We start from the raw sequence: 129,031 nt of genomic DNA, 5'->3' as shown, positions 1-129,031 counted from the left end.
GGGCAGTGGCCGGTGGGGGGTCACTGCTCCAGACAACTGCTTTGAATCTCCGTATTCAGACACGTCTTACAGGATATGTGAGAGTGCGACTGGTCAGGTTCCGGGGGAAGCGGAACCTGCAATGCGGGGCGAAGTACAGGGACTTTCCTGAAGAGCGGCCTCAGGGTCGCCGGCTTTGGCGGCAGGGAAGCCCATAGGATCGGGGAGAGGGAGAAGTCCGGCTGCCGCGCGGTCTCAGTCACGGCCTCAACTGACCCTTATGGGGAGTTCTGAAACTGGGACGACCCTTCACGTTGCCCCAAGTTGGGGTGAGGAAGCCGGCTCTCGTATTCTTGCATTAGGTAGTCATTGGATGCAGGCGGTCTCCAGGAAGGGAGCGTGACCTTAACGGGACCTTGAGCTAGGTGGCTTTTTTCAGCCAAGGGCAGGTAGGACGGGGGGGGGGGGGGGGGGTTCTTCACGTTTTGTACAACCAGGCAGGGCCTTTTTAGAGCGGGCTGCTCTGCCTCGGAGTGGGGGGGGGGGGGGAGGGGGGCAGAAGGCTTAAAGGCCCTGCCTTTTGGCTCTCTGATAGTCCCCGAGGTCCCTCCGGGAGGAGGGTGTCCCCAGCCTCTCCCCAGCTAGAAACAATCTAGTGCTTTCTCCCAAGTCATCTTGATCTTCACCACTAGGTGGCGCTACTGCCCTACAGGGACAGGTTTGAGCCACTTGCTTGGCTTCTCCTCCACACACACCCCCCCCCCCCCCCCTCCACTGCTCCTCCCTCTATCTCCTGCTCTGGCCTTTATCTCTGTGAAGGTGGCTGAGATCCAGCAAGGCTCTGGCTCCCTGCTGCTGGAGGCACCTGGTGCTGTTTACATCTCCTCATGCCAGGAACTAAGCAGGACGGACCAGGGACCTGCTGTCTGGCTTCCCAGACTGCCTCTGGAGTCACAGCCAGGGGAGAATCTGACACACCTTAGCCAAGAGCCCCCCCAAGGTTGAGCTCTTATGTCCTCTGGACACGCTCAATGCTGGCTCCAGGTTCCCTCTGAGATCCAGCCTGGTTGTGCAGTCCCCTTTAGTGCTTTCAAGCACAAGCACTGAGCTCAATGCTGGGGATACAGAGACGAATGACAGTCATTGCCCCCACGAGAGGTACAGTCCAATCAGAGAAGACAGACCTACAAACAGACCGTCCCCCAGCGGCACAAGCAGAAGCCACCAAGAAGATGTTAAGCAGAACATTCGATGTCATGAACTTCTGGGTCCCTGTCCCGGCTCTGCCACCTGCTACCTGTGGGAACTTGGGCAAGTTCCTTAATGGTTTTGAGCTTCAGAATCTTCCTCTATAGAAGGGCAACAAAACGGTGTCTACTTCTAGGTTTGTTGTTGCGGTATGATCTGGGTAAAAAGCTTATCACGCTACCTGGATGCAGCCGTGACTCAGAAATGCCGGGCAGCATCATTACTACTTTGCAGAGCGGAGGGATGGTCAGATAAGTTTTCATTAGGAGCTGACATTGCTCCCACCCTCTGGCCACTCATCCAGAGGGACTCTCTGACCCCTCCTCCATATCTCCGCCTCTGGACTTGTGGACACCTGCTCCTCAAATAGCTGTTAGAGCCAGGGGAAGGCATCACCGCCATCTGGCCACCAGAGGGCGGGTGTGCAACTTAATAAGCCAAAGCTAGCCCCTACCTACCTACACAGTCGTGTTGGAGAGAAAAGTGTGGGGAAGAGACGGGAAGATAGGCACGTAAATCTGAAACTCATGGAACTCTAGTTATACTGTCCCCAACTTCTTTCCGTTATGGTCTTTCTTTACCAGTATCCGCTAGACACTTGCTCCTTTGGCAAGGTCCAAAGCCCACGGTGATCCAGCCTGTCTGCCTCCCATGTGTCACCGGCCAGATGTTGAAACTCAAGCTCCTACTGGGTCCGACCACTTGCAGCTCTCTGACCATGTGCCTCGGTGGTCTGCCTCCCTGCCAGTGGCTCTCAACGTCTTGGTCTTAGGACCCCCTTACCCTATTAAAAATAAGGACCCTGGGGCACCTGGGTGGCTCAATCGGTTGAGTGTCTGACTTCGGCTCAGGACACGATCTCGTGGTTCATGAGTTTGAGCCCCACATAAGGTTCGCTGCTGTCAGCCTCTCAGCACAGCACAGAACCTGCTTCGAATCCTATGTCCCCCTCTCTCTGCCCCTTCCCGGCTTGTGCTCTCCCAAAATTAGTAAATATTAAAAAAAAAGAGGACCCCCAGGGAACTTCTGTTTATGTGGGTTATACCTATCAATATTTGCCATGTTGGAAATTTAAACTGAGAACATTTTAAACTATGTATTAAATTTTTAAAAATGTTAAATAACAATAATGAATGTAAGTTAACATAAACAATACATTTTTTTATTAAAAATAAACATTTTCCATGGATGCCTGGGTGGCTCGGCTGGTTAAGTGTCCGACTCTTCATCTCAGCTCAGGTCTTGATCTCAGGGTCGTGAGTTCAAGCTCCGTGTCGGGCTCCGCGCTGGGCGTGAAGTCTACTTAAAAAATGAAATGAAATGAAATGAAATGAAATGATAAACTTTTTCCAAAGGAAAACAAATTTAGTGGCGAGAAGGTATTGTTTTACAGGTTTGCAAATCTCTTTAATGTCTGGCTCAATAGGAGGCAGCTAGATTCTCATACCTGGTTCTGCATTCCATCTGTTAGGATATCACACATCATGGAACCTCTAGAAAATTCCTGTGTACCCAGTGAAAGAATGAGAGTAACAAGGCAGACAATGCCTTAGTATTATTATGAAAGCAGTTTTGACCTTGCAAAGCTCCTAAATGGGGCCCAGCGGCACACAGGGATCCCCAGACTATACTTTGAGACCCTCACTGTACATTCTTCTATGCCCTCCACGCCCTCCTCTCATTGTTTATCCCCCCAGTTTTCTCATCTGAGCAAATTCCTACCACTTCTTCCATTGCCAGCTCAGGCTTCACGTCTTTCACACGTTCTTCCTGGAACTTCACCATGCTGTTTTACCCTCTTTTCCCAGAGGGTAGAAGGGTGCACCTCCTCCCACCCCCGCTTTGTAGAATGAAGTGTTTCTTGTAGTGGGTTTTAAATTTCTGTTTTGCCTTTGGGGCTCCCTACCAGGCTAGAATAAGGGAGGGATTCCAAAAATGCAGCCAAATAAATGGACACATGAATGAATGCATCCGAGGCAAGGTGCTGCCCACCTTCTGTTAGCATCTAAAAGATCTGATCTTCACAACAGACGTCAAGTGAAAAAAATTCTGCTCGGGTCCCTGCTGGAAAATGAAATGCAAACGGACTTATGCAAATTTAAACACCTTCCCTTGAACTTTGGAAACTGAGAAGTTAAGTCCCTGTGGCTTCAGAACCCATACGCTCACTAACCACCTCTCCCTAAAGCCTCTGCCACGTCCCCCTCATTCTGTGTGTGGACAGTTTGTTTTTGAACCAAAATGCAGAACTTCGTACTTGCCTCTATCCATAGGTATGTGACTTGATTTATCCCACATCTTAGCCTGCTCAAGTCCTTTGAATCCTCATTTTGTCATTCAATATTCCGACCATCTCCTCTGGCCTTATAGCTTCCAAAACTTAGGTCGGCGGACCTAAGTGTGCCGAATTGACCAAGGCAGGGCCAAAGACTCCGCCCTGCTGCGGTGGACGTTAGCTCGCTGACCAGGAACGCTTCGGTTCAGTTGCTCACCGGGAGCGAGGGGAGGGGGCAGACAAGGAGAGATTGTGTCTCGGAAGACGGGAGTGGTTGGAAAGGCTCAGGCGCCCGCAGGAATTGGGGGAACTCATCAGTGCTTCCACAGTCCACCCCTCTTTGGGACCCAACGTCATCACCCAAGCCTGAACATACCTGATCTGAGCCCTGGATCGGAGATCCCGGGGTATCTGATATCGAGAATGCAGAGGTGGATCACATATCAAATTCCCAGCTGGTTTGTTCTGCAAATTCCGTCTGAGCTGGCCTCAAGGCAGAAAGGCCTCGTCTCCCAGGTGCTGCTTCTGAGGAGAGGGAGGCTGGAGGCAGTGGGCAGAATTCTCCTTCGGCACCCACACCTCAGTGGAGAGTGGAGAAGTCACGAGTAGCCCCGTCCCACATTCCTCATTTGGCTTCATGAGGCCACCCCACTGCCCTTTTCACCTGCACACAGAATCCTACAGGACACCTAGAAAGGCCCGGGCCACTCTGCTCCAACCCCACCTAATTGAAAATCCTGCCCATGCCTGTGGACACCTGCGGCAGCAGGAGGGTCAGGAGAGGGCTGCCCTTCTGTGTCTGTGCCCGGCTCCCTTCGCCCATTCGACGGGCAGGATGGGCCGGGCAGCTCAAGTAGCCCATCAGGAAAGGTTTGGCAGCCCAGGTCAGCCCGGCCTGGGTGCAGAGGACCGTGAGCACCAGGTTCAGAGTGCCAGGGAAACCCCTTCCGAGAGTGTCGCCTCAGTTTCCTCCAGCTACCCCCAGCCCCACCCCCAGTCCCTCGGATTTAAATTTCTTCCCCTCTCCCACCCTGGAGCCCTGGGGCGAGGGCTGCAGGGAGGGGAATGTGGAACAGCCAGCCGTGGGTAGAGTGGGGATGGGGAGAAGTGATAAAGGGGATAGGAGAGAAGCCAGCCCCACTTCCTCTCTGATAGGACCCACCCCAGGGGCTCCCTGCCTTCTGCCCTGTGTACAGGCAGGCCTCCAGGTGGCAGGGGAGTGGACGGGAGGAAAGGCAGGATACCTGTGGCCTTTGGAGGGGACCCGTGCTGGCCTGTTGGTTCATTCTTTGAGCAAATGCATACCCGGGTCCTCCTACCCCAAACCAGCACAGTATTAGGCTAAGGGGGCAGCATAGATACAGGGAGCTCAGGGGGCTTTCCCGGCCCCTCTCCTGCCTTCCTGGCTGCAGGGAAGCAGCCAAGCTAGTGAAGCAGAGCACCCTCTTCTGTAAGCAAAGATAATAGTGATACTAACCGCGTAGGTGCTATGAAGCCCGAGTGAATGAATACATAGCATTTAGAATAGTGCCTGGCGCTATCCTCTTCCTTGGAAGGAGCACCCTCCCCTCACCGCGCATCCGTGGCCAAGTCATGGCTGGAGGAGGCCGAAGTTGGAACTCACAGGTGGGCCTGCCAAGGACCAGGCTGACACTCCAGAGGTGCTCCCGGCCCTGCTCTCCCCCCCTGGCTGTAGCACCTGCTGGCAGGGCAGCTTTTGCTTGAGCGGAGCGCCCCCCCTCCCCCAAGGCAGGAGGAGCTGATGCAGGAGAGCCGGTTGACCATGCCTGGCTCGAGGGCACCCTGTTCCAGACCAGGGCTCTGCTCCACCCCATTATCTCCTCCTGCAAAGCGTCCTCCACCCATCAACCCCCAACCGAGATTATAGACCCTCAACTGTCTCCAACTGCTCTGATTCCGGGATAAGGGCTGGACACTTGTCCCCACTCCACACACTCCCTGGCAACCCCCACCTCTATCACGGGGTGTTGACAGGAGGCTGCATGTTCTCTGGGAGCTAGGGAGCGGGGGGGGGGCAGATGTCCCAGGGACTGCCCCTGCCCCCCCCACATGGGGAAAGATCTAAAGTCTCCCTCGGGTCCTCCTCTTGATTCAGGGCTGCTCTGTCTTTCTTGTCCCTGCCTCTCTGTGTCTCCAGGCTGCGTTGGCAGTTTCTGCCTCTCTCGGCTGCTCTTCCCCCACCCCAGAGCACACCTGGCTCCTCACATCAGATAACCCAACCACAGCAGCTCCCCTCACCCCTACTCGGCTTCCAGTAGCCCCCTCTTTGCCCCTTGCTCTCTTCCTCCACCTCTTCCTCCCCTGCCTCCCCCACATCGTAGCTCCTGACTCACCTAGATTCTGGGGTGGGGGCAACAAAGCTTTATGGCCCTACTGGGTAATGAGTGTGTGAGAAGACAACTCTTTCTATCCCCTAATACACTCTCCACATTCTCTCTCTCCCTCTGTCTCCCTCCTTCTCTCTCTCTCTCTCTCTCTCTCTCTCAATCACACACACACACACACACACACACACACACACACACACACGGTGGAAACTCTATACCCCTGTGCCCTGAAGGAAACAGAGTGGGGGGCAGGGACTCAGCCTTGAGGTATGAGGAAAATCCAGCCTGAGGAAGTGATGGGGTGGAGTGGGGGGGTCGCAGAAAGGGGCTGCCTCTGGGGCTGGGGGTTCTACAGCTTTTAAGCCAGAGAAACTTCTTCCCTTTTCCAGGCCTTCCTGTTTGTGAGAGGTCACCTCTCGTCCGTCCTAACACCACGGGGCCTTCCCAGCAGGGCTTCCCTGGGGCCAGGTTCTGGGCTGGGGACGTGGGGCAGGTTCCATCTGGGCCATTCTCAGCCCCAGCCCCTGCCTCCCACATACCCCCCCCAACAAAGGCCAAGTAGGGAGCAGCTGGGGTGGGGGCTTGGGGAGAGCAGGTAAGTCATAGTGGGAGGGAGCAGTGGGGCACAGGGGCAGTGGGGCAGGGACTGGTAGGTGCCTGGGAGCTGGGGACGGAGGTTTTAATGCCTCTCGACAACAAGTGAATCATAGGCAAATTATGTGGAAATGAGGGCATAAATAAAGATGTGTTATTTCAAGGCCCCAGTGTGCCGATGTATTAAGAGAGCCGAGGGGGAGGAACAGCGGGCTGCCCGGGCCGGATGGTGCCTGTAGGTGGGGCCCAGGTAGAGTTCCTGTGGGGGCTGTGAAGGTGGTGGCCCACTCCCATCTCCTGTCACCTTCGAGGAGACATGAAGCGGGTAGGTGGCAACCACAGCCCACCAACTCCTCCCCCAGAGCAGAGCGGTCCTCCCATCCCCTAAGCAACTTGGTGATCCCCCAACCCTCCCCTAACCTCCCCGGGGCCACCGCTACCCCCACACTCTGCTCCCTTTCCCCAGGGCCCTCGCTGGACTTCTCTGGGTCCTGTCCTCCGGGGTCTGCCCCTCCACGCCCAGGACGAGGCCCCTTCAGCAGCCCAGGGGCCGGTGAAGCTCCGGGAGCTTGGAACCCAGACAGGGGATCCGAGCTTCGCCCATGGGAAGAGTGCTGTGCGAACGTAGCGGACAGCACCTGGCACGTGCACAGAGCGCCATAAATAACCCCGCTGCCTGAACAGATCCGTGACCTCCTTGCCACAGCCCTCCTGGTCGCCCAGTCCAGGCTTAGGATCAACCTTCATCCCCACTCTCCGTCCCCACCGTGTTGACGATCAGTAAATGACCGGAAAAACATGTGTACTCACTCCCCTACATAATCAGCGCCTACTGGGTATTTCCTCTTGATCTTTGTCTTTATGTCCCTGGTGGGTTGTTTTGTTTTTTAATACAGTTGCCAGCACAGTGCATAAACAAATCGCTATTCTCCTGTGCTGCTCTATTGCGTTCATAAACATCTTTTTAACAGCTTCATAATTTTCTATTAAGTGGAAATATAATTTGCCTCACAACTTTCCAGTTGTAGGTGTTCAAGTTGTTTTGAACTTTCCATCTTCTACAGAGTGCGGTGGTGAGCATCATTATTCCACACCCCCTCCTGAATTCTGGCTGTGGAAATCTAGTTTAGGGTACATTGGGTGGCATAATTGAGCAAAGGTATATAGCTCTTACTATATATTGCCAAATTGATTTCAAAAGGGTGAAAGTCATGATTTCAAAACATGTCAATGTCACCACACTCTCACTAATGTTTGAAAACAGTGTCTACCTTCATCTTATTTTATTTTTTGTTTGTTTTAAGGAGAGAGCGAGAGGGGCGCCTGGGTGGCTCAGTCGGTTAAGCGTCTGACTTCAGCTCAGGTCGTGATCTTGCGGTCCATGAGTTCGAGCCCCGCGTCGGGCTCTTTGCTGACAGCTCAGAGCCTGGAGCCTGCTTTGGATTCTGTGTCTTCCTCTCTCTCTGCCCCTCCCCTGCTTACACTAATTCTCTGTCTCTCTCTCTCAAAAATAAATAAACATTAAAAGTTAAAAAAAAATAAAGAGAGAGAGAGAGAGTGGGGGGGAGGAGGGCAGAGAGAGAGGATCTTAAGCAGGCTTCACGCTCAGCACAGAGCCCGATGCGGGGGCTCAATCCCATGACCATGGGATCAAAACCTGAGCTGAAACCAAGAGTCAGATGCTCAACCGACTGAGCCACCCAGGCGCCCCAGCCTTCATCTTATTTTAATTGGCATTACTGTGATGACAATTAAGCTGAACATTCCCCTACCTCGCCTACTAGCTGTATTTCCTCTTTCCCTGAAGAGCCTTTGCTTTGCTTTGAACTTGAGTCTACCACTGTTTTCGTGTTCATTAGCAATTTGTGTGAGCTCTTTGTGTAAGCACAGCTTTAAAGCATCATCAGTTGCAATTGAGTGCTGATCTCTCCTCAACCTTCTCTTCCACTCTGGATTCTGACATGGCACTTCCTCTTGCTTCATTTAAATCTCTGACTGCTCCCTCTCAGCCTCCTCCCCTGGCTGCCACCCCCCTGCCCACCCAAAACCTTTGTTCTCTCAAGTTTCTGTATTTAGCCATCTTTCCGGTTCCCGTCCCCTTTCCCCCTCTTTGCTCTTATGATCTCATCCACTCCTACCTACAACTCCAGCTCTCACTGGTGATCCCAGATCTTTATTTTGCCCTCCCCTCTCAGACAACAACTGTCCATCCAACATCCCCTGAGTGTCCCACCGGCCTCTACACACCACACATCCACAGCTTGACTCTGTATTTCCTCCAGATTCACGTCCCTTTCCATGTTCCCTAACTTTGCCGACTGAATTGCTTTGGGTTTGGGGTTGTGTTTGGAAGGGGAAAGAGGAGGGTAGGAGGCTAGCACACCTGAAGAGGAAATAGGTTTCTACCAACCTGCGGCTTAGAGCAAGAGGTCTAGGAAGAGGAGAAGATTGGCTGTCTAGAAAGAGGCTCCTCTGTGACTCAGTTTCCCTGTTTGCCTAAATGTTAGGACTTGGTTCCAGGTCTAGCGGTGGATGCTTGAAAATCAAAGTGGGGGGCCTCCCTCATAGGACAAATTAATCCTTTACATGGACCTCACTGGCCCCCTCCTCCACTTCTGGGTTCCCTTCCCCAGCAAGGGACTAGAAGGGCTGAAGAAGAAACTCAGCTACCAGCCATCTAGACCTCTTCTGTGCACTATAGCAGCCGCTGCCAGCCACATGGGCCATGGAGCACTTGAAACGTGGCCCGTCAGAACTGAAATGTACTACTTGCACGTGTAAAATACACATTGGATTCCAAAGACTTAGTATGCAGAAAGGATGCAAAATAGCTCATTAACAATTTCTTGTTTCAATTACATGCTGAAATGATATATATACATTTCACATATATAAGGTTAAATAAATATAGTATTAAAATTGACTTCATCTATTTATTTTTACTTGGTGGTGGTGGTGGTTAGAAAATTTAAAGTTATACACGTGGCTCACATTCTGTGTCTATTGGATGATGCTGGTCTAGACTGTTCCAGCAGGAAAAGCAAGGGGCTCCAGGCTGAGAGGCAATGGTAGGTCATGACAGATTCTGACACGGACCCCACTGGAGATGTGGGCCAGCCAAAGTTCCAAACAGATGTCATCAACCGGTCAAGCGCCCAAGGACAGACTCTCAGTGGCCAGTCTCCCTCAGGCAAGGCAAAGCAAAGCAACATTTCTGGGATAACTTCTTTAATCCTGGACTTCATGAGGCCCTCTGACCTAGGCCTTGGCTCTCTAGAGTACACCCTTTTGGATGCCCCGTTACTCCAGGAAAACAGTCACCCAGAGCCACCCCTGCACTTTGGATCACCTCACCCCAACAGTTCATGGAGAAGTTCTCCATCATTCCACTGGGGCCAGGCCCCGGACCCCTCTAGCAGCCCAGAGGCATCCTTCCTCCAGTTTAGAGTCTTCTTTCCCACCCACTTGGGCTTAGGCTCAGCCCAAATGTGGTCTGGGAGGGGATGAGAGAGGAAGGTGGGCTTGACATAACACTGAGCCTCTAGATACACTGCCTGCCCCGCATACATATTTTAAGCTCAGTTCCTAATGCCTGTCCTTCCTGTTGTCCCACTGATAGGGGAACAGAAAGGGAACGGGAGGGGGCCGGGGTGGTGGACATTGCCCCCTGGGCTGCTCTTGTCTGTCTCAGTCTCCCTTGCCTGTGCCCCAGCTGAGCCATAGGAGGGCACTGGGAGCGGGGCCTCAGTCTGCGTGGGTATGCCCTTCCCTCCCCCCTCCTGGATGGCTCCACCTCTCCCAGGTCCTGGCTGGGATCCGAAGGCCCCAGGCAAGTGGGGGAAGGGAAGCCACTCCTACTTTCCCAGCAGCTGCTGCTGCCTCTTCCTGTTTTGCTAAAAGCCTGGCTCTGGACCCAAAGGGGTGGGGGAAGTCGCCAGCCGCTCCCGCACCCCCCCCCCCCAAGGTCAACCTCATCCCCCTGGTCTTCTTAGCTAGTTATTTATAGCCCCCTAGGCCCTGGCTGAGGAGCTGCATCTCTCCTCCCTCAAATGTCAGCAGCTGTGAACATTGCCCCAGGGATGCAGCCAGATGTGCAGATTGCTCCAGATGCACAGTGCCAGGAATCGAGAGAGGCGGCAAGGCCCTTTCTGCAGTGCGTTCGGGCATTCTCCGCAGCACAGTCCAGACTTCCCCCAAGTGAGCCGCCGCGGAGCCAACACCTGTATCTCGGGAGGGTCAGGAAAGGTTCCACATATTCTCCCCATTCCCACAGCCCTGCCAAGCTACTCCGTACATTCCAGAAGGGTCAGCTTGGGCTAGACTATCTGGATTTCTTTGCATAAATTAGGGCAGTATTTATTTTAAGACTGAGTTTGTAGGGGAAAACTGTGACTGAGAGGGCCGGAGGGACAGGACCCTGTCCTTTATTACTAAGGTCCGCGTTGAGCTCTACCCGGAACAGAGCCCCATGTGGGCAGACTCTTAATGAAGCGCTTCACCGGCCATCCAGTCGGTCCTCATGGCAACCCTAATGGGGCAGGCACTTTGGACCCCCGTCTGAGGATGAGGACATAAGCATCCCAGGGGTCAAATAACATCTCTAAGGTCGTGCAGTGGGCCAGCAACGAACTCCCGCCCAAGCAGCCTGACCCCAAACTCTTGCTTTTTGAACCACAACACAACATGCCCTCTCTTTAGCTGTTCCTTTACAGGTTTTTAAATGTTTCCTTGAAAGTTCAGTGTAGAGGAGCGTGGAGCCCAGCCTCAGGATCTGCCCAAGTGGAGAGGGGTGTCTTCTCTGCCTCCTGTGCCCTCCCACCCCTAGCCACTCTGGAAGAGCTAGAGTAAGGGATGTGAGGGAGACAGAGACTTCTAGAATCACTGCTTTAGGCACAGAGGGCAGCAGGTCAGAGCAAGGCCACTGCCCTAGCCCACCGGGACCCCGTGATCCATCAGCACCCTCCTAACATGGAACTTCTGGGACTCAGACCCCAGCACGTCCTTGACCACATGGGTGTCAGAGACCCTTGACGGTCAGCCAGTTTTCTCCACTCCGGGCTCTTTTCGCCAGCCATATTCTGCTCTCCAGGAGATGCAGAATTCCTCAGTGATGGCGATTGTGGCTCCTTTGGCCTCTGTGCCCAATAACCTGGCACAGAGAAGATGCTCAATATATATGAAATTATGCTGGGTGAAAAAGAGGGTAGTGGTGGTCATATGTCAGTGGGGTACTTCAAGGTCCTAGCAAGGACACTCCATTCACATCCTGACTAGCTAGCCTCACCCCAGCTCCTCGCTCCTTTCCTGCCTCTACACCCCTGGCCCACAGGGACGCAGTCTAAATCCTGAAAGACACCTCTAGGGAAGATTGGTATATGTCCCTAGGCCAGGACGTCCTTAAGGTCTTCCTAGAGATTCCAGTGCCAGCGATAAGTGCTTCCAAAAAAGAACCATTAAGACTTGTAAAAGTCGACCCTGCCCTCCAGCCAGCGCAGCCACTGGGGCTACAGAAGGTCCAGCTGGGGGCATGTGGCAAGGCCAAAGCCCCAAGCTCACCAGTGGGTGGACCACAGCATCCCTGCGGGGGCCCACTGGAGCGAGTAATTGTGAGCTGGCTGCAGAAAGGCATTATGCAACTCAGACGAATTTCTTCTTGCTCATGATTAGAGTATGGCCCAGTGGCTGCCTCCCTGACCATAATCTCTGTTGGCACAGGCATCTCCGGGCCTGGGCAATGTGGGCTGTTAGAAGAAGCACTGATCTAGAAGCTGGGACACCTGAATTCTCTGCCTGTTCCCGTCACTGATTAACCGTGTCATCTCTGGCAAATTATTTCCAGGACTTGGGTCCTCAGTTCCCTTATCTGTAAAAGGAGTGGTGTGGATTCGATAGAGCATCCTAAACCTGACCATATCTTAGAACTACTTGGGGAGCCATAGATTACTGAGCACCCCCGCCCCAAAGAGTCTGATTGAGTCCGTGAGGGGGCCCAGAGATCTGCTTTTCACAGATTCTTCTAAGTGATTTTGTTATAATGTCAGCTTTGGGGGGCATCCTATAGACCAGATAATCTTATAAATCTTATAAGGAGCAAAGATCCTAGTCAACGGAAGAGTCATACCAAGAGGTTTGAGGGGTTTGTCAGAGGGAAGGTGGTGGGGAGTGGGTCTCATCAGGATCCTCATTGCTATAATTGCTATTTTGTTGCTGGTATTATTGCCATGCGGGGACGAGGCAGTGCCCCCATCTGCTTGTTCCCATCACTAATGGAGGTTCTGGCTTCAGGGGGCCCTGGTTTACCTCAAGGCTGGGAGTGGGGCTGGGAGAGGAGGGAAGGGTGGGTGGGGCCTCTTGGCAAGGGAACCTTTCTTTCCTTCTCTCCTGGGTGGAGTTTGGCTGGATGGGCTTTGGCACCCACCTCTGGGGCTGAGAGAGTGTCTTCCCACCCATATTCCTCCCCCACTTTCTCATCTCAGCTGCCTCAGCCCGGTGACTGCCCCTTCTCCTCCTCAGGTCCTGACTTCCTCTCCAGATTCCTTCAGTCCTTACCAACCTCATTCCTGAGCCTCGCTAATCTGTTTGCCACCCCCCTGCTTCCTCGCCTCGCCCTGCGCCCTGCGCACGCCATTCACCCTACCTGGAATGTCACCCCCCTAACCCCACACTGATTCACATCTCTGGGCTCCTCCAAAACTCAGCTCAAAATTCCCTACTTCATTCGGGCCGTGATCTGCTCGGGTCTTTCCTCTTTGCTGCGTACTCACTGACGCTTGGAGTAACAGGATTAGAAAACTGCTTTCGACTCAGAAAAATAAATAGATGTGACCTAAACCGGCTCCCCTCATTGGATAGATGAGAAAACTGAAGCCCAGAGAGGTTGTGACTTGGCCAAGATCACACAGACAGTGAGATTTTAAAAATAGTTGGCTTCACAAGAAGCTTTCAAGGATTTTAGGTTTGTTTTGTTTCCTCGACACATTGTGATCAATATGAGGGCAGAGGCTGAGTTTTTGCTTTTGCCTTTAACGTTCTTTATCTCCACTGTGGTGTGTGTGTGTGTGTGTGTGTGTGTGTGTGTGTGTTGTGTACCCAGGGGCAACTGTAATATTTCTTATGCTATCAGGACAATAATTCTAAAACTCACAGTGGTACAAATGTTTGAATAAGTACTTCACTTGCTCTCAGAATCAGCCCTGCGGAGATACTGCTATTTTACACAGCAGAAATCTGGCACTTAGAAAGGTGTGACCCAGGAAGTGAATGGCAGAACGGGGTCTAGAACTCAAGTCCCCTGACTTCCAGCCCAGAGCCCTGATTCTCCTGATATTCCCGGTTGGGGACCCAGAGTAGTCAAGGGGGGACCTCTGCCATCTTCTGCCTTCATTCCGCTTTCTTTATCTTGGTGTTAAGGAGACCCAGTCTTTGGCTTCCTGCCCCTCCCCATCCTGTCCCACCGCTTTCTCCTTATGTCCCCCCATGTCGCTGTTGGCACATAGACACATATACGTATACTAAGAACTGCAGGTGTCTAGGGCAACAGACCACAGGGGAAACCACATCACCTTTGTTGACACTGGAGGGAGGCAGGGGCCAGGGTAAGGGACTTGCTTAGTTCTCTCCACCTGCCTTAGTCCCCAGCATCATCTGAGCCATCTGGGCTTGTAACCATGCCCCAGCCTCTTCTTGACTTATCTATCCACCTCATTCTGGCCCAGCAGGATGTATCACCTCTTCTCTCGCATCCGGAAATCCCACGTGGGGGTCTGGCTGGCTGCACCCTAAAGCCCCACATACCCCCAATCCTACCTCGAATACTTACGTAGCCCCTCTAATCCTGCCTGTGCGATGCCAACAGAGACAGTGGGAACCAGGCATGGGACCGCTTGGCTGGGGCCAGGAGGAGGTACGTTTAGCATCTAGAATGTCCCCCGTAGGTCAGCTGAGTCCTCAGGTAACCAGGTTTACACTGGGGCAGGAGATCTGGCAGTAGCTCCTCCATTGTTCTGACCTGCCACAGAGACTGCATAGGCTCTGAATCAGACATTCAGGATTAAGTCACTTACTGGCTTTGTGGACTTAGGCAAATCATTTTGTCTTTCTGAGCTTAAGTTTGCTCAGTCCAACAATGTGGGCAATAATGAGATATGAGTGAAAGGGCCTTGAATAGCACACTCTGCTAAAGGAGACGCTCAAATCCTAATTATCTTCCCTCCGTCCTTCCTGCCTTCTTGCCTTCCACTTGTTATATCTGGTCCCCTGAAACCCTTTCTTTGGAGTTGGAGACCTACCTCCCCCATCAATCTGCAAATCCCAAACCCCGTGAATTGACATTTGATCCCAGGTTCGGAAACTGGAATGCAAGGCCCAACCCAGTCCAATGAAATGGCTGTCCTCTGAGATTTCACCAAGGCCTTGGGGAATGAGCACTTTCTGATTGGCTTTGTGGGGAGTGTGTGGGAAGTCTGGGTTAGGGAGGGATCGTGGCTTTGGCTACCGCATCTAGAAGGCTGGGACAGGAGTGGTCTCAGAGCCCTGAGGTTTAGACCAGATGACTGTTTGGAGCTTTGAATCCTGGCACAACAGGGGCACCCAATGATATTTGTTGAATGAATGAATGGCCCCATCACTTACCAGTTGGGTAACTTTGGTCAGATTTCTTAACCTTTGTGGGCCATACTTTAATCATGAGCATAACAAGGATTATTAAGGATAAATGATCTAATGTTTGCCAAAGAGGGAAGCATAGGGCTGCTACATGGAATATAGTCAGTCAAAGGTAGCCAAGTAAGGGAAGGAGAGGAGAAAGAGAAGGTCAAGTAGGCCCAGAAGCCCGAAGAGAAGCAGAAGGGGTGTGTCCTCAGGCTTTGTACTGGCCAGAGACTCTGGGAAGACTCAGGGGAACTAAGGCAGGTCCTATGGGGCTAATCTCTTCTGCTAGGTGTTTGGCTGAGCAGCCTGGGAGAGGCCTGACTCAAGAGCGTAGCAGAGAAACTTCCCATGGCAACCACGGTAGAGAGAGAGTGGTAACTTACGCTTTTCTGCCTCGTGCCTCTCAGGACCCCTGGAGGCTCCCTAACATATCCTAGCAAGGGGCATGTGACTTAGAAACTGGCTTAAGATCCTGCCTTGGGTGGGAGGGTGGCGATGGAGTGAGAAGTAAGCTGGCCGGTGAAGGAGGGACACAGTCCAGCTTCCCTGAGGCAGGTCTCACATGCTGTCTTCCTGGCCCTACTTTGGGGACAGAGAGTCCTGGTGTGTGTAGGAAGGTGCTGGACACTTGGGGGACAGACAGAGGCAGGGGGAGATACCCTTTTTGCTCAACTCTCTGAGAACTCAGTGATTAGGTCAAAAAGAAAAAGGAGGCTCACGAACAAATACATGAATGATGCACATGGTAGAAATGAGCAAACAAGGGCCCGATTTCAGTCCAGAAATAACTACAGGAGTCCTGGCAGGGGCATTAAGGTGGGGGGCATTGTGGGGCTAAAAGAGAGAGTTGGTGAGGTGGGGGGGAGAGGCTGGGAGTCTGAAGTAACCGAGCAATTTTTCTGGAAGCCGTGGGCACAGAGGAGAGATCTGGAAGGAGAGTCATCTGGTTTAGAGGTGAAAGCTGGGAAGAATGCACCTGAGGTAGAACATGTGTCTTGCAGAGTCAGCATGGCAGTCATGGGAAAAAAAGGTGTCCGGCTAGGGGGATGGTCCTTGAAGGTCATGAACATCTGTCTCAATTCAACAAATAACTCATAGGGAGCTTGAATTCCGAGCAAGGCGCTTAGCAAGACACTAAAAGAAATGCACCCATGACTAAAGGCAGTAGCTGGGCTCAGGGAATGTCCACTTTGAACATTCTTGGGAAGGAAGAGAATTGAGACACGTGGATGAAGGTCAGTGTACAGAGCAAGACTGTTGGTGGTGTGGGGGTGGGGTCCTTTAAAGGAGGAGAAGAATTCCTCTGGCTACGTGAATCCGGGAAAGCCTTCTAGAGATGGTGGTATAGACCTTGAGGATGGGAAAGATTTCAACAGGAGCAGCAAGGGACTGGGAGAGCATCACTTTTAGAGGAAACATGATGGGCCAAAGTAAGGGAGTAGGAAGGCACGAGGGCATGATGGGGAGCAGGCAGCAGCCCAGTTTAGCTGAAATAATAAGAGAAATAACAACTAACATTACTGACTACTAAGTACCAGGAGGCACTGGGCAAAATAGTGAGAAAAAAAATGAAGAAAGGGATGGGGCACCTGGGTGGCTCAGTCGCTTAAGCACCTGACCCTTGCTCGATTCCGGCTCAGGTCATTATCTCCCGGTCCGTGAGTTCAAGTTGGGCTCTGCGCTGACAGCTAGGGTCCTACTTGGAATTCTCTTTCTCCCTCTTCCTCTGTCCCCTCCACCCCACCTCGCATGCACACACAGGCACGTGTTCTCTCTCAAATGAACTTTAAAAAAGTTCATTTTACTTCTTTACAGAAGTGAAGAGAGGGAGGCAGGGTGAGAGAGACAGAGAGAGACAGAATGTGCACAGCGTGTTGCCATGCTGTAGGAGGGCTTGGATGCCAGGCAAGGAGTATGTGAGGGTAAGTTAACATGAGCCGAGAGGTTGGATCTGCTGCCGAGTGAGCCGTGAGACAAGGAAAGCAACCGAAGCAGGAAGGCAGCTGCTAAAAACTCCAGGTAGCAACAAGTGCTGAGGCTGGAGCTGGGCTCACGCAAACAGGGGTCTGTGGTCAGAAGTTGGACCGGGCCATGGCCAGGCCCTCCTAGGCCACTGTGGAGTCTTGCTTCCTATGTGGCATGGTGCCGCCTCTTCTACAGACGTTTCTCCTTCTGTAGAGTCATGAGACTCTTGGGGTTCCTCGGATAGAGGGAGGTAGGATGGGTAGGAAGTCAGAGGGAAGCTGCATCCTGCCTTCCAGAGGTGAAGCCTCACACTACAGGAGAGTCTAGTGTTGTGGGTGGTGGACCTCTCCCTGTCCCAGAGCCATTGGCTCGGTCTCCCACCCAGCAGATTGCCAGAGGCCACAGGGTGGATAGGCTAGGCCAGGAAGCACAATGGAGAGGTCCTCAGCCCCTGACCCCCGAGTCTGACCTTCTGGTCCTGTTAAGAGTTGAGGGTGGGGGGAGGGGGGGGGGCGCAGAGACTTGCTGCGCAAAGCTGGCCCCGAGCTGAGTTTATTAGCTGAGGGAGGGCTGGAGGCGGCTGCATTCCGACTCACAGACTGGAACATTTCTGTGATCCGCTGTAATGCACTGGGAGACACTGGGCACATTGCTGAAGTTTGACTCATAGGGACCGGGAGGGGGAAAGAAGGGGGGAGGGTTGTGGGGGGAGAGGAATGGGAGGAAGAGAGGAAGAGGAGAGGAGGGAAGGAAATCCCTTGAGAAATTTCTTTAAAAAAAGAAAACTTTCAAAATCAGCACCACCCCCAACCCCTTTTTCTTTTAATAGGAACAGGCTGGACCCTTCTGTTCCCCTCAGCAGGCGTGGGGGGCGGGGGGGCGCGAGGGGGAGGGCTGGGCAGTGATTCAAATCAGATCCTGGAACTTTCCTCAGGCAAGTCGTGTTGGGGAGGGGTATGGGGGACGGGGGGGGGGGGGTGTCCGTCTGGGATTCCTTGCCCGGGACTTGGGAGTCCACGAGCGTCCCACTGTCTCTGTGTGCGGCTGTTTGCTGGTGGGCTGTACGTGCACGCACTTGCGAGCGCGGGGGTCCCTCCCAGAAGTGTGTCTGTGCGAATGATTCTGCCCTGTGTAAACAGGGCTGTGCGCTCGTGTACGCTGTGTATGCAAGGCTGCGTGCGCTCAGGTATCTGGGTTTCCGGGAATTGTGCGCGGGTCGGCGCGCCGCGCCTGGGGCTGGGCTGCAGCGCGGCGGCCGCGCGCGGGTCGGGGCCGCGTCCCGCGTTCCGGGTTCGGCGCTGCCTCCCGGGCCGCGCGGTGTGTCCGCCCGCCGCCCGTGCGCCGCGCCGGGCAGTGTCTGCCGGGGTGGTGTGTCCCCGGGCCGCGAGCGCCTGCCCCCTCCCTCCCCTCCCCCTTGGCCCGCTCTCAGACTCAGATAAAGCATTTCCTTCCATTGTCATCCTACCCGGCCGGCCGGGCTGCCAGGGCCCTCCCCCTCCCGGCCCCCTCCCTTCCTCTCGCCGTCTCTCAGTCGCTCTGCAGCCGCCGGCGACTGGGGGGATGTGAGGCCGGCGCCCCAGCCCCCCGCCCCGCCATGAGCCCCCGGCTCTGAGGGCCCCGGCCCCTGGATGCACAGCCCCGGCGCTGGTGAGTACTGGGCTGCCGCCCCCCGCCCCGCCCGCCCCGCCCTGCGCGCGGCACCCAGCGCCGCCCGCCCGGGCTCGGGCTCGGCTCCGGCTCCGCGCGGCCCGCGGGCCCGGCCTGGAGTGCGCCCCCCGACCGCGCCCGCCCCGCCCGGCTCCGCGGGGCTCTGGCAGGCCCCCGGCCGGGGCCGGTTCCGGGCCCGGAGGGCTCGGGCCTCCCGCGGGGCGCCCACATCCGCCCGCCCCGGGGCAGCGACAGGCCCGAGGGAGGGAGTTGGAGGCCCCGGGCCGCTGGCGCGCAGGCCCGGCGTCCCATCACCCCCAAGCCCGGGGAGGACCGACCGGTGGACCGGGAGGGAGGGACGGCCGCCGCGGCCCCGGGAGGGGGCGGTGCTCCGGGGCGGAAGGTTTGGAAGCGGGAGGGCAAAGGGCAGGACCCGCTGAGTTGGGGCCGGACTAGGGGCGCTGGACATCAGCGCCCCCATTCCGCGGGTCCGGGGAGGGCCGTACTCCGACCCTCCGCGGCGGATTGGGGGGGGGGGAGTGATCCTCGGGAGGGAGGGTCCGAGACTGTGAGGTTTCGCTGAGCACCGCCCCCCACCCTTGCTCACCCATCAGGGCGAAGAGACACCTGTGCCCAAGTGAGCTGCTGAGGTGCGGGCAGCGGTGCGGGAAGGTGGGGACCGCAGACTGTGTACTGAGGGGTGGGGGACAGGATGTGCGCGCCCCCCCCCCCCCAGGCCTGGGGTCTGTTGGTGCTAGGGAGTGTGAGCAGGGGGCAAATCTGGCAGCTGGGCTGGGCTCTGACTCCCAGAATTTCTAGGCCCGTGGCTAGGAGAGAGCCCTCTGGAGCCTACAGGCCACCCAGTTCCCCCAGCCCCATTTCCTTCTCTCTGGCTGCCCGTTTGGATCTGACCTCCCCAGCCACTGCTGCCCCTCCCACCAACTCCCCGGCCATTCCCTCGTCTCTGCTGGCTGTCCTGCGTACACGGAGGCCTCCCGCTGCATCTGGACACTGGCTGTCTTGCTGCTGCCCATCCCATCCCACACCCACATTCAACATCTGCTTGAGGCCCAGCTCCGCCTGCCAGTTTTTAGGTTGAGAATGAGGCATTGGCCCTCAGTGGCCCTGCTGGGGACTCGACATCTGGACTCATCAGCCTGTTCCCAGAACTTGCACCAGGACCCACGGGGACCTTCCTCAAGACCATTGCCCAGCCACTGGGCTGAAAGAAAGGGGACTGTGACTCAGTTCCCTCCCCACTAATGGGGTACTTGGGCAGGCCATATCTCCCCACTAAGGACCCCATAGGCCAGGTCCCTAAAGTGCTTTGGCCACACACACTCTTCTCTCCTTGCACCGACCCCCTTGTACTTGCTGAGCCCCTTCTCTGGCTTCTGCAAGCCACTCCTAGCTCCTCATTGCTTATCATCTCATCCTCCTTACTGTCTGCTCTGTTCTCTCCACCCACCTCAGTAAATAAGTAATTTTCTTCTTCTCTGGAGTCACTTCTGAGGGAAACTGAGGCACGAAGCAGTCCTGCTGTGTTGTACCCAGTGAACCTGGACTGAAACCAGTTCTGGACCCGCTGCGGCTCCTCCCTTGCCTTTAGTCCTCTGATGTTCCTCACGGCCCCGGGAGAGACAGGCTCAGTGTGGCCTCTTGGTGTTACATCTAGAATGGCCTTGGGGCAGTGTTCTTCTGAGGCCTCTGTGTTCTTAGCTTCAGTCTCTGGGCCGTGTCTCTCTGGCCACTTGGTCTTCGGCTGGGATCCTGAGTCTGGCAAGATTGCATTCAGGTCTTGCATTGACCCTCCCAAGACTCTAAACTGCTCGCTCTGCTTTGACACTGAAGCTTAGTTTCCCCGTTAGTAAAATGAAGACAAAATTTCAGGTGTGCTTCCCAGAGCACAGAGCAGGAGAGGCTGACCCTAAGGAAGTGGATTGGCATCCAGTGCGGGGGCCATTATGCCACCCCCAACTTTCTTCAGGCAGCCGGGTGGACCCCAGCGTTCATCCCTGGTGGCTTCTGGGAGTGAGAGTTGGGACTTGGCCTTTCTCCATCCTCTTCCCCCATCCTCACTGAAAACCCTTGGGAATGGGAAACTCCTATGTGATGGGGGTGGGGAGTGGGGACCCTCGTATAGCTGTAGGCACGCTTGTCAGGGACCAGGAAGGCAGAAGCTGGTGTAACCCCCAACCTCCTCTTTGTCTTCTTCCTCCTGGCCTCTCATTAAGAGCTGGGTAATTCTGAAGTTGGCAGGGGCCCGGGAGAAGATCAGCAAAGGCGAGGCTCAGGGTCACCCAGCCAGGGAATGGTAGGCTGAGTGGGGCTGGAACTAGACCTTACCTAACTTTGCTGGTGCCCATTCTCCTGGCCTTCCCCACCCCTGGCCTGGCTTAGGTCCTGCCCATGCCCACCTCTCACACGTTGGCCCTGGCGTGTTCTTAGTCCTACCTGAGACTGGGGCCTATATTGACATATGAGCTATTGCTAGAAGCATGGCCAGAGTAAGGCCTGAGAGCTGGGAGGAGGGCATCTGTCCAGGACTGTGCATTTGTGTATGTTGGATTTGTTCACTAGATGGGGCACTTCCTCTGGGGCAGGAAGCTTTGATTTCCTGTGGTGGGGGCGTTGGTAGGATTAGGAGTAGGGGGCTCAGCTCTGGGCCATCCCTGGTGTTGTTTAGAACCACAGAGGGGCAGACTTTCTGTATAAGGCTTCTTCCCCTAACCCAGGGGAGGCAGGAAGGAGAGCATTGGTGAGGAGGCCCAAGCTGAGGCCAGAGAAGGAGGCCATGAGGGCAATGAGATGGTGTGTGTGTGTGGGGGGGGGGGTGATAGTGGTGGGCAACACAGCAGGAAGCCTGGTCAGCAGGTGACCCTGCCGGGTATTGTGTTTCCCTGTGATATTTCCCCCCTGTTTCTGTGGTAACCTTCCCCGGGGACCCAGGCCTTCAGACTGCAGGAAGGTGCCCCCAGACAGCCCTTTCCTTAGAAGCCTAAGTGTTAGGAGGAGTCCCCAGATCGGGCCACCTCCCTAGCCCTTTTGGCTTCCAAGAACCAGGACCTGGGAATCTAGGTGAGTAGGCTGAGTGAGCACCGATAGGGGTGGTAGCTGGGTGTAGGTCCTTTTGCATCTCTTGCGGGGGAGGGCAGGGACGAGGAGGGGCTGCTGGACTTGGGGGAGGGCTCAGAACCTCCCCTCATTCCATCTCTCCACTGTCCTCTTCCAGCAGCCCTCCCTCCACAAGGGGAAGGTGAACAGCCTGCTGCCTGGAGCAAGGGGTGAGGGCGGGGGCGGTAGAGGCGGGAGGGATGTTTTCATCGGCAGAGCATAGCTCCTTTGGTCCTGGACCGGTTCCCAGAGGGGAAAATAAGTTCAGGATAGTGTCTGTGTAGCGTGGGTCAACATGTGACGGGTGTGTGTGCACGCCGGGTGTGTCGTGGGGGTCTGTTCGTGTGCCCCTGGGCTGGGTATATACATATGGTGGTTCCGTGGCAGTTTGGGATCCATGTGGTGGCTCTCTGTTGGGTGTTTTGGGAGTACGCACACGTGTGGTACAGACGTATGTTATCTGTACAGTTGTGCACCTTTGCAATTTGTGGCTCTGTGTGGGAATATGGACGTGTTTTGGGGGAACGTATACCTGTGTAAGCACGGCTTTTTAGTAGAAGTCCAGATGTTTGCTGAAAACACGATCTCATCTGTGGTCCTCAAATGCAAGTTCCTGAACCATTTGCTTCAGTCACCAGGGAGGATGTTAAAAAAAGTTCCTTAGGCCCCGTTCTAGACCAGCCCAGAATCTGCAGGGTTGGGGCCTAGGAATCTGGATTTTAGCATGTGCTTCAGGTGATTCTACTGCAAAGCTGTGTTTGAGGACCACTGATCAGGGCTAACCTTCCCATTTTTTCTTTTGAGGAAGCTGGGACCCGGAAAGGTATGTGGTTTGTCCAAGGACACGGGGCTATGAAGAGGAAGATCTAGGACAAAACTCAAGCCTTTCGAGACCAGTCCAGGACTTATCCCTGCATCCTCTCTGTGCATGTGTGCGCACATCCACGCTTGGCATGATGCAGTGGGCCAGATGGGGCTGATGTGGATGCTAACTGGGCTTTGACCACCCCCCACCCCCACCCCCCGCCTGGGTCCTAGGCTTCCTGACCTTTCTCTTTCTGTTACATCCTGCTTTCTCCTCCCTGACAAAATCCTGGAACTGTTGAGCATCTACCATAAAGGTGATGTTGGCAGCCAGGAGGCCCCATTTACTGAGCCAGTCATTCAGCTATTCATCCATTCATTGGGAGGCTTACTCGCCTTGCTGGGTGCCAGGTACTGGGCACTGAGATGCAGTAAACACATAGGCCTGAGCGTCTGACCTCAGGGAACTTGCACTTTAGTGGAGGAGACAGACAGTAACAAGTAAGCAAGTAAAGAAATGAGTGTATATATCTAGTTATACACTGTGATAAGCCCTAAGAAGGAAATGAACTGGGTGCAGCAATAGACAATAACAAGGTGGGACGTCCTTAGACAGGGTGGCCCGGAGAGGCCTGAGAAGGTGACATATCAATGTCTTCTCTCACCTCCCCAGACTAGAAGAGGGCCCTCAGAGCTTCTGAGCAATGCTGGGGAACTGCCTGGATCCAGGTGGGGGACCTAGACTGAGCATTGGCTCAGGGCTGAAGCCTGTTTCCCCAGCATAGAGGGCAGCAGGGCCTCTGCTCCCCAAGCGGCCCCCAGAGGTTGGCCGAGGGGGAGAGGAGGAGGGGAAGCTGGACAGGGCCGAGATCGAGGCTGCTCCGCTGCTCCGAGGAACAGCCTTTTCCCTCCGTGGGGCAGAGGCCAGGGCCCTCTGTAAGTGTTGGGTGTTGGGAAGGCGGCACCATCTCTCCAGGAGCTCTCAAGCACCACCCCATTCCTGACACCAGCCTGCCTTCCTCCGGCCTCGTCCCCTTCCTCCCCATCTCCCCACCTGGAAACTCCCGTGCCAAGTCCCTCCTCTCTGGGTCTAGCCTGGCTGCCTCGGTAGCCGCTGGGATTTACTTGCCTGGCTTAGGAGTCACTGTGGAGGGAGAAGGTCAAGACTTAGAGAGGACCAGGCCCCGGAAGGGAGGATAGACCAGAGAGAAGCTCTGGGGTGCAGGCATCAGAGAGGACAGGGCAAGAGAGAGGGCTGAGGCTGGACAATCAGGGGTGCAGACAGGAGAGAAGGCGTGAACGAGTCCTTTGGCCGGGTGCCCCAGAGCCTCTCCTGGGCCCTTGGCATCTGCTCCCTAAGCTGGATGAGACTCTCAGCCCAGGGGGCAGACACCAGCTAGTCCCCCTGCAGGTCCTACCCCACCCCCCTCTCAGGAGGCTAACTTTCACATCCAGGAGCCTCAGACCCTCTCACCTCCACGCTGTTCTGTGGGGGAAGGGAGAAAGTGGGGGTGTTCCCTGGTGGACCTAGGAGCTGAGGCTGCAGGGAGGTACAGCCCTTTCCTTAGAGACCTAGTGTTAGAGGAGCCCCCAAGTAAGAGCAGAGCCCCTTCCCGCCCCTTCCCCCTGCCGCCTCCGTTGGCATTCTACTCTGGGCCTCCTTCAGGCTGCTCAGTGCACACACCCGGTGGACTCCTTGAGCCTCCCAGGCCTTCCCTCTCAGGCTTAACCCAGGCCCCTCCATAACCCCCACAGCAGGATGGGGAGGGGACTTTTAGTAAGGAGGGCCCAGGGCGAGGCACGCCATTCCCACCCTGCCACCTCCCCACTTCCTTCTCCTCCCCCCCTCTCCGCCCCCAGCCTGCAGGGATTAGAAACCCTGGTGGTCAGAGATGTTGGGCCTTCAGGAAGAACCTCTGCCCGGGGAAGAACCAGGGCTACCCTCTCCCCCCTCAGGAGTACAGCTCAGCTCACTTCAGAGCCCATTCCCAGGAGCCCAGCTCTGGCTCCTGCTGTCACTCCCAGCCCAGGAAGTCCCATTCCTGCCGCCCCCAGCTCCCAGGAAGGCCGGGAGAGGCGGGGCAGGCTGGGAGCCACAGGTTCGGAAAGAGTCTGGGGTGGGGGAATTCGGCAACTGGGCTGTAACCGTCTTGTTTTGCTTGCCCCACAAACCTGCTGGGCATCCGCTGCACCCGTCGGGGCGTTCAGGTTATAGAACTGCTCTCAGAATGACAGGCTGGTGGCACCCGGTTGGGGCAGGGGGTGGGGGTGGGGTGAAGGGGGGAGCCCCAGGCAGGGGGGGAGCTGGAGGGTTAAAAATAGCAGCAGCCGGGTTTCGGTTAGCAAATGTGGAGGCGGGGAGCTGGAGGCGGGGCAGGAGGCAGGCAGTGTTTGCCCGCCGCACAGGGCTGTGTTTCCCCTGGGTCCCAGGAGTGAGTCACAGTGGAGACGCTGATGAGGTGCTGGCACAGCACCCCCCTCCCCCACCCCCACCGGGCGAGGGGCTGAGTGCAGGCTGCATCTCCATGGTGCGAGGGACGTGCTTCTCTCTTCCAGACTGGCCGGGCCGTCTGGAGAGCGGGATTGTCTGATCTAGGGGCAAGAAGTGTACCATTCTGAGGCCAAAGACCTGGGTTTGATTCCAGACGCTGTGGAACCTTGTGCAAGGCTGTGAAGGCCCCTAAGCCTTCACTTCCTAGTCTTTCAAGTGGGAATTTTCTCAGACGCACATGTAAACACTTGGTGGATTCTAAAGCCCCCTACAGATGTGAATTCTCACCTGGGACCCTCCTGTGCCCATTGCAAAGCCAGGCAGAAGAGCCTTCCAGTAAGGGCACAGAGGGAGCAATGGGATGACCTTGGCAGAGTCCCTATTTTTCCTGCAAACAGCTAAGTGTAACCTTGGGCAGGCACTTGGCTCTCTGTGCCTCAGTTTCTCCATCTCTGTAATGTGAAGGTTAGTAATGGTTTCGACCTCATGGAGTTGTTATGAAGATTAAGATAAATAATGTTAGTGCCATGCCTGGTATGAAGCCAGTGCACACAGAATATTCGTCATTATTATTAATGTTATTGTTCATATTTTTGAAGGTCAGGGATAGGGAATGTTAAAGACATGAAGAACAGAAACTGGGCCCAGCCCCAGTTCACAGAAAAAACCAGGCCAAATTCACTCTTCCAGATTCCTCCACCCATAAGGGCCTGGGGTAGCTGGAGTCTGTAGCCAGAAGTCACAGGGTGGACCCTTTCTTCTCTCTTTCACTTCACTGCCCCGAGGCTCCCCCAGTGAGGCAGGATGCCAGAGGACCCAAGGGTCTCGTCGCCAGCTGGCACTGGGAAGGGTCTGGGATGGGACCGCCCTGATGGCCCTGATGTGGAATACCTTGGCCGCGTCTGCTGGAGTGACCTTTATTTTAGCCCCTCCCTGGCAGCTCTTAAGACGAACATGAGGCAGGGGAGGGATGGGAAGGTCAGTGATGTCAGCAGTGAGTATTCCCAGCACTGTGGCCCTGGAAGAGGCAGGAGGCATTTCTTTCAGGAAATGATCATTATTCAGCCTACAGGCATTCATTAAGTAAGTCCTGACTTGGTGCCCAGCCCTGTGTTGGGCCTTCTGTGTGATTCAGGAGAGGCAGGGGATGCTAAGCTGTAAATAATGCAGAACCTCAGCGATCATAGGGTCCGAGAATACACTGCGTCGAGTCCATGAAAGCCTGCTGTCCTGGTTCTCATGGGAAGCAGAAGTTGAACCTTGACTTTGCTCCCCATTGGCTGTGACATCTTTATACTTGGGTGTGTACCTGTACATATACATTCGGTCTTATTATTATAGAGGCAGTTCTTGTGCATCGCAGGTGGTCAAACAACACAGACAAGCAAAAATTTTTAAATTGAAAAACATCCCAGTCCCAGCAGTCAGAGACCACTGCCACAATACCTCTTCACACCTCCCTGTTTCCTGATGTGCCTTTATATGTCATATTTTCTATGAAAATGAGATTATGCTGCATACGCCGGTTTTTCAGTCTGTGATCTCCACCTCCCACTGCAGTGAATTTTCATTGCACCAAATTCCCAGTTGGCCAGAAATTGTCCTTCACAGCTGGTCTGTCCAAATCAGTACTCAGGACCATGCATCTGGCTATGGAGTTCCCTGAAGGCTGTGTAAAGCACCCTGGCTGGATTTGTGATCTGGAAAAAACCCGGCCGACCAAATCCCAAGGGCAGCCCTGGCCGCAGAAGGGAATCATGTCATTGGGAGAATCATGGCCCGATAGACCTGTGCCATCTTCCCAAAATAACAGGCAAAACCAGGGGGATTCCCGGGCACCACTGGGATGGAGATCTCTGGGTACTCAACTGTCATTATTATTAACCTGGGATCCCTATGAGTGCCAGCATTCATAGCTTATCGCTATTCATGGACTCCTATCCGTGATGCCCCCAGGCCATGGAGCAGGCCAGGGGCTCCACAGTGGCCCCTGCTTTCCCCTGCCCCAGGTCCAATGGTACCGATGGCCTTCTGCCCTGTTCCTAGTCCCCAGGAGTCTGCCCTGAAGGTGGGTGCTCTGTTCCAGCACTGGTGGGTTCCTCCATGTCTGCTACCTGCCCACCGCCCTGCCTGTGTATGAGGCCTGAGGGAGAGAGACAGGGAGAGAGAGAAAAAAGAGAGAGCTTTTCCTCCCAAGGGAATTCACTCCCACGTAGCCACTCCACGGGTGACTTGCTCTGGCTATGCAACCTGCCTTTTATACAGCCCTCGACGGCTTCCAGAGCGCCTTCACACAGCGTTTGACCCTGCATGGCAGCCCTGGGAGGTTTGCTTGTTTGGTTGTATCCTGCTGGAGTCTGCTTACAGGAAACAATAAAATAGTAACGTGTACATTTAAAAAAAAAAAAAACCAGGGAAAACACAAGATGAAAAAGGAACTGAAGATACGGTTGGGAGTGCCTCCTGGAAACAAAAGGCATGTGAAGGGCACAGGCAGAGATGATTATCTCTGTTTTTATTTTTGTTGCCGTTGATGTTTTCTGGGTGGAATACTAGAACGCTGTGGGAACACGCCGCCCCTGGGAGTCACGCCCAGGCCTTCAGATGCTGCGACCCACTGTGTCCTGTGGCCCCTCGGTGGCCGCCCCTCACCACCTGGGGACGTGGTGGACCTGTGTGTCGGTGTAATGGTTACAAGCTTAGGCCCTAGAGCCCCAGAAACCCACTTACACGAGCTGTGTGGCCTCTGCAAGTTTCTTAAAAACGCCACGCCTCAGTTTCTTCCTTTGTGAAAGGAGGTTGCTAAGGGTACCTACCATACAGGGTTTTTGTGAGGACCAAATGAGATAGTACGAGTAAGGTGCTTAGCATGGTGACAAGCACACAGCAGGCATTTGGTACACGGTTGTGGGTCATCACTGGCCTTACTCGTTAATAATTATAATTAGAAAATAAGTAGTGATCGTAATCTTATTAATCTTATAACTTCAACTTCCCCCTGGCAGTCTCTGGAGTGGGCTGAGTGGCCTCCTGGGTGGCATAGGTGGGCGGAGCCAAGGAAGACGCATCTCCTGGCTCATGTGCAGTTGGGCAGAGGCACAAGCGGGGGGCAAGCAGGAGTGGGGGACACACGAGGCCTGATCTGGCCAAGGAGGGCCCAAAAACAGCGGGAACAACAAGGAGGGCAAGGGAACGCATATGAGACCACGGAGGGAGAAGGAGCGGCTCCGAGAGGCAGCCCCAGGGCGGTGACCGTGCTTCCTGTTGGGGCAAGCGCTGGCCCTTGAGAAAGACTGTCTGGGGCTGGCTGCTAAGAGGGAGCAGCTGGTCTAAGTGGGGCGGCAGGGGCTGGGGGAGGGGACAGACAAAGGCAGAAACTGACAGAACCTCCACTCCTCTCCCCACATTACAGATGGGGCCCCCATCTTGACTGCTCAGGATGTTTTGCTTACGATAGGAAAGATGGTGGTTAGATACCATGGTGAACCTCGTATCTCAGGGATTGGAGCTGCTGGAGCAGGGGAGTGAGGGTAAGTGGGAACTTGGTCTTTGAGGGCTTTCAGGACCCGAGAAACCCTAAGGCAGTCTGACCAGGGGGCTGAGACTCCTGGAGCCTGTCAGCTCAGGAATTCCCTAGGTGCTGGGGGCAGGCCTGGCTGTAAGGAGAAGCGTATGGGTGACCGGAAGTGAATGCAGGCCCTCAGAGTCCAGCCACTCTGAGCGAATAGCTCTGCCCCCACCTTTGCACCTTTACCCAGGACAGGCAGGGGAGACTGAGTGGTGGTCTGGGAGGCTCCCGGAGGTGGGCAGGGCTCGGAGGGGCCCCTGGTTCTCTTTGCCAGAGGACGGCGAGGCTCCCCAGAGAGTGCCCGTCTCGGGACAGCTGCACACAACTTGGATGGCTCAGCTCCCCCTGCCTCAGCGTCCAGTGGGTCTCCAGCTAGGAGGAGAGGCCACAGGGTGGAATAGAGGACCCGGGCCGGGAGGGGGGGGGGGCAAGGAGCCAGGAAGGACGCTTTCCCACCCCCAGGGAGCTCGAGCTGCCGCTGCCATGGTTACGTCTGCTTCCTGTTTGATTCATCTCAAACAGCAGAAGGGTGGGGGGGGGGTACCGGCTCCCAGCTCGGGCCACCGCTGCGTGGGGCTGTTTACAACAGCCGCATGTGGGATTCCCAGAAAGAGACTCCAAACCGGACATCCTGCGGCTGCAAAATACCCAGGTGTCAAGAGCTAAAAATAGCTGCCCCAGGGCCCCAGGCGAGGGGAAAGGGGCACGCTCACCGCGGGGGTGGAGGGCCGGCCTGTGGCCTCACATCCAGCCTCCTGCGTGGCCCACAGCTGCCGAGCCACAGGGCCTCGATCCCCTCGCAGGGGGTGCTGACAGGGGGCCTCTGTCTGGGCAGGCCGGGGCCCAGGCCACTCACCTGTGAGCCCGCCCCCGCGCCCCCCAGCCCCTCTGCCTGCCCAGCAGAGCTTGCTCTGGGACGCCCATGAGAGCCTCAGAGGGAGTTGGGAGCTCCTAGAGAAGGGGTGTAGCCGGCAGTGGAGAGCAGGGAAGATGAAGCCGATGCTCTTCTAAGACCCCAGTCTGTCACCCCTCCTCGTTCCCACATGCAGTCCGAAATCAGTGCTTGGAATCTTTGAAGTCAGCGGTTGCCGTCTATAAGTGGTTCTTCAGGATTGTCTTCACGGGGGCCCCAGAGAGGAAATAGGCTGCTTTTGCTCCCTAACCGCCCACAGGGCTGGGGTGTGCTGCGGGTACTGGTCTCTGTGGGGCTGTGTGATTCTTCCATCTTTCCCCGGGCCCAGTAAGTCCTGCATTTGCTCCCTACCTGCCGGCCCGCGGGAGCGGAAGTGTTGGGGAGAGCCCTGGAGGGTATTGGTTGACAACACGGATTCTGGAGCCCAATTGCCTGGCTCAAGTCCCAGTGGCGCCACTTCCATGTGATGTGACTAGACGAGTTCTTTAATACTGCTGGGCCTCAGTCTACTGCCCTGTGTAATGGGGATAAAAACAGTAACCACCTCATACCTTTTGTTTTGTCTTGTCGTGAGCATTAGATGAATTAGCAAATGTAAGGCTTAGAACAACTGTCACACGGTGAAGCGTGTGTTTACAAAAGTTCAGATGGAAGAGAAAAGGAGGGGAGTGTGGTGGGGGGAGGCAGGGTGTAGGAGATGGGGCAAGGAATGCAACGGGGAGAAAATGGACTGTGGTAGAACTAAGAGCAGAGGGTACCACTGGGACCAGATGCTGAAATGCTTATGCTGGGAGGGAGGCAGCAGGCAAGTTCAGGGACAAATGGTATTAATCATGACCCCTAACCACATGCTAGGTGCTTCACACACAGTGTTGCCAATCTCAGATGGCCACTTCCAAGTAGATGCGGTATTCTTTTTTTTTTTTTTTTTAATGTTTATTTATTTTTGAGAGAGAGAGAGCAAACAGGGGAGGGGCAGAAAGAGAGGGACAGAGGATCTGAAGCAGGCTCCATGCAGACAGCAGAGCCTGATATGGGACTCAGGACTCTGAGCTCTCGAACTGCAAGATCATGACCTGCCCTGAAGGATGCTTAATGGACTGAGCCACCCAGGTGTCCCCCCCCCCCCCCAAGTAGATATTCTTATTACTGTTACCGATGGGGCGGCCAAGGCTTGACAGCTTACCTTGTGTCCCTGGCTCTCCCTGCACGTCACTGAGGGACCAGACTTTGAACCCACGTCCATCTGACCTCAAAGCCAATGTCCTCTGTGCTGTGGACCCTCACGTTCCTCACTTTATGTGGCAGGAGTTTCTAGCCAGCGTGCAGCCCCCTGGGTTCTGGATAAATCTGAGCAGTAAGCAGCTTCATGCCAAGATAATGAGCAATAGAATTAATAATGAACAAGAGAATTTCTGGAAGGTGGGGGAGAGAGAAACTCTTCAAAAGGGTTGACTTTAAGGGAGTTCTGGGGAGTTGGATGACTGAGAATGTTCTTGTCTTTTACCTTTGGAGACTCTGAACATTTTTAGTATCGGCAAGTAGTCTGCTTTTTAATTTTTAAAAAACTGTGGGCTGCATTTTAAACTCCTTGAAAGTGAGAACCAGGTTTCATTCATGTTTCCATCTCTTCAACCCCTGGAGCAGTGACTCACATGAAAGTACTTCATGCCTGCATTTGGGATTGACTTCTTGAGTTTCCCCTGCCCTGGTCTGGCCTGGCTGTACCGCTCACCTTCTGGGTGACCGTGACCTAGCCCCTTCCCCTCTCTCTTTCCAACTCTGTGAAGTGAGAGGGTTGGCCTGAATAATCTCCGAAGCCCCATCGGCTCCTAATGTTCTCAGATTCTGTGACCTGAATGCCTTCGAGAGGCGCTTCTCCTTCGTGCTCAGCCCTCACTCTGTGTCAGAAGGGCCTGGCAACCATGATGTTCTTTCTCATGTTTATTTATTCTTGGATCTTCCTGAAGCCGTTTCACCCCCAGCTTTCATCTTCTCTGCCAGCCCCCATGCAGAGTCTAGCTTTGTCCAGCTTGTGTCAGGGAAACAGAACCAGAACAGTAATGTGGGGTGTGGAGGGAGCCAGCCCTGAACCCAGGACCTGGCCTCCTGCCGCTTCCTGCTTTCCTCTTGCCTCCTGGGGCCCAGGCCTTCCTGCGACTCCTATTTAGCTAGTCGGGAGATCTGGAAGGTGGGGACAGCCTCACAAAAGCCATTAGAGACGTTGGCAGGGGGCTTCTGGGTGGCAGTGCTCGGGAAGCCCTCTTCCTGACAAAGGGCCTAAAACACCCTTTGTTTTAGGTAAGAGAGCAGGTAAGCAGGTAAGCAGGCAGGGCTCAGGTTTCCAGCCACCTTGTGCATGCCCTGGGGCACGGTCACATATGTGGGGCAGGTGAGGCCCAGGCCAACCAGATAGGAGTGGGAGACCAGCTTGCCCAGGTGCTCAGGGGACAGAAGAGTGGCCCTGTGTCTGCTCTGGGGACTGCAGAGCACCGGGATAGACCAGGATTTGGGGGCCTCTTTGGTCAGGCGATCTGGTTTGGGAAGGTAGGCTCGGGTGCTCATTGCCAAGTAACCTGCCTCTTCAGTCTGATGGCAGTTGCTTCCAAAGAAGGGAGAAATGGGGTGGGGAGGGCAGCTAGGATTCCAAAAATCAGAGCTTTCCACCCTGACTGGGAGCTGTGTGGAAAAGGGTCCAGGCCTAGGCAGTGTTCTCAGTCCCTCGGGTCCATTCAGTCCTGATTTTATTTGTCTGGCCCCAGATTGGTGGTAACAGCACCCTGAGAGGGGACAAGGAGAAGTGTCCCCCAAATCATTGCCAAGCCTGGGCCGTAGGATGTACACCTTCTGGTTTTTAATTCAGCCATTTGCTGGGGGGTGCTCTTAGATGCCATTCCTCTCTCTGGGACACGGGAGAGCTGCTCCACAGGTCTTATCTCTGTTGCTTTGGGCTCTTCTGCACTCATTGGCCATCAGCATAGAACCAGGGAGTTGGGGGAGAAGCGGAACTTTTTCCAGGAATTGCTTTTGGAAGCAGCCGCTGTTGGCAACACAAGCACACACATGCGTGCATGCTCCCAGCTTTTCTGAACAGAGTTTATATCATAGATCATCATCACAAAACATCCCTTTTGGGCCCGGTAACAAACACTACAGAGTTCAGGGCCATTAGTTTTTCTCCTATCCAGAGAGTGCATGGTGTCCCGAATCCACGGTTACCAGGGGAGCAAGGCTTGGCCCTGCTCTCAAGCGTGATTGCCACTGACCAGCCCTCAGGCAGGGACTGAGAGGAGGTAGGAGAGAATTCCCACTGGGAAGGGCTGGAGGCACAGGACTCTAAGCCAGGCACAGCCTGTGGGAACACACCCAGGAGCCCAGTTTAGAAACCTCTCTTGGGGAATCAGGTCCTGCAGAAGAAAAGAAGAGGTCCTAAGAGAGCCTAGGGTGGGGGTTACCATGTTCTGGGGATGGGCTGCTTCCTCCCACACTAGTGTTCCTTGGGGCTCACAAACCTTGAGAAATACCCATGCCACGTCCTAGGCAGGGGGCCGGGGAAGCCATTGCTGTTGAGTCACTCATTCCTACCAGAGCCTGTCATGCGCCCAGCAAGGTGTTAGGTGCAGACTGGCGTGGCTTCCAAATGGCAGCGTGGAGACTGTGATTCGTAGACTCAGTTGAGGTAGTGGACACAGAGTGGGTGCTCTGGGAAGGGAGCAGGAGGGAGGTCAGGGTGAATTTTGTGAGGAGGCCCATCGACTTGTGCTATGCAGACTTTGGGCAGGTGGACTGGCCATTCCCTACCATCTGGAGCATGGGACACTAGGGTTTGAGGGCAGTGATGGGAGGCTCCCTGTGCCTAGAGTTCTCCCTTCCCCCAGCAGTGCCTGCCTACAGGGAGTTCTCCTTTTTTCAGCCTCTGGAAGAGGAACTTTGACTGCCCCTTAAACACAGACCCAAAAGAGCAGCACCCACCAGTTGCTATTCAGAAAATATCCCTTCTGCCCTGCATCTGGCCTGAGGAGGTCTTCTGTGTGTCTCCTAGACTCCTGTCCCCTCGGCCCTGAGCTGGGATAGCAGAAGGGAAAGGTGTCCGTCTTGGACAGGGGACCTCGGATCTGAACTCTGTCTTTGCCTACCCCAGTGGGCCTCTGGGCTCCTTAGGGCCTCCTGCCACGGAGCTTCATGGGTTCTGAATGGGACAGGGGGGCTCTGGGCTGGGCTTATGAGCCTGGGAGAGGTGACTATTCCCAAAAGAAAAGACTTCTGTTTCAGAAGTCCAAAAAGAAAAAAACTGAGAGCTTCTTTTCTCTGGGGGAACAGAGGCTGCAAGACACAGGACAGGGCCTATGCGTTCCAGATGCACCAGTTCACAGCTCCCATCATTTTTTTTTTTTAATTTTTTTTTAATGTTTATTTTATTTTTGAGACAGGGAGAGACAGCATGAACAGGGGAGGGTCAGAGAGAGAGGGAGACACAGAATCTGAAACAGGCTCCAGGCTCTGAGCTGTCAGCACAGAGCCTGACGCGGGGCTCGAACTCGCGGACCACAAGATCATGACCTGAGCTGAAGTCGGATGCTTAACCGACTGAGCCACCCAGGCGCCCCGCTCCCACCATTTCTGACTTGATCTTCAGGCCATGACCCCATCCCTCCCCGACTGTGGAAGCCTCCCCATTTCCACCTGCTCCCATCTGCTCCCACCTGGGAGGCCTCTGAGCAGCCCCCAGCTACCCTTCTCTGGGCCAGCTTCTCCCCATCTCCCACCTGCCAGCCTCAGCAGCCGTGCCCTCCCACCTCTGGCCACCTCCCCTTCCAGTCCTCTTTCCCTCAGGGTTGTGGGAGCCTGGCCCCTAGGAGGATGGTGTCTGAGCACATCCAGGAGGGCTGAGGGCACTGTTGGGGGAACTCTGGCCTCCTTGGGCCTGCTGTGGACCGGGCTCCAGCAGGCTGAGATGTTTGAGTCACTGGGTGAGTTGAATGAGGAAGGGAGGGCTGGTGAGTGCTCTCATTCTGCACAGGGAAGTCGAGGAAAGGAATGGGATGGAGTCCTTGCTTTTTGGTTAGTTCCTGGTGCAGGTGCCAGTTTGGGAGCGCCCAAGCTGGAGTGGGACCTCCTGTAGTGGCAGGGAGCCTGCATGGCCTGGCCCGCTCATCCCTTCCCCACCCCTCCCCTGCAGCCCCTTCATGCCCTCTCTCTTCTCTCTACAGATGGGACCCAGGTGAGCCCGGGTGCCCACTGCCCCAGTCCCCCTGGCACAGGTAAGAGTCAGGCCCGAGGGAGCCCGTGGTGGGGAGTGAGGATGGAAGGGACACAAGAAGGGCGAGGAGCTGAAGGGGAGAGAAGCAGGGTAGCTGGCCGATGGGCCAGCGGGTTGGGAGGTTGGGGTTCTGAGGGTGGGGGTGAAGTTGGCGTAGGGGTGGAGTGAGGAGTGGGATAAGAGAGGCAGCCTCGGACCTAGGCTGGTCCCACTGCTAGGAAGCAAAACAGGAAAAGGAAAGGCACGATGCTCTTCTTGTCCTTGCTGGCTGCAGTGAAACAGGAAGGCAAGTAGGAAGCTACTGTTTATACTCAGACCCCTGCCTCACATGAGGCTCCGGGCGAGGCGCCGCGTTCTTGTTTGTTGGCTTCGGTCCTCACACGGGCCCTGCAAAATGGAAAGGTGCCTCCTGCTGCTCAGGCAGGAGGGGAGGGTCCCCTCTCCTTGGTTCTCTCACCTCTCCTTGCCTCTGCCGCTCCCTGTCCGCTGTGCCGGGACTTCTGCTGCGCTCCCGTCTAGGACACGCCCGTGGGGCTGGGGCTGGAGGGGCTGAGGGCTGTCTTCCCCTTAGTCTCAGCCAGCATCTGCAGAGGGCCTACTGGGTGCCTGACGCCTAATGGTTACAGATGGTGGGGACAAATGGAGTCCGGGGATCCTCTGCGCCTCGGTCCTGGTTGTCCGAAAGATTACAGGCAGGTTGGGGAGAGTGGACACACCAATAAAAAGGGAAGTGATAGGAGAATGTAGTTTGTGACCGGTGCCACACAAGGGACAAGTGATTGAGTTCATCCCTTCATTCAAGAAACAGATTCACCACCTGTTGTCACTTAGTCCTCCTAGATATGGAGATACGGAATTTTTTTTAATGTGTATTTAGTTTTGAGAGAGGGAGAGAGAGAGAGAGGCAGAGTGCAAGTAGGGGAGGAGCAGAGAGAGGGAGGGAGACACGGAATCCGAAGCAGGCTCCAGGCTCTGAGCTGTCAGCACAGAGCCCTACATAGGGCTCAAACTCACAAACGGCAAGATCGTGACCTGAGCCAAAGTTAGACAGTCAACCGGCAGCCACCCCGGCACCCCTAGACAGGTAATTTCTTTAAAAAAACACAGAAATCGGAAAAAGAAACAGAAACATTGATGAGCCCCATCTCTGTGCCAGGGTAACTTCCTAGGTGTTTTAGGGGGACGGACACAGAGATTTATTCATTAATTCAGCCAGAATTTATTGGGTTCCTGTCCTGTGCTGAGTACCGTTCTAGGTGCTGGGATAGTGAGAAGGAAACAAAACCAAGCTCCTGCCCTTGGAGCTTACCTCAGACGGTACCTGCCCACACTGTGCTTATAGGGCACAGAACTTCCAACATGATTGGAGTCCAGAGGAGGGAGGGACACGGGGCACTGGACTGAGTCCCGGGAAGAGGGAGGATTCCAGCCGGACTTGGAAGAAAGGGTAGGATTTGGAAAAGTAGAATGTGAGGGGTGAGGACGGTACCACCAGGGGGTCGCTGGGAGCAAAAGCTCAGAGGACAAAAGGTACGTGGGCTTGTGGCAGGACAGGAGCTGATGGCTGAGACGAAGGCTTGTGTTGGGACGTAGGAGACCACGAGAAGCCAGCTTAGCACCAGACTGTGGAGACCCCCACGTGCTAAGCGACCTTCACAGGTGTTCTCAGGGTTGCCGGCAGAGCCCCTCCCACATTCTCAGCTCAGAGTCCATCTGCTCAGCGTAAGGGATGGGCCCTCGCGGTCTGTGTGAGGCTGAAGCGGCCAGCACCGCGTCCTGTGGCCTGCCTCAGGTTCCCTGAGGACCCTCTTGCATCATCAGGGGAGTCAGCCCAGGAAGCCAGGACACCAGATGTGGGAGGACTGAGACCCTTCCCGGCAGGAGGGTGTTAGCATCAGAGGCCTAGACTCCACCAGACTGAGAATCTGGGTTCCCTGGGTGGATGCATGAACAAGGGGTGGGGACGCGGAAGCCATGCATTGCCTGCTGCAGGGCACATCTGGGTGCACAGCTGTCCCCTCCGGTCTCTTAATATCCGGAGAGTTGCGGTGGGCACCTCCCTGCTTGTCTCCATCTCCCCCGGTCAGGGCATGTTAGAGCAGGTGCCCCTTAGCAACCTACCGCAGCCCTTCTTCCTTCGTCCACTGAGAAACTTCCATGAGGGCTGGTGACTTCCTGAAAGTCCATGGGAAAAAAGAGCTAGAGCAGTGGCCTGGGTGGGACCAGAAGCCATGCTTGCTGTCTCTGTTTCCCGGGTGGCTTTGGAGAGGTCCTTTCACCCGAGCCTCAGTTTCCACATTTGGGATAATGAAATAGTAATAACTACCTCCCAGGGCCTATAGGGGATTTCAGGGTGAAAGTGTTTTGCAGACATGCGTACACATGCGCCATAGGTTTAAGGTAATGAGTAGTAATGGCTGAGTTGGGCCTGGAGACTGTGTTCCCTGACTCCCCAGCTGGTGCTTTGTCCCAGTGCCTTCCAGTCCCCCTCAGCCTTGGGCCCTGAGGGAAAGTCATCCCCTGATGAGGGATGCCTAGCATTGGATGAGCAGAAGGAGGCTTCTCCAGAAAGGTTCCCCCCCTTGTGCGCTCTGTCCTAGGGCACCTGCTCTCACCCCTACCTGCTTCCCTTTCTCCAGGATAATCACCCTGCAGACACTCCACCTCTGAGCGTCCGCAGCTGCCCCGTCCAGCCTGGTCCGGCTGGCTGTGTGGGCACACAACCTGGTCTGGTGGCTAGTTATAAATAGGTCCTGCACCCACGGCCTTGGGAAGGTACTCCTGGCCTCGGTGCAGAGGGCACTTGAGAAGAGGCGGCTGAGCCTGCGGTTCTTACAGTGCCAGGCCCAGAGCTGGCCTGAGGGTGCCTGGAGGCAGGCCCCTGCAGATGGGCCCCGGGAGCTGAGGAAGCTGCCCTGCGAATAGGGCCGTGCAGGCTCAGGATGGAGGGGCAAGGCTAGCCGCAGGTTCAGGGCACTGCCTCTTTATCCTGTGGCCCGGGATAGAGTACCGGAGGGTGACTGCTGAAAGAGCCCATGAGGCCCTCTAGGGCTGGTGGCTGAACAAAGGGGACCGTTTGCCCGCGGGCTAGCTGTTTTGAGTGCAGTTCATTAGGGGGCAGTCCGGCCAAATCTTCATTCCATCCGGGAAGAAGAGAAGGAGATGGCAGGGCCCAGAATGTTCCCCCATAGGGCTTGCAGCCCGTCACTGAATCCTCCCAGCACCCAGCCCCTGCTCTGGAGAGGCAACATATTTAGTGGAAAAGCGCCGTGCTTGGAGTCAGAAGGCTCGTTTGGAACGCTACCTCGATAGCCTAACCTTTTATGGTTACATGACCTCCTTTCTCATGGGACTGGGGTGAGGACTGAAGTGAGGAAAAGGCACCTGAGGGTGTCTTGCCCTTGTCAAGTGAGCCTGGAGGAGGCTGCTTAGGTCCTAACCTTCTCCCTCAAACTTCCCTGCCGACCCTGCCCTCTCTGTGTGCCCCCAGGCCGCCTCAGGCCCCCAGCGGACACGCCAGGCCCTCAGCCCCAGCCCATGGACCTGCGGGTGGGCCAGCGGCCCCCGGTGGAGCCCCCGCCAGAGCCGGCGCTGCTGGCCCTGCAGCACCCCCAGCACCTGCACCACCACCTGCTGTTCGCAGCAGGCCTGCCTCAGCGCTCAGCGGAACCCATGAGGGTAAAGTCAGAGCTCCCCGCACACGCGGTGGCCTCGAGCTCCGCCCCCAGCCCCCCTCCCTCCCTCCCGCCTCCCCCAGACCCTCGGCTCAGTCTTCAACTCCTTGCCCCTTCCTGGGCGGCCGGCCCTGCCCACAGCTCCCAATGGACACGCCGGTGCCCCAGTTGCAGGTGGGGCAGCAGGAGCAAGAGCTGCGGCAGCTTCTCAATAAGGACAAGAGCAAGCGAAGTAAGGACCGCACGCCGGCTGGGGTGGTTTTGCAGAGTGTGGGCGGGGCCTCGCAGAAGGGGTGGGGCCACGGGCTTGGCTCTCGCCTGAGCAGGCCAGGGCCCCTGGCCGCTTCTTATTACGCGAGGGGACGGGGCAATGGGCGGAGGATGCGGCAGGGAGGCCACCGTCCATCCACCCCCAACCCATTCGTGACTTCCCACCCCCATAGGTGCCGTAGCTAGCAGTGTGGTCAAGCAGAAGCTGGCAGAGGTGATTCTAAAGAAGCAGCAGGCAGCCCTAGAGAGAACAGTACATCCCAATAGCCCCAGCATTCCCTACAGGTAACTCGCTCCCTCGTGTCCTCACCTTCTCTTCCCTACGGGTCAGCCTGTGCACGCTCGCTCCTACTCGCCCCCTCTGCCTCCCAGCTGCCCATCACCTGACCCTTACCCCTCGCCTCTAATTATAATGCTGTCCCCAAACCCCTCCCCCACCCGACACCTGCCCCCTTTTCTCCTTGAATTATCTCTCCCCACCCCACCCAAAGCCCTTCGTACTCCCTCACCGAGACCCCGACATACCACGCTGGCTTTCTTCTTCTGTACACGAGTCCCTTTTCTTTCTTCTTCCGTACACGAGTCCCTTTTCTCTTTATGACTTTCCCTAAGCACCAAAAAAAATCCTGATTCCTGGAGCAGGTTCCTCCTGCTGGGACAAAGAGTTCCCAGTGTGACTGGGACCCAAGCAAGCCCTGGGACCCTGGCTCCTAGGCCTAGATCTGAGGCCTGCGTTGGAGGCTGCCTATAGGAAGGGTGGCCCAATGCTGCCACCTGGAGATGGCCCCTGTTCTTGTCCCGCCACACAGTGCCTGGCCCTGTCAGCTGCTGCTGCCTCCCCTAGCAGGTCCCGGGGGCCCCTGCTCAGGAAGAGCCCTTGCAGAGCCTTTGGCTGCCAGGTCTCTGGGCCTCTCCACCCCTCTGAAGCAACCTGTGCCTTCACTCCACAGAACTCTCGAGCCCTTGGAGACGGAAGGAGCTGCTCGCTCTATGCTTAGCAGCTTTCTGCCTCCTGTTCCCAGCCTGCCCAGTGACCCCCCAGAACACTTCCCTCTCCGAAAGACAGGCGAGTGGGACAGGCAGGGGGAGACCCTCTAGGGGAGTTAAGGGGCCAGGGCTTTGGACATGGGTTGGGAGTGTGGAGGGGTGGGAGGGTCTGGCTGGGGAGCAGAAGGTCAGCCCCCAGTGGCTTGCTTTCTCCCTGGCACTGCCTTCTCTCACCTTAACTCAGAGGTGACTGGGAGGAGGGAGGTGTGGGGCCAAGTAACGCTGTGCTCCCACAGTCTCTGAGCCCAACCTGAAGCTGCGCTACAAGCCCAAGAAGTCCCTGGAGAGGAGGAAGAATCCACTGCTCAGAAAGGAGAGCGCCCCGCCCAGTCTCCGGCGGCGGCCTGCAGAGACCCTCGGTGGTAAGAGCCAGCAGGGTGAGCAGAGGTGGCTGGTGTTATCCCTTTGGGTCAGGTCCCACCCAGACAGGGCTAGTGTGCATGGTCATACAGGATGTGTCCCACACACTTGCTAGGGGGGTGAGTTGCCAGCCCCCGTACTGTTGGCTAAACTGACGTCTGCCCAGAAGAAGGGTCACCTTCAAAAAAGTGTCCAGAGGCACTGGAGACCAGTGGCTGGCCCTCCTCCTGCCCTCTGGGAAGAAAGCAGGAAGCAGAGGCCGCCCATTGGGGAAGGGGGACTGGCCCTGCTCTGGCCACGCTTGGCCTCTGACTGTGCTTCCCTCCCCGCCCCAGACTCCTCCCCCAGTAGCAGCAGTACACCAGCATCAGGGTGCAGCTCCCCCAATGACAGCGAGCAAGGCCCCAACCCCGTCCTGGGCTCGGAGGTAAGGCCTTGCCAGGCTGGGCTCTCCGGGGGGCAGGGGGGCCGTTCTGAGGCTCAGCCTTCTTCTCAGCGAGCAGCCCTGACCAAGCTGGGGCCACAGGGTCTGGGCAGCCGGGACCCGAGCCTCCTGGGGGTTCTGGGGAAGGCGTGCCCAGAGGTAGAGGTCTGGGACCGGTGACCCCTGCCCTGCTCCCCATGGCAGGCGCTCTTGGGCCAGCGGCTGCGGCTGCAGGAGACCTCTCTGGCCCCGTTCGCCTTGCCGACAGTGTCCTTGCTGCCCGCAATCACGCTGGGGCTCCCCGCCCCTGCCAGGGTGAGTGGCTGAGGCGCCCTCCCCCACTGCAAGCCCCCAGCTTCTGTTTGCTCCCTTCTCCTACCACCTCACCCTGGCACTTTCACTGCTCTCTCTGGGAGGGATCTTTCCCCCCTGTGACTTCTCCCTTCTTCTCTCCAGGCTGATGCTGACCGCAGGACCCATCCGACACTGGGCCCTCGGGGGCCGGTCCTGGGGAGCCCCCATGCTCCCCTCTTCCTGCCCCACAGCCTGGAGTCTGAGTCTGGGGGCCCCTTGTCCTCTCGACTACAGCCCATTCTCCTCCTCGATCCCTCAGTCTCTCACGCGCCCCTGCTGACTGGTGAGTTCCCAGGCTTCTCCAGGGGAGGGGCTGGTCCCTGCATCTTGCTAAGGGCCAAGCCCAGGAAGGGTCCCTTCCTTCCTGCCCCTCTGCAGTCCCCCATCCTGCGTGTCTCCCTGCTGAGTCCCTGCCGCCTACCACCCCAAGCCTTTGCTTCCTTCCCTTCCTCCCTTTGGTTCCCTCCTTATGCCCCACCCCCACCCCATTCTTTCCAGTGCCCGGGCTTGGGCCCCTGCCCTTCCACTTTGCCCAGTCCTTACTGACCACCGAGCGGCTCTCTGGGTCAGGCCTCCACCGGCCACTAAGCCGGACCCGCTCAGAGCCCCTGCCCCCAAGCGCCACCGCCCCCCCACCGCTGGGCCCCCTGCAGCCCCGCCTGGACCGGCTCAAACCTCACGTCCAGCTGATCAAGGTGAGGGCAACTGGGTAGGGGAGGTGATGAAGGGTTGCATAACTGGGCCCCTGGGGGCTGAAAGAAGGGAGGCTTAGGAAGGGTGAGGATCTGGTGGGCCAGAGAGAGGCTATGGCTCCTGAGGGCCAAGAGCTGCCTGGCTGCTAAAGCCCCCAGCAAGATGAGCAGCCACCCAGCCCGGTCTACCGTGGCCCACTGCACACCTTGAATCCCAGCATGGCGTCTCAGCGGGCATCTCCCCTCCCCAGAGGCCAGCCAAGCCAAGTGAGAAACCCCGACTGCGGCAGATCCCCTCAGCTGAGGACCTGGAGACAGATGGTGGGGGAGTGGGGCCGGTGGGGGATGACAGCCTGGAGCACAGGGAGTCAAGCCATGGGCAGCACGAAGCCAGAGGCCCTATTCCTCTCCAACAGCACCAGCAGGTATGGCAGCGCCGGCTTCCCTGGGAAGGTGCAGTCGGGAGACTCTGGGGTCTGGCACAGACGGAGGGGAGGGAGCCAGGTTACCAGTGTGGGAGACAACTCCGGGACCCACGGTTACCGTATCGGATCCGCACCAAGGTGCAGGCACGCACATCCCTACACACATCCAGGCACAAGCGTGCGCGCGCATGCGTCCTCATATGCCCACGCCCCGGCAGCCCGGCAGCCTCAGGGTGCAGCCGTGTCCTTGTGCAGCAGTGAGGCTGGGCTCTCGTGGGGCCACGCGCATTCCTGCCCTAGTACGTCTCCCCTGTGACCCGTTGTACCATGTGCAGGAAGGCGGCTGGGGCAGGAAATGGGGCGGAGCCAGGGCGTGCTCACAGCATATGCGTTTGCTAGTGCTGCTGTGACAAGTAGCACAAACTGGGTGCTTTAAACGGTAGTCATTTATTGTCTCACAGATCTGGGGGCCGGAAGTCCAAGATCGAGGTGCCCTCAGGGTTGGTTCCTTCAAGGGCCGTGAGGAAAGGGGCTGCTCCAGGCCTCTCTCCCCGCCTGCAGATGGCCACCTTCTCTCTGAGTCTTCATATGGTCTTCCCTCTATGCCTGTGTACACATTTCCCCTTTTTATAAGGACGGAAGTCATATTGGATTAAGGCTCACCCTGATGAGCTCATTTTAACTTGATTATCTCTGTAAAGACCCCATCCCCAAATCAGGTCATATTCTGAGGTACTGGGCCAGGGGTTAGGACTTTGTAAACAGGAAGTAGGGGGACACAAGTCGGCCCATGGCACATGGTAGTAGTCCACACACGTGCAATGGCTCACATAGGTCCCTGTGTCCTTGGGAAGTTGGCCCAAGGCCCCTTACCTGGGTTCTGGCTTTGGAGTTCCAAGGCTCCAAGGCATTCTGGTGGAATAGCGTGGTCGTTCTGGGCTGCGGACCTTTGGGGGCATCAGCGGGGGCAGGGGGTTCAGCAGTCAAAGGCCAGAGCCCAGCCAGGAGGCAAGGCTGGAGGCATCCTGGAATCTCTCCCGAAGGGGTCCTGCCTGGAGGTTTCTGAGACCTTGGGCAGAAGCATATGGAGCAGAATCCTGAGACCTGGAATCTGAGGCCCCCTGTGTCCCTCAGGTTTTCCTCTGGGAGCAGCAGCGACTGGCTGGGCGGCTCCCACGGGGAGGAACTGGGGACTCTGTGCTGCTTTCCCTGGCCCAGGGCAGTCACCGGCCCCTGTCCAGGGCTCAGTCATCCCCAGCTGCGCCTGCCTCACTGCCAACCCCAGAGCCTGCCAGCCAGGCCCGTGTCCTGCCCAGCTCAGAGACCTCTGCCAGGACCCTGCCGTTCACCACAGGTGAGGCCTGGATTAGAGTGGGGGCGGGAAAAGGGGCTGGGGGCACACGGGCTCAGGCACGAGTCCGTGTCTGTGTCGTGACGTTGCTCAGGACATTTTTTGAGGCCACAGAGCGCTTTCTGGGTCTTGTTAGGTCCACGTGGTGTCCCATGAAGCAGGTAGAGAGGGTGGTTGTTCTCATCTTACAGATGAGGAGACCTGGGCGCCGGAGACCTAAGGTGACAAGGTTGCCAAATAGCAAGCTGACGGTCAAGCCAGGCCAAGAATCCGGGTCTCCTGGCACCCAGCTCAGATCTTTCAAAAGCGATATTTGTTACGGTTGCTCTGCTTGTAAAAAGAGCTTAAAAGCATTTTAGAAATTTTGTAAACCATGTAAAAACCTAAGAATGAAATAAAAATCACCAGCCAGTATCCCACCACCCCAAAGCAGCCTCTCCTGAAGGCCTCTGTCGTTCAGCCCCATCTTAATCCAGCTGTGTACAAACCCCGTCTACACACGGACTGCGTGCTGTGCCCCGCCTTGTTCTGTGAACATGTTACGAACACGCTGTGATGCAACTCGCCCGTAAAAATGAGATTTTTGGACTGTTTTGTCACAGTATTCTATCTTTATTTTTTTCAAGATTTCTTCCGGGTTGGGCTACTCATTTTCCCTCACGGGAACGTCCTTGTGCATAAACCTTCGTTCACCCCTGGTGTTGTTTCCCACTCTTAAGGAGTGGCATCCCTGGGCCAAGTGGTGTGAAAGTTTCGCAGATCCTGCTGTCCTGAGGCGTGCTGGACACCCACAGTGTGCAGGACCCTCTAGGCATCCCCGCTGTTCAGGCCGAAGCAGTCACTTCCCCAAAACTGCATCTGTCTTGTCACGTGGCTCAGTGTCACTGTAGGCTTCCCCCCTCTCAGTCTGGGGGTTTCTGAGGAATGTTTTTCTCCTCTCGTTCCCCCGTGGCCGCCTATTTGGGTCATGGCATCCAGCCTGAGACCCTGACGTTAGGCCTCCTTTTGTTAGGCTCTGAGCTCCTGAGGTCATGGTGGATGCACTGGGCCAGGGGAGCAGGGACAGTGTGGCAGGAAGGCATCGGCTGTGTGGCAGCAGCATTAGCTGGGGCTGTGTCGTGTGTGCGCGGGGTGCCTGAGGCTGCCTGGGTTAGCGACCGGGGTGGGGGTGTGTCTGGGTGTGAGGGGCCGAGGGGCAGGATGGGGTATGCGTGACGGGGGAGGGCATGTCAGGTTGGCTCCGTGTGTGTGCGCGCGTGTGTGCAGCCAGGGGCGGGGGTGGGGACTCCCTTGGGTCTGGGCCCTGAGCCCTGTTCTTGGCAGGGCTGGTGTATGACTCGGTGATGCTGAAACACCAGTGCTCCTGCGGGGACAACAGCAGGCACCCGGAGCACGCGGGCCGTATCCAGAGCATCTGGTCCCGGCTGCAGGAGCGGGGGCTCCGGAGCCAGTGTGAGGTGAGCGGGCAGGGAGGGGGCTGCGGAACCGGAGGAGGTGGGAGTGCTGGAAGGGAAGGGAAGGGAAGGGGGGCCCTGGAGCCAGTGGGAGGTGAGGGGCCAAGTGGGTGGCGGTGATGGCAGGGAGGGGGTGAGCAGGGCCTTAGGAGCTCTGCGGGCCCTTCCCCAGTGTCTCCGGGGCCGGAAGGCCTCCCTGGAGGAGCTGCAGTCAGTGCACTCCGAGCGGCACGTGCTCCTCTATGGCACCAACCCGCTCAGCCGCCTCAAACTGGACAACGGGAAGCTGGCAGGTAGGGGCCTCATGGTGCCTGGGGTCTCTGGGGCCTCCGCTGGCTCACCCGGCCCACTCATCCCCTGTGCTCTCTTGCCCCACCCCTGCCCGGCCTGTGCCCCCAGCATCCTGGGCATCCCCAGGCTGCCCTAGTCCCTCCGCTGCCCACTGCCCTCTTGCCCTGCGTACCTGGCCCCAGCCCTCTGCGGGCTCTCTGTGCTCCCAGCCGGGCCAGAGCCGAGAGGATTCAGCTCACACACACTGGGCCTCTCCCCACAGGGCTCCTGGCACAGCGGATGTTTGTGATGCTGCCCTGTGGTGGGGTAGGGGTAAGTGTGCCCGGGGGGTCTTGAGCGGCCGTTGCCACGGGCTCTCGGAGCTCCTCCCTTCTGTTCTCCCAGGCCCAGCCCCTACCTGCTTGTTCTTGTGGTTCTACCAGACCCGTTGGGCCAGGGGCTCTCCCATAATGCTCCTCTGCCGGCTAGAAGCTCCTTGTGGACAGGTGTGTCCTCCACCTATCAGTGTCTCCTGAGTGGGGAGCCCTGTGCCTTGCACTGAGACGGTGTGTGGTAAATGTTGAGTGAGGTTCAAAGAGCAGGGGATCGCCTCCCTTCGTAAGACCCTGGTGGTGGTCGGGATTGTCCCTTCCACGCTGGCCTCCAGGAGGTCAGGCTCCACGGCCTGGGGCTGCGGGGGTGCCTCCGGTGTCCTTGGCGACCCAGGCAATTCTCTCCCGCTGCCCACCTTCCCCTCCTCCCAGCTCGCCCAGCTTCAGGGGCTCTCTGCCTCCTCTGGTGGTGTCCCAGCCAGGAGTGTGCAGGCACGGGATGGAGGCCTAGTTCTGGAGGGAAGTGGGAGCCGTAGCTGGGGGGCTGTTTGGGAGCCAGTCAGCGCCCTGTTCACAACTTCCCATTTCTTGCCACTTTCTGATTTTTCCAACTGTTGTTGCTTCTGTTTTCTCCTCCCTCCTCTCCCTCTCTGTCTGTCTCTCTCTCTCTCTTTCTCCAGCCTCTTGCGACTCTCTCTGCCTTCCTCGCCTCTCTTGGTCCGCCTCGCCCTCCCCATCTCCCCATCATGCCCCCCGGCCCCTCCCTAGCCTTGAGGCCCAGGGACTGGGTTTGGGGGGCCTCCCAGCCTGGGCTAGGGGCCCTGAGTGGAAGACAGTGGTGCAGACGGCCCCTCGAGCTCCGACCGTCCCGCAGGGCCTGAGCAGAGTCAGCTGGGGCTTAAAACCCCCTCCCGGTCCAAACCCCAAGTCCCGCCCAGGTAACGCCATGCCCCCTCCTCTGACTGGGGAGGCAGGCGCGATGCTGCTGGCAGAGTGCTGGCCAGATACGGGCTGGTGATATGGACTGAAGCTGGGAAGGAGAAGTCATGCTGGGATTGGGGGACACAGGAGGCCTTGCCTTTGGGTGGTGGGGCACTGGGGAGGCAGCGCTGTCTGCCCAGCTCCCTGCCCCTGGGGTCCTGGCCGTGGGGTGGGCACCGCCCAAGTGGGCCCCGGCTCCTGTGGGGGGCCTCTGGTGACGCAGGCCCTGGCTCTGGCCCCCACAGGTGGATACCGATACCATCTGGAATGAGCTGCACTCTTCCAACGCGGCCCGCTGGGCAGCCGGCAGCGTCACTGACCTTGCCTTCAAAGTCGCTTCCCGTGAGCTAAAGGTAGGAGGTTTGAGCTGAAGGTGGGTGAGCCACAGGGGACGCTGCAGGGACAGCCAGACCCGGAGGCCCAGACCTCTTGTTCCTCTGGGACGTCCCCACAGGGTTTTGGAAGAGAAATTGAGTGCTTGGGGGACTAAGCTGAGATTTGAACCTTAGGGTCATGTTGTTTGGTGGGGAGTCAAGCCACTGTGACCCTAGACCTCTGTCTCGAAGAGACACGGGATTATAATCGTTCAGGATCATTCAACACACAGACCCACGGGGTGACCCCTGGCGAGTTGCAGAGCACGTCTGGACCTTTGTCCATTGGCAAATTGGTTCTTGGCAATACCGAGGGTTTTTTTATAGGCCGGTTGGTGCCTGTGCTTGTTTGCTCTGGGCTGGGCACCTCACGGGGGCCTGTGCTGAGGCCCACACACCCCCCTGTCTATGAGCTCGGAGCCCAACGTGGCCTCGTGTTCATTTCTTCTCCTTGGAGGAGCGTTGGCAGTTAAGGGCTCAGCCCTGGGTTGTAAATTTTGGCCTTGCCCTCTGCAAGCAGGCAGCTACACACAAGTTATTTAACCTGCCTGAGCTTCAGATTTGTCCTCCTCTGTGAACTGGAGATAATCATGTTTATCTCGTGGAGATGTTGTAAGGATTAGATAACATTTACACTCATAGAGATGTTGGGATGAAACCTGGTGTTTGTAGAGTGCTTGGCACGGTGCCAGGCAGTAGATTTTGCCCAACAAATAGTAACTGTTGTTATAAAGTGATAACAGCCCGAATACACCAAGGTTGGGGGGGGGGGGCGGTTTGTTTTCACGTCCAGCCTAAAAGCAGAGGATGCCTGGCTCGGAGGCCCAGCACCGGGGCATCTCAGATCCAGCCTGGCTGTGGTCAGATTTGCGGACAGCTGTTGTCCTGTGACCCCTACTCAAGGGATGAGCCTCGGGTTGGGGGCAGCTTCATGGAGATGCGGCTCCGGGTGCTGACCCTTTGGTTGATGAGCGTTCTTTCTGTTTCCAGAATGGTTTTGCTGTGGTTCGGCCCCCAGGACACCATGCGGACCATTCCACAGCCATGTAAGGCCGGGGGGAGGCCTTGCTGGGGGCGATGAGGTGGGGGGGGGGGCATTCCCCCTCCGTCCCCTGAGCCTTCTAGGGCTAGGCCAGGCCAGGGGCAGGCAGAGGAAGGAGGCTGGAGAGGTGGAGATACAAGGGGGAAATAGGCTGGCAACGCCTCTCTCTCCTCCTCCCAGGGGCTTCTGCTTCTTCAACTCCGTGGCCATTGCCTGCCGGCAGCTTCAACAACAGGGCAAGGCCGGCAAGATCCTCATCATGGACTGGGTAGGTCCCTGTTCCTAGCCCCTTCAGATCCGTGAGCCCTGTGGAAAGAGCCCTGAGCCTGGCAGCAGAGGATATGCCTTCCTGTCCTTGTTCTGCATCAGCCTCCTGAGCCTTACTTTCCTTCTGTGTAAAATGTGGGTGAAGATGACACCACATCAGGGGGTGGGAGGCCCAGGGGCGATGGTGTGGGGGGAAGGCCCTCAGCCGTGACAACCTCCCACCGTGGCAAGAGACATTTGAGTGCTCTTTGGCCTCTACTGGCTTCTTTCTGCAGATCTGATAATTTCTGCACTTCCGGTACAGTGGTAATAATGGCAGTAACAATGACCGGTAACATCAACATGCTCCTAATCACATCTAGACGCTGCAGTTTTACCTGTGACGTGTTCGTTTGATCCCGGCTATAGCCCAGTTTCAGATGAGGAGCGTGAGCCCAGAGAGGCTAAGTAACTTGCACATAGCCACACATGTAGTAAGTTCTGAGACTGGGATTTGAACTCCGGCTGTTGAGCCCTGGAGTACATGCATCCGTGCTAAACCACTCTGCCCGAACACCCGTGCATGGGACATTCCTCTGCAGAAGGTGACAGTGGAGGAACTTTCCACACTTGTGCCCGCGCACGGTCCTGTGAGTTACCAAGCGTCAGGCCACGGCTCTCCCTGGGAGGGGCGGCGCTGGGGTCCATGTACCTGCTCCTCTGTAACTCAGTTTGGGTTCTCATCACTCCCATCTCCTTGGATCAGACACGGTAGTGGAGGTTGCAGACACACGTAATCCTGGATTCCTCCCACTTCTGCCACACATTTGTTGCTCTTCCTGCCTGGCTGGTCCTTGGCACGTCTCCTCCCCTTCATGGTCTCATGGTATATCCACCTCCGTCCAGGGCTGTGTACACACCTGTGCACACATGGAGAGAGGCTGAGGCACAGAGAGAGCCAGTGGACTGCTTAGGACCACTTAACAGTGTAGCTCCAGGAACCCCAGGCTCCTCCCTGCCAGTCTAGGGTCCTGACCCTCAGAAGACGGACTCTGAGATCCCTTCTAACCTCCCCCGGTCTTCCACCTGTGTGCTTTCAGGCCTTCCCTAATCCATTGTCCATCTCCCTGCACAGGATGTTCACCATGGCAATGGCACCCAGCAAACCTTCTACCAGGACCCCAGTGTGCTCTACATCTCCCTGCATCGCCATGATGATGGCAACTTCTTCCCCGGCAGTGGGGCCGTGGATGAGGTAACCACATGCCCCCTTCTGGCCCCGTTGACGCTTCTTCATGGCCCTGACTGTTCCTCTGTCACAACTAGCTGTGTGATCCTGGGCAGGTTGCTTAGCCTCTCTGATCCTCCGTTTCTCCACCTGGAAGTGAAGAGGCCAGATGAACTGGTCTTGTAGCACTGGCACCCTGGGATTTCTCTCCGGGGACTCTGCTCCCCTCCTGTCTCTCTTGCTTCCTGTTTTCCAGGTGGGAGCTGGCAGTGGTGAGGGCTTCAATGTCAACGTGGCCTGGGCAGGAGGTCTAGACCCCCCTATGGGGGATCCTGAGTACCTGGCTGCCTTCAAGTGAGTTCTCTGGGGGTACAGGGGAGTTATGCCCAGCAAGGCCACCCTTTCCTGCCCCTTTCCCAGCAGTACCAGGCTGGAGGTGATCTGTTGGTTTGGCAGCCCATCCTCATCCAATTACTGGACATTTTAAACCAGTCCCAGGGTGGGCCTTCCAGACTGAGACAAATGAAAGGAAAGGCAGTGTTTATGCCGGTCTCTAGGAGCCTCCAGCCCCCATGGGAAGACAGGAAACTCAGAATGAAAAAGCCAAGGGTGCTTTATAAAGTCACATGTTACCAAGAGCCAAGGTTGAACTGAATGCTGAGAAACAGGCAGGGTGGAGGGAGCACAGCTGCCACATTCAGTCAAAGAAAGCTGCCTGGAGGAGGTGGGCTTTGCACAGGAGAGAAGTAATTTATACTGTGGAGAAAGAGACAAAGCAGATGATGTCCATATTGGGGAAGTTGCTTTAGAAAAGGCAGTCTAGAAAAGAGGCTTTGGGCTCTGTTTAGGAACCCTTATGTGGTTCACTCCGGGGTCCCCATTCTGCATTTGAGAAAAGGGAACCCTGGAAATAGGTTTCAAATACTTTTCTGGAAATACTCTCATTGAGAGCTGGACTGGGGTTCCTGGTATCTGTGTGCCCTGAGCCCAGGGCCTTGAAAGACATCCAAATGGACCTCAGAGTTGGGTAAGGGTGGAACGAGGCAGCTGTGGGGGGCCGGCAGGGGCAGAGGATGAGAGAGTGGATCTGGGTGGCCCAGGACGTCAAGAGAGTCAGCTCTCAAGTGACAAGTGGTCAAGTGTGGTCAACTCAGGCCAAAGTGGGTGGTAGCCAAGTTCTAGGTTTCTAGTCCCAGAGGCTTAGGGACCTGCCCCCACCATGGCCCCGCCCACCACACCCCGCAGACATACACAGGCTCACTCCTCTTTCCTTCCCTTTCTGTCCCATCCTTGACTCCTTCTGCCTCTTGCCAGTCAAGAGCTCTAGGTGGCTGAGTCCTTAGGCTGTGTAGGGGACATGGGTGGCCAGCCAGGTCAAGGTGGTCACAGGGATCCATTTATCCTGCCGTTATTGGGCCTCTAGGAGTCCTAAGAACAGGATGCACACAGTAAAACTGGTGGGAGAGGGCCTATGCCCCCGGCAGCCCTGCACAGAGTGATGAGCCCCCCACATCTGGCACCCTTCACAGGATGGTTGTGATGCCCATTGCCCGAGAGTTCTCTCCGGACCTGGTTCTGGTGTCAGCTGGGTTTGATGCTGCCGAGGGTCACCCAGCCCCGCTGGGTGGCTACCATGTTTCAGCTAAATGTAAGGAGGGCCCCCAGCCCAGGGGGAGGGGCAGGGAATGGGGCCAGGCTGGGAGCGGAGGCACTGCCCAGGCTGGGTTGGCAGTTTTTTTTGGGGGGCGGGGGGGAGATGGGAAGGAGCAGTACTCTCAGAACAGCCCGCTCAGCCTGCTGGGCCCCAGGGCCTGGGGGACAGAGAAGATGGTGAAGCTTAGTGGATAAGATAGGCCGGAGTCGATGCCCCGGGTTCCAGTCCTGGCCTTGCCACTTACTAGCTGTGGGCCTTATGCAAGTCCAGTCCCTTAGGCTCTGCAAGCCGTGACTGAAGCTTACGGGTAGGTTTTGCATGGGAGTCCATGGGAAGGCCCTTGAAGTAGAGGTGTATGCATCTGGTGATCATTTATAAAAAAGGAAGCAAGCAGGGCAATCACAGAGGTAGAGAGAGTCTGTCTCCCCTCCAGCCGCACCTCTCCTCTTCCTCCCCACCCAATCTTTTAGGTTTTGGGTACATGACCCAGCAGCTGATGAGCTTGGCGGGAGGTGCAGTGGTGCTGGCCTTGGAAGGTGGCCATGACCTCACAGCCATCTGTGATGCTTCTGAGGCCTGTGTGGCTGCTCTTCTGGGAAACAAGGTGAGTTGTCTGCTCCCGTCTGTGCATTTATAGGGCAGGGAGCCCGGCTCCCCCAGGACTGCCCCAAAGGGCAGGCAGATGGAGTGCTTCCTGGAGGGCTTGCAGATAGGGTGGGGGCAGCAGGCCTGGAATGAGGGGGACAGAGTGGGTGCCCCTTCCCCAGGTCAAGTCTAGGACCAGTGTTTCCAACGGTAGGCAGAGTCAGGAGCACATGAATATTTGTGCCTGGAAAGCCAGGGCCCTTGGGGTAGGAGAGCTGGGCCTGTGGGTCCCTGAGAGACTGGTGGCTGATCTACTGTTTTCTTCTGTAGGTGGATCCTCTCTCAGAAGAAGGCTGGAAGCAGAAGCCCAACCTCAACGCCATCCGCTCTTTGGAAGCCGTGATCCAGGTGCACAGTGAGTATAGAGAGAGGATGCTCCTGCCCTCAGATTTGGGAGAAGCTCAGGGGCCAGTTGCCCTCGGTAACCTGGGCCCCCTGGCTTCCAGTACCAGCCAGGTGAGGGTCTCTGCTGCAGTGTTGGAATGAGCTTCCTACAAATCACCCCAACAGTAATGGTGGGACTGCCTCCCTCCCCATGAATGGATACTCTTGGAGCCCTCCAGATGGATCCAATGAGGACTACCATGAGTCAGGGAACCCCTGCCTCCTCCAGGCAGGACTGTCCTCCAATCTCCAGCTACAGCCCTAGGCCAAGGCCGGGCCAGTAGCAACGGTTAGGCCTTTTGACAAAAGCGCTGCTTCCTGCCTTGACCCTCAATCCTGGCCACAGGGTCTTGGGAGCGCTGCCTGCTCTGGGGGCTGGTTTTGGAATAACCTCACATTTGAAAAGCACTTAAAATTTTCACCTTCAACTTAGCATCTATGGAGCACTTTATATAAAGACCCATGTTCAATGCTAGGGATACAAAAGTGAATGAAATAGATTTCCCCACATCCAGGGCCAGTAGGGTGAGTATACATAACAGTGAAGATCCCACTGGTACTTTGCATGGGTACTTCACACACTGGGCCAAGCTCTGGGCTGGGCGTGTCCCATAGACATTATTTCTTACAACAGTCGGCAGGATGGTCATGTCCGTGGCCTAGCGGGGGCAGTGGAAGCCCGGGGTGGGTAAGTGACTTGCCGACAGCCACACAGAGCAGCCGTGGTGGTGGTCAGCTCTCTGTGCTCTGTCCTTCCCACCTACCACGCTGTCCTGTCCTATGTGCTGGGCTGAGCATTGCTAGGGGCAGCACATGAGTGAGATCCCGTGTTCCAGGAGGCTGGAGCTCGAGATCTGTGAGATGACTCTGATGCAGACCCCATCTAGGAGAAACTGAGCCCTCCTGGTGCTCTTAGGAACCCTATACCTTTGGGAATGGGTCACAGGTGGCCTTTCACCCAAAGAGGTGGGAGAATGGCTTGGGCACCTGCTGGAGCCCCCTCATAGCCACGATGAATCTGCTCTGCTCACCCTGTCAGGGCTGCGGGGGGCCGAGTAGGGGAACATGTTCTGTTGAAGGCAGAGGCCAGGTGAGAGCGCTGACCCGAAACAGGACACGCCCACTGCTGTCGGGCCCTTGGCCTGAGGGGTCCAGCCTCGATATCAGTCTAGGATGCATGGTGTGGCAGGGTGGAGGGGCTCGCTTCCCCAGCCCTTTCCGACTCCGCTTCTTGTCCCAGGTAAATACTGGGGCTGCATGCAGCGCCTGGCCTCCTGTCCAGACTCCTGGGTGCCCAGGGTGCCAGGGGCCGACACAGAAGAAGTGGAGGCAGTGACCGCACTGGCATCCCTCTCCGTGGGCATCCTGGCTGAAGAGCGGTAATGCCCGACCCCTGGCCGACAGGCTCTCCACCCCTCGGACTCTTCCAACTTGAGGATCCCCGATCCTGGCACAGCCGCCCCAGCCTTCTCAGGCTTCCTGGGAGGCTAGGCTGAGGCCCTTCCTGCAGCCCTTGGCCCTCCGGCATCTCAATCCTTGTCTCTCCCCCAGGCCCTCACAACAGCTGGTGGAGGAGGAAGAACCTATGAATCTCTAAGGCTTAGAACGGATCTGCCTGCCCACCCTGCCCTTCGGACCTGGTTCTCTTCTAACCTCTGGCCATAGTACCCATTCCTGGAGTCTTCAGAGAGCCTTTGGGCAGGTAGTTGGGGCCAGAGAACGGCCCCTTGACAGTCACCCCAAGGAGCCTGAGAAGGGCCCTGGGTCTAGGATAGGGACCAGAGAGGACCCCGAGAAGACGCAGGCTGGGCAGTCGGCCAGCCCTTGGTAGGGCTCTCTCAAGAACAGAGTCTACCCCTTTGGGGTGCAGGCCCCTGGCTGGGCCCCCCTTCCTCAGGACTGCACAGAGGAGGACTGGCTCAGTCAGGCTCACTGATAACCACTATTCTTGGCTCTGTAGACCCTGGGCTTTGCACACAGCCCCAGGCTCCACACAGAAATGTGAACTTGGCCTCAACCAGGGTGGCCCTTCCGAGGCTCTGAGGGCTAGGCCAGAGCGGGGGAGAAGGGGATGGGTAGGAGGAGGCAGGGGGTCCCCTATACCTGAGTGCAGGGGGAATCCCTCTCGCCTGCTTCCTCAGATGACTCTGGAAGCTTCCTCCCCCCTTCCCCCGCCACTGGGCAGGGAGACAAAGCTCCTTCCAAGAGAGCAGTCCTTGGCAGGCCTCCCATCTGGTCCCTGCCCCTGCCAGAGGTCACCCTACGTCCGCCATCTCAGTGCCCTGGTGGAGCAGACAGGTGCTCTTGGGAGTTCTGTGCTTCCTGAGCCAAAGGTGCCAAACTCTTCATCTCCCCTCAGTAGCACAGCATGACCACCAGGGACCCCTTGGTCACTGCCCTCCTCCATGAGACTTCTCTCTTTCTGGGGTCTCCCTCACCCAGCTCTGACTCCTGCCCTCCATAGGACCAGCTCGGCTGAGGGGAAAGGGGGTGGGAGAGTGGATGCAAGACATGGGGGAGGGGAGGCTGCCCTGGCCAAGTCTTCAAGGCTTCTGGGGTCCAGGCCTGGGGCCAAGAAGGAAAGTATTTGTGTGCTAGAGAGAGTGAGTGTGTGTGTGTGTGTGTGTGTGTGCGCGTGCGTGTGTGTGTGCATGTGTGTGCACACGCGTATGTGTGTGTCTTCCCGAGGACCACCACCCCGTGTATGTATGCATGTTTTTGTAAAAAAGAAAAAAAAAGAAAAGAAAAAAATGGAAAAAAAACTGAACAATAAATGTTTTATTTGCTTTAAAGGTGCCTGTGGAAGGGCCTCCTGGGGGTGAGGGGGGCACAGCGAGCATATTATGGCTGCACGGCACAGTGTGCGTCTCATTTGGTGTGGCAGAGGGACCAGGGTCGGGCTGCGGGCCGGCACGCCCTCCAGCTCCTTGCCCTTCTGTGACAGCTCCCTTGCAGGAAAAATCCATGCTGAACGCACCCTAGCGGCCCCCACCTGCCCATGGTGGGGTAATAAAGAGGCAGCGGCTTTGGTCTGGGTCCGTACACACAAGGCCCACCGGGAGTGTGGGGTACAGATACACAGACCCAGCTCACTAACACATCCGCAGAGAGTGGCGAATCAGACCTACCTGGGTTCAAGTCCCAGCTGGGGGCTCAGGTAAGTCATGTCACCTCCTGGGGCCTCTGGTTATCAGTTAAAGGCTCCAGAAATAGACGCTGTTTATGGTCCCTTCCTGCTCAAATGTACCATCCCTTCTTAACATATACCGAGCTTGGAAGAGACCATGCATGAGGCAACAGGCTGGGACAAGCTCATCCAGTCACCAGAGGGAAAGGTGCCAGGCTGCCGACGCCCATCGTTATATAGTTCTGAGCCAGCCAGGTTCCTCCAGGCGGCAGGAGTAGCAGCCGCATCACCTCAGACCTGGCCCCAAGCCCTCAGCCTGGGAGAATATGAAGGGAAGCAGGTTCACCCCCTTCCTGTCTGTCCTGGCCTCTGGGGGGACAAGGCACTACCTCCCACTGGTGGCGCTGAAGCCATGCCTCTGGGCATCCTCGCCCCTGCTGGGATGGGCTGAGAGCCAAGCCGCTGGGCTCCCCCATGCCAAGAGGGGCCAGAAGGAGAGGGCCTCCAGCCCCTGAGACACAGATCTCCCCTCTACCCTCCAGGGCACAACTTGAGCTAAGGAGACCGTTTAACTAGAGACCCTCCACCACCGCCCTTCCTGCCTACCGCTCCCACAGCACCTCCCCCACTCCCCGCAAGATTCCCACCCCACAAGGAACCACCAGAGGCTATCTGATACAAATGGCTGCTGTATTTCTGCTAAAGTGACGGTGACACAGATAAGGCAAAGAGCTGAAGGGCAGGACACATCAGGTGGGGAAAGGGTAGACCGTGCAACATGGCAGCCTAACATAAAAAAGATCTATGTAACAATAGCTCCTTCCCTCCCGAGTTAGGTGAGCCCTTGTGCCAGTGTATAGGCAGAAAAGCAGATGTTGTCCTTCAGAAAGGAGATTAAAAAAGACAAAAGCTCTAGGTGAAGGGCAGTGGGCAGGGGCAGGGTCGGTGGGGTGTCTCGTGGCTAGGGATAATGCATGTGAGAAGGGATGGAAATGTAGGGCTGGAGGTGCCCGGGCACGGAGCTGAGGGGTTCCTTCCAGCCCGCACCATGCTGCCCCCTTCCCCAAAGCCCTTCTGGGGGCAGGGCACCTTTCCCAGACACTTAGTCTGGCCTCATTAAGGGAATCCTGCTTGGGGAGGGCGGTATGTGTAAAAGAGAGGGCTTGGGTATGGTGAAGATGACTGGTTCTAGCACACTCATGGGAGACCGGCTCTGGGGCGATGAGGGACACTAAACTCTCAGGTCCCCAGGCCTTGGGAAAAGAGAGTCAAGTATTGTCATCCCTGGGATTGAGGAGTTAAGCTACCTGACTCTCAAGGACAACAGGATGGGGTGTTGGGGCTGGGGCCTGAGAGGCCTCTACTAGAGATCCCTTACTTGGCCTGACCTCCCAGGTTCCCAGCCTGGCCTGAGGGAGAGTGCCCCCAGGCATAGGTCGTGGCTCACTGCCCTACCCCTTGACTCATTGCCCTGGCCCTCCTTGCGAAGATTCCTCACTGAGCGCTAAGAAAATAGATCCATTTGAAAAGGTCTAAAGCTGCCCTCCAGCCAGGCTGAGGAGGAGCAACTTGGCAGGAAGGACCCCTTTCCGCTGCACCCGGATCTCCCCCACAACGGGAGCAGGACAGCTTCCGGGGAGACCGCAGTCCTCTTGCTGTGTATCTTCTGCCACAGATCTAGGGTTTCCAGGGGGGTGTGGCAGGCCTGTCTGGTGTCTCAGAGGCTGAGTCCAGGTCCTGAGGACCTCCGGGGTCCAGAAACCTCACCCCTCGGGTCAGAAGTCGCTGAGGATGCTGATGTCGGCAAAGTCAGCCCGGTAGCGGTGGGCATAAAGGCTGAGCAGGAAGGCCCACTTGAAGGAGATGAAGCTCCAGATGCAGGAGAGGTAGTAGCTGTTGGGGTCTGTGAGGCCTGCAGGGGACAGGAACCCAACCGCGACTTGAGAGGGTCTTGCCCTGGACCCCAGCCACCATGCCGCCAGCCCGGGGCCACCCCTCCCCACAAACTCCAGTAGAGATGGAGTGTGATACCTGTTTTAAAGTATTCAGGGTTTGCAGGCAGGAGGCAGTGGGGATGAGGGAAGGTTAGGACTGGCCAAACAGGTCTGTGTCCTGTACTGGGCCTTCCTGCATTTACCCTGCACCGCTTCCAACCTGCTTGAGCATTAGACTCCTTAGGGACAGGAAGGGCCTTTGCCTGCTTGCTGGTCGCAGCCACCAGGGGGCGCTCCCATCCCAGAGCTGGGCGGAAGGACTGACCCGTTCTGCTAATAACACCCGTCACTGCGGACTTCCAGCGCGCACACCCCCGCTCAATGCTTCGCACGCAGTTCACTGAACCCTGCCACCCCTAGGGGTGGGTACTCATTCCCCTCCTTAATTAACACTGCGAAAACCCAGGCACCGGGAGGTTAAGTGATCTGCCCGAGTCCCTTGGACCCAAACTTTGGAACCAGGACCAGAATCCCGGGTCTGCTCCTAAGCCCCCACCCTCCCTCCCAGTGGCCCTCCCATGACCCGCCCTCACTCTGGTGTTGGGTGACAGCCAGCACCAGGAAGGTGCAGAGGGTGGCGATGGAGACTGCCGAGAAGAGGACGCCCACGAAGAAGAAGCCACGCAGCCCTTTGAGCCAGGTCCTCCAGTAATCCTGCATGTACATCACGTGCGTCACCAGCACCCACAGCGCCAGCACACCTGCGGGGGACAGACTCGTCAGCCCAGGGAGGGATACACCGTTCCTCGCCCCGCGCCCCCCGCCCCCCCAGGCCTTCAGCCCGGGGACCCCGGGGACCCCAGGGCCCTTTCTGTCCCAGAGGCCAGAGCTGTTTACATAATACTACTAAGATAATGTTGGCCTTTCACTGCCTCATGACTGCGGAGTGGAGTGTTCTGGAGGCTCCAAGGCCCCTGGCCAGGACTTGAATGCAAAAGCAGATTAAGAGAATCTAGGTGCCTTCTGTTAAGCCAGATGTTGAAGTGATGTGCAAAAATAGGGAACCATGCCATTCTTCTCCCTAATTTTTTTGTTTTGAAAAACATGAATATTTCTTACACAAAAATGTTATTTGTGGTGACGCAAGGTTATTTTTAATATTGCTTCAAAGTGCTTGAAAATGTTCTGGGTCTTAATTTCTAGTATGGTGCGTATGGATAGACAGAACCCACGTACACAAAATGTCCTCGGGGCTTCCCTACTTTTCAAGGGTGTGAAGAGGTCCTGACATCAGCAGGTTTGGGAATCAATGCAGTCCAGCCTGTTTTCTGAGGACCTGTGACTCCCTACCCTGAGGGCCACTGAGGGGTAAGTGGCCCTCTCACCCTGATGCTCCTGCTCTACCTGGCCCTCAGAGGCCAAAACCCAGATACCTCGAGCCCTGTGGCTGACCTCTTGGCCCTTTCGCAACTCCCTGGACTGGTCTTGCAGAGTGAGGAAGCCTGGCAGGGAGACCCCCCAATGCCACCCAGCACCCAAATGGCCTTCTTGCTCTTGGCTAGACCCGACCTCACTCCCTCTAGTTTGCTGAGAGGACAGGCCAGACACCCCAGCCTTTCCTGGGCCTGCCCTCAGGGCAAACTAAGATGCCAGCTGCCACTCAGCCACTACAATGAGTGCCCTCTGTGCCGGGCCGTGCCTGCCGGTGCAGCCCCATGAGTGGAACAAATACCAATGCCATTGGCAAGGGTCTGGAGCAGGGCCACGGGGTCCCAGCAAGGAAGGAATGAGGAACGCGGCAGAGCCAGCTGTAAGCTCTCTACCTGGGTGTGGGCTACACGGGCTGCTGGATCCTAGGAGTCAGGAGACCTTTCAAAAAGACAGTCACACACACTACATGCAGAGTAGCATATGTGCATAGGAAGGGGGGGCATCTGGTTGGGGAAAGTGGTTATCTTGGGCAAGGGAGAGAAGGAAGGGAAGTTGACAGGAGATTGGGGGTGGGAGAGTGCTTCAACTGAATCAGTGGTATTTTCTTAGGCCGGGTGCTAAGTAGAAGGGAGTTCATTAAATCATCTATCCTTTTTTACATGCCCAAGATTTTTCATGTATATATATTTTTAAGTTAGGAGGGAAAAAGAGGCTGGCAGGGGGGAGCATCATCACAGAACTATGCTCTGGTTATCAGCTCAGAAGCTGTCACAATTCAGGCAGCCTGGCAAGGGACAGCAAACCACGAGACTGGAAGCCAGGAAGCCTGGGGCCTGGCACCGCTGTGCTGCTCATGACCTCTCAGAGCCTTGTGTTTCCACATCTAGAAATGGGTGAACCCAGAGGTCCTGCCAGCGCGGAAACTCAGCGACCCCAGGCTTCCAGCCTAGAGAGGGCTCTGCCCTGCCAGCCCCGCCCCCAGCCTCCCCTCCCACCCTGTCTGACCCGCACTCTCCCAGCTCCGCTCCTCCCCACCCCAACCTTCTGCAGGGGTCTGGGGCCTGGACCGTGGGCGCCTCCAGCCCTGAGATCAGGGCGAGCGGGAACAAGCGTCTATCCATCCCCGCCTAGACAGCAAGCTGGAGCAGGCCAGAGGTGGCTCATGGCTTCGGCTTACATCTTATGCGATCTGGAGCAGGGCATCTGGCCACCCTTCCCAGAAGCATCTCCCAGACCTCTCACAGGCATCCTAAGTTCATCTGGGGATGCCACTGGGTTCTAAAGGGCCCTAGGAAGAAGGCATATTGTCACTGAGCGCATCCAAGGAACAGTCTAATGGGCTTCTGCATGGGGCCGCTCTGCTTACCCTCTTCCTCAGTCCTCCATGGAGGGGCCTGAATAGAGAAGCTCTAAGATCTGTTAGCACTCAAGGATTCTGGAGCCGGCTCAGGAGAAAAATAAGGAGGTCAGAGTTATTCCTCTGTGACTCAGCAATTTCTGGGTTAGGAAATGCTGAAATAGGGGACTGTGGAAATGCCATCTCTTAGTCCACTGGCCATGCTGCAGCAGGGCCCCCAGAACTCCCCCTCCCCCATGTACCAAAAAGTGCTAGGAAAAGGAAGATGGTCATTTTGGGTGTTCCACGTACTCGTTCTTTGTTAATAAGCAGGCACAATACCCACTTCTCACTTCCCCTGCACACAGGCCTTGACTCCAGATAAACACAAGCCACTTCTGGAAGCAGGCCCCCACCACTGCCCTTGGAACAGGGGCCTCTCCCAAGGTGGTCAGGAGCCTCCACTGGTCCCCTCCCACACCTCAGGCAGGAAGCAATTGTCCCCCAGGTCTGCTCTCTTCCCCAGGATGCTCTGGATTCCAGGAAGCCTGGTCTGTCCAATTCAGGGCAGAATGGACAGTTGCCCCTGCCTGCATGCCCACCCCAGACCTCACCCCTCACTCCTCACCCCACCTGCTTCAATGAGTGGAGCCCCTGCTCCACTTGGGGCTCACGGCTAACAGGATAAGGGCAAGGAAGGAGCAGAGGTGGTCAGTGAGAGTATCACCAGTGGCTGGGTTGGTGAGGAGCCAGGAGGAGGCCAGGGGAGCCCACAGAGAAATTCAGGCAACTGGGAGCGCAGGCCAAGGCTCCGCTCTGTTCTTGCACCCCTGCCTTCCACCCCTGCCCTAGGGGAAAGCGAGGCCCCGGGCCCCAGTGCTCCTCTCCCTCTCAGCTCATGTGGGCCATTTAGATTCCTTGAGCAACTTTTCTGTTCTTTTTATCTTTCCTCGGTCTACCAGACCTGGGACAAGAGTCTGTGTTTCCCCAGGATTCCCACAGCAAAACCATTTCCTCCGCAAATGCCTTTCCTCCAAGCCGCTTCTTCCCAGACACCCATCAAGGTGGACGAGGGTGGGTCTCCACCCATGCAGGGGAGAAGGAGCGTGCTGGGGCTGCCCTCTGGTGACTCAGCAGTTTCTGCGCTGGAAAATGCCAAGTCAGAAGTGGGGTGCTCACAAGTCAGTAAATCTGCTGATGCTTCACCCCCAAAAGAGGAAGGAGGCTGGCTGCAGTCTGTCAGAACCCACTCAGGGTGGAGAGGGCAGGGGAGGGGGGCCATGACCTGGCGACCCCTCCCCCCACCCGCTGCACCACCACCCGGCAGCCTGGCTCTTCTGTTGCCACCTCCTGCTCGTCTGGAAGGCCAGACTGTCGGGGAGGCGCAGGCACCCTGCTCCAGCTGCTAGCTGGCCTAGCACCTCTCCCGGCAGGCCACACCACAGCCGGCCTGCCTCAGAGGCCAAGGGAAGCCTTCCCAGAGGGAGAGAGGGCAGAATTTGGGTCAGAGGGAAACCCCACACTCCCTGGAGCCCAAGCCACAGGACCTTTTCCACAGCCTTCCAAGAGGCAGCTGCGAAATGAACACTGCAGAGACAGAGAGAAAGAGAGTGCTACACTAGCATTTCCAACTTGGAGGGGGGCCTCCAAGATCACCTCTTTCAGTGATACCTCCTCCCACAGGGAGAAGCTGAGGCCCAGGAGGCATCAATGCGCCCAAGGTCGCATGGCTAGGCGGGGCTCGGCCCCCCTGGGCCAGACTCTAACACACTAGCTCTGACCCCCTTCCTCCTCAGCCCCAAGCAGCCCCTTCATCTCAGGTCTCAGTGCAGCCACAGGGCCTGGCCTGAAGACACCCCTTCCCAACGGGAAAGAAAGCAGCAGGGCCAACAGGAACAACACAAAATTTCACGAAGAGAACCTTCGGGAACAAAGTAGCAGGGGGACAGGGGGCGCAGAGGGGGAGCCAGGGGTCTGTAGATAACTGAGCAATGATGGGCTGGCTGCCTCCAGGGAGGACAGAAACCCACAGGTGGGGGGGGGGCGCATCTAGGTAGGCATGAGAGCATCCCAGCCAGGGTACCCTGTGCCCTGCCTTGGTGCCCCCCAAAGGGCTCTGTTTGGCATTGCTTAGGCTGTGGTTATGTATGCTCCTCTTTTAAGGCAGAAATCCCACCTCCCCTTCCTTCTCTACCAGGGATGGCACTCAGTAAGCTTGGTGGCAATGAGTAAATACAGTTACTTTCAGTATATTTAGGACTCTTTGGGGCAGAGGATTTTAAGAACGGAATCAGGTCACCACATGTAAAAGTAATATCCTTATGTGCATTCTTTCCCAAAGTTCTTTCTCCACACATATTATTTCATGTAGCTGTGTAACCCTGGGCCAGCTATTTATTTAAGCTTCAGTTTAAGCCTTATCTGTAAAATGGGCACAATAATAATGCCTACATAGGGTTAATGTAAAGATTAAATAAGATGATAGAAACAGGTTGCTCTACACAGTGCCTGACACACAGAAAGTATTAGAAAGCAATGCTGGCAAGTAGAAATAACATGTTTTGTCTTCACGCCAGTTGTACGACACAGAGAGGTTAGTTGCGTGCCCAAAGGTGCACAGCGAAGACAGCGCATTGGTGAGGACCCTGCCTCCACCAGCACCCTGACGTTCTCACTCTAGCGCTCGCCTCCCCTCTCCTCTTTAAAGCACAGAAAAGGCAGCCAGCGCGGGGTTCAGCAGACCTTGCCAGAGGAGCCACAGCCAAGGGGCGGCAAAGACACGCCGACGTGCTGGGAAGAAAATGTCCAGTTTCCATCAGATCCCTAGCGCGGTCCCCCACCCCCACCCCCCGGGTCTCCGCTGAGGGCTCTATTTGGGGGTGGGGTCCGCACTGGCTGGAGGAGAGGGGCTTCCCCAGGAACCCCCAGACCTCCTTTCCACTTACTCCTCCTCTGCCTCACCCGGCCGCCTGGCAAGGGGCGCTTGAGGAGCGGAGATCCCCCGGCACAGGCGTGTGTGTGTGGCTGGGGGGCCGCCTGGAGGGTGGCGGGGGAAGCCGGCGCTCGGGGAGGACGCTGTCACCCGGCAGCCCCGCCGGCGGCGCGGCAGGTTCGTGCAAACGGCGGAGGCGGGCCGAGGTGGGCCGGGGCGGGCTCGGGCGGGCATCGGCTCCCGCCGGCGCCCGGGCCCGCGCGGGGCCTGCGCTGCCCACGGACGGTTTTGGGTAAACAGCTCCCCGCCCCGGTCCCCGGGGCAGCGCGGCCCGCCGGGAGCCTCCGGGAGCAGCTGACAGCGCCTCCCGCAGCCGCGCGCCCGCAGCCGGGACCCGGAGCCCCCCTTCCCCCCCGCCGCCGCCGCCGCCGCCGCGCGCCCCGGGGTACCTGCGAGCCCCCCCATGGCCGCGGTCCCCGGCTGTCTGTACACCACGGTCCAGACGAGGAAGATGGAGAAGCCGGCCACGGAGCTGAGGCCGGAGTAGGCGGCGCGGAGGCCGAGCTGCAGGCGGGACGGGGCCATGGGGGCCGCGGTCGCCGGGCGGGGAGGGCGAGCGCCGCGACAGTCACAGGTGCAGGGCCGGGGCCGGGGCGGCGAGCCGCGCGAGCCGGGAGCCGGGAGCCGCCGGCCGCCCCGCGCTCCGCCCCCGGCCCGCCCCCCTCGCCGCCGGCACAGCGCCCTCCCCGGCCGGAGGCCGCCCGCGCCCGGAACCTCACCGCGCGGGGCCGGAGCTCCGCCAAGCGAGGCCGTTGGGCCTCCGGGCTGGTTTGGGGGGCGCCTGGTAACAAGGCGGGTGCCGGGGCCAGTCCGCGGACTCGATTTTTGGGCCTGGGCGGGGCCCGGAAACACGTGTACACAAGCCGGCGGCGGTGACTGCTTTAACATGTTTATCTCAGTATAAAAGTCTCGTTTAAAATTCCCTGTCAATTTCTCTTTAAAAATTAAGATATAAAAATTGGGAAATAGGAACGTGCACAGTGGATAGGATTCCTTCCACCCTGCCCCGAGCTACCAGATTCCCTCCCCCGGACTTTTTTACGCGCACCTCAGAGGATACTTCACCGTGAAGTATGAGAACGCCAGCGCTGTGACCGTCACCTTGTAACCTCAAACACCTCGCTCACCCTGACAGCTTCCCCTTCCTTTCATCTCCACGAGCCTCATCCCCGCCCCCACCCCAAATCCCTACCAAACGTCATCTCCACTCTCAGAATCTATAGCAGGAGTATATTGAACTACCACCGTGACCCCAACTTCCTACTGGGAGCTGGGAGGGAACATCAAACAGAACCCAGAGCCCTCAAACACATACGATCTAGGTGGGGAGGGCCATCACATACCTGCGCAAAAGAAGTCGCCTGTATATCTCTATTAGTTTCCTTTTGCTGCTCTAACAAATCACCACGAATGTAATGGCCTCAAGCAACAAACATTTATTATTGCATGGTTCTGTAGGTCAGGAGTCTAAAAATGGATCTCACTGGGCTAACATCAAGGAGATGGCAGGGGAGAATCTGTTTCCTTGCCTTTTCCAGCTTCTAGAACCACCCACATTCCTTGACTCAGGGTTCTCTTCCTTTATCTTCAAAGCTAACAGTCACGTTACCCTGACCTCTGCCTGTGTTGTCACGTCTTCTCTCTTGCTGACTCTGCTGCCTCCCTCTTCCCTTGTAAGGACACTTGTGATTAAGAACCTGGGTAATCCAAGCTGGTTTTTCCATCTTAGGATCCTTTAATTTAATCACACCAGCAAAATCTCTTTTGCCATGTGAAGTAACATATTCACAAATTCTGGAGACTGGGGCATGAACATGTCAGGGAGGCAATTATTCTGCCCACCACACCCTTCCAGAAGGTAAACTCCGTGAGCCAGGGACCTTCTCACTTCCCCTCCCATGAACACCTCCAAGAGTGCCTGGCACATAGTAGCCCCTTAGTGAACATTGTTGAATATAGATGAATGCGGTGGATGAGGGAAGCATTAAGTAACGGTAAATGTGAGGGGCGCCTGGGTGGCTCAGCCGGTTAAGCATCGGACTCTAGATTTTGGCTCAGGTCATGATCAGGTCGTCACATAGAACCCCACATGGGGCTCCTCGCTGAGCATGGAGCCTGCGTGGGATTCTCCTTCTCTCTCTCCCTCTGCCCCTCCCTCCCCACGCAAACGTTCAACCTCTCTCTCTCTCCAAAACAAACAACAGCAACAACTTAAAAAATAAATAATGATAAAGGTGATCATCACAAGGAGTCCAGGAAGGGCATGATTAATTGCCCAAGAAGTGATATAAACCATGGAAACCACGTTTGCCTTACTTCAGAATAGTCTGGGGAGCTTCTTAAAAAAAAAAAAAAAAAAAGACCCTCCATCCATGGCTTGGAAGGCATATCTTTATTTTATTTTTTTAACGTTTATTTATTTTTGAGACAGAGAGAGACAGAGCATGAACAGGGGAGGGGCAGAGAGAGAGGGAGACACAGAATCGGAAGCAGGATCCAGGCTCTGAGCCATCAGCTCAGAGCCCGACGCAGGGCTCGAACCTGCGGACCGCGAGATCGTGACCTGACCCGAAGTTGGACGCTCCACCGACTGAGCCACCCAGGCACCCCATTGGAAGGCATACTTTTTAATGAGAAGTAATTTTCATGTGGTAAGCTCAGCACCCAACCCTTCTTGGGGAGCCAGTGATGGAGTCAGAGGAGGGAGCAAGCCCCGTGGTCCAGGGTGCGCTGCCATAGGTGGCTTCAGAGCTGGCTTACCGGGATAACACTCCAGGCAGAGGGAACAGCATGTCTGCAGCCCAGAGGGGAGAAATAACATGGCAGATTCAGATTCAGGAAACTAGAAATAGTTTGCGGTCAGTGGATGGAGTGGTGGGTTTTGAAGTCAGAAAGGTTCTGAACATAAAGGACCTTTGCACTCTGCTCGGGAGGCTGTCCTCCTCCTCGGGGGAGGGAGGTAAGAATTCTGTGTTCTAGAAATGTGCCCAGAAACTAGCATGAGGATGAACTGCCTGTGAAAAGACTAGGAGGAGAGAGCTCATCTGGACAAGTCCTTCACCTGTCCTGTGTCTTAATGACCTCATCTGTAAAGTGGGGACAGCCGTGATATCTACTTTGAGTTTTGTGATGAGGGGCCGGTGCTTAGAAGAGTGCCTGTCACTGGGGCGCCTGGGTGGCGCAGTCGGTTAAGCGTCCGACTTCAGCCAGGTCACGATCTCACGGTCCGTGAGTTCGAGCCCCGCGTCAGGCTCTGGGCTGATGGCTCGGAGCCTGGAGCCTGTTTCCGATTCTGTGTCTCCCTCTCTCTCTGCCCCTCCCCCGTTCATGCTCTGTCTCTCTCTGTCCCAAAAATAAATAAAAAACGTTGAAAAAAAATTTAAAAAAAAAAAAAAAAAAAAAAAGAAGAGTGCCTGTCACTTAGTAAATGCTCAATTAAATGTCAGCAAGTATGATTAACAGTAGCGGTATGGCTGCCAGGGCAAGAGATGAGGGGAGTCTGAAAGGTGAGAGGCAGTGAGAATGAAAAAGAAGTAACTGACTTGGGGCGCCTGGGTGGCTCAGTCGTTTAAGCATCCGACTCCTGATTTCGGCTGAGCTCATGATTTCGCGGTTCATGGGTTGGAGCCCCGTGTAGGGCCCCACACTGCTTGGGATTCTCCCTCTCTCTGCCCTTCTCCTGCGCATGCTCTCTCTCTCAAAATAAATAAATTAAATTAAATTAAAAAGAAGGAACTGATGTCACGGCTATTGAAGCTATTTGAACTTTAAAGGTCGTATAGGAATTAATTAGCGGGGCAGACAGAAAGGAGGAGACCACAAATGTTATGAGTAGACACGGTGGGAGTATTGCAGAGCAGTGAGCAAACGTGTCATGCTGCAGTATGAGACTGTACAAGAAATGAAGGAGAAATAATGATCTAACCATAGCTGGCCCAGGTCGTACAAAATGGTTAAGAGCAGGCTGAAACTTCTTGATTGTAGAGGCAATGTGGTACCGTCGGAAGATCTTACACTCAGATGGGGTCACCACTCACTGCGTGACCCTAAGCAGGTTCCCATAACTCAACTGAACTTTTTGCCAAGAACAGGCCCTATGTCTACACTGTCCAAAATATTTGCTACTACATATACGCAGCTACTGAGTATTTGATACGCGGCTAGCGTGACCGAGGAGCTGGATTTTTCATTGTTTTCCATTTTAATTTAAATAGCCATGCATGGGGACGCCTGGGTGGCGCAGTCGGTTAAGCGTCTGACTTCAGCTCAGGTCACAATCTCACGGTCTGTGAGTTCGAGCCCCGCGTCGGGCTCTGGGCTGATGGCTCAGAGCCTGGAGCCTGCTTCTGATTCTGTGTCTCCCTCTCTCTCTGCCCCTCCCCCATTCATGCTCTGTCTCTCTCTGTCTCAAAAATAAATAAACGTTAAAAAAAAAAAATTTAAATAGCCACGCATGGCTAGTGCCTACCGTGTTAGACGGCACAGGGACTTCTCAGGACCTCTGTCTGTATAATGGGAATGATGATGATACTTCATAGGCTTGTTATAACAACTGAGATATGTCGAGACACCGCAGTTAAAGTACTTGACACGGTAGCTCAACGAGTTATTGTCACTGCTCTTAAAATTGTTGTTATTGGGGCGCCTGGGTGGCTCCGTCGGTTAAGCGGCCGACTTCGGCTCGGGTCGTGATCTCTCGGTCCGTGAGTTCGAGCCCCGCATCAGGCTCTGTGCTGACAGCTCAGAGCCTGGAGCCTGTTTCGGATTCTGTGTCTCCCTCTCTCTGACCCTCCCCTGTTCATGCTCTGTCTCTCCGTGTCTCAAAAATAAATAAAACATTTAAAAAAAAATTTAAAAAAATTGTTGTTATTGTCATCATTGAACAGACGTAGCATGACACAAGCCAGGCCTTAGGAAGGTTATTTAGACTGTGATATCCAGGTTAGATTTGACGGGAGAAGAAAATCGTAGCAGAGAAAGCATTCATGAGGCTATTTCGGTGGTCAGGTGTGGCATCATTAAGATCTTACCTGGAGAAAGGCCATGAGAATGGGAACGAATGGAAGGATTCTGTTCTGTTCTGTTCTGCAAAGTACATGAGTGTGCCCCACACCTACACGTCTTCCTACGTCAGCTTCTTTTCCAAGGTACTTTCAGAGAGCACATGCCCATCCCAACCCGAGACAGACGGCACTGCCCGCTCCCCCAACAAGACAGATAGCCACTCTCCCTGCTCACTAATGCTCACCATTAAGGGCTCTTCTTCTGGCACATTACCCATCAAATTTGAACTTGGAACACTTCCCAGTGTCCTTGCCGTTAAATTGATGCCATGGGATTGAGTTCTGAACAACGGAATCAAAGTGGAAGCAACGTGTGCCGTTTCCAGGCTGGACCCATGAATATCTTCCATGGGCCCTCAGTTCCCTATTTCCGTTCTTTGATGGTTTGAGGGACCGCATGTTGAAGATGGCAGCACCACATGATGGCAAGAGCCTGGGATCCCTGAATGAATGAATGAATGAATGAATGAATGAAACAAAACCACTCATTCTGTCCTCATGCAACTGTAATGGGAGTGAAAACTACACCTTTGTTGTGCTAAACCACGGAGATTTGCAGGTTGTTTGTTACAGCTCCCTTGCTAAGCTAGTACACTCATCTCATTTCAGGTCATGTAAACATATCCCATTTGCATAACCTGTCTGGACTATCAGTCTCTCAGGAGTCACTTTAAATTGGGTCCCACCAATACTAAGACAGACTCTAAATCCCACCTGCAGGCATCTTGCCTCCTAAGACATTTCTTCCTCACTCCCCCAAAGCAGACACATTCCAGACATATATCTCCCCCCCACTGTCCCACGTCAAGGATAACACCACCAAGCTGTATTCCAGTTGACCGAGTTTATTGGACTTGTCAGGGCTCCCTCCTCCCTCTCCCAGACAGAGGGACCTCTCCTGCCCTCTGGGGCATGTCCCTGTTTACTATGGCTCCAGCCCCAAACCCCAGCATCATTTCTGAGTCCTCTCTTTCCTTCACCCCCACATCCAATTCATTAGCAAGGACAGTCGGGTCTGCCCTGTCCTTCTTCTCCTTCTCCCGGTCACCACCCTAGTCCAGCTGCCATCATCACCACCTGCCCACTTGTAACGGCCTCCTAACCGGTCTTCCTGTGCCCATCCTTTCCCTCCAGTCCATTCTCCAGCCAGCAGCTGGTATGATCTTTTAAAACTAAGAACTGGAACGTGGTACTCCCCTGCTTAATCCTTCTGTCGGCTTCCCATCTCTCTTGGGGTAAACAGGTCAGGACCTTGTCAGCCCCCACTAATACGACTGCTCATTCCAATCCCGGCACACAGGCCTTCTTTCAGTTTCTCGCATGTGCCAAGCTTGTTCCTGCCGTGGGGTTTTTGGATATCTCTTCTCTGAGTGCCCATAAGATTGATGTCTCATCATCATTCATCAGCTCAGACTCTACTTCCGCAGAGAGACAATGCAGTCCCCCCGTCTCAAGTACAATCCGCCACCTGATTTTATGTCTTTCATGGCATCTATCACTATGTGAAATTATGTGTGTTTTCCCTTTGACCCCTACTTCTGGAACCACCGGAATATAACCTCCAGGAGGACGGGGGCTTTATCTGTTAGGGACCACCTCCTCTTGGTTTGGGCCAATCCTCTGGCCCAGGACTGTCCTGGTTTTACCACTAAAAGTTCCACATCCCAGGAAATCCCTTAGTGTAGGGTAAACAGTGATCGGCACGCTATTGCCTGCCTTCATTACTTCCGTATTCCCAGTGCCTAACGCCGGGTGCATGGGGAGGAACTCGACAAAGATTTGTGCAATGAATATAAGAACGGCCGGCTGTCCATTAAGAATTCTTCCATCCTAATGGCTACTGGGCTGGCTCAGTTGGTAGAGCATCTGACTCTTGATCCCAAGAATTCTTCGATCCTAGCTCTAGGGGGCAGTCTCCTCCAACCTTGTGTCCTGAGACCCAGAGTTACAAGGTTGAGCTAAAAATCTCCTGTGCTTGAATTTAGGTAGTGAGTTCCACAAGATTCTCCCCAGACATCGCATGGCCCCCTTGCCCACCCCCAGCTTTTGTGGAGTTCAAGGCTGAGAACCCTGAGTAAGATCCCCACCACACTCCATTCCCACCTCCTGTAGCTTTGTCTTTCTCCTGAGGCCAGGCTCATCGACCAGAGTGGAAAAGACTGTTCTAGAGAGGAGGAGCAGGTGACCTACCGAATGGGGCTCACTGTCTGGCCCCATCATGAGCATCCCAGCCGTCCAGACTGCAGGAAGACATTCTGAGTTGTGGGCTCACCAGGGGTCACCTTGCAAATCTCACTGCTTGTACTCCTCCCTGGGGCTGGGGCTGACTTCTGCCCCTGGAAGTGGATGTCTTTGCTTCTTAGAGTGAGAGTGAAACTAATCAGAGTCTGACTTTTTGCGGAGACCCCACTTCCTCTGCCTGCCCACGGACAGCCTAGAAGTCCACACAGTGGGCAGGATGCTGAGTGAGAAGATGCTCAGCCCAAGCAGCAGGTGTCTGAGCTCAAGTGCTAAATTAGCATCAGAGGCTAAGCCAGAGGCAGAGGGGTGGGGAGAGGAGGAGTGTGTTTGCACCCGCAGTACTGCTTGGGAGGGCATCCTGGGGCCCAGGCCTGCTAGTTTCTCCTAGCGTGCTCTGATGACCTCCGTCTTTGGATCTGAGTCCCCAGTCACAGGTACCTGCTCCAACTCTCTTTCCCTTTCCCTGTGGGGTTGCTATTGTGTGAGTAGGGAGGGAGGGGTGAGGGAGGGAGGGCGTGCCTGAACTTCACCTCCATATAGACTTACTCCCAGAGCTGTGGGGAGTGAGGGAACAGTAGGGCTGAGGGCAGGAGAGGAGCGTGCTGACCTTTCCCCACAGGACAAAGCCTGGCACAGAGTTGTATACAGCTTGTCCTTTTGATTGGAGTTTGGTGATTGGGTTGATTGACTGAGAAAGTCACCACAGAAGCCTAATCAATACATGTGGGTCCCACTCCAGTCCAGCTGCAAGGGCACTGGGTGAAGTAAAGGGACTAGAAATAAGGCTGTCACCTGCACTTGGTCCAGGGCACGGAGCCCAAGAATAGTGGCCTCAAGAGTGGCCACATTTGAGGGTGCTTCCTGGAAGAGGGAGGGGATGGACTAGAGATGGCCTGTGGCAGGGCAGGGCCAGGAATGGAGATTGGTCAAGAGCTGGATGGAAAGGTACCAGGAAGAAGACAGATGTGGGGGGAGCCACAAGGGAGGTAAAAAGGACCCACGCAGGAGACGGGGGTTGGGGGAGGTGGGGGATTCATTTACCTGCTGAACTCAAGAAACCTCTTCTGAGGAACTTCTGTGTTCAAGGTCCTGACTACAAAGGGTATGCTGGCCTGAACAAAGTAGAGCCAGTTCCTGCCCTTTGGGAGCTCACATTCTCTTGAAGGAGGGGTCACTAATAATAACTGGGAAGTGATTGAATTTGGGCTGTGGGGAGCATCCAGTGTGTGGCCCTGCCGGCCGTGGGGGCAGCTGGTTCCCAGGGCCCCGGAAGGCACCTGCCTTCAGCTAAGGCCTGAGGAGCAGGGGCCGGGGGAGAACCGAAGGCATCAGGGAGGATTAAATCAGGATTCAGGCCTCAAGAGGTCTCTGTGGAATGAGAAGAGAAATGCCAAGGGGGGCTCTGTGCCTGCCCCTGCATCGTGTTTAAGTCGAGTACGCTGACTCTCCATTTCTCTGGAGGTAAAGCCTCTCGAGGAGGGGGTGGCGCCAAGGCCAAGGGCAGGAAGGACTTCCTGAGGCCCAGGCCTGGGGTGGGAGGTCTGAGCAGCCGGTGCTGCCTCTCTGTCCTGCAGGCCATGACGGACACCAGGGGTAGAGGGAGCAACCTGTCTCTCTCTCTCAGTCACACCTGCAGATCTCCTCTCTCCTGTTTCCCTCTCTGGACCCCATCTTTGTAGCCTCCTCTGGGCTGTTACGTGTCCTCTCTGGAGGAAAGAAATGGGCAGTGCTTCTGACGTCAGATAGTTTTTGGACTTTTCAGCTTCTTCTCAGGCACCAGCCACTCCTGACTGGGATTTGGGGACAGGATTGGGGTCTGCTCTGACGCCAGGAAGGGGCTTCTCTCCATGGCCTGCGTGCCTGATTACCCACATCCCTGCCCATCCTTGGCCAGTGCTCTAGATCCAGAGAGAACTGGGCATTTCACAAGCAGCGACCAGGGCCCTCCTAGGAGCCCTCCTTTGGGCTCCTGCACCTGCTCCTGCTAGAACATTAAAAACACGAGGGCCAAGTGGGTACAGCCTCTGAGTCCTGAACGAAGGCCACGGGCATAGGATGGGGTGGAAGACTGGAGCTGTGCAGGGCTCCAGTGTTGGGAAGAGGCAAGGGGGAGGGGGCAGTGCAGGTGGTCAGCCTCAGGGAAAGGCAGGGGCAAAGGCAGGTGTGGGCTGGAAGTTGGGACAGAGCTGCAGGAGTGAAGGAGAAGGAGAGGTACTCTGAGCCTGAGGGACAGTGGCTACAGCTGGAATGGAGCTGCCGCTTCTGAACACTGATCACTCAAGGTCAGATGCAGTGTCTTCTGGGTATTCGGAACACAGGCGCGCGCGTGCGCGTGCGCACACACACACACACACACAACCCTTGAGAAGCAGAAGCTGGCAGGGAGAAAGTGGCTACTAATTTATGCACATTCACAGAACAGCACATTTGCCTGCTGGGCAGGCCTGTTCCCTCCCACACAGCTCTAGACCTGTCCCTGCCTTCCCTCCTGTTCTCCCAGCCTCTCCTTACCCTCCGGCCACCACAGTCACCATCACGGGCCTGTTTTCTGTGATTGTTCCCTTGCCCCTGTCACACTTGACTGGTTTGAGCACCAGCCAGGAAAGTGTGGGGGTCCCTGTTCTTGTCTCCGTCAGCTCCCCACGGATCCCCAGCCCTATCCAGTCTTCCCTCCAGTTTGCCTACCTCCCCCACCTGGAGAAGGCAGGAGCCCAATGCTCTTTTCCTCCCACTCCACCCCTGTCAAAGTGGCCCATGATCGGCTGGCTGTGACCTGCTAGTCCTGGGAAGGTTTGGCTCTGTGCCCATTAGCATTCCGCCTCCCTGCCTCTGTCCCCCACCCCCAGGAATGGGCAGGAAAGGATGGGGGAGCTGAACTGGAACCGCCCTCAGGGGAAGGTGCCTGGGCAAGTATTGAAGGACTTTAATCTTCCAGATTCCAGGAGGTAGAGCCCCCGTGAGGGTACTGGGCTCTCATTCCTCCCGCTTGTGGATCAACCACAGCCAAGGTAGAATCCCAGGGATGCTGAGGGAAGTGGAAGCAGGTCCGGGTACCCCAGCCCAGCTCTTCCATCGTCTGGTCTCCCCTTGTCTGCAGTCCCACCCGAGGCCTGTTAGTTAAATCTTCCTCTATCTTCCCACTGTCCATCCCACCAACTGACCTCAAATGACACAGGTGAGCCTGCCAGCAAAGTTTGCAGTCCAGGACAGCAGAAAAGGGTCAGTGACAGCGAAGCAGGAGGGAGATGGAACAAATTGCCCTGGAAGCTGGACCACCTGGAGCTGGAAAAGTAGCTCCTCTCCCTCCCCTGGCCTGGGGTGCAGGCCCTTGGTGGGCACCTGCTGGTCTCCCACAGTTCCTATTCATTTCATTGCCACCCCTAATCTTTCTTTTTTAAAGTTTATTTGTTTATTTTGAGAGAGAGAGAGAGAGAGAGGCCGTGAGCAGGGAAGGGGCAGAGAGAAAGAATCGCAAGCAGGCTCCGCACTGTCAGCACAGAGCCCGAGCCGATGCGGGACTCGATCCTGTGAACCGTGAGATCACGACCTGAGCCAAAATCAAGAAGCAGATGTTTCACCTACTGAGCCACCCGGGTGCCCCCCCCACCACTGATCCTTACGTCAGGCATGGTGCTGGGCAGGGAGGACTGACCAGATCCGTGTGTGAAGGAGATAAAGAAAATTCCGCTTGGCCCTGTGGTCCTGCAGCCCCCGGTCCGCCCAGTTGCAGATTTCCAGTTTTGAGCTGTATCTCTGGCACTCACGGTAAATGTCGCCGTGGAGTGAACCGAGGATTCCTGCGGCATCGCACGGGAAAGAGTGAGGAAGGCGAGGCTGAGAGTAGCGATGGGAGGCGGTACAAGACTGTGTGGAGCTTGAGCCCTGCAATCCCGCTGCCCAAGTCTGGCTCTACCAGACTCCATTGTGGGGCTGTGGGCAGGTTACTTCTCCTCTCTGTGCCTCGCAGTGTCTTCCCTTGCGAGCAGAGAGTGTTCTGAGGCTTAAAAGGTAAAGTCTGCAAAGTGATGTAGCACCGGCACACGGTAAGTGCCAGGAGAGGCCACCACCGTCCCACTGCAGTGGCGGCAGGGCTGGGGCATAAGGGATGAATGTAACAGATTATGCGTTGGTCGAATCAACCAGACCTGCTGGCTGATTTGATGTGGGAGAAGGAGAGACAGAGGAATCCAGTTCCTGGCTCAGGCAGTCGTGGGGCTCCTGGAGCAGGCAGCTGGGAGACGCAGGGCAGGAGGGGGGAGTTCAGACATGCCTACCTAGAGGCACGAGGGAAGATCCGGGAAGCTGTGGGTTCACAGCTCAGCAAAGAGGCCTGGGTGGGAGGAATGCAGCCAAGTCAAAGCCAGGGGCCCGGAAGCTCTCCTTACCCATTTACTCTCCCTGATTATTGTCTGGGAGCCTCTGCACTCCTCTGAAGGGAACAGGGCAGGGTTAGGAGAGGTTCTGTCCTGGCAGAGAGCTCATTGTCTGGATAGACCAGCTTCCTCATCTGTCAAATGGGATAGCAATCATACCTATCTCACAGGATTGTTGTCATGCTTAAGAAAGTAAATGTATATAAACTATTAGGAAGAGGGACGGATGCATGTTAGCAATTGTTATTATTTGTCTGTCCTAACACTCTTCCAGGCATGGAGGAGGTGTCTCATGATGTCAGGGGAGGGTGAACGTTGTACCAGGGCCTGGCATGACTGTGCCCAAGATGTTCACTATCTGTCTTGGGATGTCTTACTCAGACACATTCCCCTAGTCCCCTGTCCCCTGCAGGCCTCAGCCTTATTTAAATATCTGCTGAGTGGTCATTTTACTAGCCAGCCCTCACCTGGGAATCCTGAGAAGGAAAAACCCGGCCCCATCACCTGCCTTGGTGGAAGGCAGGAGGCTTTGCCTGCCAGCAATAAGAATGAGACAAATGGAAGGTCTGGTTCCTGTGCCCGCCCTGGCCACCAGTGAACAGGCAATCACCCCAGCCATGTTCTCAGTCTCCCAGGAGAGGGGGAAATGGGGAAGAGATGTAAAAAAGAGAAAGGTAAGGAGAGAGTAGTGTTGAGAGAGAACATGGATCGGGGGAGGGGGTAGGTTTGAGACACTTCATTTTCACTCATTTGAATGACTTTTTTTGGAGACTTGCAACCCCCACCCCCCACTTCTACACACATGCTCCATTTCCCTGTCCATAGCTCCCTCTTTTAGGAGAATGAATACAATGTATGCACAGTGCAATACAGCACGAGGGGGGCGGGTTAGTGGAGCCTGGCAACCTGGGTTCAAGCCCCAGTTCATCATTTGCTAGCTGTGTGACCTTGGCAAGTCACTTAATACCTGAGCCTCAGCTGCCCCGCGCATATAAAGTGGGAATAACGCTAGCGCTACTTTCTAGGGTACTGGCAGAGATTAAATACATGAAGCCCCTGGAACAGTGCCAGGCACTTACAGTCTATTGCGGCCTGCAGGTACGCAGATGTCCCGCTCCATTTCCCAGTTCCTTTTCCACCTGCCCAAGCAAGGGCAAGTATAAAGAAGAAATGGGGGATCCCTTTCTGACCCCACTGCCGGTCCCTTGAAACTCCTCTGTCAGACCTTCTAGATCAAGTCACTAGCCCCAGCACCCTAACTTTAACTGCCCCCCAAGCCCCCCTCAGTTCTCTTCTGCATTCACCCCTGTGCCCCAGCCTGTTAGCCTTTACTCGCAACAACTAAGCTGTTCTCCCCTCTTCCAAATTCCCAGAACCAGGGTGGGTGGGTGGGTTTGGGCCTGGGGCTTCCCTCCTTCCTGAAAGGGGCATTTGAAACTCCACCACCATTTCTCAAAAGGTGAACCCAGCAGGGGTACCTGGGTGGCTCAGTTAAGCATCACATTCTTTTTTTTTTTTTTTTTAATGCTTATTTATGTAGAGTTGGGGGGAGGGGCAGAGGGTGAGAGAGAATCCCAATCCTGAGCATGCTCCATACTGTCAGTGCGGAGCCCTGCTGGGGGGCTCCATTTTACCAACCATTGAGACAAGACCTGAGTCCAAATCAAGAGTCAGACACTTAACCAACTGAACCATCCAGGCGCCCCAAGGAACTGACTCTTGATTTCAGCTCAAGTCATGCTCTCAGGGTTGGTGAGGTTGCGCCCTTGCATGGGGCTCTGCACTGACCGCGAAGAACCTGCTTGAGATTCTCTCTCTTTCTCTGCCCGACACCCCGCCCCCCGAATAAATAAATAGACTTAAAAAGATGTGAACCTAGCAGATAACCTTGGGGCATTTGCTCAAAGTACAGATTTTCCATTTCGTGCCAACAGAACTGAATCTGAATTTAGGGGTAGGGAGGATTTTTAAATACACATTAAAACTGAGATTTTAATCACAATTAAAATCCGTCTCCAAGAAAATAATCATCGGTGGGAGGTAGGGGCTCAGCGTCCCAAAGCAGGCAGGATGGTTTGTTAGACAAGTGTCTTCCCCAATTCAGGCAGGCTCAGCAGCAAAGAGAAAGGGACAAGGACTGGGACCAAAAAAAAGTGAGTCCTAGAAAGCTGGGACAAAAAAGTGAGTCCTAGAAAGCTGGGAGCGGGGTGTGTAACTCCTTTCAAACCCCTCATCAACGTCCTCACCAATTACTGGGTGCTGAGGGAGTCGCAGTCCAGGAGCCACGGTCTCTCCGCCTCTCAGAAGCTGGAGTGGGGAGAAGAGGGCGGCTCTGGGCCATCTACGCGGGGGTGGAAACTGAAGCCCAGAAGGCGACGGGCCTTGGTACAGAGCTGCTGCGGACCTTGGAATCCCGAGGCTCTGCTTCCTGACCCCCTCCCCCCAACCCCTCAATCCCCCCCCCCCCCCTCGCCCCACGCAGGCAGCAGCCCGGGAGCACGAGGTGGGGGCGTGGTTCTCTAAAACCCTCTCTCTTCCGAAGCTCAGCCACAACTCCGGCCCCACCCATCCTGGAGAGCAGTCCTTTCCTCCGGCCTCAGTTTCCCCACCCGCGCCCGTGGTGTGTGTGTGTGTGTGTGTGTGTGTGTGTGTGTGTGTGTGTGTGTCGGGCGGGGGGGTACGGTGGGGAGGGGGATTCCCCACGGGAAAGCAGCCCAATCCCTCCCCCGGACTGTTCGAGACCCTGAACCGAAACAGGAGGCAGGACGCCCCCGGCCGGGAAGCGGCCCCAGCCCGGATTTCCCTCCCGGGTGGGGCCGCAATGACTCACCCCCCTCCCCCTTCCCCTGGTTTCCGTGTTTGCATTTCTCCTCCCGGCCACGTGGCGGCCTGCACGGCCACTCGGCACCCCTACCCCGACACTCCGGCCGCGGCCGCCGCGACACACAACCCTGGGCCGCTCCTGCCCCCCTGGGGTTTCTCAGGCCTCCGACTAGTGCCCGCCCTATAACCCCGGAGTCCAGACTCCACCCCCGGCCCAGCCCGCCCCCTTCCCTGTGCCCTCCCCCACAGTAAGGCCGGGCGCCTCCTCCCTGCCCTCCCAGCCTGTCCCGGGGAGGGGAAGGGGGCGGGCAGCGTAGGGGGTGTGACAGCTCCCGCCCGGATCAGTGCCAGCTGCAGCCTCGCTTCGGCGCCCGGTGCCAGCTGGCTCATTCGTCTGGGACGGAGGCGGAGGCTTGGGGCTCCTTGCCGCTGGGGGGGGACTCCCCCCTACGCCCCCTGCCCTCAACCCACCCAAAAGGAGCCTCTACACCCAGCCGGTCGCCCTGGCAGCCAGTCCAGCTAGGAATTAGCCCTGTTCCGCTTCGCCTGGGGCTTACAGCCCACACCCCTCCAGGAGGAGTAGGGGTCTCCATGAGGGTCTCCCCCTCCCCAACCTTTTGCTAGAGCCTGCAGGGCTGTGCAAGCTTGAGAAGGACCATGAAGGTGGGTAAAGTGGGGTCAGGGTGGGGAGGAGCAGGAGAGGAAGCTGACATGGTGGGTGGGGTGTTTGGGTGGGAAAGAGAGGGCTGGTCAGGGGTGAAGGAGAAGGGGCGAAGAAGGGTTGAGCTGCAGCTGCATTTCTGGGGGATCCAGTGAGTCGGTAGCCTCATACTGGGAGGTGGTGGAGATCCCTCCAGGGACATGGGCAGTGGGGTGGGGCAGAAGTCCAAAGAAGACTGGGAAGAAAGGCCCGATCTCCGGTCCGCCAGCTGGAGACCCCTAAGTGCGCCAGACCGGCAGGCCCCAGTGAAGGTCTTCCTGTCCCTCCCCCGGCTCCTGGCAGGGTTGCAGCACCTCCGCCTGACCAGTCCAGAGGACTCAGAGGAAGTGGTTCTGCCTGGGGCAGTTGTGCCCTGGTCCAGCTGCCCCAGTCCCAGTCCCAGCCCCAGCCCCATGGCTCTCTGCCTTCCTCCCTGCGTCACAGGTGGGCTGGCCAGGTGAGAGCCGCTGGCAGGTGGGCCTGGCTGTGGAGGACAGCCCAGCTCTCGGAGCATCGCAGGTGGGAGGCCTCCCGGACGTGGTGCCGGAGGGGACCCTCCTCAACATGGTGCTGAAGAGGATGCACCGGCCCCGGAGCTGTTCTTACCAGCTGCTGCTTGAACACCAGCGCCCCAGCTGCATCCAGGGGCTCCGCTGGGTAAGTGCCCATTGTCTGTCGGGCCAGGGCCAGGCACCAAGGACTGCAGGAGGGCCTGGACTGGGAGAAAGAGCATGCTTCTGGGGGTGTGGGGGCTCCTGCTGGGCTGGACAGTGGGTCAAGCAGCTTGGCCGCTGTGCGCGTGGGTGGCTCACACAGCTGCACCGTGTAGGTCCATGTGCATGTGGTACTCGCGTCTTCCCGTTGTGGCATGGGGCAGGGGGAGAGGGATTTGTCATTTGTGTCACCTCTGTGTGCCCTGAGGTGGGTGGTTGTGTGTTCTCCAGGTGGTGAGGGGAGGCATGTGTGAGACGCCGGGGGCCAGGTCAAGGTGGGAGGTGGGGTAAACTTGTTTACTGCTCTTGGTACATCACCGTGGCAACATTCTCCCTCAGTGACCAGCAGAACTGTGTCAATTCTGCTTGATCTTGGGGTGAGGTGGTCACGTGAACAGTGCTTGGCATCTGGCTTTGGGGGGCTCAGCGGGGGGGGGGGCTCTGAGAAGTTTGGAGACTGGAGCTGGAGTCTCCCTTTGCCAGTGAAGAATATCCTGGAGCTGCGAGAATGAAGGAGAGGGCGGGAGGGGAAGAGCAGTGGGGGCGGGGTGGGGGACAGCATAATGGTCGCAGGATCCAAATCAGCGGAGAAGCTCTCTCCGACCACCCAGACTTCACCGAGTTCCTTCACCTGAGATTCAGTGAGATTCAGTTGTGCGTCTGTTCTGTTGCCCACGGGGACAGCATTGGCAGGCGGCTGGGGGAGGGGGCGCTGGTACCAGGAGGGAACTTGGGCAAAGGGGTCGAGGGAAAACCAGAGCAGACGACAGAATTGGGAGAGCTTGTCACTTATGTCTCTTGTCGTCAAGTCCCTTTGAGTGGAGCGACTACCACCTTCAGCGTCTTTCCTCCCACCTCTTGCCCAATGGCCTTTATATTTATCAAAATAGGAGACTGAGTGAGAAAAAACAAGGTCTGCGGAGGTGATGGGCTCTTCCTCAGCGTCGGAACTGGGAGGATAATCTAGGTGTCCCTAGCTCTCCCCCCAACCCCTCCCGCACTCCCTCCCTGGGTCTTCCTGGTCAGGGCCCTCTTGGGCCTGGGTCCTGCTCGAGATGGGGCTCTGGAGGGAGCAGGGGAGCTGGCCCCTTCTGGGCTAAGCTGTCCCCCCCACCCCGCCAGGTCACTGGTAGTAGCTATTGCTTGGAGCCCGTGGGCTGGAACCCTCCCTCCCTCCTTCCCTCTCAGTCTATAATTACTTGTGCATTTCCTGTCCCCTTCCCAGCTTGTAGAGGCAAGGTGGTGAGTGGGGGAAAGGTCAGGTGCCAGGACAATGAGGTCACTGGAGGATCCCTTGGGACCCAGAGTCTGGGAAGGGGTGGAAGAGGCCGCCAGGCTGTCTCCTGACTCCCTCAACCCCCAGAATTGAAGAGCTGGGGTGCACGGGGAAGCCAGAAGGGCGATGTGAGGGTTGCTGGAGTGTAAATAGGGTGAAAGTCACAGAAACACAGCCCCTCTCTAGCCAGGTGTGTGTGTGTGGGGGGGGGGGGGGTAGGTGGGAATTGGTGATTAAAGGGTACTTAGATTTTTAGGGCTAGGGGCCTGGGCCACACCCCGCCCTGCTGACCGTCTCTGGGGAATGGGTGAGTGGGGTGGCTTCAGCCCGATGCGGCTGCATTTAAGAGGTTCTGGGGACCAGTCAAGTCGCTCCTGTCACCTGTGAGATGATTCGTCTGGCCTAAGAGGGGCTCACATAAGGGAAGGAGTGCTTGTCGGGGAGTGTGCACATGTAGGGTAAGGGGTGGATGTTGTAAAGGGGTGGAGCCTAGGCGAACAGTGCTGGGAGTTATTCAGGCCATGCCTGCCTCTTAGAAAACCAGGGGGAAACCCATCAACCTCCTGAGGTCTGAAGAGAGTACTTTCTGTTGCTACTAGATCAGGACAAGAGAAATGAAAGCAGGTTACAGGAGGGTGAGGTTAGACAGAGGATGGACTTACCATCGATGGCAAAAGTGACACTGGGATGGGATGGAAGAACATCTCCTTTGGGAAGCATGAGAAGGAGAGGAGATCTTGTCCAATGCCCAGGAGACAGAGAGGGATCAATTTATCTAGAGGCAGGGGCAAGATCAGGATGACCTCTGGGGGGGGTCCCGTAATCTCAGAGAAGCCTGGGATGCTTCCCTTTGAGTGATTGTTTGGGGAGAGGTGGCTAGATTCTCTAACTCAGAAAACATGCTTTCACGCAAGCGTGTTCAAACAATGGTAGTAGCTAATAGTTGTATAATACTTGTGTCCCAGGCAGCATTATAAAACCTTTACCTTTTTCGTGTCAAGTGAGCCGACAATAGCCGTGAGCTAGATACCGGTGTCATTGTCTCCTTTTATAGATGAGAGAACAGAGGCACAGAGTGGCTAAGTGACAGGTCCAGGGTTGTACATCGGCTAAGAGACAGAGTTAGGCTTCTGTCCCAGGTGACCTGGCCATGGAGTCTGAGCTCATGGTGCACTTTCTTTTGCTGTAAATGAAAACACTGACACCCCAAAGCATCACCCTTCCCCTTGCGTCCTCTCCCTGTCCCAGCACACACAGCCCTGGCCTGAGACCCTAGCCATGGCCTAAGGGAACTGGTCTGACAGGTCCCCACGAGGCTCTCTGGCTCTGTGCCTGCCCCTTCAGCGTGGCTCTGACACTGAGTGACAGGGAGGGAAGGAGGGGGGGCAGGCTATGACGCTGGTGCAGGGAAGCTAGCTCCCCCTCCTCTCCTACCCTGCGTCCTTCCTGTCCAGGCGGGAGAGGAGGCAGTGGTCAAGAGCCTTCCCCCTACCCATACCAGCCACTTCTTTCCAACTGAGAACCCCAAGCTGACGCTCGGGGTTATCACATCAGAGAGAGGGTTAGCCAAGGTACAACACTTCTTTGCATTGTGTCCAGGTAATAGGCACCCATCATAAAATAACGAAGTTTAATCGAGTTGTTTAACATTTACTAAGCGGTTACCACAAGCCAAGCATCGCTTTGAGTGCTTTATGTTATTAACTCATTTGATCCTTATAATTACCTGTGACATAGCTACTATTATCACGAACCCCATTTTACAGATGAGGAGACTGAGGCAGAGAGGTCAATGAGCAGCCAGGGTCACACAACTAGCTGGTAATGGGGAACTGAGATTTGGCCGAGACACATGGATGGCGAGCCCATGCCCTTGACTGTATCCTGAATAGTACCCCCACTGCCAACCTAGGAGGCTCCCAGTGCATATGGACATAGTCCCAGAGGGACTATGACAAACCCACAGAACTTTGTTTAACGCCGTGTCTTCCAGACTTACTTGCCCGTGGAACATTCCTGAGGGCAGAATTTACCCTTCCATAGCATGAAGTGGGACAAACATGAGGCAGTGGAGGTGCCTGGGAGATGGTGACCTGTGCTTTGGAATCAGACAGGCACAGTGTGAATCCTGGTGGCCCTGTTTACCCACTCTCAGGACAGGTTATGTAACCTCGGAGCCTCCTTCTGTCTAGCTGTGAAACAGCAGACAAACACCTACTTTCGGGGCCACTGTTGGTTATTCAGTAGGATCTTGAATTTCTGAGTAGTTGTGTGACTCAGGGTAAGTTACTTCATCTTTTCTGGGCTCCTGCTTTCCTTGGCAAATTGGGAGGGATGCCTTCAGGAAACTTCCTCACCTCTGATGGGTCAGAGCCTCCTTCTTCTGATCCTCCTGCTTATTCCCTGGGGCAGGGCAGGAAACGGTTTAAACAAGGCCTGGAGATCTGGGATCTGGGTTGTGAGCTGGCACCTCCCCTCCTGATGTGCCCTCCAGGGTCAGAATAATACCAGGAAGGGAGCATATGCTGGAGCCTGGGTCTTGGGCACCAGAGAGTTGGGGCAGGGACCGGGGCCACCTGGGCCTTTTGACATGAACAACAACAAGTCATTAGTGTTCAGCACTGTTTGTTCCAACACAGGGGGCTGGCTGGGTAGCATTCCTGCCCTTCCTCCTTCCCTGGCTCCTCCTCCTCCTCCTCCTCCTCGTCCTCCTCCTCCTCATTTCCTGTTGCTAAGTCTCCAGGGCTCTGTGTCTGGCACCAGGCTGGGCCCCATGACCCGGGCAGGGATACCCTTGGGACACCTAGCGACTTCCGCCCAGCCCCGGGCCAGGCGCCTATGCATGCCAGACCTCAGGCCTCTGCCTGGCACACAGTGGGAAGATGCCAGGATGAGCAGAGGGGGTTCTGGCCCCAAGTCTGGTTGTACCCCAGCTTCCTAGCCAGGTCCTTTTCAGGGGCTGAGTGTAGATGGGAAAGCAGGAGAGAGAGCTGGCGAGAAGGGGGAAGGGAAGGAACCAGGCAGGTGCAGTGGGTGGGGTGAGACCAAGAATGTGAGCACTTCTGGAATTTATGCACGGCTGTCTGGCCGTCCCAAGTACGTGTGACTGAGTTACACGGGCTCTTCACCCCAAGACTTCTGTTTCTTAAGTCAAAGAGGACGGACAATCCCTGTTCTGCCTACTTGATATCTGGTCCTATTCTGTAGAGAATCAGGACATCATGGAGGGAGACATACTTTGTAAACTATAAAGCGCTGCGCCTTTGGGAGGGCTCATAGAGGGTAGGGCATCCTGTCCAGAGAGGTCCACAAATTCCAGTTTTCAGGTGGCAGCAAAAAGAAGGATCATGAGGGGCGCCTGGGTGGCTCAGTCGGTTAAACGTCCGACTTCAGCTCAGGTCACAATCTCGCGGTCCGTGAGTTCGAGCCCCGCGTCGGGCTCTGGGCTGATGGCTCAGAGCCTGGAGCCTGCTTCCGGTTCTGTGTCTCCCTCTCTCTCTGCCCCTCCCCCGTTAATGCTCTGTCTCTCTCTGTCTCAAAAATAAATAAACGTTAAAAAAAAATTAAAAAAAAAAAAAGGCTCATGAGGGGCTTTCCAGCAAGCAGCCCGCCCTCTGCTTCACAGATGAGTAATAATAGCTAACATGTACATACAACTCTATGCCAGGCAGTGCTTTAAACATTCGGTACGAATCGCTCACATAGCCCTTCCCAAAGCCTCTGTATTGGTATTACGAGTGTTTTATAGAGTTTATGGACAAGGAAACTGAGGCAGGGAGAAGTTAGCCATATGTTCAGGATCACACTGCTAGGAAATGGAGGATCAGGGATTTGAATCCAGGCGTCTCAGGGTCTTGTGGTTGGGGACAAAGCCTGGCTCAGGATCAGGCCTTGTGACTCTGGCCCAGAAGCAAGTGTTCTAGGCCTCCCTTCCAAGCCACTCACTTCCTGGCCTATCATGGGCCTTCCTTACCTCCCATCCTCATGCTCTTCAGCTCTCTCCCCTGCACAGGTGTGGTTTACCTGGGAGCCTGGGCACACCTGGGCCCTGAGTAAGCAGAAGGGGGAGCTCATCTGCGGGGGTGCAGTGTGTGAGTCTAGAAGGAAGGCAAAGTTCTGGTGATAGGGTGGAAAGAGGCGGGTGCCTGGCATACGGGGGTGGTCGGGGAGAACTAGTGTATTTGTTGACTGAGTGTTTGGAGCTGGGGACTGGGCAGGGACTGAGAGAGACGGGGGAGGGCCGAGGTCTAAGAGCTGGATTTGAAGTCCTGGCACTAACGTGCAGACCCTCCCCCTCCTCCCACCCCTGCCCTTAGACGCCACTCACGGACAGTGAGGAGTCCCTGGATTTCAGCGTGAGCCTGGAGCAGGTACCAGCCAGGAGGGGAGGAGCCGGGAGGGGACAGCACCACCGGGGGTCAGGGCTTGAACCTGCTGTGCTGCCCCCGTCCTAGGCCTCCACGGAGCGGGTGCTCCGGGCTGGGAAGCAGCTGCATCGACACCTCCTGGCCACCTGCCCGACCCTTATCCGAGACCGGAAGTACCACCTTAGGCTCTATCGGTGAGTGGAGGCCTGAGCCGCCTCCTTGCCCACCCCCATTTTCTCTCCCTTTTGCTCTACTTTGGACATCGGGGCTGAGTCCTGCTTCTGGCCTCGGAAGGCACTTGTTTCTTTTTAAATTTTTTTTAAGGTTGATGTATTTATTTTGAGAGAGAGAGAGAGGGAGAGAGGGAGAGAGAGCACGCATAAGCAGCGGAGGGACAGAGAGAGAGGGAGAGAGAAAATCCCAAGCAGTCTCCATGCTGTCACCACAGAGGGAAGGCACCTTTCTGACGGAAAGTCTTCCTTCTGCCCTCCACCCTCCTGCCACTTAATTCTCCCTCCTCTTTGTCCCCTCACCTCTTGTAGGCAGTGCTGCTCTGGCCGGGAGCTGGTGGATGGGATCTTGGCACTGAGCCTTGGAGTTCATTCCCGAAACCAAGCCGTTGGAATCTGCCAGGTGCTCCTGGATGAAGGTGCCCTTTGCCATGGTGAGCCCGAGCCCAGGGTGGGGCCCCCGTGGGGCCGGCCGGTCCTGGGGAGCAGGCATCCGGGGGTGCCTGCAATTGCAATGGGGGCTTTGTACCCACGCGGCCTCAATTTCCTCTCCTCACACCTGGGCCTCTGCCCTGCAGTGAAACACGACTGGACCTTCCAGGACCGAGATACCCAATTCTACCGCTTCCCCGGGCCAGAGCCAGAGCCCGTGGGAGTCCATGAGCTGGAGGAGGAACTGGTGGAGGCTATGGCCCTGCTCTCCCAGCGGGGGCCTGATGCCCTGCTCACTGTGGCGCTTCGAAAGCCGTGAGTCGGGTGCCTTGCACCCCACAATCCTGGGCCTCACATGGCTCTCAGACTCTGTAGTTTCTCAGTTTCATCGCTGAGAGTTTCCCTTACTTCTCGCTGGGTCATCTGGAGTCTTCCTTCCCCACCTCTGAACCCGTTTCTTCCTCTGTAACTGTGGGTGGGGGGGCACAGCACCTCCAAAGACCTGTCCGCTCAGGTGCCGCAGTGGCTGAGACGGGGGTGCTTTGGAGCCTGCAGGCAGGTTTGGGTTCAAATTCCAGTTCCGCTGGCTACTAGCTGGGTGGCCTTGGGCCTCTCCGTGCCTCTCCGTGCCAGCTTCCTCTTCTGTCAAAGGAGGATAACGATGCCCACGTCAGGGGTTGTCATGAGGGCAGAAATGATGCACTCGAAGCGCCTAGCCCTTGTCTGGCACACCGTGTGCACTCAGTGGTGGCTGGCCTGTTACGGGTAACAATCCAGCTGGCCTCGGGCCCAGAGCGTGGTGGGTGTAGTGGCTCCCGTGCCCTCAGACCCACGGTACACCGTGTGCCTCCCGGCCCTTCCGTGCCCGCAGCCCAGGTCAGCGCACAGACGAGGAGCTGGACCTCATCTTCGAGGAGCTGCTGCATATCAAGGCCGTGGCCCACCTCTCCAACTCGGTCAGTCTGCCTGCCCTCACACTCTCCCCAGGACCCCCTCTCCCTGTGAGCCCCTGAGGCCCCAACTGCTGGGCCAGAAGACACGTCCCTCGCCTTGTGCCAATGGCTGGGAAATGTCCATCTGATTTCTTGTTCCCAGCATCCTCGTCCAGAAGTCCTTCTGCCTCTCTTAGCTCATTTCCTCCCCTTGCCCCGTATCCTGCTGAATCCCTGGCATCCGACCTAGCCACATCTCTGCCCCCGATCACTTGTGTCTTTGGACCTAACCCCCCCACCCCCCCGCCGCTTCGTACCCTGGGCTCACCCCACTGACCCTCCTCTCCCCACCTCACAGGTGAAGCGGGAATTAGCAGCAGTTCTGCTCTTTGAACCCCACAGCAGAGCAGGGACCGTGTGTAAGTCAGACAGGGGATAGGAAGCTGGGCAGCAGGGACCTGGATGTGGCAGAGGCCATGGAGAAGTGGGGGATGCCCACAGGAGTGTCTGATCTGTGCTTCTCTCAGTGTTCAGCCAGGGAGACAAGGGCACCTCGTGGTACATTATCTGGAAGGGATCTGTCAACGTGGTGACCCATGGCAAAGTGAGTTCTTCCTATCTCCCCAGCCCCTGGGTTGTACCGGCTTCCCTGGTCCAAGTCCTCCCAGGAAGTACCTTCAGTGGACCCAAGGTTGCCACTCTCCAGCTTTCCTCCTGCCTTGGGGTTCTCCCACCGTGCATCTGTTCTGAGTGTTGGGGGCCTGGCTGGGCTGTGACTGAGACCTGGTTGCAGGGGCTGGTGACCACACTGCATGAGGGAGATGACTTTGGACAGCTGGCTCTGGTGAATGACGCACCCCGGGCAGCCACCATCATCCTGCGAGAAGATAACTGTCATTTCCTCCGTGTGGATAAGCAGGACTTCAACCGTATCATCAAGGTGCCATTACTGGGGGTGGGGAGGGCAGGGGACATGGCAGGGACATGTCTCTACAGAAGTGGTAGGAGGTAAGGTAAGGGGCGTGGACAGAGAGGGCCTGTAAGGAGCAGGGAGAGGTAGGAGATGGGGGAACTTGGAGGTGATGGCTGGAGTATGGCCAAGTGAGGAGGGCAATAGCACACTGAGGAAGTTTAGCGAAACCCAAGAACTCCAGCTCAGTGTGGGAGACTGTGGGGGTAGGGGGTCACAGAGAGGTAGGGGACTAGGGTGTGAGGGGAGGCAGTGTAATGGAAAGGGGGAGCCACAGAGGGAGGCCAGTGAGGGATGGGTAGAGAGGGGCTCAGGCTGCATGATAGACAGGACTGGTAGGGCAGATCCAAGGCCATGGGCATGGAATGGGGTGGGAGAAGGGCTGAATGCCCTTGTGGGAGCCTTGTGGGTCTGGCATGGCGGTGGAGGGAGGTGCTCTAAAATGGGGGAAAGGAGCCATGATGTGTGCTGAGCACTGGGTATGGCTTGTTGTCCAGGATGTGGAAGCAAAGACCATGAGGCTAGAAGAGCATGGCAAAGTGGTGTTGGTGCTGGAGAGAGCCTCCCAGGGTGCTGGCCCTTCTCGCCCCCCAACCCCAGGCAGGAACCGGTAACACACCCGCCATGCTCCTTCTGCACCCCTTCTCTCTTGCCCACCTTCTCTCCTTCCATTTCCCAGGCTTTCTTCCCTTCCTCCATGTCCGACCTCCGCCTGCTGGTCTCCTGGGGATGGGGGGAAGGGGCACCCAGGGATAAGATGTGCCCCCCCCAGAGCCAGCTTTCCCTCCAACCCCAAGGTGGGACAGAACTGGCAAATAGGGAAGAGTGAGATGATGTGATTGATTATTGATGTCTGTCCCAGATACGGGAGTGGGAGTGGTAGCACGTGTGCTATGGACTGGCTGTTTCTGCTAGGTATACAGTGATGTCTGGCACCCCAGAGAAGATCCTAGAACTGCTCTTGGAGGCCATGCGGCCTGATTCCAGTGCTCATGACCCAACAGGTAGGGGCAAGAGACACCCTGCCTGCTGTGTGACTCAGCGGGTGGGCAGTGTAGTCTGGGAGAGGGCCAGGCACCCTGAGTCTGACCTCACTGGCTGCTGGGCTGGTCCATGTGGTCAGTCGGCAAAAAGTACTCGTTCCTGTGCTCTTGGCTTGGGTGGGGAGAGCTGTCACACGGCTGGACGTTGCTGGCACACCGCCCATTATGGGACCGGGAGAAGGGCTACTCCAACTATGCCTATGTCAGTGCTCAGTAGACTTAATCTCTGAAGCCTCCTCCTGTCCCCTTGTCCCTGCCCTACAGAGACATTTCTCAGCGACTTCCTCCTGACCCACAGCGTCTTCATGCCCAGCGCCCAGCTTTGTGCTGCCCTCCTGCACCAATATCCTTCCAGTCCCGGGGTGACTAGGATGTCGTATGGAGCAGGGGGAAGGCATCCCTCACAGCATGGCTGTGCCGAACCCTCTGAAGTACCAGCCTCATGCCAAGGCCAGCTTGTCAGTGGGCCCCGGGCATCCTTGCCCCTCCTTTCCCGCCGTGTGGTGGGTGGTCTGGTTGGATGTTGTGGTCCCCTTGACCGGTGCCTACCTTCCACGCGGAGCCCTCAGGAGGCAGTGAGCAGGAGCACAGCACCTACGTCTGCAACAAAAGGCAGCAGGTCCTGCGGCTGGTCAGCCAGTGGGTGGCCCTGTATGGTCCCATGCTCTATGCTGACCCCGTGGCCACCAGCTTTCTCCAGGTACCTGGGAGTGAGGCAGGGCTGGACTGGGCTACCAGCGTAGACGCAGCCACCTCTGTGTTGATGAATCTTGGCTCCTCCCAGAAACTCTCAGACCTGGTGAGCAGAGACGCCCGGCTTTGCATCCTGCTACGGGAGCAGTGGCCGGAGAGGCGGAAACACCACAGGTAACGCCTGGCTCCCAGTCAACTTTCCATATGCATGCCAGGCAGTGCATCAAGGACTGAGAACAGCACCCCTGGGGCCAAACGTGTGGCTTGAAATCCAAGCTGCACCGCCTGTAGCTGTGCCGCCCTGGGCACGTTCCTCCCTCTCAGGGCTTTGGGCTCCAGTCTGGAAAACCAGGAGAGATCCTATCTCAGGAGGACAAAATGTTAGCGTGCCTTAGGAGCACCGAGCAGTGCCTTGCACGCCCTGTGTGCTCCACGAGCGTCGGCTGAGGTTGCTCATTTGTCTAGACCTGCTCGTTCAATTAGCTGTTCTTACCAGTCCCCTTGCTGTCCACCTCACGTCATGTTCGTGCATTCTCCTGCATCACGCAGTCACTCCCATGTCATTCTCATATCCCGAGTGCACCTGCTGTCCTCACTTCCTCCACTCTGCACATATTTATTACCAAGCATCCTCAGGGCTGGTTCCTGCTGGCCGCGCCCGGTGAATTCCCTAGAGCTTATCTTGGCCCTCCCAGACATTCCCATGGGGGCAGGTGAGGTTCAGGGAGAGCTCACCTGCAGTGGCCCCTGCCCAGTCTGACACCTGGGGTACTTCCTTGAACTCTCCTTCCCCTGCTGGCCTGGGGAAATCCCAGAGTGCAGGCTCTGGGTTGCAAGACCCCGCTTTGCCCCTCTCTAGCTGGTGCTTACCATGTGTGCAAAACTCTGAGCCTCTGAGGAGGGTGGGCGGGATCCGGAGCCAGCCCTCCCTGCCCCTGCCCCTGCCCCTGCCCTGCCCTGCCCACGGGGGCCCCTGGTCTCATCTCACCTCCCTTCTCATTTGCTCCCCAGGATGGAAAACGGCTGTGGGAATGCATCTCCTCAGATGAAGGTGTCTGCATGTGAACTGGCTCCTCTCACCTCTGTCTGGCCCTGGCTTCTTCTCTCTGCCCGCCTCCAGGACCACACGGCCCCTCCAGCCCCCACCCCAGGGGCTCTGCCTGGGAAGGGATCCCCATGCACAGACACACCCCCGGGGCGGGGACAGGTGTTCACAGAGCACGAGCCATGTGTGGCACTGGGAGCTGGCCTGATGGGAGACACAGAGGTCCAAGGTCACCTCTCCACCCCTCCCTCACCCCAAGGGGCTTCTGTTGCATTTGGGAGGGAATCCATGTTCGCAGAGCCTGTTAGCAGTTCCCTGGGACGTGAGGGGTGGTGCCTGAAGGCAGCCTCTGAAGCCCAGGGTTCTGGGTGCCCAGCACTCTGGGAGCCAGAGATGGCCCATACCGTTCCCGGCAGGGGCCCACAGGGAGCAAAGGGGAACGAGAACAGGGGGCAGGAGCCGAGATTTCTTGAGGCATGGTAGGAAAAAAAGACTGGAAAGGTAGGATGGGGCTGGTTGTGGGGAATGCTGCCCTGGGAAGAACAACCAGGCTCTCTGTGCCCAGCTGCCTGTCCCCACTCCTGCTCCTCCTGCCGGAGACTCTCACAGCTCCTCCTCTTCTATGGGCAACGCTTGTTCCCCCCTCAGGGTCTGGAACTTTCTTTCTCTGGTTCTTTGCCCACCTGCATCCTTCCTATCTTTCCGATCTCAGCCAAAATGTTGGTTCTCAGGCCCCCCTCCCATCTCCCTATCCAGAGCATTCCCCACTCCCCGCAGGCCCCCTCTCTGCTTCCTCCAAGGTGTCTTCCATGATTCCCTTCAAAGCATTATGACCAGGTGGAGTCGTTTTGTTTCTTTGCCTACTTGCTTATTATCTGTTAGTGTCGGTCACGTCCCACTAGAATGAGGGAAGGGCCTCTGTTTCCCCAGGGCTCCCACACTGCCCGGCTCGTGCCTGATGCTCAGGAACTAGTGCGGAATCGCCCTCGTGTGCTGGGCACTGTGCTAGGTGCTGACAATGCGGTAGTAGGGGAGAGCCGCCCCTGGCCTCGTGGGGCTCATAGTCAAGTGAGGGACAGAACTGCTGAGCAGTGTCACGATGCAGGACGGAAAAGGAGGGAGTCTCTGAAAAGGGAAGGGCTGACTCGGGGTCAGGATCAGGGAGAGCGACCCCAGGAGCCGAGAGCTGCAGGGTATGAGGATCAAGGCAGTAGAGGACTGCAGTCAGGTTCAAGGGGAAGGGAGTCCACCTGTTAGGGACCCTGCAGGAGGGAGTGTGAGAAGGAGCGAGGAGACCGGGGAGGCATGCAGGGGCCACAACATGCAGGGCCCCGTGAGCCTCGGTAAGGGGTTTGGTGCTTGTTCTCCAAACCATGTGAGCAGCAGGAGGTGTCGGAGCCACGGATTGACAAGGTCAGATGTGTGTTTTGAGTAAGTCAGCTAAGGAGCCTGTGCTTTATCCAGCAGACAATGATGGCCTTGAAACTATATTAGGAAGCTTAGTCTGGCTCAGGTCAGGCAGATTGGAGGGGGAGGGCGGGAGGCGACCGAGGGCCGAGGGTAGAGAATAGTAGGGCCATTGTAACACATGAGGAGGGAGGCCACTGGGCAGGTGGAACAGGAGGTTGGCCTGGGCTGGGAGGAAGGGCGCAGAGGAACCCCCAGAACAAGATGACAAGCTGTGGGGAAGCCGGGCCAGGGGCGGGGGGCGGGGTCTGAACCTGGAGGATCTGCCGCCTGCAGAGCTGGAGGAGGAAGAGTCAGTATAGGCATTGGAAGAACAGTGGGGTGGGCAGAGGAATTGCGTTCCGGAGGCGTTTGCCCATCAGGGCTGCCCCATCGGCCCAGTGTTGGGGCCCAGTGAGAAGCGGCTGTGGGACTGGACAGGGCTGGTGACACGGGGGAGTAGATCATTGGTGGGTAAGAAGGGAGGGAGGGAGGGAGGGAGGAGCAGGTTAGGATTCCAGCTGTGGCACATACAGCTGTGTGGCCTCATGCAGGTTATTAACCTCTCTGAGCCTCATTTATCTCCTCTATAAAATGGGAATAAGAATGATGATATTTTCGTCAAAGGGCTGTTGTGAATATTTAGACACTTAGAATAAGCCTGTGCTCAGCCTGACGTGTAGCAAATAGAAGACTAGCAAATGTGAGCCAAAGGAGGAAGAGGAAGAGAAAACCAGGACCAACAGCTGAGGTGTGCTGGTATTAGAACAGCCCTGGATCTATTTGGCAAAGGGGGTGACACACATGTACTGGGCACTGGCTTGTTTGCAGCCCTGCTCTGGCTCTTCTCACGGAGCCGTGGCGCCCGATGCCCGCTGGGGCTCGGATTCCGGCCGCCAGCAGACCCCATGCGTGGGCCCCATGCTCCCGTGACAGAGTCCTCTCCCTGGCTCTGCGTGCTCTCCTCTGTATCCTCCGGGCCTTACTTTCTCTCCCTCTTAGGCCAGGAACATGCCTGTTTGGCTCCCCGGCCAGGACCAGCCCCTCCCCAGCAGCAACTGTGCCATTCGAGTTGGGGACAAAGGTTGGTGGTCCCAGCCGGCCAGGGCATAGCCTGCACCCTGCCGTCATCACCCTTGACCTTAGTTTGCCTGGCCGAGGAGGGCACGCTGGGCTCCTCGGGGTCTCTGTTCCAAGCTGCCAGACAGAGTCTGCCCCCCGTGTGTCCCTCCGCAGCTCAGGGCCTCCCTACCTACTCCATGCAGCGAATCCCCCCAGGCTTCCCCTTGTCACCTGTCCTGCTTCCTGGGGATCCCCCGCCCCCACTGCTACCATTGCTGCCCGCTGACTTCTGGGTAGGGGCACCAAGGAGCCCCTTCCTCCAGCTCAGCCCCGTCTTCCTCTCCAGTCCCCTATGACATTTACCGGCCGGACCACTCAGTGCTGACCCTGAAGCTGCCTGTGACGGCCTCAGTGAGAGAGGTGATGGCAGCGTTGGCCCAGGAGGATGGCTGGACCAAGGGGCAGGAGCTGGTGAAGGTCAACTCTGCAGGCGGTGAGTCGTGTCTCTGGGCAGGGTGGCCCCGAGGGAGAGGCCCCTCGGATCCGTGCCCAGACTCCCCCCCATATTAAGATCATCATTTTTATCATATTCATCGATGTTAATGATGGCTAGCATTTAAGGGCAGTTCGTTATGTGTCTTCAAAGTGATCGGTGTGTGGTGTTTAAGAGCGTGAGCTCTGGAGCCTGCTGTCTGCATTTGAGCCCCTCCGTGTCTGTAGGTCCTTGAGCAGGATATTTAATCTCTCTGTGCTCTTTTTAGCACCTGTAAAATGGGGCTGATGAGAGTGCCTACTTCATAGAGGAACTGTGAGCAGTGCATGAGCTTGTTTATTTAAAGGTTTAGAATGGCATCTGACACAGCAGTTCGTACATAGGTTTTATTATTATCATGCTCATATATCCATTTAATCCGAGTAACGACCTTATTGAGATAGGTACTTTCATCCTGTTTACAGACGGGGAAACTGAAGCTCAAAGGGGTTGTAGGCAATTTTCCCAAGTCCACATAGTAAATGAGAGACTCTGGCTTTTGACTCTAGGTAGTCCTCATTCATTCTGTCAGCCGGCAAACGTATTTGAGAGTCAGCTAATGGGCCAGTGAGGTGTTGGGAGATAGAGGCACCTTGGCAGGTGAGATAGAGGAGCTTGATGGTTAGGACCAGAAACAGGACTCCCGGACCTGGGCTGGGATCCCAGGACCCACTGCTGACTAGCTGTGTGATCCTGGTCTGAGCAGAGCGCTTATCGGATTCCTCGTCTGTCACATGAGCACTAAAACTGCACCTATCTCACAGGACTGCTGTGGCCATTAGACAAGATAACGTATATAAAACATTCAGCACGAGGAGGCACAAAGTTAGTGCTCAGAACGGGGCAGCGTGAGAATTATTTAGACCTGTTTTCAAGGAACTTGGGCCATCAGAAACCGCTGCGAGTTCTCCGTGAAGGACACAGCCCCGGGGTTGACAGCTGGAGCCCAGGGTAGACAGGAATTCGGGGTACCCAAAGAATGAAGGCAAGGAGTGGAGGCCAGAAAAGCAAAACCTTCTCCCCCTTCAGGAAGTGGGGAGACAGGATGAAGTCATGGGTGCCTGTGCTCTGTTCTGGGAAGCACCGCCCTCTGGTGGCCACCTGGAGAATTACAGTTGTCCAAGGACTTGATTGACACCCTACTATGAGGCAGAAGCTGTTTAGAGCACTGACCTTCAGATTGTTTAGATGGACTTCCATGTCAGTGACTCATATTTTGACCACAAGCCCCCTTCTATGTGTATATTTGCTTGTAAGTCATTTGCATATAGTCCTATACTAACATCGTATCAAGCTGCCTGTGACGTAAAAATGCAAAACAGATGAGAAAAATAAATATGAGGTAATATTGTTTTGGACACATGGATGGTCTCGTATATCTGGCTTTGGTGGCTACTGGCCTACAGACTGGGGACTCGAACGTGACTAAAAACACAGTGTCGGTCAGTAGGAAGTGGTGAAAATCAACACTAAGACCTCTGTAAGGCATTTCCAGTTTTCAAAGGGCTTTTCTATGCATCGTATACTTATGGCCACTACTTCCATAAATTAGTTTATTAGACTCGTGAGTAGTCACGGTAAGTCTTGCTGTCTCCATGTGACCAAGGAGGAAGCTCAGGAAGACTCCAATATTGCCCAAGCTCTGCCTGTCTCGCTAAGAGCACTGTCTCATCTTCCTCGGGTGTGCTGACCTGGGCAGTGCGGGTGTGTGGACACCTGCCCCTGTGCATTCAGAGCATCTGCCCAGGACTCCAACCTGGCTGCTGGCAGAAGGGGCCTCCCAGCCTCCCAAATGGGGCCTCTACCCTGCCTTCAGTGGCTCCCTGGCCTCCCTCTCTGCACCCCGACCCCTCCCAGCCCACTCTCCGCTCTCTTTGCAGATGCCATTGGCCTGCAGCCAGATGCCCGTGGTGTGGCCACATCGCTGGGGCTCAACGAACGGCTCTTTGTTGTCAACCCACAGGAAGTGCGCGAGCTGGTAGGAACAAGCAGGGTGCCAGGGAGGAGCTGTGTTTTAGGGGTGGCAGAGGTGGGTGCAGGGGAGGGTCATAGAGAGGGGAGAGGGGGGCCTGGCTCTGGCTGCTGCTGGACATAAGGGAGAAGAGGAAGGAGTGGGCCTCAGCGGATGGGAAGGTTCCAGTTGCTGGGGAAGGGAGAGAGCCGGTTGAGAGCTCTCAAGGAGAAACAAGACCCCCCCTTGTTGGGGGCTCCCCCAGGAGACAGGAGTCGTACAAGGAGGGGGTCTCCGCACTGGGGAGCCAGCAGGAGACTAGATGCCTCTTTGGGAAGCCCTATGCCTCAGGCCCTTCCGTTCCTGGTAGCAGCCCTACCCGCCCAGACACCCCTTCAACCACAAGCACGGAGTCTCCGCCCCCAACTCTCTCCTTCCCTGCGCCTGTCCCCTGGGTTGCTCAGGCACCCCTCCTAAGCTCTCTTCCACCTGCAGACCCCGCTCCCCGAGCAGCTGGGGCCCTCCGTGGGCTCTGCTGAGGGGCTGGACCTGGTGAGTGCCAAGGACCTGGCGGGCCAGCTGACAGACCACGACTGGAACCTCTTCAACAGTATCCACCAGGTGCGGGAGCAGAGAGGGGAGGGGAGAGGCGCAGACGGCAGGGTCACCTCGCCCGGTGTGGGCTGATCTCCCCTGCTGTCCCCCATCCAGGTGGAGCTGATCCACTATGTGCTGGGCCCCCAGCATCTGCGGGACGTCACCACCGCCAACCTGGAGCGTTTCATGCGCCGCTTCAACGAGCTCCAGTACTGGGTGGCCACAGAGCTGTGTCTCTGCCCTGTACCCGGCCTGCGGGCCCAGCTGCTCAGGAAGTTCATCAAGCTGGCTGCCCAGTGAGTACCTGTGGGGCCGGTGGGTGTGTGGCAGAGCCCTGAGGCCACCTTCTCTCACATCCCCGTCCCTGCTCAGTCGAGCCCCAGGTCCCCACCCCATCTAGCCCCAGCCCCCACAGAGGCAGTGCTGGCCCAGCCTGGTCCTGGCCCCAGGCTGGCTGTTGCCTGGGTGTGGGGACTCCATGGGTGTGGCTGCTTCCCCCTGAGGGCCTCTGGGTCTTCCACTCACAGCCTCAAGGAGCAAAAGAATCTCAATTCTTTCTTTGCCGTCATGTTTGGCCTCAGCAACTCGGCCATCAGCCGCCTGGCCCACACCTGGGAGGTAGGTATGATCTGGCGAGGTGGGGGGGGGGGGGGGCGTGCCCATCCCGGGAGTCCCAGTTGGGGATGGGGCTCCCGTCCCAGAGCAGTGACCGCTCCATCTGCCTGTCCTTTGCAGCGGCTGCCCCACAAAGTCCGGAAGCTGTACTCGGCCCTGGAGAGGCTGTTGGTGAGCGCTGGGCCTTGGCTCCTCCTTCCAGAAACCCTGATTCTGGGCTTCCCAGCAGCCCTTCTACGTGTCTTTGGTCACTTCCAGGGTTTCCAGCCCTGGGTCAGAGCCTGACTCTCTCTGGGCTGAGAGTCTGGGCTGCTGGCTGAAGGACGGAGTGTGAGCATTATGAGGGAGCTGCGCAGTGCATTATATCCCTCAGTGCGGGGAGCATTGGCCGTGGCTATGATGTCCTGTATGAAGACCAGGACAGGGCCCACGTGGGGTCTGGCCTTGGGCTCTGATGCACCAGGGGAACATCAGGGGATCGCCGGTCTCCAGCCGACCTGCCTCAGGACCCTGGAAGCAAGTCCTGGCCCCAGACCCCATGGTGCACCGGGGCCTGTCAGTGGCCCCTCAGGGGATGCGAGGAGCCCGTGGGCTAAATTAGGCCAAATGATGAGGGAAGAGTAGGGGAGCCGACTGCCTCTCCCACTCCTCCTCCCTGCTAGGAATTGTTGGGGGGCTAAGAGGTTTGGAGAGTGTTCTCTTGAGAACTGGCACAAAGGTGCTTTTGTCAGCCTGGCTCTGAGCTCTTGGGAACAAAATTCCCTTTGCAGGCTCAAGAGGTTCAAAGGAATTTACTTGCTAGAGAGGGACAGGGGCAGAAACGAGAGAGAGAGAGAGAGAGAGAGTTTTGAAACCTGGAGGGCCCCTGAGAGACTAATGGCTGTGAAGTTTGCTTGGGGGGCTAACCAGAGGCCAGGAAGCCGCGTGCGGCTGGCTGGCCGAGTGCTTCAGGTCTCCTCCCGCCTCTGCAGAGCCTGCCGTGGTGAGACCTGGGGCCCAGGGGAAGCAGAGCTCCGAGAGGATGGTGTTTGCTTGTGTCGCGGTGCGTGGTGGGTCATGCTGAGCGGGGCCCTCCCTCGCTCACTGTGGCTTCTTCCCTCTCAGGACCCCTCATGGAACCACCGAGTCTATCGACTGGCCCTCACCAAGCTCTCCCCTCCCATCATCCCCTTCATGCCCCTTCTTCTCAAAGGTAACAGGACCAGAGCTTACCCTTCTGCCTCCGCCCTTCCAGTCCTGTGCCTGTCTGTATGTCTATCTGACCCTTGGGGTGCTGACACGTTGGGGGCACAAAGATGAGTGAGGAGTTCCCAGGCTAGAAGCAGTGTTGAGACATGCAGGCAAGTGCTGGCGACATCAGATGGTCTCTGATACGAGAGGCCTAAGGGATACAAGGAAATTGCTCCAGGAGGTCAGAGGGGAACCGGAGGAAGAGGGCAGTGTGGGGCTGGGACAGACCCAAGGCTCTCATTATTGGTCCTTCGCCTTTCCTGGGCTGCAGGAAGGGGAAGAGCTTTGGGGACCTTTAAGCAAAACCCATCTCTTGGCAGACATGACCTTCATCCATGAGGGGAACCACACGCTGGTAGAGAATCTCATCAACTTTGAGAAGATGGTGAGTTCGAGGACAGTGAGAGTCTGCCCCTAGAGTGGGCTGGGGGATATGACTGTGGCCATGGAAGGAGGTGGGGGGTGGGGCAGGAGATAGTCTAAAGGTATTATTAATAATACAGCTATGGGGGTGCCTGGGTGGCTCAGTCGGTTAAGCGTCCGTCCGACTCTTGATTTCGGCTCGGGGCGTGATCTCGCGGGTCGTGAGTTCGTGCCCCACGTTGGGCTCTGGGCCTGCAGAGCCTGCTTGGGAGTCTCTCCCTCTCTCTCTGTCCCTCCCCGGCTTGTGTGCTCTCTGTCTCTCTCCAAATAAATAAACAAACTTCAAAAAATAATACAAATACGAATACTTCTTTTAAATAGCCCCTGCTTCACTCCCTTGCGTAGTGGAGAGGACAGCCTTTATCACCTCACCCTGCAACCAAGGCCCTCCAGGCCTCTTCCGCTCTAAGCCCTTCCTGATCTCTGTTCTTTCTCGCACTGCCTGCTCCCCGCGGGGCCGTTGGGTAGGCCGGGGCAAAGCAGACATGGCCCCATCTAGTCCCCGGGAGCGCCCCGCTCAAAGGGGGCTTGGTTACCAGCTGACCCACGGGCCACGCCAGGGTCCTGCCCCTCAGGCCTGGTCTTCTGTCCTCACAGAGAATGATGGCCAGAGCCGTGAGGATGCTGCATCACTGCCGAAGCCACAGCAATGGTGAGAGGGCTGATAACCCTGCTAGGAGCCCCTGCCCCACCTTGTCCCCTTCCAGGCTCCGGCTCGGCCCAGTCTCCCTGACGCCCCACCCCCCTCACCCCTCGCAGTGCCCCTCTCACCGCTCAGAAGCCGCGTCTCCCACCTCCACGAGGACAGCCAGACAGCCAGGACATCCACGTGTAAGTGGGGCAGGGCTGGGTGCTGACGGGTCAGCCACGGCTGGCGTTTACAGGCACTTGCACGTATGATGCCCTGAGCTCTCCCCTACACCTCTGTGACGTAGGTAGAATGTTATCCCAGCTTACAGATGCGCAAACAGGCCAGAGCACTGAAGTGACTTGGGCAAGGCCCCACAGTTAGTGACTCCAGGCCTGATTTTTTTGGTTGGTCTTCAGCTGCGTGAAGTGGGATTAAATCATCAGCCACAGTTCATATAACACTGTCATCATCGGCCCTTTATTTTATTTTGTGTATGTATATATTGTGATAATATGATGAACACCGCTGGGCCCCAGCCAAGTGTGAGCACATTGACAAGAGCTTCCTCTCCCTACAGACCGTTTCCTCTTCCTGTGCCGCTAGAATATATTTATTTAGATATATTTATAAATATATAGACATATATACACACACGTGTACGTGTACATATCTCTTTAATGTGCTTCGTATATATGTTATGAGCACAAAATATTCTTTTGTTTCAGTTGTTTTTGAATTTAGTAAAAGGCGTATTATGCTGTATGGAATCTTGGGGACCTGTTTTTTTCTGAGTCTGAGCTCTTAACCACTCTTCTGCTCCAGACTGGCGGGGGGGGGGGGTGGACAGTCTTCAGGACTGGCTGTGGGAAGCGGCCGGGTGGGGGGGTGGAGGGCAGCAAGGGTCGTTTGCTCCTTGTGGGAGAAGGGATGGGCTCTACCGAGTGGCATGGGTCCCCCCCCCCACTCTCCTCCCCACCCCCACTCCCACGTGGCATGGGTGACCCCCCCTGACCACTCTCCCCTACGCCCTCCCCTTCCCCCACCCCCACAGGCTCTGAGCAGTCGCTGAACACCCGGAGTCCAGCCAGCACCTGGGCTTATGTCCAGCAGCTGAAGGTCATCGACAACCAGCGGGAACTCTCCCGCCTGTCCCGGGAGCTGGAGCCGTGAGGAGGCTGGGGCCCGAGCGGGCACTTCCCGTCAGGAAAGCCAGGGCACGCCCGGGGCCAAGAGGCCCACAGGCTGGCCACAGCTGGGCAGGGCTCTCCGCAGAGTGGACTCAAGGCCCTGGAGCGGGCAGCATGGAGGCAGCTGTCCCCTGTGATGACGGGTGGCCAAGGAGGACCTCGGAATGGAATGAGCCGGGGCCCAAGGCCAAGGAATGGGGGGCAGAGAGGCCCTGGAGTGGGTGGGAGAGCAGAGCAGGTGCTGGGACTCTGGGTTCAATAGAGAGCTCTCCACACCAGGTTTTTCCCAGATTCTGTGTCTTGTGGCTTTGTTGTCAGGCCATCTGTAGGCGGTTTGTTTTCGCAGCGGACAGAGAGAGCCTGTCACATCTGTGCGGCGGGTGTGTGGCAGGGGCAGGGTGGCCGCCTGGGGAGGGGTGCGGGGGAGGGGCCGTCCTGCTTTTCTTCCCAGAGCACAGGAGATAAACAGTCGGGTGTGGCCAGGGCTGTTCCTACGGGCAGGGGGGCAGGCGTGATGGTCCCTGGGGAGCCTTACCATTAACATGAATTAACCGGGATGTTGTGTTCCCAGGCCAGCCCTGTTGGGGCATGGCAGTGAAGGCGACACCCTCCCAAACTCAAGAGCTGAGGAGGAGGTGCTGCGCTCCAGAGTGGACCCAGAGAGGCTGACAAACGGTCCCGCTGGTCTCTGGAGTCCAGGCAGGGCGCCAAGATGGCTGACCGCCATCCAAACCTAACCCCCTGACCACAGGGGCCGGAGCGGCTGCTGGAGCCTGGAGCCCCTGTCAGTGGCCGGCCGGGGCGACCCTTGGCTCTCCAGTGTGGTCTGTGAGCACTGTCACAGCCCAGCTGACTAACTTCCTCCACCCTCGCCTCCTGGCTGCACTTGCTGTCCCTCTCTGCCTGCAGCACGTCTCAGCCTGTTGGGTGGTCCTCACCATGAACCGAGGCCTCAGAGAAGCGGCAGGTGATGCGTAGAGAGCACTGAGGCCGAGGCTTCGGAGGGGAGCCCATCCCTTTCTGAGCCACAGCCGGATCCCAGGAAATCCAGTCTCTTCTCAGGGATGAGAATGGTCCCAGCAAGCTCCGTCAGCATTCAGTCCTTCCCTCCCCTGCCCTGCAGCAACCCCCTCTCTCCCCAGGGCCTCCTTCCTCTCAGCGGGGGGAGGTGCCCTGTCTGGCCCGGAGAAGGATCTCTTGGCCTTGAGGATGACCCCAGAGTAGGTATTGAGCAGCCGGGCCCTAGGGCGTCTGGAGGCCATGGGCCCATACCTGGAGGTGGACTAGACAGCTGGTGTGGCTCTGTACTCGCTCAAGTCCTCCTCCCCTCACCGCTGCACTGCCAGACCTCTCTTCTCCCTGTGGTCATGGACACACACACAAACTGCTTCCGGAGAGAATTAGAGCCCTTCACAGGAGGCGGCACAGCTGGGATCGTACCTCAGGTTTCTGAGTGAACATGAGCAAGTTAAGGAACAGTTCTCCGCTTCCATTTCTCCATGGGTAAGGTGGGTGTGATGGTCTCAGTCCAGCTCTAAGTGAAAAGCAAGTCGAACTATAGCTCTGCCTCAAGGGCCAAGGAGACGGCCTCGGCCCGACGGGGTGGGTGGCAGCAACGGGGTGAAGCTGGGCAGAGCCCACTCCTCCAGGGAGAGCCTGGGTAGGGCAGGTGGCAGGCAGGGTGCCCAAGCCCGTTCCCTTGCCTGTGGGTGGAGATGCAGGACCACGGGGCACGGAAGCTGCCAGAGCTGAGCAATCATGACATGAGGCCCCAGCCTTGGTGAGTCAGGACTCCCAGGGGCTCGCTTCCCTCCTGAACGCATTGTCTGCTGGGGTTTGGTCAAAGGCCAGACCGGCCTGCCGGCCACAGCCCTTCACCGTCCTCTCAGACCAGGGGGCAAGACCGGCTCTGCAAAGACAGCGTGGAAGCCAAGCGTGGTCGGGGCTGGTGTCCTTGTCAGCATTCCTACTTGTCTTCTCTGGGGCCACATCGATGTCCCTTCTGCCTTGAACCACCCCACAACCTCCCAGCTGCCTCAGTCCCTTGGACATGCCTTTCGAGCCTGTTGGGAGAGGCTTTGCCAGGAAAACAGTGCCCGGGACGGGCAGGAAGTCACAGACGGGGCTCTGGAGACCCTGGTACCTGGGCTGGGTCACCATGGAGGAGGGAAAGGCTCCAGGTCACGGTGGCTTCTTGCTCTTAGGGCCACACCACCTCTGTCTCCCTGACCGCCTAGGCATGGGGGTGCTGGGGGGCATCCTCTCGTGTCCTAGCCGCCCAGGCCGTGCTCGGGGGGCTCCCAGTTGGTGTCCCGGCTTCAGGACAGCCATGGTGGGTGGAGAAACTCGTGGGACTGCTGTGAGAAGAAAATATAAGAGGAGGCCTTTAAAAAAAAACCCTCTTACCTAAAAGGAGGTAAAGCAGAGAGGGAATTTGCGCGCGTGTGCACACGTGCTCCGAGAGGAGGAACAGAATGTAGCAGATCACTCTTCCTCTCCAGTACACCCACGTACTCACCCCTCCCTCACCCCTGACCCCTCGCTTCCTTGTGAAGGCCGGGACGCTAATTGTGGGGTGCGTCCAGGGAGGGTCACGCCTCTCCGGCAGGCCGAGCAGGATCTGGTGAAAGGGTAGGGCAGGCCGGGAGCCCAACTGTCCGACCTTCCGTCTCCTCCAGCTTTTCTCCCTGGGAGCCAGCCCTCCTCTCTCTCTACGAGCCCTGGGCCTCTGGCCGCTAGGCTTCCCAAGCAGCAAAGATTAATCTCAATATTGCTGTTACTCAATAGTATTTCCCATGCTGATTTAGATTTGAAGAGTTTTCATCCTCTCCAGCATACTTTCACCTCTATTATCTTATTTTTATGCTGATAATAAGGCAGGTGTTTTTGCCCCACCCCACCCCCATTGTACAGTCAAATTGAGGCACAGAATGATCTGCCTAAGGTCACAGAGCTGGCTAATAAGCAGGTGGACTGGTGGAGACTGGGTGTGTTATCAGCTGGGCCTGTGCCATGGGCCTTAGCTCACCCCTGCCCTGTCCTGGTGCCCCTGGCGCTCCAGATGCAATCTCCCTGAACCCCAACATTTTCTTCTCTTATAGGAACGGGCCCAGGCATGGACATTCCCCCCTCTCTCACTTCATGTTTGAAATCTTACATAGTAGGGGCTCTGTGAATGAGACAGGCAGTCCTGGCCCTCATGGAGCAGACCACCCAGCCAGGCAGACAGACAGACAGACACAGAATGAGGCTGTCAGAAGGGACAGGATGTGCAGAGAAAAAGTCCAGAGAGTGGAGGGTGCCTAGGGCCTTGCGGTCTCACTGCTCACCCCCAAGCATTTAGGCACAGCTCTGCCTCGCAGAGTTGGGGGTTCTCTCCACTTACCACTGGTGAGAGCCACTGAGTATCCTGAGCATCAGACAGGTATAGTGGCTGCTGGCCGGGGCAAACTCTGGCCTGACGGTTGTTCTTGATTCCTTCTTCCCTCCCACGGACCAATAGACCAGAATGTAAATGCATTTCCAAATGTATCCTCACTCCCTGCCCCGTGCACAAGTGCTAGGCTTCTCACACAGCTGTCGGAGGTGGGCGGAGGGGGGCATGGGCCTGACCTAACAGTCCCCTTAGGCCTGTCCAGTTGCCCCAGACAATCCAGGTATCTGCCCCTGAGATTCTAGACTCTTCAAGACCCGAGCCCCGCCCTCCTGTTGCTCAGCTGGACAGGAAGCCTTGTGGCCCCGGTGATGGGCGGCTGTTGTCCCTCCCTGTGATGACGAGAGCAGATCCCTCTGAGAGGCTGAGTCTGACTCAGCTGTGCTCTCAGAGCATCTTGTTAGTCATGCCTGGGGCCTTCCTGGAGCAGGTGGCCCCGCTGGGGCCAGAAGGGATGCTGCTGGTGGTAGGTGGAACGCTGTGGAAGGAACATGGGCCCAGTGACTCCCAGAAGAAGAGGAAAGCTGCGTCCAGAGCTCAGATCCACTTTTTAAGGGAAGGTGTGGGATTCTAGTTGCTTGTATATGTTTAGACTTTGACCAGCGTGGACGCTGGGTGAAGGAGCCCTATGTATAGGGCCTCATCTGACTCTGCCCGACATGTTCTCAGCCCTTGGGGAGAACTCAAGGCCTCAGTTGTCTGGCTGGGGTGTGAGGTGTGGGCAGCAGGAGCAGTTGCTGGGTTGCTGAATGGATGAGAATGCAGGCTTTCCTGGCACCAAGGGGACTGTAGCCACCAGACGGGTGGAGAGAGGGTGACTTTTTGCTGGGGTCATGACAGCAAGGCATTTTTAGCTTACTCTGCCTTCCAGAAAGGTGCCCTGTAAACCAGAGCGCAAGGCAGCACAGGTGGGTGTCAGGGCAGCCCTCTGTGGGTGGCAGCGAGTGGAGCCAGAGGGGCCTAGGCCTCAGCGGCCACGTGGCCTTGGGCAAGTCCCTTCCTCTCTCTCCCTTGCTTTCCCGATTTATAAACAGGGATATTGACTAGAAGGGTTTGGGTTGTATTCCCACTCTCAGTGTCTTGACTTAGGCTGTGCAAGGCAACGGGAGATGAGGGGGCAGCGACCCCTCTTGGTCATAAAGCTGCGACTCTCCGAGCATCTTCCCAGTGGTGGCCTCCAGCCAGGACGGAGTGTCAGCTGCGAGCAATTTTATTAGAAGGATTTTCAGAGAGTCCCCTACCCCTAAATATTGCCTCCTGCAGCCTGCCTGAGCTCTGGTTGTCTGTAGAAGGCCCCTGTTGTGTAGATACATAACTTGGGAAGATTCTAATGGTCTAATGGTCACGATTCTAATCCTTCTAATGGTCACTTCAAGGGAGAACTAGAAAGGAAGAGCCCTGAGGCAAGGCAGTAGGGGAGTTTTTATGACACTGGGCGAGGGGCAAGGCCCAGAGTATCACTTGGGTAGCGCAGGGCACCCCAGGGCGAGGCAGGTGGCCGGCTTCACCTGCTCGGCTTTGCTGGGGCCGGTCCTGCAGGGGCAACCCATGCAGAACAGGAGCTTGCGGGTCCCACGTGGACTCTGGTGGCTCACGGAGGAGGTCGGCCTTCTCGATCTCTCTTCTTCTCTTGGTTCTTGACTTCTGTGCTGGGCAGCTGCTGGGAATATCATCAAAGAGATCACAGAGCCATGGATTTGTTCCCGCCTGATGCTCCTAGCTTCCCCCAGATCATGTCATGGGGCTGCAAGCCCCATGCCCAGAAAATAAGCCATCCCCTTTGGCAATCAAACCAGGTGAGCTCGATGGTGTGATTCATTGAAGTCATTCTCCCAAACTTGAAAATACTCAAAAGCGCATTACATTTTTAAAATACAAATTTGTTCATGGAATTCTAAAAAGACATCACATGATGGAGAGTTTAGGTTAGGAAAACTGGCACTTTCTCATGCTTTATGTCTGTCTTAAATGTTATTTTTTCACAGAGGCGTCCCTAACCATCCTATCTAAATTAGATCTTTTGTGGCCCTGCATTTTTTAATTGAAGTATAATTAATCTACAGTGTTCTATTAGTTTCAAGTGTACAATAGAATGATTCAGCAGTTCTGTACATTACTCAGTGCTCATCATGATAAGTGTACTCTTAACTCCTGTCACCTGTTTCACCCGTCCCCCCCACCCATCTCCCCTCTGGTAACCATCGGTTTGTTCTCTGTCGTTTTTTGTCTCGTTTTCGTTGGTTTGTTCATTTGTTTTGTTTCTTAAATTCCACATATGAGTGAAATCATATGATATTTGTCTTTCTTTCTCTGACTTACTTCACTTAGCATAACACTTTCTAGATTCATCCATGTTGTTGCTAACGGCAGGATTTCACTATTTTTTATGGCTGAATAATATTCCATTATGTATATATGATGTATATAATACACACACACACACACACACACACACACACACCACTTCTTTATTCATCCATCTATCAGTGGATGCTTATGTTGCTTCTGTATGTTGACTATTGTCAACAATGCTGCAATAAACATGGGGGTCCTTATACCTATTTGAGTTAGTTTCTGTTTTCTTTGGGTAAATACCCAGTAGTGGAATTACTGGATCACCTGGTAAATCTGTTTTTAAAATTTAGAGGAACCTCCATACCGTTTTCTATACTGACTGTACTAGTTTGTATTCCTACAGTGTATGAAGGGTCCCTTCTCTCCGCAATCTTCACTAACGCTTGTTATTTCTTGTCATTTTGAGTCTAGCCATTCTGACTGGTGTGAGATGATATCTCATTGTGGTTTTCATTTGCATTTCGCTGATGATGAGTGATGTGGAGCCTCTTTTCATGCATCTGTTGGCCATTCTTATGTCTTCTTTGGAAAGATGTCTATTCAAGCTCTGCCCATATTTTAACTGGGTTGTTTTTACGATGTTGAGTTGTGTAAGTTCTTTATATATTTTGGATATTAACCCTTTGTCAGGCATATCATTTACAAACATCTCCAGTGGTTTCCTTTGCCACGCAAAAGCCTTTTATTTTGGTGTAGTCCTAATAGTTGCATTTTGCTTTTGTTTTTTTGCCTCAGGAGACATATCTGGGAAAACGTTCCTATGTCTGATGTCAGAGAGATTACTGCCCATGTTTTGTTTTTCTAGGAATTTTATGGTTTTAGCTCTCACATTTAGATCCTTAATCCATTTTGAATTTATTTCTGTGTATGGTGGAAGACAGTGGTCCTATTTTATTCTTTTACATGTAGCTGTCCAGTTTTCCCAGCACCATTTATTGAGGAGATGGTCTTTTCCCCGTTGCCTATTCCTGCCTCCTTTGTTGTAGATTAATTGACCATAGATGTGTGGGTTTATTTCTGGGCTCTCTGTTCTGTTCCATTGATCTATGTGTCTTTTTTTTTTTTTTTTAAACACACACTTAACCTGCTGTTGCTATGTGTCAGGCACTCTTCTAAGGGCTTCGCAAGGATTAACTCATTCAATCTTCGCAAAATCCTTGTCAGGCACTCCTACTTTCTCTATTTTACAGTTATGGGGAGAAACCAAGGCACAGAGAGGTCAGGAAATCCAGCCAGGCTGGTACAGCTGGCGAGTGGCAGAGCTGGGATTCGAACCCAGGCGGCTTGGCTTTTGAACCAGCGGTCTCTGCATTGTGTTCTGCTCCCCCAATCACAGCTTGCAGTGTGCTTTGTCCATGGTCTCCCTCCCCCTTTGGCAGCGGAGCTCCCTGCCCTCTCATCCACTTTGCTCAGCAAGGTCAAGTGAATGAACAAAGGCTAAGAGAGGGGAAGTGCCCATAAGCTAACTACCTTAGACACTAATTATGATACTTTTGACAGATTGTGGATCTTCACACCATGGGTAGGAACCACTCCCGTCAGTCCCAACGTCGTCTTTGTGAGGGCGGAACGGCCAGCTGTGCCAACACACCTAGGGCAAGAGGCCAGTGAGGGGCCTCGTGCCAGTGCCTGGCTCCTGCTTGGCTGCTCCCGTCTCCTCTGTCTTGCCCTTGCCCTTGCTCACTCCCTTGCCAACTCTCTGAACCTCCTTATCTCTGTCTGCCTGTCTCATCCGCTTCTCTTTGTTCCTGTCTGTGCCTCCAGACCCTCCCCCAGACTACTGAGGTTTGAGGACACGAAATAGAAATTTTATTTCATGAACACTATTGGGCAGGGTAAAACCAACATCAGCACAGCTGGCATAAGATGTAGGCAGATGGTTACTTTGGGATCCTAAAAAGCAGTTTAAGTTGAGTTATCTGTTACGTCGTGGGTTCGGAAGCTGCTGGAATCCCGGGTCCTGTCTGATCCCTGCAGTGGTGGTGCTAAGGGGTGGCTTGGGGGGTTAGATGCCCCTAAGTTTCCATTAGTTCCAAACAAATGTGCAATAATGCCAAAAATGGTGTGTTTGCTACGAAAATGTAACTACCCAGTGAATGCCTACACCCCATTTCTACCCACTGCCCATAAGCTGCCCACCTTGTGCATACTCAGGAGCCTCCAAGCCTCAGACAGGGATCCGTCTGCTCTCTGTGTTGCTCATTATCTTCCATCAAGCCTTTATAACAAGTGGGGCTGGAAGGCTCGGTTCCTTCCTTCCTTCCTTCCTTCCTTCCTTCCTTCCTTCTTTCCTTCCTTCTTGGTCCCTTGCACATGTTAACATGGTTACTGAAGACACATTCAATGACAATACAAAGTGGTAGAGGGGATCCAGAAGGCAGACTCCCTGTCACAAAGAATTTCAGAGGTGAGCTGAAGAAACAACCTGTATGGATGAAAAGTTAAATGGCAGGGCAGGGGTTAACCGACACCACATCAGCAATAACACTAGAGGCATGGTGATATGCCAGACGTGCCCAGGACAAATATCAGGAGCTGAGTTCACAGGCAGGAGGGGTTACCCTGGCAGGAGGGCTGAAGTCAGGCTGTGTGGAAGGGTGGGTTTGTCCCGGGATGGGAGGTGAGTAGGCCAGGGACAGTAGCGGGGAGGGCACTACAGGCTTGGGGTTTGGCCAGCAGAACCAGACGCACAGCCTGGGACTCTGACAAATGGCCCGGGTGGCGTGTCTGACTAATGCATCCGGGGCAGGTGGCGAGTGTGATGCTGAATATCAGGGCTGCCCACGAACCTAAAAAGAAATGCCTGGAAATCCAATGGTGGCACACAACATACGAACCCATGCGAAAGAAAAACACACATGGAGCGGTTCTAAAACACATTCAGTAAGGCATAACTACAGATTAGGGTGGTTCACAAGCGACCGGATGTGGGTGACTGTCTTGGGTCTCGACCCTGGGTACTTCCAGGCCACAGTGTCATGGAGGCTGGAGATCTAGCTCCTTTAGGTGCCAGGGGTCCCCTAGGGAGGTGACTAGGTCTCACCTGCGCTGGGCCAGCTGCAGGGCCCTTCCTGTTCTGGTCTTGTGCTGAAGTGACCCAGCCTCGGTTTCACAGAGGACAAGGATGGTGGGTAGGCTGGCCTGGGTCAGTCCCTCCCATAGCCTGTTGGTTCTGAGACCCCCCCCCCCACCCGAACCAACTTGGTGGCCCAGAGACGCGTGGGGTCTACTTCAATCAGCAGTCTAACGCTGGGCCATCTCTGTCCTCTGTCCCACTTAGAAACCAAGGTTCTAAGAACAGCTTTCCAGCCCAGCCTGAATCCTGCCCATCCAGTAAACGGCATAGCACCAGGCACACGGTGAGCGCTCAGTAAATACTTGCTGATGGAATGCTCATTGCTCACACTGCTGACAGCCCGCCTGCCTCCTGATCCTTGCCCAGGTGGCTTCGCCCTCTAAACCTTCCACAGTGGCACGCAATCCTCACTTCCTGATGGAGAGGAGGCCCCCCACGTTGGTGCTCTCATCACGGGCGCACCATCTCCCGCGCACCTCTCCCCACCCCCTCCCTGCCCTCTGTCACCAGAATGCAGCCTCCTGGGCCTCCCACCTTGCTGGCTGGCCCCACGGCAAGAGCTTTCGATCAAGGGTGGAAAGCCCACGTGAAGACCCAGCCGGTGAGAGAACTCAGAAAGAGGAACAGCAGAGGTTTCTGTCTAGACCAGCTGCTGTCTGCAATACCATTTAATGCGTTCGTCTCTACGTACATACGTACATGCATCTAAGTTTATCTAGGAGGCGTCTTCGTGTGAACGTACAGATGTGTGTTCATACCTTGGCGGGTGGACTTTTTTCCTCCTGTCCTATACTTGTGGCCATGTCAGCGCGTCTTGGGTTGTAGAGTCCTGGGGTTTGGGGATCTGACCCGGGGAGTGGGGATGAGCAGCCCCGAGAGGCACAGAGGCATTCAGGTGGAGGTGGGATAGCCTCTCAGGATCACGTAAGGGCTTGCAACACCATACTTTAGTTGCCACTGAGTCTGAGTGCAGACCCCCTTGCATAGCAACCCAGACGCGATTAAGTGGCTGTTGATGCGTTTTGCAAGACAACGGGACATCAGTGCCCCTTAGGATGGCCTCTGGTGGGAAGCCCCACTGCATAGCTCACCGATGTGCTCCCGACTGTGGCTCCCAACCATTCTGGGCCTCAGTTTCCTCATCGGTGAGTGAGGATAACAACGATACCGTTAAGGGTTGCAGGGAGAGTAAAGGAGAGGGTGCACAGGGGGCTTCGTGTGTGACACGTGACACATGCTTCATCGGTGTTAACAGTTGTCCTCAACGTTGGCGTTGTAGTTCTTGCTAGGGGACCTGGGTCTGAAAGAGCCGGGTCCTCTGATGTGCCCTCTGGCTCTATGGGGTCAGTCTCAACCGTCCCTGGCTCCCAGCCTTGCTCCTGGCCTACACTTCCCCTGTTGGAGGGAGGAGCTCCTGCCCCAGAAGCTCTGTCCCACAGGCAGGTCAGCAGGACAGTAGGGCCACACCAGCAGGGCTTGATAGCCTGGCCTTAGCCAGGGTTCACCTGGCCGGGCCCTTGAAGGCACCGTCCACCCCGAATTCCGAGGCGTCATTCTCCTGGCCCAGCCAGTGATAGTCTCCTTTCTTCCCTAAACTAACTAGAGTCTGAGATCTGGGCCTGTGCTGCCCACCCCCAGAGGCCACGGGTTTTGGCTGGCAGGGGTCGCTGCCTGCTCTCGGCTTGTGCAGACGAAACTCAGGCAGGCCGAGCAGCCTTTCTGCTCCTACTCCTTCCACTGGCCTCCCCCCTCCAGGAGAGGGCCAGGCGGACTCGTCAGCTGTGCTTCTGCTGTGAGTCCCTCGCGAGGTGGCTTGCTGCAGGCTGTCCCCTGCACCCCGGAGACCCCACCTGTGGCCTCTTCTCCACACGGCACAGGTGGAAGACCGTCCCTAACCAGGGCCCGGGGCGGGAAGCCCCGAAATGAACTTGGAAGGGATTGTCAGGTCCAACCCTGTCATTTCAGAGATGGGGAGACTGAGGTCAGAGAGGGGAAGTGTCTCACATTTCAAGCACACTGGCTGAGGGGGACACGCCCTCCTAGTTCACCCTTGGCAAAAAGTCACTATAGAGTAGTCTCAATCGTTCATCAATTGTGCCTTTTCATTCGAGAGTTTTCTTCTATTGAGAGGGCAGAATCTCCATGCGGCGTTCTTTCTGGAACAGGGCGTTTTACCAGATTTTACCTTCAATAGGAGGGAAAATCTGGCAGCCCCAAGTTCCTGCACTTCTGCTCTTGGACTTGGGGAGCAAGGATGCTGAGAAGCCTCATCTCTCTGGGGAGGGTCCTTGGGAAGACGAGTGTAAGTAAGGGATGCAGGGAGCAGGCTGCTGGGCCCCCAGGAGAGGAAGGGTGGGCCCTCTGGCTCCCTCTAAGGCCTCTTGCCCATCCCTGGCCTGGATGACCGTAAATCGGGAAGCTGTGAGAACCTGGAACATGTAAAACCTGAGCTGCTGACTCAGCAAGAGTTAGAGACCATTTGCACACTATTGCTGGGGTGACTGAGCTCTGTGTGGCTTGATGTTAACAAGGGCAGCCCCTCTTCCCGACCCACACCTCCTATATCTCTCCTTCTGCTGCCCTCCACGCTTGCCTGAGCACTTACTGTTTTTCAGACCTGTAATGACCACCTTTCTATGTTCCTCATATTAAACCCCAGGAACTTAAAGATGAAGCGAGGCTGTAGCTCCTTGGAAAGTCAGGCCTGTGGCTTGCAGGTGGGTCGGTGTTTGGAGGGCATCACCCAAAGATAAGCCTATCAGTGCTCCCAATTTGGACAGAGGAACCCCCCCCCCCCCCAACTAGATCCATCTTGCTGTGCCTGTTTGCATGACCTATTTTTCTGGCTACAAACAGCTAGCATTACCTGTTCTAAACATCTGGAATTACCCCGCCTGCTTAGTCACCTTCCCTCTGGCTTCAAACAGCTGCAGGGCCCCACCCCCTCTCCACCTCCTGTCCATCTAGGGTCCCTCCCTCCCTTTTTTCTTCCTGGAAGGATCTGGAGGTACCAGATCCACAAGTTCCGATGCCTTTAAAAGGATCAGCCTGGGAAATAAGGCTCATTTGAGAGCTGTGACGTTCACCTTGACTCTAGTGAAAGTCCAACAGCCAGTCCCCTTTTGGCCTCCAACCGGGCACCATGAGGGCCTGCATGCCCTTGATAGTGGCCATGCTCTGCAGCCTGGCCTGGGCTGGTAAGTCGTTATCTGGTGGGGGTGAAAAGCGTCCTGCCTAGAGAAGCAGAGAGGTAGGGAACTTGGTAGAAAGTGAGGGTAGTGGGACAAGAGAGGGTCAGCTCTGTTCTACAGCCATGGAGCATCTTAGACCTGTCCGTGTTGGAGTATAGGAGTGATCTCTGGGGTGAAGGGGACTGTGTAAAGGGGGCTGCAGGGCTGATGGACTAATGTCATGGATGCTCCTTCTTGACTCTTTGGAAGACCAGCTCCAAACATCTCTTAGTCCAACCTGACTTGTGATCTCACCAAGGTTTTTTCTGCGGGCTCACTATGTGGTATAAGGCTGGGGCTGGGGCTGGGGCTTGCTGGGTTTGAGTGGCCTGGTTGCCTTTGGTCACTGGCTCCACTGCCTGGGGTTGGGTGATGTTGTCTGGGAGTGGGGGGGGGGGGGCACTGGAAAAGCCCCTGACCAGGAGGTGGGCCATGTGCTCTCCCAGCTGTACAAGCGGGCAGAGGAATGGCTCTTTGACCCAGTGTCAGAGGGACCAGAGCACAGAGAAGGGTCCCGCCTGCAGTTACTAAGCGGTGCCGGAGGTGGGACCGGCGGCTTCCTGCCTGGTAGCTGTGCAAAATGCTGATGCCGATGTGTTAACTGATGGTTAATGGGTGAGTAGGAACGAGTGCCAAGGGGGGGGGCCGAGCTGAGAGGTGTGTGGGGAATTCTCCCCTGCCAGAGAAGAAAGAATCAGAGCTTGATATCCATCCCACCCAACCCAGGTTGTTCCTATATAGGGTTGTTGTAAGGATTAAGATAATGTATAAGAAGTACCTTACGCGGAGTGAGATCTCAATGAACTGGGTTTTAAAGAAAATTTTAATGTTTATTTATTTTAGAAAGAGAGAAAGAGAGAGCAGGGGAGGGGCAGAGAGAGAGGGAGGGAGACACAGAATCCAAAGCAGGCTCCAGGCTCTGAGCTGTCAGCACAGAGCCTGATGCTGGGGCTGGAATTCACGAACCGTGAGATCATGACCTGAGCCGAAGTCGGTGGCTGAACTGGCTGAGCCACCCAGGTGCCTCCAATGAACTGGGGTTTTGGTTGTGATTATGCTTATAAATATTCCTGGGAAAAACTCCCTCTTGGAGTCCTTTCCAGTCAGGTTATGTCTAAGGAGACCCCTAGCGGGATGCCAAAACGGAAAAGGTTTGGAGGAGAAAGCTATTCCCAGGCTCCCTGCACCGGGACGGACTGCCTCTACTCTGGCACCCACAGCAGAACAGCTGGGAGTCAGCTCTGTCTGGGCCCTGGGTGGTGGACAGCCAATAAGGGAGGGCATGAGACCTTTTAGCTTAGCGTGAAGGAGTGGCCGCTGGGTTGGCACATCCCAGTCTCAGGAGAGGAGAGCGGCTTGAGACATTTGGTCCCCGGACGGACACCCCTGAGGGCAGAGGCAACAGTGGCTTCTGAAGTGCAGGTGGACCCCTGAGTCTGGGATGGTGATCTGATCTGGCCGTGGGGTGGAAGGGGAGGTGAGGAGGGGCCAGTGGGCGATGCCTTCTTTCCTAAGGTGGGAGGGAAGAGGCTCTGCTCTTGTCTCTCCCGGTTCCAACATCTCAGAACTGAGATTCAAGAATGTGAATCGGATGAAGGAGTCACTGCCGGCCTCAGGACCTTGGTTGTTTCAAGTGAACTGAGGCAGGAAGCTGGTCCTAGAAATGAATCTTCTTGGTTGACTAGGTCTCCAGGGAAACAGCATCTGGCGCTCCTGGACAGGCATGGATGTAGGATGCCCCAATCATCAGAGGGCCTAATATAATAGGGACATTCAGGCTTGGGACCAGACTCACTTGGTGGGCAGCATGGATAGGGAGGGGGCATTCTGGCATATTGAAGTCTTGAAGAGTGCACAGAAATTTAACATTTCATGGGAGAGGAGGAGAGGGGGATGGAGGGAAAACCTGAGATAGAAAAGGCCAAAACGAAGAAAGGCAGAGGCTCGGAGAGATGAGGCAGAAGGGCAAGGGACAGATGGTTGCTGAAGCAGTGACTGCACCTGACCAGTGGGTGAGGCACACAAAGAGCCTTGTGTGGCCCGGAGGCACAGGGCGGGGATGCTGGAGTGAGGACTCAGGGTGACTAGTCCACTGAGTGTCCCCAGGACAGCACAGCAAGGCGCCTACGAGGAAAAGTCCCTCCTACCTCCCCCTCTCCCCCCTCAAATCCCCAGGTCATCTGGAAGAAGACCGAGTTTACAGGGAACCCCTGGAAGGGGGTTCTTACTGGGGACAAAGTTCTTGAACAGAGATGAAAAAGTCCCCGCAGCCAGGGCCAGTGGGGGGTGTTCTGAGCTCCCCAGAACAGACCATTCACTTGGGGCCTTCTCAACTGGTGCCAGCTGCTGGAAAGAAGTGAATTCTCTCCTTGGACTCTGCTGATCTGGCCCATTGTAAATGTTGCCCTGATTTGTCTGGATTTTCTCCCTTTGGATTCTGGGTGTACTGCCAGGCTGACCGAGCGGGCAGCTGACCAAGCCTTCCTCCTGGCCTAAAAATTTCTCCTTAAGATCTCTGCATTGGGGCTCCAAGGGAGCATCATTTAGATTCAAGAGGACTTCCCCTGAGCCCCAAGGGACCAGTGGCCTTGGGCCTGGTTGTTTTTTTAAATTTTTTTTTTTAACGTTTATTTATTTTTGAGACAGAGAGAGACAGAGCATGAACGGGGGAGGGTCAGAGAGAGGGAGACACAGAATCTGAAACAGGCTCCAGGCTCCGAGCCATCAGCACAGAGCCCGACGCGGGGCTCGAACTCACGGACCGCGAGATCACGACCTGAGCCGAAGTCGGCCGCTCAACCGACTGAGCCACCCAGGTGCCCCGGGCCTGGTTGTTTTTAAGGACAGTCCATCGGATCAAAGGCCTGCCTTCCTGGCCACATTGGAGGCCCTGTGCGCAACTTGAGGCTGCCTCAGGATCTGGTTAACCTTGACCTGACACCTCTTTGAGGTAAAGAACACAGGCTCACAGCAATGACGTCACCATCAGCAACATAAATGCACCGACACCCCAGTCCAAGGGATGGCCCAGCTGAAACCCGGGGAGGGAGTCAGCTAGATTACGTATGTCGACAGGGAAGACTGCTTCAGCCTGTCTGAACACTTGCCACGTTGAAGGTGGGCATGGAATATTGTCACTGTGCATTTATCGAACACACGCGGCCACTACGTGTCATGTGCTGTCCAGTGCTTTACCGGTATCCACCCATTTCATTCTTATAAATATTCTATGAGATGGTCTCCATCGTTATGACCCCTTCACAGATAGGGAAACTGAGGCACAGATGGTCAAATAACTTGCCCGAGATCTTGTAGCTGGAAAGCCAAAGAACCAGAATTCCAGCTCCCTGTCGTTTGGGCACCGGGTCCGGTTTCTCAACCTCCCTGCTATTCCCCCCTCATAAGCACAGGATAAACCTGCCTCCCGGACCCCAAACCGGTAACTGAATCCATATCCCTAATATTCACCTCCCACCTCCCACCCACTCCAGGCTTGAGACACCGTACCTGTGTGCAGTCACAACCGGAACCAAACCCCACATCTAATCTGAGGCAAAACTGGGATAGTTTCCCTTCTCCTGATCCTGACACATTCGTGGACCCTGAAGTGTCTTAAACCCATCCCCCACATTCCTCACCCAAACGTGGAGACAAAATTGTTACTTTTATCAACAAATGTAACTCCAGCCCAAATCCCGGTGGTAGCTCTTCGTCACAACCTAGCCTAATCCCAACTCTGGCCCAAGTGAGGTTTCCGTTTCCGAGTTCATTCAAATTCCGATGCTAATAGTCACTCTGACTCTGATCTTGACCTCCTCCGTAGCCCACAGCCTGGCCCCCAAGCCCAGCCTTCGCTAAATCCAAACCTCAGGAACCTCAAGTGGAAACAGAGACTCTGTAATTACCCTTAAAGCTCAAAGTGGAAGGAAGGGGCCCCCAAGGCCAGCTGTAACCCTGGTGGGGCTTGCGTCTTTAGGAGTGGTAGTGGGTTTGTGCCATTGCTTTCAAGACTTTTTTGTCTCACGCCCTTCGTGACTGAAAATTTGCTTCTGCAAAAGTCATCTGGCCGGAGCTAGCGATGTGCCCTGCGGTTCCATCACAGAGCCTATTCCAGAACCCAGATCTCACCCGTACCCTCCTCGTACCCCCCCACCCCCAGCATGAACTAATTCAAACGCATTCCAAAGGCTAGCAGAAACAGAAAGCTGGGACCCAGGGGGAAACAGGGTGTGGGGAAGACCGGAGGAAGGGGAGCAAAGAACAAAGCAGCAGAAGACATAAAAGGGGCGGGATGAGAGGAAGGGGGTGGCAGAGGGGAGAGAGCAGGTGGGATCCCTGGGGCAGCAGTGACTCGCCTTTGTCCGCATGACCGGTGAAGGGTGGCCTGTGAGTCACCACCAGCCCACGGACCTCTTTCTTTGGTCTGCCTTTTTTCTTTTTTTTTTTTAAATCGGGAAATTTCACCTAAAAATGAAGGCTTCTCTTGAAAAACTAGAGGCTCGGGCAACACCGAGCCTACGTCCCGACATGGCAGCAAGTGACTGGAGCTGAGAGTGGCTGCCGATTTCAGGCAGAGCATCCCTGCCAAGTTTGTCACGGTCCCCACCTCTTCCTACCGCCCGCCCCACCCCTGCTTCTTTACATGCTTCTACTAGCGGTCTGGTCTCAATAGGCACTTGAGTTTGTCAGCCTCATCTGTGTTACGAGCCCTGCAATACACAGTGGGTGGAAGGCGGTGAGGACGAGGCTTATGTCATGCTCGGGAGGCTACGCGTGTATCTCTCCCTTGCAGATAGCAATGATCTTCCCTGCTTCCCCATCTGCAAACCCTACTGCAGGGGGCACCTGGATGAGGAGAATAGGAGCCTCACAGCACTGAGTTTGTGACCTTCACTGTCCACAGGAAAAATGGAGTCATGTGCGTCTCGCTGTAATGAGAAATTTAACCGGGATGCTGCTTGCCAGTGTGACCGCCGGTGTCCCCGGCACGGGGATTGCTGTGAAGACTATGACCATCTGTGTACCGGTGAGGCTCCTTGAGGAGTGAGGGCTCTGGGAGGCACAGCACGCCAGGCCAAGTCCAGGCGCATGCCCAGCCTGCCTGAAGGGACGCTGGCTTGGGCATCCAGCGGTTCATCGCGGGGTTCAAGACTGATGACAGGGCTCAAAGGGCCCGAATGGGGACACTGAGGCACAGAGCAAGGGTCAGGGATTTGGCCACTATTCGTCCCAGGTATTTTAGGACGTCCCCATTGTAAAACCCCAACGTAAAGGAAAATAGATGGCATTTACCTGGAGTATATGTCTGAACTGTCAGGATTAACAGTCCTATCTCAGAAGTTTAAGTAATTCCCCCAACAACAAAATGAGAGCAAACGTTAATATAGTGTGAATTACGTTACCAGTTGTTATTCAACACGTTAAATCGCAGAAGTGTAATAATGGCATCGAACCTCCCGATGTTCAAGCCACCGGGAAGACTGCGCGCGTCACAGTACTGTTGTGACTCACTCTACTTGTCCTATAATGAGTGGACCCAGTGGCTGCAACATCTCCAATCTGTCATTCCCTGCCTAGCGATTGAACGGGACACGCACCACCCTCAAAAGCCAATTGTTTCTCTGCTATGCTAACAACATAGTTTTAAAGGAATCGTTTGACAAAAGAATTTTGAATAATTCCCCCGCTTGGGTGCCTCCAATGTTGTAGAGCACCAGATAAATGGTCTTCTGCTTTGTGACACAAAGCCTTGCTAAGTTCACTGCCAAACCATGTGCCCTGCTTCTCAGTTTGGTAAACGTGATCACTGAAGCCAATGGTAGGTAATGGCCAGCAAGACCACCGCATACGGTTGTGCAGGTTGTGCACTGCACAAGGCCACCTGGCTGAGAAGGCAAGCTGGACCAAAATTGAATCGATACCCTTCTTGCTGAGCCATGTGCCCTGATGAAGAGCTCGGTCTGCTGAGAGGAAGGAGTACCTTTTCCTAATTTTCCCGAAGTAAATTCTGGTATCTGCTGACCTGGCCATGTGTTCACCGAGCTGCTTCCACCCTGAAGGAACCCTCGTTCAATTTACACAAAAACACCACCAGCAGAAGTTCTGCTGATCAGGCCCAGGTAGGGAAACCCAGGTCCGGAGCTCACTGCCAGAATCAGAGCCTGCCCCTTTCCCCTGCCTTGTGCCCTATTCAGGAGACACAGGAGAGCCCGTTCACCTTGGACCATCGGGCTGGCATTTCACAGCAGAGACAATACTTAGCTTTGGAGCCAGTCCATCTCCAAGTCTCTGATTTGCAACGCAGAATCCTTTCCCCACAGAAAAAAAAAAATATAGACGATGCTCACGCTCCAGACTCTAAATCAGCCCTTGAAAGTCCATTTAGCATAACATTGGCTGCGTCGAGAACCCTGCGGATTGTCAGCACTTAGAACATGCAGCCTGGCGCAAAGTAAGTGATCAGAAGATATCGGTTGGCTGAATGAATCAGCCGACCCGCGGTTCTGATGGTAATAACACAACACTCTCCAGAAAGCTCACTAACAGATTCTGAAGTGCTTTGTAATAGTGTTGCTTCTTCGGGGCAAATTAGCGCCTGGGAGAGGAGCTCAGAGTCCCCAGGAGTAGCCTTCCTCCTCCTCCCCACCCCCCACTCCGCCCACCCTGCTCTGCCCAGAGCGGGGCTGCAGTCACACAGCCTGCAGGCCAGGGAATAGGGCAGCATTAAGAACGTGCTTTTCTGTACACGCCCTCCCCCCAGACAGTCTCTGTGGCCACTGCCAAGTGTTGTAAAGAAAGAAGGGAAGTTGGTATCTCAGCAAACAGTTCTCGGTCCTGGAGGGCCTGGGTGGAGTTCACCCTTGACTCTGACGGGGAGTTGTTACAGGTAAGGGATGTTCTAAGTGAGTGAGGGCCTTGTCATTTGGAGAATGTCAAGCCTGTCCATCTACCAACTTAGACTAAAGAAAAGTCATAAGAAAATCAGAGTTTTCAGTCCAGAAGGCACCACCTCTGCCACCCCTCCCCTTTACACAGATGAACAAATACAAATAGATCTCCCGTTTCAGCCGATCCCGCCGAATACCTGAATGCTAACGTGGCAAGCAAGAGTTGTCCCCTGCGGAGATTCCTTTCGCTTTTTATACAGTCTGCAGCCATTTTCAGTCTGTCTCCTTCTTCATGTGGGCCTTACCCCCTGCGCCTCAGCCCCTGTTTTGTATTCTCTGCCGCTGCACTGCTTGTCCCTGAGGTTGGGGGATCTGAGAACCGAGATAAAGGGAAGGGACCCCACGGGGGTGGTTGGTGACTTTCTTTCTCTGACCTATAGTGGAAGAGGACCCCAATGAGCCAGAGCCATTCCTGGAGCTGGAGGAAGAGACAGAGGCCCCATCGAGCCGTAAGTTGGCCTTCCTAAAGCAGGGCCCTCAGGCCAGAGGAGTGGGGACATGAAAGGGTGACAAGGAGGGGTCAGCCATCCCGGTGGCCACAGGCCCAGGTCTAAGCCAGATGGACACCCCCCACCCCAACCCAGCACCTGGAGGTGGTGAGAGGGCTGGCCTCCGCAGCCTGGGCTGTAGGCAGGAAGGGAGTCTGAGGCCTACAGAGGGAAGGGGGAAGAGATTTTATTTTTAGAGTGGGAAGATTATAAAAACAACAGGCCAGAAAGTAGAGTTCGGCCTCTCTGAAAGGGCTTCCGGACTGCGAAGGGTGTGCACCAACTTAGCTTGTTTGTTTTCCTTCCCTGGAGATCTGGAATAGGAGTGCACGAGGGCGAGGGCGAGGCTGGGGGGTTGGAGAGGGCGAACTGGCCATCGGATGGAGGGGCGCCCTCTAGTGGTCTGCCGCGTACACACACACACACACACACACACACACACACACGCACGCACGCACGCACACACAGACACAGACACACACACACACACACACACACACACACACACACACACACCCGCCCTCCCCTGTTTTCTCAGACTTGTACTCGGCGCCCAGCTCCTGCCGGGACCGCTGCCAGGAGGCCTTCGACAGGCACCAACCATGCCACTGTGATGCCCGCTGCCCAGAGTTTGGGAACTGCTGCAAGGATTTCGAGAGCCTGTGTGGCCACGGTCAGTCTCCTGCTCCCTTTAGCACAGCCCCAGAGACGGAGGAACTCTCCAGAGCAGTAGTTGTCCAGGGGGAACACTACTGTTCCCCCTGGTAGTTGTGCAGGGGGAACCCTGCAGCAGCAGGAACACCTGAGGATTTATTAGAAATGCAAACTCTGGCGCTTCCCCCAGACCCACTGTCAGAAACTCTGGGGGTGGGGCCCCCTGACCTGTTTTAGCAAGCCTTCCAGGGGATTCTGGTGCATGCCCAAGTTTGAGAACCTCCCTAGAGGAGGGGGCGGTGTGGACACTGTGTGGACATTCTGTGGGCAAGGCCACGAGCTGATTTTAAGTATCCTTTGGGCCCCAGGCCCCTGCCCTCCAACCACGAGGGTGACCCATGCGGCCTGTCTCCCTGGCCGCCGGCTTCTGGAAGTTGCCCAAGAGAGGGGGCACGCAGATCGCTGCCCCCGCCCCCGGGCCTGCCTTGGGCTGAGATACCCCTCACGAATTCCTTCTAGAGGGCTTCTCCTACAGCAGTGACGCCATAACCAAGGAGGAGCTGCAGAGCATCTCTGAGAAGATCTACAGGGCAGACACCAACAAAGCCCAGAAGGAAGATGTCATTATTAACAGCCAAAACCGCATCTCGCCCTCGGAGACCAGAGACCAAGTGGACTGCTGCCCAGAGCCGTGAGTTCTCGTCACTCCTCTTCCAGCAAAGTCCCCCCTACCTGCTCCCACCCCGGCTTTGCTTCCTTCCCTGCCCCTGTTCTTCTCTCCTCAAGGCAGGAAGGATCAAAGGTTGAGGAAAAAAAAAAAAAGGTCTCCAGAGACAAATAAAGTCGTCTTGAGGGACTGTGGGTGTCCCGTTGGGAGGGTTGCTGTGATTGGGCCGATAATAGAACTGACCTTCCAAGAGCTGAAGGGGACGAAAAGAGTGACCTCACGTACACCCTTGGAGAGCATCTCGAGTCCCCGCTCTGCTCCCCAACCCAACCCTCCCCTGCCTGCCCTGGCCTGTCTGGCAGTTCCCGTGGGGGGTTTTTTGCTCCATGTTCGGCCTCTCACTGAGCCTCCCTCTGCCTTCCCCAGGCTCTTCACATATGTCAACGAGAAGCTGTTTTCCAAGCCGACCTATGCCGCCTTCATCAACCTCCTCAACAACTACCAGCGGGCCACGGGCCGTGGGGAGCACTTCAGTGCCCAGCAGCTGGCCGAGCAGGATGCCTTCCTCAGAGAGGTCATGAAGACGGCAGTCATGAAGGAACTCTATGCCTTCCTCCATCACCAGAGTGAGTGAGCCTCCCCGGGCCCCAGGAGGCGGTGCTGAGGACGAGGGTGTCTGCAGGAGAGCCTGCCAGCCCTGGGGCTCCATGGTGGGGAGGCGAAGAGAGCAGGTGGGGACCTTGTAGTGGCCAGTGGATGCCTGCGAGGGGCAGGGAAGGGGCCAGCGAGGAGCCCAGGACAGACCGTGGCCCTGGGGGGCTGAAGAAGGCCTCTGTCTGGCTTGGAGGTCGCCTCTCTTTTTGATCTACCCTTAGCTGCCTCATTTATCCCCGCCACTCACTGCTTCAGTCTCAGAGTCTCTGCAGGATGGGGAGTCACCCCACTCCACCCCACCGCAGCCGCTCCCAGGGGCAGCGCCACTTTCTGGGGCACATAGGGTCCCTGATTCTCCTCCCTCCTTTTTCACAACAGAAACAGCAACAGAAAATCACCAAAAGTTCAGAGAGGGACGTTCTCCCAGGAGGGGTTCTGTTTGGAGCGGCTCCAGACAGGGACACATTTGAATCAGACCAAAAAAAGGTTTGAGCCGCAGGACTTTTTGGCATGGGGTTGTGTTTGTTAGGGTCGTGCAGATGCCTCTCGTGAACTCCAGGCAGCCGGGCTCTGCCTCGTGGGCAGCTCTGTCCAGGTCTTTCCCCTGCCTCAGAGCCTCTGCATTCCACCTGCCCACCTTCCCTTAAGAGTGAGTGACACGCATTTTTAGGTAAAGCCGGTGACACACAAGTAATCCCTGTGAAGAGGGCGCGAGCCGGCACTGCCCCCTGGTGCTCCTCTGCAGTAAACACAGGAGAGAGTCTTGGAGGTCAAGGCAGCCCTCCAGCTTGTCAGAGGAGAGAAGCGGAGGCTCACACGGGCTAGGTGACCTGTCTGAGACCATGAGGGAAGTTGCGAGTTCTCTGGGACCCAGGGATTCGATACTGGGGCCAGCCTGTTCCACTACTTATCCTGTCCTCACCTCTCTCCCTGTCCAAATCCAGACCGTCCTTCCAGGTCTAGCTCACATCCCACACTGCTGAAGCTGCACCTGCCCCAGCTCACTGCTGGCTTTCAGCATCTCCTCAGAGGTCAAGGGTTTGCGGTGGGGGGGTGGTGGGGTAGCCCCAAATCGCCTTGGGCCGGAGAGACCGTGCCACTTGTCGGGCAAATGATCTTCCCTGTTTGAGCCTTATCTGTGAAATGGGGTCTCGGCAGATTAATGCATGTAAAGCACCGAGGGGAAAGCCGAGCACCGGGTAAGTGGTAGCCCTTCAGATGGTGAAACCATTGTCTTATTTCATGTGTATTGTTTCTTGTTTTCTGGCTGTGCTTTAAGTCCTTGAAAGGAGGGAAGATGTCTGGTACCTCTTTGGTAGCCTCCAGCACACAATTCTGGGCGGCAGGCAGTCGATATCTGATGGCTCCCTAAATTAGAGCTCCAGCCCCAACTTTTCCCCGCTGCCTCTCTGACGTCTCACGTGGCTCTCATGGCATCTACTCAGAACTTAGTGGGGAGAGAACTCACGCTTCCCACCTCTTCTTCCAGACCTCCTTCCTCGGGCTGCGCCATCCCATCAGTGACACCACAGCTTATCCCAATGCTCAGGCCCAAACCCCGGGAATTATATTCAGTTCTTCTCTTTGCTTCACAGCTCCTCACCTCCAACTGCCCCATCAGTAATGTCCAGCACATCCTCCTTCAAGATCTACCTCCCTGCTTCTCACCCCTCCTCCATGGCTGTCACTGCGGTTTCAGACCTGGACAAGGCGTTAGCCTCAAAACTGGTGTCCCTGCTGGCTTTTTACATATACTGCCAGAGTGAGCCTTTTTTTTTTTTTTTTTTAACATTTATCTATTTTTGAGACAGAGAGAGAGACAGAGCATGAACAGGGGAGGGTCAGAGACAGAGGGAGACACAGAATCCGAAACAGGCTCCAGGCTCCGAGCTGTCAGCACAGAGCCCAACACGGGGCTCGAACCCAAGGACTGCGAGATCATGACCTGAGCCGAAGTCGGCCGCTCAACCGACTGAGCCACCCAGGCGCCCCCAGAGTGAGCCTTTGAAAACAAAGCTATCGCATAATTTCCCTGCTTAAAAACTTTTGGTGGCTCTTTGTCCTCTCAGAAGCTATGAAAGAGTCGAGAGACCAGTTGCCGTAGGTAACGATCGCGTGAGCTCACGGGCCATATTTACCGGTCATTAACTGCGTGATCTTGTGTGAGTTACATAGCCTAGATCTGCCTCGATTTCCTCATTTCTAAATTGGGGATAATTAGTATCAACCTTATGTGAACCGTCAGTGTGCGGACTGAAAGCACTTAAAACATTTCAGGCACATAGAACGTACTTGGTACGTCTAAAATATTTTTGTACAATTACTTTTTGGTGACACCCAGCTTTCTTGCCATGGCTTGTGTGGGGGGCTGCTGCCTACCTCTCAGACTGCCTCTCCTACCACTCTCCCCTGCAGCCCACTATGCTCCGGCCACACTGACTTTTTCTTCGCTCTGAACACGAAGCCCAAGTCATCTTAGAGCCTTGTACCTGCTGCTCCCTCTACGTGGAAGAATCTCTCCCCCTGGTTTCACATGGCTGACTCCTTCAGGTCTCTGATTAGTGCTACCTTCTCTGAGAAGCCTTTCTGACCTTCTTTTCTAGAAGAGCCCCCTACCCCCACCCCACCTCCAGTCATCATGGGATGCTCTGCTTTATTTTCTTTATGGCACTTATTTTCTATCATATTGTTTAATATTTGTCTCTTCACTGGAACGGAAACCATGAAGGCAAGGATCTTGTCCTTGCCTTTCCCTGCTGGATCCTCAGCCTTTATCTGGCTTGGCACAGAACAGAGGCACTGTGGATAGTTATTGAATACACAACTGAATACATATTTGATGGTTGAACCTGTGTGTCTCTTGATGTGCTGGAGCAGGCGACCCTTCCCTGCTTCCCAGGACCTGGTCCCACCTTCTCCTCTCCTGAGTCCTCCGTGTTCCTCTCCGCAGACCGCTACAGCTCGGAACAAGAGTTTGTCGGTGACTTGAAGAACATGTGGTTTGGGCTCTACTCAAGAGGCAATGGAGAGGAAGACTCAAGTGGCTTTGAACATGTCTTCTCAGGTGAGATTGTTCTGCTTGGAAAGAAACAGTTGGAGGAATGAAGAGAGCTTCCCTCAGGAGTAGGGCGGCATTGGGCACTGATGAATCGGCAGCCAAGCCAGCTAACGGGGAGGGACACGTCTGAGGAGCCGTTTTTGAAGAACGGTCTCTTCTGGAGTATCTGGAGAGGAAAGGAGACCAGATACTGGGGCTCCCCAAGGGCACACATAGGAAGGGAGATGTGTTTGGGGGGTATGACCGTCTACCTCTGGATGGTCCTCTGCTTTCCAAGAGGGCCATGGGCTTTCTCCCCACTGTCCCACCCCATGAAACTCCCACCAGGTTTGGCTTGCTCCTGGGGAAATGGCTGAGAGGAGTATCCAGATTGATCACCAGGGCCAGCCAGGAGGAGGAATCCTCCCAAGAGCTTGAGCTGAAAGGGTTGGGGGGGGAGGCTTTCCTAGGTGAGAGTTAGGGATGTGTGGGATGCTGGGAAGTCAGGGCAAGGGACTGAGCAGGTGTGCATGCTACAAGCCAAAGCCTGAAGAAGGGGGACAGCCTCGGCATGGGAGGGGCCGTAGGGGTTGGAGGGGAGGCCCAGATCACCCACCTTGAACTCTTTATTATAGGTGAAGTCAAAAAAGGCAAAGTCACTGGCTTCCATAACTGGATCCGCTTCTACATGCAAGAGAAGGAGGGCCTGGTTGACTATTACAGTCACATCTATGACGGCCCTGTGAGTACTGAGTGATGACCCCAAGAGCTGAAGAAGCCTTATGAGTAGTCAGACTTCCTGCCCTCACTCTGCACTCCAAATAGCCAGACTTGCCTCTCACCGTGACTCTCGTTGGCCACCTAGTGGGGATTGTGAATATGACTTCCTTATCTGCTAGAGAGCACGTTTAGGCAGCTGGGACCCCGAGATTCCCTTCTAAACACTGAAGGCTCCAGACTGCAGAGGGCAGGAGGCAGACAGCACCATCTCTGGATGCGAGGCTGAGGGGAGGGGAGGATTCTCAGGGCGGGGAAGACCGCTCTCAAAGATGTGCCATTACCCCCTGCCTGAATTTCCTTAGAAGGTGGCCTTGGCTGGAAGTTTCAGCCTGGCTAGTCTGAGTTCAACCCCTTACATTTTATAAAAAAGAAATCTTTGCTGCCCTGTGCCAGGAAATAATTTGGGGGCAATACATTGTCCTCCTCCACACGTAATGGCCACAAGAAACAGAGCTCCGGCTGTCAGTCACAGGAATGTTGGCTCTGGCCTCCCTGGGAGATGCACACTGGCAGCTCCAGACGGAGGGTGCCGACACCTTAGCGGGCCAGACTGTCTCCTTGGTCGACGTGAAGAAGCCAGCCTCCCCAGAAAACTCAGACGGGCCATCGCCAAATCTTGGCCGGCTGCTATCGTTTGCCACGTCTCTGTCAGACCCCACTCTGCGGTATTCACCAGGCCCTCTCTGCTACTCTCCACAGTGGGATTCTTACCCCGACGTGTTAGCCATGCAGTTCAACTGGGACGGCTACTACAAGGAAGTGGGCTCAGCCTTCATCGGCAGCAGCCCTGAGTTTGAGTTTGCGCTCTACTCCCTGTGCTTCATTGCCAGGCCTGGCAAAGTGTAAGTACTGGGCCGGCCAGGCCCGGGGAGCAGGCTGGGGCCACACGTCATCCTCAGCCAGTCATCCTCAGCCAGGACCGTCGGGAGAGCTGGGTTCTGTGACTCTGTGGCTCCGACAAATCACCCTTCTGGACCTCGGTTTTCTCACTTGTGAAATGGAGTTGTTAGACAAGACTGGTGGTTGCCAGGGACACCTGAGTGGCTCAGTCGGTTAAGCATCTGATTTCAGCTCAGGTCATGATCTCACGATTCGTGGGATTGAGCCCCACATTAGGCTCTGCACTGACAGCGAGCAGCCTGCTTAGGATTCTCTCTCTCTCTCTCTCTCTCTCTCTCTCTCTCTCTTTGCCCCTACCTGCTAATGCACATGCGTGCTCTCTCTCAAAATAAATAAATCAACATTAAAAAAAAAAAAAAAGACTGGTGGTTGCCAAACTTTACCTTAGCAGCAGAACCACCACGTGAAATCTTATGCAGAACCTTCCTATATAAAACAGTGAGGGGCGCCTGGGTGGCTCAGTCGGTTAAGTGTCTGACTTTGGCTCAGGTCAGGATCTCAAGGCTTGTGGATTAGGGCCCCGTGTCGGGCTCTGTGGTGACAGCTCGGAGCCTGGAGCCTGCTTTGGATTCGTTGTCTCCCTCTCTCTCTGCCCCTCCCCTGCTCTCTCTCTCTCTCTCTCTCTCTCTTAAAAATAAACATTAAAAAAAATAAAACAGTGAGAAAATGGAGCTGCCCTGGCACCCTGAGCCTCTCTCTTTGGCACCCAAGGCTCCTAGTGGGAACCTGACATCCCAGAGAGTATAGCTAGAAACCACGGGGCCCCATGCATTCCAACATTTGAGGATTTGGGGTCCTACTACTTCTAAAACCCTAACAAGACATTTCATTTCTGGGGGGCTCAGCCCTAGAGTCTGAGATTTTAGAATAATACTGTTCTGGAGGAGATGAGGAGCAGTGTTCTTTAAGAAGATAGAAAATAAGGCACAGATTTTGAAGGGCTGCTTGTGCTGGAGGTAGTGGCTGAAATAAAGCTGTGGCAGGTCTCTTAAAGGCTGTTCAAGTCCGGGTGGAGCCCTTCTGCATGGGTCGGGCTTGATCTTCCTAGGCAGGGGATGGGTGCGGAGAGATGTGATGGGCCCCTCTGACTTGGCCGTCTTTCCCCACAGGTGCCAGTTAAGCCTGGGTGGATACCCCTTGGCCATCCAGACCTATACGTGGGACAAGTCCACCTATGGAAATGGCAAGAAATACATCGCCACAGCCTATGTGGTATCTTCCACCCAATAGAGCTTGGAGCCAGACAGGGGCATGAGGACAGTGGGAGCTCTTGCAAGACTCAGGTGCTATCTGCTCTGGGCTGGAGGAGGATGGGGAAGACTGGAGGGGGGATTCCCAAGTCTAAAAATGCCCTTACGGGAAAGAGGGAAAAGAAACAAGTAAGAAAAATGCAGAGAAACTGTCAAATCTTTGTGCTGTAGCATTTTGGAAATAGAGTCCAGACAGAGAAGATGGGAGCCCTCCATAGCCTTTTGCCCTGGTGGAGACAAGTCCTTGACGTCTCTAGGCCTCATGTTTCCTTTGAATGTAAAGGGAAGGAGTTTTCCCCCTTTCCTTTTTGGGGGGGTTGGTGAGAGGGCAAACCTGACGGTATCGTCACCGTGAAGGTGTTTTCAATTGTTCTTAAGAAGAACAGCAGATAAAAATTTAAGGTCACTGTAACAGCTGTTATCGTACACAGCTTTGCAAACTGAAGTTCAGCCCTATGTCGGGGCCTCAAAGGACTCTGGTCATGGAAATTAAGCAGTGGTCGTTTGGTCTTTTCTAGGGTTATATCCTCTCAGAACAGGGTCTGGGAGAACGCTGATGCCTGATGGAGAGGATAATGGGTTGGCACTGTGAGTGAACCTGGGAGGGAGTGAACTTCTCCGGGCCTGGGTGTTTTTGCAGCCAGCTCAGTGCCTGCATCAAGAAGCATTCTACTTGTTTAGTGCAGGTGCAGAGGTATATTTTGACCCCACATATTTTGTGAAAGAGTCTCCCAAATAGGAAGAAGATTTTGCATCAGAACAAAGAATTTACAGCTTGGTGGCATTAACAGTTATTTTAAGGACTTGTCCAGCAGCCATCATTTTACTCTGGAATTAAAGACCAGGGAGAGTGGGACTCCCTCTTCCAACCTCAGTTTCACATTTCTCCCTGACCTCAGGGAGAACCAGATACTGTCTCACAGAACTAGGTTTGAATGATGGTTTACAGCATTCGAGTCTCCAATTAAAGTCATTAAGAAAACCTGAAATCTGTCCCTTCTTTGTACGTGACCCCACCCAAGTGTCTGTCTCCCTCCCTGCCTTTTCCCTGGAGCAGGGCTGGGAGCGATGCTGCTGGCTTCAGTGTCTCTTCAGGATGGTGTGGGAATGCGGTATCTTGAAGTCCTTGAGGACTCACCAAGTCTCTCTAGCCAACAGGGGAAGGGAGTTCTTCCTGGTGGATGTGTAATGGGAAGAGTGGAAGGAGTGTACTTATGGCTTCTGGTTCCACATATAAGGAGCCTGGAAGTTACTACCCCAGCCTACCAACAAATACAAAGCTGAACAGACTGAAATAGCAACAACCCTTCTTGGATCTGGAAGAGAGGAGAGGACACAGGCAAACAGATGTCCTTAAGATTGGAAAGTCAGGCAAATAAAGATTGGAATAAGTTTGGAAAGACAGCTTACTGGGGCGGAGACTCTCAGGCAGAAACCATTGCAGAAGGCAGTGACAAGACAGGAAAATCTGAACTGCAACTGATGAATTGCCTGATGGAGAGGCAGTACAGACTACTCTGAGAGTTAAAAACTCCAGGAACCCAGTCACAGGGGGATGCCACAGTATTGTGAGATTTACCTCTTGGAGTTCCACCAGGTCCCATAGAGTGTATCAGAGAGAAACCCCCTTGGGCTTCTGGCATAGGGAGGAGAGGTGGAATCATTTTGAAATAACTAGAGCACTCTGTCCTTAACAAAGCCTGCCTTTGGGGGAAACTTGTTAGCCAGAGGCTAACCTGCTGAAATATTATTAGAGCCTAACTGATCTGGGGAAGGGAAATACCCAAATCAACCCACTTTACCCACTTTAGCCATCCTCTCACACACAAAGGGGGAGAAAAAAACCTTCTGAGAAACACTCGTGAAATTCTCAATCCAGAGGCACAGGCTCACTAAAAGACTCAGCCACAATCATTGTAGGACGTTTCCCCTCTCCCCACACCTCACCACCACGTTACTAAAGGCCTATTTACCAAGCCTGGCAATCAGCAAAGCATACCAAAAGGCAAAGTAACATAATTTGAAGCTATAGGGCAAACATCAGAAACAGACATGGCAGGGATGTTGGAATCATCAGATAAGGAATTTAAAGCAACTGATTAA

The 129,031-nt window shown here is 55.8% G+C and overlaps 4 protein-coding genes and 1 long non-coding RNA gene across 13 annotated transcripts; 3 read left to right on the top strand and 2 right to left on the bottom strand.

Moving 5' to 3' along the window:
• The first annotated feature begins 18,492 nt into the window (after window positions 1-18,492).
• On the top strand, window positions 18,493-54,824 carry HDAC7 (histone deacetylase 7). Of its 8 annotated transcripts, none has more exons than XM_042946333.1 (26): window positions 18,493-18,705; window positions 34,806-34,856; window positions 38,346-38,533; window positions 38,671-38,761; window positions 38,973-39,084; window positions 39,750-39,865; window positions 40,083-40,208; window positions 40,542-40,633; window positions 40,835-40,945; window positions 41,087-41,267; window positions 41,483-41,679; window positions 41,895-42,101; window positions 43,236-43,455; window positions 44,776-44,909; window positions 45,079-45,199; window positions 45,460-45,509; window positions 46,735-46,842; window positions 47,854-47,909; window positions 48,086-48,173; window positions 49,287-49,406; window positions 49,636-49,733; window positions 50,909-51,027; window positions 51,504-51,637; window positions 51,949-52,033; window positions 53,303-53,441; window positions 53,614-54,824. In XM_042946333.1, exons 1-26 carry the CDS (start codon window positions 18,687-18,689, stop codon window positions 53,657-53,659), a joined length of 3,009 nt encoding a protein of 1,002 aa, XP_042802267.1. In that variant the 5' UTR covers window positions 18,493-18,686; the 3' UTR covers window positions 53,660-54,824. The 8 variants fall into 8 exon arrangements, with proteins under 8 accessions (XP_042802267.1, XP_042802269.1, XP_042802265.1 ...); XM_042946331.1 differs by lacking the exon at window positions 18,493-18,705 and adding an exon at window positions 24,983-28,644; XM_042946328.1 differs by lacking the exon at window positions 18,493-18,705 and adding an exon at window positions 29,151-29,334 and having other exon boundaries at window positions 41,928-42,101.
• A 1,038-nt stretch (window positions 54,825-55,862) lies between these two features.
• Window positions 55,863-63,487, bottom strand: SLC48A1 (solute carrier family 48 member 1). 2 transcript variants are annotated; one of them, XM_042946337.1, is made up of 4 exons: window positions 63,272-63,310; window positions 59,732-59,842; window positions 57,717-57,884; window positions 55,863-57,101 (listed from the first exon to the last, which is right to left on the bottom strand). In XM_042946337.1, the coding sequence occupies exons 2-4, from the start codon at window positions 59,778-59,780 to the stop codon at window positions 56,965-56,967; spliced, it is 354 nt and encodes a 117-aa protein (XP_042802271.1). In that variant the 5' UTR covers window positions 59,781-59,842; window positions 63,272-63,310; the 3' UTR covers window positions 55,863-56,964. The 2 variants fall into 2 exon arrangements, with proteins under 2 accessions (XP_042802271.1, XP_042802270.1); XM_042946336.1 differs by lacking the exon at window positions 59,732-59,842 and having other exon boundaries at window positions 63,272-63,487.
• A 13,094-nt stretch (window positions 63,488-76,581) lies between these two features.
• Window positions 76,582-79,123, bottom strand: LOC122224471. Its single transcript, XR_006204814.1, has 3 exons — window positions 78,988-79,123; window positions 78,689-78,799; window positions 76,582-76,866 (listed from the first exon to the last, which is right to left on the bottom strand). It is a non-coding gene; the product is annotated as an uncharacterized LOC122224471 (long non-coding RNA).
• Window positions 77,705-99,746, top strand: RAPGEF3 (Rap guanine nucleotide exchange factor 3). Its single transcript, XM_042946326.1, has 28 exons — window positions 77,705-78,045; window positions 78,527-78,739; window positions 84,388-84,441; window positions 84,526-84,632; window positions 84,981-85,102; window positions 85,247-85,415; window positions 85,972-86,056; window positions 86,391-86,451; window positions 86,560-86,636; window positions 86,826-86,972; window positions 87,500-87,612; window positions 87,918-88,006; window positions 88,310-88,388; window positions 88,595-88,745; window positions 88,830-88,912; window positions 89,750-89,789; window positions 92,232-92,313; window positions 92,638-92,784; window positions 94,704-94,801; window positions 95,270-95,395; window positions 95,486-95,667; window positions 95,899-95,989; window positions 96,107-96,157; window positions 97,091-97,178; window positions 97,537-97,601; window positions 98,237-98,291; window positions 98,399-98,470; window positions 99,322-99,746. Exons 1-28 carry the CDS (start codon window positions 78,040-78,042, stop codon window positions 99,438-99,440), a joined length of 2,772 nt encoding a protein of 923 aa, XP_042802260.1. The 5' UTR covers window positions 77,705-78,039; the 3' UTR covers window positions 99,441-99,746.
• Window positions 99,747-111,463: 11,717 nt separating this feature from the next.
• ENDOU (endonuclease, poly(U) specific) lies at window positions 111,464-127,002 on the top strand. Its single transcript, XM_042948296.1, has 10 exons — window positions 111,464-111,518; window positions 116,455-116,577; window positions 118,879-118,947; window positions 119,525-119,659; window positions 120,160-120,331; window positions 120,734-120,933; window positions 123,912-124,025; window positions 124,634-124,740; window positions 125,478-125,620; window positions 126,788-127,002. Exons 1-10 carry the CDS (start codon window positions 111,464-111,466, stop codon window positions 126,906-126,908), a joined length of 1,239 nt encoding a protein of 412 aa, XP_042804230.1. The 3' UTR covers window positions 126,909-127,002.
• The last annotated feature ends 2,029 nt before the right edge of the window (window positions 127,003-129,031 follow it).

Source organism: Panthera leo, chromosome B4 (assembly GCF_018350215.1).
Source record: "Panthera leo isolate Ple1 chromosome B4, P.leo_Ple1_pat1.1, whole genome shotgun sequence".
In the NCBI taxonomy this organism is placed as follows: Eukaryota; Metazoa; Chordata; class Mammalia; order Carnivora; family Felidae; genus Panthera; species Panthera leo.
The sequence above is the reverse complement of the archived record's forward strand: the minus strand, read 5'-3'. Positions and strand labels throughout refer to the sequence as shown.

Bases quoted from the DNA above. Each gene is read 5' to 3' on its own strand.
- RAPGEF3 (XM_042946326.1), top strand. The intron at 87,613-87,917 runs GTAACACACCCG...TGTTTCTGCTAG, and splicing joins CCAACCCCAGGCAGGAACCG to GTATACAGTGATGTCTGGCA. The intron at 88,746-88,829 runs GTACCTGGGAGT...GGCTCCTCCCAG, and splicing joins TGGCCACCAGCTTTCTCCAG to AAACTCTCAGACCTGGTGAG.
- ENDOU (XM_042948296.1), top strand. From the start codon at position 111,464: ATGAGGGCCTGCATGCCCTTGATAGTGGCCATGCTCTGCAGCCTGGCC. The intron at 116,578-118,878 runs GTGAGGCTCCTT...TCTGACCTATAG, and splicing joins CTATGACCATCTGTGTACCG to TGGAAGAGGACCCCAATGAG. The intron at 118,948-119,524 runs GTAAGTTGGCCT...CTGTTTTCTCAG, and splicing joins GACAGAGGCCCCATCGAGCC to ACTTGTACTCGGCGCCCAGC.
- SLC48A1 (XM_042946336.1), bottom strand. From the start codon at position 63,407: ATGGCCCCGTCCCGCCTGCAGCTCGGCCTCCGCGCCGCCTACTCCGGC. The intron at 57,885-63,271 runs GTACCCCGGGGC...TGTCCCCCGCAG, and splicing joins GGCCATGGGGGGGCTCGCAG to GTGTGCTGGCGCTGTGGGTG. The intron at 57,102-57,716 runs GTGAGGGCGGGT...TGTCCCCTGCAG, and splicing joins GGCTGTCACCCAACACCAGA to GCCTCACAGACCCCAACAGC.
- HDAC7 (XM_042946327.1), top strand. From the start codon at position 29,166: ATGGTTACGTCTGCTTCCTGTTTGATTCATCTCAAACAGCAGAAGGGT. The intron at 39,866-40,082 runs GCGAGTGGGACA...GTGCTCCCACAG, and splicing joins CTTCCCTCTCCGAAAGACAG to TCTCTGAGCCCAACCTGAAG. The intron at 51,028-51,503 runs GTAAGGAGGGCC...CCAATCTTTTAG, and splicing joins CTACCATGTTTCAGCTAAAT to GTTTTGGGTACATGACCCAG.